This window comes from Panthera tigris, chromosome B4, assembly GCF_018350195.1.
Source record: "Panthera tigris isolate Pti1 chromosome B4, P.tigris_Pti1_mat1.1, whole genome shotgun sequence".
NCBI lineage: Eukaryota > Metazoa > Chordata > Mammalia > Carnivora > Felidae > Panthera > Panthera tigris.
In genome coordinates this window covers 27499080-27643258 of record NC_056666.1, presented here as the reverse complement: position 1 = coordinate 27643258, position 144179 = coordinate 27499080, and the positions used below count along the sequence as shown (strand labels likewise).

At 45.1% G+C, this 144179-nt stretch overlaps 1 protein-coding gene and 1 non-coding gene across 2 annotated transcripts; one reads left to right on the top strand and one right to left on the bottom strand.

Moving 5' to 3' along the window:
• Positions 1 to 32590: 32590 nt before the first annotated feature.
• SVIL (supervillin) lies at positions 32591 to 136833 on the bottom strand. Its single transcript, XM_042991325.1, is given in 35 exon segments — positions 32591 to 33606; positions 33704 to 33859; positions 35829 to 35953; positions 37003 to 37146; positions 38728 to 38883; positions 40572 to 40705; positions 42048 to 42255; positions 42966 to 43071; positions 45362 to 45513; positions 50701 to 50977; positions 51320 to 51464; positions 54138 to 54313; positions 55915 to 55946; positions 55949 to 56059; positions 56179 to 56326; positions 56901 to 57037; positions 58532 to 58687; positions 60243 to 60415; positions 62728 to 62905; positions 64171 to 64257; positions 64348 to 64437; positions 66529 to 66676; positions 79254 to 79383; positions 88164 to 88389; positions 89229 to 89802; positions 90263 to 90506; positions 94198 to 94337; positions 94635 to 94696; positions 95262 to 95296; positions 115548 to 116187; positions 118770 to 118921; positions 119037 to 119094; positions 127894 to 127985; positions 133416 to 133473; positions 135171 to 136833. Coding segments are annotated over 35 exon segments (5598 nt in total). The 5' UTR covers positions 135232 to 136833; the 3' UTR covers positions 32591 to 33519.
• On the top strand, positions 72945 to 73051 carry LOC122240619. The gene has a single exon (XR_006220398.1). It is a non-coding gene; the product is annotated as a U6 spliceosomal RNA (small nuclear RNA).
• Positions 136834 to 144179: the final 7346 nt, after the last annotated feature.

Here is a 144179-nt window from a genome sequence, read left to right as displayed (position 1 = left end):
CTTCTGTGCGCCAAATGGCTCCAGTTCCTAACGTCTGCGATGGGTCATCAATTAGCCCGGTGAAGTCAGCAGGGGTGGGGGGGGGACTGCCAGCCTGCCTGGCAACGGCTCTTGGGATTCTCCACCCTCCCTTCCTCTATATGCAATTTCAGTTTCAGGATCACCAGCGTCCACCCGACACGAAGAGAAGACCCAGGCCGGAGCTTCCCAAGGCCAACAAAAACCCCTGGGCCCTGGCACTGTCTCAGATGCTGGCTCTAAGAAAAAGCAGGGCTTTCTGGTCCCCGTCAGCCTCTTGTGCATGCAGTTTCCTTCCTCTGGTTTTGTAATCTCTGTTAATTGCCAGGCACTTTCCATTGTATGTGACTTCATCGTGGACTCGAGGCTCCGTCAGTTCAGCGAGTGGGGACTGAGCCAAACAGTGTTCTGATCAACTTCACCCTCCCGTGTGTTCTGGGCTCGCTCAGCACAAACAGGCACTGCTTTTCCATGCACGCGGCCAGCTCCCCGGACGAGCCTGAGGCCCCCTCTGCCGGCCGCCGGCCTCCATGGCACCCAGCGACAGGCCCCGCGAGGTGGTGCCCGTCAGGCCATCTGTACCTATGGAAGTAAACTCAGAAAGTTATCAGACAGTTTTTCTTAGCACCCTACGATAGCTGGGAATGGGAACCCACGCCAGAATTTGTCCGGCTGGTCACAGTTCACTTGGTAACCCCCACTCCGCTAAGCTGACTTAACCAACTTTCTGTGTTTGTGTGCCACTTCCACGTACGCGGTTGAGATGCGTTCTTGGGAGGCGCCACATACTCCGCATGAAGTGTGGCAGCTCCCCCCGCAGGCGCCCGCGAGCCCTGTTGTGTTAGGTCCGTGTTCCGTTTGCTCCTTCACTCAGACATCTCCCTGAGAGGCCATGTTGCACACAGAGCCCTGCACATAGCAACTGCAACTGCTTCTGAATAAATGTGTCAAGGACTCTTTGAATGACTCAGTGGGTGGTTTGTTGCTATGTGGGAGAAAGGTCTGGTCACTGAGCTACTGAAAAATAAAAAAGGCATGCTCTCTTACGGCTCACTGGGCCAGTCACCGGTGTCTCTCAGAAGTTGCCCCACCTGGTACCTCTCGTGCCGACTACCTGGTGCCACTGTCTGAACTCCGAGGGGACAGTCCCCCGGCATTGGTAAGCCGGAAATGCTAAGAGCGTCTTCGTGAACACACAACATGCTGACGGTCTCACAGGTAGACCGAGCTACAGGCACATAAGCACCAAGTCAGGCCACACACAGTAAAAATAGACCAATGACCCAAAGGGTGCGTTTTTTGTTTTGTTTTGTTTTGTTTTTTTTTTCTCGTTGCCTCTCAGGGCGGATATCCTGAGGAGTAGGAGTGTGAAGCATTTGCCCCTAGCCTCAGGAAATCCTGACTCCCCAGATGGCCGTTAGAGCAAACACCTCTGTAACCTCCCCCCTCAGAACCAGGAAGAGGCCTAATCAAAGACCTTTCGCTGTCTTTGGAAGGCTTGGGGGTGCGGGAGGGACATTGGCTTCTGTGGTCATCAGCTGGTCTTGAGCAGAGTGAGGCTCGTTGCTGTAGCGTGGCCCGGGGTCTGTGCTGGCCATGCAGGTGTCCCGCCGCCCCCCCGGTCCTCAACTGAGGTTTGTATACACCTTTCTCCCATGATGCAGCTCGTTTGTGGTCAGCTGTAACAGGTGGTTGTCAGAACCACTGGTGGAAGCCAGGGAAGGCCCCTCTTTCAGGCCACGGGTGGCTTTGTTGTCCCGTCCCAGACAGGTGTCTTCATGCTAACCTGTGGGCACACTCCTCTAACACCCCACCCCACAAGGACCGCCTTCTTTAGGTCCAAACTAAGCCTTCTTTAGGTCCAAACTCCTTGACGGTTCCCTGAGGCCTGGGTCCTCTCCCCCACGGGAGGGCCGTGCACAGGGCCTCCCCCACAGTGGCCCCTTGTCCTCCCGGCGCCCCAGGAACTCCCCACACCCCCAGCCTTTGCCTTTCGTTCCCTCAGTGGCCACACCTCCCGTGGTCATCCCTCTGTCTGGTCTTCTCTCCCGCCTGCGGCACCCAGGCCACGTTCCATCTTCTTCGTTCATCTGTCCTCGTCTAATTGGAACCTCACCTCAAACGCCCCCTTTTCTCAACTCCCGTGGTACTTAAGTATCGGGAAGAACTTGCTGGTATTTTTGTCTCTGTGACTCTCTACTAAATCCTTTCAGGAGATGTACTGAGGTGAGAGAGGACGTGTCCCCCATAGACTTTAGCTCTTGAGCTCTGGGCCTGACTGTGTGCTCTTCTTTAACCCTCTGACAAATTACCCCACCTCAGTGGTTCCCAACTGGAGGGCAATTTTGCAGTGTCCGGAGACTTTTTTCGTTGTCAACGGTGGGATGGCGCCCACAGCCTCTGTTGTGCACAGGCTTCCTGCACTTCCTACAGTGCACGGGGCAGGCCCTCCAGCAAAGGGTTATCTGACCCCAAATGTCAATAGTGCCAAAAAGTGAGACACCCTGCCCGACCTCCAGTCTCCCCACCTGTAAAGGAGGAAGGTTGTGAACAAACCAACTGAAACGATGTGTGTGAAAACATCATCTGTTTTCTAGCTCTTTCTATCTGGCTCTCCACCCCTTACCACGCAGTATCTCTTTCTGCAAAGTCGGGACAGTGTGAGGATAACAGCCAACATTGAAGGAACACTTATCATGGATTATCTCACCTGATCTTCCCGGAAACCAACTGTACAGCCACAAGTATGGGCCCTGCTTTCCAGAAGGGAAAACGGATGCTTACAGCCCCGAGGAGGCCGCCAAGGAAGGGCTCACACCCAGCGGTGCAGCTGGGACTTCTGAGCTCACACTCTAACCATTCGCTGGGTCACCTCGAGACGATCGTAAAAGCATTCGAAACGTAGGACTGTACAAGTGTGATTGTGGTTCTCTCTCTTTCTCTCTCTCGTGCCGCCTCCTCCCACAACACGGTGTCGGGCATGCAGCGGAGACACAATAAATCCTTGCAGATTAATTCAATATGGATTCCTCTGGTGAGTCAGGAGAGGCTGAAAAACTGAGGGGTCCTGTGGGGCCTGCAAGCTAAATTACTAGGAACTTAGAGAGTGCGGGGAGCTGGGAAGAGTTTCAGTGGCCCTAGAGGAGCCTGAGACCTTGTGAGTAGGACAGCTCACAGCCCATGCCCGGCCTGACCACCACAGGGACATGCAGGCCCTGTGCACTTTACCAGTGCACCTGTTCAGGCCGCTAGCGAATGGAATCAGCGACCCGGGGCCCAGGGCGGCCTTCTCCGTGGGGGCGGCAGTGCTCTCAACCAAGGTTGAAGACCACGAGCTTGCAGGACTGGGCACGACAGTGTGACGTCCACAGCACGACTGTCCCCTGCAGTGATGCCTTGCTCTCCATTGAGAAGGCTTTTAATCTCCGGGGGAGAGGCTACCAGCTGCCTTGTGGGGACACATATGACCATGAGGATGGAAGGCCTAGCCTCAGCTGTACACCGTCCACCAAATCAGAGTTAACTCTTGTCTTCCTGTATTTAATGGCACATGAAGTCATTGTGACTTGCCTATTGTGACCTGGCCGGCTTTGAGGAACAAAGTTCCTCATCACCATTCCATCACTTCCTCTTTGTTTTTCCATTTTGGGAAGTGCGAGATTAAATCTGTATCTGAAAATCTCTTTCCAAGGTTCTCCTCTGAAAATAATTCTGAGATTAAGAATGGTTCTTCTCGTGCCCTGGGCATTAAAGCCTGTAAGACTAATGACGTTCACAAAATTCTCCGAGCAACGTGCAGGAGGCAACCTAGTCCTTCTGGTAGGAAAAACATCAGTCCAACAAGAAGATGACATATTGCCTGTTTCCCTGTAAATAAAACGGGCCACATCAGTTTCTCTTCTGCCTGTGAATGATGACCAATTTATCAAGTATACACTGAATAATGATTTCCATGGGGACAACCGCTCTTATGATAAAGTGTTACTGCTCCAGCTGCATTATTATAAACAGCATTCAATTTATGGAGTTAGGAAGCAGATGCATTTCTCAGTAATGTGTCACCATTATCTAGAACCAGCCATAAAATCTAGGCTGTCATATATTTTCTGGCTGCAAACTTTAGGCAATTAATATTCCTATAAAAGTCTTGATCACAAGCCCAATTTAGAAATTAGTTGCTCAATATGATGATTAAATTTCGGAGCTGGAACTTGCCGTGGCCAAATGTGAATAGCCAAATGTGACAAATCTTATACAACTTTTCAGACGGAAGGAACTGTTTGAGACATTGGGGATTTTTGGTGAATTTCAAATGAGGCACCTTCACCTTAGGAAAGTGCCACAATCTCGCTCGGCCTTCCAGAGGAAGATGAGTCACTGGTATTTTCCTGCATCAAATACCATGGCTGTTCCCTAGGCCTGAGTCAGTGTTATGGAGGTGGCAAATGCATGCCCAGATGGATGCCACACCTTGATGGATGGCGGAATCTCAACACTGCTGCCCAGGAGGGCTTAGATGGCACCCCCTTCTTTTTCCCCAGCTCAGAGAAGGCATATAAAGCTGCCAGGACCCTAGATGTGAAGTAAGAGACACAAAATCTGGGAGAATAAAGGTTGGAATGATACCCGAAAACACGGCCCTCTAGAGTATAGAGCCCATATCATACACCAGACCATGAGTGGAAAGAGTGACAAGGGCTTGGGACATTTTCACTGACTAATCAGGGACTTTAAATACACGGGCAAGGCCATGCTTGAAATTGTAATCCATAATATGTCAGCAAAACAGTTTTGTTTTATCATTTAGTTTGCAAAACCTATTTCAGCATTCAGGTCACATTGAACTATGTCATTTGTTTCCTGAGTCATTTCAAAAGAGCTGTCTTTTGTGTATCTGCAGGCTACCCAGGACGGTGATGAATTCCAAAGATGAATTTCACTGTATTGAACATGGCCCATTGCATTTAAAATTAAAGAGCTGAGAAGAAACCACCACTCGCTGATGGTAAGTGTCTGGGGAAATGAACACTCATACATACTCTCATGAAGGTACACACTGTTATGTTATGAAACTTGGGGAAGACAATCTGGCAATAAGTTTCAAAACCTATATCTTTTGACCTGGCCATTTCACTTCCAGGAATTTACCCTAAGGGAAAGAGTTAGTTAATAGCTTTTTTTTTTTTTTTTTTTTTTTCTTTTTGCCATTGAGTTGTATGAGCTCTTTATGTATTTTGGATATTAGCCCCTTACCAAACATACGGTTGGCAAATATTTTCTTCCATTCTGGGTGTTGCCTTTTTGTTTTATTGATAGTTCTTTTGCTATGCAAAAGCTTTTTAGTTTGATGGTCCCATTTGTTTATTTTGGCCTTTGGTGCTCTTGCGTATGGAATCAGATCCAAATTAATATCACGGAGACTGGTATCAAGGAGCTTACTGCCTATGTTTTCTTCTAGGAGTTTTATGGTTTCAAGTCCTACATTCAAGTCTAATCCATGTTGAGTTTATTTTTGTGTATGGTGTAAGAGAGTGGTCCAGTTTCATTCTTTTGCATGTAGCTGTCCAGTTTTCCCAGCACCATTTATTGAAGACACGGTCTGTTCCCCATTGTATAGTCTGTCCTCCCTTATCGTAGATTAATTGATCATTTATGTTTGGATTTGCTTCTGGCCTCTCTATTCTGTTCTATTGATCCATGTATCTTATCTGTTTTTGTGCAAGTACCATACTGTTTTGATTACTATAGCTTTGTAGTATAGTTTAAAATCAGGGAGCCTGACACCTCCAGCTTTGTTCTTCTTTCTCAAGGTTGCTTTGGCTCTTCAAGTTTTTTGTGGTTCCATGAAAATTTTAATATTTGTTGTGTTTGTGTGAAAATTGCCATTGGTATTTTGATAGGGATTACCTTGAATCTGTACATTGTTTTGGGTAGTATGGACATTTTCACAATGTTAATGCTTCCAATCATGAGCATGGAACGTCTTTTCATTTGTTTGTGTCTTCTTTGATTTCTTTCAACAGTGTCTTACAGTTTTCAGAGTATAGGTCTCTCACCTCATTGGTTAAATATATTCCTAGAGATTTTATTCTTTCTGACACAGTGGTGAATGGGATTGTTTTCTTAATTTCTTTTCCTGATAGCTCATTATTAGTGTATAAAAAAGCAACTGGTTTCTGTGTATTATTTTTTTACCCTGCAACTTTGGTGAGTTAATTTATCAGTTCTAATGGGGTTTTGGTCTTTGTTTTAGTCTTTAGAGTTTTATGTATAGTATCATGGTCATCTGCAAATAGTGACAGTTTTACCTCCTCCTTTTACCAATTTGGATGCCTTTATTTTTCTTGCCTAGTTGCTCTGGCTAGGACTTCCAAGGCTGTGTTGAATAAAAGAGGCAAGGGTGGGCATCCTTGTCTTGTTCCTGATCTTGGGAAAAGCTTTCAGCTTTTCACTGCTGAGTACGATAGCTTTGCGCTTGTCATATATAGGCTATATCTATATCATCTATATCTTTATCTCAAGATATACATTTCCTCTATACCTGTTTTGTTGGGAGGTTTTTTTTTTTATTATCATAAATGGGTATTGGATTTTGTCAAATGCTTTTCTGCATCTATTTCAATGATTATGCGATCTTCATCCTTCATTTTGTTAATGTGATATATCATGTAGATTGATTTGCAGAAGTTGGAACATCCTTGCGTTCCCGGAATAAATCCCATTTGATCATTCTTTTAATGTATTATTGAATTGGTTTGCTACTATCTTGTTGACAATTTTTGCATCTATGTTTATCAAGGATATTGGCCTCTAAATTTTGTGTGTGTATGCATGGCATCTTTGGTTTTGATATGAGGGCATTGCTGACCCATTAAAGTGAATTTGGAAGCGTTCCTTTTTCTTCGATTACTTTAGAATCATTTGAGAAGGATAGTATTCACTCTTTTTTGAATGTTTGGTAGGATTCACCAGGGAAGCTGTCTGGTCTTCGACTTTTGTTTGTTGGGAGTTTTCTGATTACCGATTCAGTATCATTACTAGTAATTGGTCTGTTCGGATTTTCTATTCCTTCATAATTAAGTCTTGGAAGACGATGTGTTTCTAGGAATTTATCCATTTCTTCTAGGTTGTCCAAATTTTTAGCGTATAATTTGTTCACAGTAGCCTCTTACGATCCTTTGTATTTCTGTGGTATCCGTTGTAACTTCCCTTTCATTCTGTATTTCATTTGGGCCCTCTCTCCTTTTTTTCTTGATGACTCTGTCAAAAGGTTTGTCAACTGTGTTTATCTTTTCAGAGAATCAGGTCTTAATTTCATTAATCTTTTCTAAGTTTGTCGGTTTGTTGTCTCTATTTCATTTATTTCCACTCTGATTTTTATTTTAATTTCCTTCCTTCTACTAACCTTGGGCTCTTTTTTTTTTTTTTCCTAGTTCCTTTAAGTGTAAAGTTAGATTGTTTATTTGAAAAAGTTTTTGTATTTGTTTCTTGAGGTGGGTTCATATTGTTACGAACTTTCCTCTTGGAACTGTCTTTGCTGTGTCCCATAAATTTTGGAATTTTGTGTTTCCACTTTCATTTGACTCAAGATATTTTTTGATGTTCCATTTGCATTTCATTTCTTCATTGACCCATTGGTTATTTAGTCTTCATGTGCTCGTGTTTTTTCCATTTCTCTTCTTATAATTGATTTCTAGTTTCCTGCTATTGTGATTGGAAAAGATGCGTGATATGATTTCAGTCTTCTTGAATTTATTGAGACTTGTCTTGTGGACTAACATGTGATCTATCCTGAAGGATATTTGTGTGCACTTGAAGAATGTATGTTCCGCTGTTTTTGGACAGAATCTTATGTAAATATCTATTAAGTCCGTCTGGTCTAATGTGTCATTTAAGGCTATTTTCTTGCTGATTTTTTGTATGGATGAAATATCCATTGTTGTAAGTTGGGTATTTAAGTCCCCTAGTATGATTGCATTGCTGTCAATTTCTCCCTTTATGTCTGTCGATATTTGTTTTATATATTTAGCTGTTCCTCTTTGGGGTGTGTAAATGTTTACAAATGTTATATCTCCCTGTCAGATTCACCCCTTTATCATTATGTAATTCTTTCTTTGTCTTTGGTTACAGTCTTTGTCTTCAAGTCTCTTTTTCCTGATATTAAGTATCACTATCGCAGTTTTCCTTTCATTCCCATTGGTATGGAGTGTCTTTTTCCATCCCTTCACCTTCAGTCTGTGTGTCTTTAGCTCTGAAGTGAGTCTCTGCTAGGCAGCATATGGATGAGTCAAAGGTTTCTATCCATTCAGCCACCCTTTGTCTTTTAACTGGAGAACTTAGTCTATTTACATTTAAATCAACTATTGATAGGCATATACTTCTTGCCATTTTGTTAATTGTTTTCTGTTTGTTTTGTAGTTTTTCTCTTCCTTCTCTTGCTCTCTTCTCTTGTGGCTTGATTTTTTTTTTTTTTTTTTAGTGTTATGTTTAGATTCCTTTCTAATTATTTTTTGTGTATCTACTATAGGTTTTTGGTTTCTGGTTATGATGAAGCTCATGTATAACTACCTATTTAGATAGCAGCCTATTTTAAGTTGATAGTCACTTCAGTTTGACTGCATTGTAAAAGCACTACATTTTTTACTCCCCTGCCCCATGTTTTATGTTTTTGACATATTTGACATATTTTTATTTTGTGTATCTCTTAGCTAATTATTGTAGTCATACTTTTTACTACCCTTTTCTTTTAAGCTTCGTACTAGCTTTATAAGTGGTTGATCCACTGCCTTTACTGTATTTGCCTTCACCAGTGAGATTTTCTTTTTCATATATTTATTTCTAGTTATGACCCTTTCTTTTTAGCTTAAAGAAGTCCCTTTAACAATTCTTGTAAGGCCAGTTTTGTGGCGATAAACTCCCTTAGCTTTTTCTTGTCTGGGACACTGTTTATCTCTCTTTCAATTCTGAATGATTACCTTGCCAGGGGGAGTATTCTTGGCTGGAAGGCTTTTAGCATTTTGAATATATCATGTTTCTCTCTTCAAGCCTGCACTATTTCTGCTGAAAAATCTGATAGTCTTATGGGATTTCCTTGTATGTAACTAGTTGTTTTTCTCTTGCTGCTTTTAAGATTCTCTCTTTATATTTAACTTTAACGTTTTTAATTATAATGTGTCTTGGGGTGGAACTTTTGGGGTTCCTCTTGTTTGGGATCCTGTGCCTCCTGGACCTGCTTGTCTGCTTTCTTCGCCAGGTTAGAGACGTTTTCAGCCGTTATTTCTTCAAGTAAGTATTCTGCCCCTTTCTCCCTTCTCCTTCAGGAGAATGTTAACATGCTTGTTGTTTTCCCACAGATGACTTAAGCTGTCCTTATTTTAAAAATTCTTTTTTTTTTTTCTTGTTGTTATTTTGTTTGGATAATACCCACTACCTTATCTTCCAGGTCACTGATCTGTTTGGTATCATCTAGTTTGCGGTTGATTACTTCTAGTGTATTTTTTAGTACAGTTATTGTATTCTTCAGCTCTGTGAGTTTCCTGTTTGGTACTTTCTTATATTTTCTCTCTTTATTGAAGTTCTCGCTGTGATCATTTATTCCCTTGAGTTTGGTGAGCATCTTTATGGCCGTTAATTTGAACTCTTTTTTTTTTTTTTAATGTTTATTTATTTTTGAAGGAGAGAGACAGAGCATGAGTGGGGAGGGATAGAGAGAGAGGGAAACACAGAATCCGAAGCAGGCTCCAGGCTCTGAACTGTCAGCACAGAGCCCGACTCAGGGCTTAAACTCACGAGGCGTGAGATGGTGACCTGAGCTGAAGTTGGACGCTTAACCGACCGAGCCACCCAGGTGCCCCCATTAATTTGAATTCTTAATCAAGTATATTTACCAGGTAAATTACTTATTCCATTTTGTTAAGTTTTTTTCTTTTTTTCTGAGATTTTATCTTGTTCCTTCATCTGGAACAATCCCTTTGTTTCCTCATTTGCCTGATTGTGTTTGTTTCTGTGTGTTATGTGAAACAGTTCTCTCTCCCTCTGTATGGGAGATGAACTTTATTCTTTAACCTTGCCTTGGTTCTTAGGTGTCTCTTCAGTTATGTCTCCAAGTATTTCAGACTCTTGGGGTTCAGAAAGGCAACCCTACCCCGCGACTTGAGCCTCGTGCTCAAGGGGCATCCCCTGTGTGGGTCGTGGTGCCTGTTGCCTTCCGTGGGGTCATGGGAGCAGTGCAGGCTGGGGGTGGGCTGTTTGCCCAGGACTGTTAGGTAGGTAGAGTGAGGGTATAAAAATGGCACCCGCCAGGGCAGCATCAGCACCAGCACCAGTAAGATAGAGGGAGCCCATGAAAATGGCATCTGCCAGTGTTCCCTCCCGACAGACTTCTGCTCGGGGAGCTTCTTAGCAGTTCTTTTTATGGTCAGGTGATCTTGAGCAGAACCAGTAAGAGAGGAGTCTGGCCTGGGGAGCTGGGGCTGGTGATCTTCATCCATCTAGTTGGTGATTCCATGAGACCCAGACAGAAGCCGTGGCAGGGTGAGGATCACCCATATCCATCCACATGTGTGTATGTGCCTGCTGGCTAGCGTCTGTCCCAGTGTGAACGTGCACGTGCATGCAAGCCTGTGTGCCAGCCAGAGTCCAGACTGGGAGGATGCTGCTCTGTTTTGGCACCAGGGGTGGTAAACCCAGGATGAGGCAGCTGTGGGTACCACTGCTTTGTTCTCTGTATCTTCATAAACAACGATTTCCTCTTTTCTTGGTATTGAGCGCTCAGTTCCTGAGAGTTGTGGGGCTTGTTTAGGGGGCCATGTAATTGCATTATGCCCTCCCCCATGCAAATTCCCTCCAGTGCTTCTCAACAGAGGTGGTATTGGCGTGAGAGCAAGAAAAATATTTTTGGCACGGGACTGACCCAACACTGAAGCATTTGTTAGAGTTTTCCCAGCCCTCCAGATGAATATGAGTAGGATGCTTTCTGACCCTGTGATAATCAACAATGCCCCTGCCGTTCTTCCAAAGCTACTGCAGCCGCCTTTCTGAAATCAGAGGTTTACTCTCCAAATAGAATTAGATTGATTCTTAAAGACTTTGGACCTGACTTTTCTCTTAGTCTGTGACCTTTTCTCTAGGAGAGTGACTTCGAATAACCACACATTTGTACGATGGCTTTCCTGTTTGTTATTCCCAGCTTTATAATACCCCATACCTCAGATAAGAACCTATCTCTGTGTCTACGGGAACTTGTGGCCTTGACCTATTTTGTGATGTCGTGAATCTTGGATTATTAAAGGATGTGTCAAGACTCAAATATCTTAACTCATTCATTCATTCAGTCAGTCATACTTGTTAAGGACCTACTACCGCGTTAAGGTTCTGGGATAGAGAGAAATCAATGAAGCGATCACACTAATAATACACAATTGCAAACCCAGGTTCGTGCTCTGAGGAAGGGAAAGAATAAGGTTAAAGGGGAATTTGTTATAAAGGAACCACGTCGACTAAGCAGTCAAAGAAGGTTTTTGGTAAAATGATGCTGCAATAGAGACCTGAGGGTCATGCAGGGGCTAGCTAGACGAAGGGGTGGTTGTCATGGCATTTGATCATTCTAGATGGAAGAACCAGCATGTGCAAAAGGCCTATTTGAGAGGATCACTGGGGCACGGGAGAAATTAGAGAGGCCAGTGTGGCTGGAGCACAGAGAACAGGGGCATTTGAATAGAGGCCTTATGGGCTTGTTAGAGAATTGGTTTTCATTTTAAGAGCGATGGGAACCCCTTGGTGGGCTTTAGAACAGGGAGTACTAAGATCAGCCATGCTTTTTGGAAAGATCCTTACGGATGCAGTGTGGGAGGCAGGTTGGAAGAGGATCCGGCTGGATCCAAAGAGGTGGCCGCCAGAGTCATCCAGGGAGAGAAAAAGACAACGTGGACGAAGGCGGCAGCCGCGGAAGTGGTGAGCAGTGGCTGGATGGACAAAATGGTTCGTTGGCCGTGATGGGTTGGTCTGGGTGGTGATATTAAAGGAAATGGGATGACTTAGTTTCTTGCTTGTGGTACTTCAAAGATGGATGTTGATGTCATTTCCTGATGTGGAACCTCAGAAGGGGTCCGGTGGGGCTGGCAGCCAGGGTTTACTCAAGTAAACCATGAATTTGCTTTTGGACAATTTGGGTTTGAAGCATCTGAGGCAATCTGAGGAAAAGTCAAATAGGGAAATGCCTGGGGAGGGGAAGAGGTGGTAACAGGGTGGAGACCAGAGGAGATATCGTAGCATTCTGCTTACAGATCTTTGTGAACGTTTATTTCTGTCTTGTTTTCCTTTTCTTGATGGTTCTGTCAGATGCCGGGGTGGCCGTCCGGTGTGACAAGTAGTGAGAGGTGCTCGAGGGTCTCTGTGTCATCTCTTGAGAAAACAAAAAAGAACTGATACTTCTCTTTAAAGATTGGATTCAAAGTAGGATTAAAAGTATATTTTGTCCTTTGAAAACCTGAAACAAAGCAGAACACATGCAAAATCTAGGCTCTTTTAATAAGCCAGCGATATTAATGAATTGGGAATTCAAGCTTTAGAAAAAAAAGTGTTTAGAAGCATTCTGACTTGTTAGGATTCCCCAAAGTGCCCTAGTGACCCTGGCTCGAAGGAAAGATGGGGCTGGACTCTGCTAATACAAGACAGAGGCCTATGTACGTCTTCGGGAAGATTCTCATTGGTCCCTGCTTGAGGCCCTTTCTTAATGAGACTGTGTGCTGTGATGTCTCCCTAACTTCTCACAGGCTCCTGGTGTCGATGGTGGTGTTTTTGCCAATGCCAACGATCAGTTCCCTGATTCTCCCAACCCAACTGGCTGTTCAACAATTCAATTGGATTCTAACACTGACTACTACCCAGTTAGGGCAGATCCTATAAGGTAAAGACTTATTGCCTCAAGACTGCCCCCACTTTAGACACCAACCACAAAGCCTAGGCTTCCCATGCTTCTGGCAGACCAGCTATAAATCAAGGATTCCCGCGATAATTTGCTAAACTCACCACGTAACTCAGGAGCACACTTTATTTACACTTTTCACTTTATTATAGAGGATATTATAAAGGCTACAAATGAATAGCCAGATGAATAGATATATAAGGCAAGGTCCAGAAGGGCCCTGAGCACAGGGGCCTCGGTCCCTGTGGAGTCTGGGTGTGCCACCCTCCCGCCACACACGTGTTCCCCAATCTAGAAGCTCCCTGAACTCCATGCTACTGGGAATTGTATGGAGGCTTCATTACGAAGACATGATTGATTATTAACTCAGTCTCCAATCCTCTCTCCCACCCCAGAGGTCGGGGGAGAAGGGCCAACAGTTCCAGGCTTCGACTCAAGGCCTAACCTGGCAACCTGCCCCATCCTGAATCTATCTAGCATAACATCCAGAATTGTCTCATTAGAACAAAAGATGCTCCTATTATCCAGGAAATTCCAGGGGCTCTAAGAGCTCTCTGTTGTCATGAACCAGGGACAAAGACCGAATAGTAGAACAAAAGACAATCCTATCACCCTTATCATTCAGGAAATTCCAAGGGTTTTAGGAGCTCTGTGTCAGGAACCATATTTATTTCTTATCATACTGTAGGTGGCTAGCGCACTCTGGAGGTGCTCCTTGGCCAGGGGTACTCCTGTGGGGTTTTTAGAAGCCATTTGCAGGGAAGCTTCAACAGCAACCGCCTCCTATCTCCCTTACCTGCCCTGAAGACCGCCCTTACTGACTGGCAGAGGGAGCCCATCTCTGATGCACCAGCCATCATTGACCCGGGCTGGGTCAGGAAAGCCCAGATCCAGGCAGTTGAGGACTTGCCAGCAGGGGAGAAAAGTGGGGGATGGGGGAGAGGCAGTGTTCGTGTCGCAGGTCCGTGTCTCTGGTATGTGGTTGTCTCACAAAAATGGTAACTCTTCCATATAGGCATGTTACCAACAAGAGAACTAGGGTAATGCCCACCACCCACCGCGCCTCTAATCTGTGCAAACATTTACACATATTATTGCTAATTCTCAAACCTTGGAGACTATCCTCCATTTTATGCATGAGTAACTGGAGGTTTATAGAGGTTTGACCACTTGCCCTGGGTCACAGTTAAATGGCAGAGGCTGGATTCAAACCCGCATCTGTCAGGTGCCACTGTCTGTTCTATGACATTTCATGATGCTGCCAGGTTCACGTCAGGAGGACAAAAGCCAGACCCAAGAGCCAATCCCTGGAGGCTGGCCAGACCCAAACAACAGCTGGTGACTTACCCCGTACACTAAATCAGGGAGATGGGAGCCCCCAAATGCCTGAGAGATTTGGTTCGTGGTTGGCCGTAGGAGGTACAGGCAAGATGGAGGGGGATTTCTTCAGCTCTTTCCACGCTCTTATCCTGGTGCCTCGGAGACCCTATTTGAAAGTTCCTGTGTGTCTTCGTGGATGAAAACTTTCCAGCCCGGAGACAGCCCTGGCATGGGACCCTCTTTCCCCCAAGACACGGCCAGTCAGGATTTTGGCCCTCACCCAGTCCCCAACTCCCCACCATGCGTAGGTATCTGGGCAGGACTCAGGTGAGAACTGGGTGGTGGTAAGTCCATGACCTGGTGTGGACGAGCCAGCCCTGTTGGTCAATATACAAATAGCTTTCCCTCAGAGAACGGGGCCATCCAGTGTTCTCCAGCTCCCACTTCTCATACTGCCCTTCATAGCACTTAACTCGCTTTCTGGGGCCAAAGAGACTGGTGGGGGAGGAGAGCCCCAGTTGTCCCCCTGGGGCAACTCTGCTCCTTTAGTCAAATCCACAAATGCTTCCATGTGAGCTCAGACCCCATCCTCTCTGCGAGCCTTCCTCAGCCCTCTGCCCCTCACCTCCCTCCCCTGCTCTGAATCCAACACTTCCTGCTTGCACCCTTAATTTTTTTTTTTTTAAAACACCAGATATGTAAGCAACTTGGGGGCAGGCGATAATGGGGGAGCCTTACACCTGAAACTACAGCCTTCCCTCCAAATTCCTTTTGGACCTCTGTGGCCGACTTTACAGATATTCACCCATCGTGGCAAACGGTGTGCACGGGGCATCTTGCGATTTCCTTCTGGAAATGTTTATCTCGACGCACATTTCCATGTATGGGCACCAGCGGCATTCCTGCCATTTCGAATGGCTCTGGGGAGGGCGGTCTTGTCACAGTGTGTGGGGGTTTGCTGAGTCATTACAGGATCGCTGGGCATTTGGGTTACCTCCAGCATGTTGTTATTATAAATAGCCCTGCTGCCTCCCAGTCACTTTTGCATTTAATCACCCGCTGCTTAGATGTTTAACTGTTTCCTGGGGCCTGGTCCTCCCTCCTCAGAGGTGGGGATGTGGTTTCATCTTTTGTATCCCCCCTCACTGCCCGCAGGGGTGCTGGGCCCCAAGAAGAGCTTCATAAGAAAGCTAGCGAGCTTCCCATTTCTTGAGCCCTTGCTAGGTGTCAGATACCAGGGCAAGCGCTTGCCATGCATGATTTTATTCTCGCAGCGACCCTGTGTGGTAGGTGCCGCCGTGACTCTCACTCTGTAAACGGGGAACCTGGCACGGCAAGCGACTGGGCGATTTTCCCAGCACGTAGCCAGTAAGAGGTGGGGCACGGATCTGACCCGGGCGCTCAGACTCCACACACCCCTGCTTGGCCCATCTCACGGAATTTATCTGGGCACCGCCGTGCGCTCCTGGCTCAGCCCAGGCCGACGTGCGTCTTGGTGAGACCCTTCCTCAAGGGTGGACCCATCCAGGATCCCCTGATGGAAAGTCACTCCGGTGCCCGTGAGGCTCATTCCAGCCACCTGTGGGTGTCTGCCCTGTGACAGCCCATGTGTCCCACCAGGATCGTAGTGGACTCCGTATTGCAATTCTAGCTCCCAGGTCCCCAGCATGAGTTTTCAGAACAGAAGATTCTTCCTCCAATTCCTTTGAGCGCAGGGAGAAGGGAAACAGGAAGGGCACGGAGTCCTGCTCTGGAACCCTTTGCGGCTCAACTATTTTAGAGAAGCAGAGCTGCCTAAGAAGCTGGGGCCAGTGCCAAACGGCCCCGTGGTGAAGGGGCACTGGCAGGGCCGCAGCCTGAGAAGAAAGATAGAGCCCAGTCCTTGCTCTTTCTGAAACTCTTGTCCAGAGAGTTGGCTCTGGCAGGCCTGGTCGCCTGAGGGCAGCCGTGGCCCTCGACTTTGTCCTCTACTGTCCCCTGCTCGCGCCACGAAGCGGGGAAGCACATGGCCTCCGCCATGCTTGTTTCCCTAGTCACGTCCATCTGTACTCTGAGAAAGGTGGCCCCACCAAGGAGGCTCCTGCGAGGTCATCGGAGACCAGAAGGCAAGCCTTTCAAACAGCGCTCTGACCACCAGCCTTCGGGCAGGTGAAGATTAGTTTCCCCATTTTACAGGTGAGACCACTGAGGGCCAGAGAGGGGAACCAACGAGTTCAATGATGTGGTCAAGGTGACGCATCTCAGAAGCTACCAACGGGTAACACCGGATTCACTCTGGAACCGCAATGATCAAACCTACCAGTTATCAAGCATCTTTTAAAATAGCGTGATATTTCTTTCTGAGTAGAAAAACAGTACATTGTGGAGCTCTGTAGCACAGAGCCTGCTTTAGGATTCTCTCTCTCCCTGTCTCTGCCCCTCCCCCACTTGTACTGTCTCTGTCTCTCTCAAAATAAATTAATACACTTAAAAAAAAGAAAAATAGTACCTTGTCATTTTAGAAACTGTCACAAAAAAGAAAATCAAAACTGTCCATTATCTCGTCCCTTGGAGGCAACCCAATATTTACAATATGGTATATTATATACCTTTTTTATGGACATACTTTTTACATCACTCCGTTCATGCACATAAAATTTTTTGCAGTGTGCATTTCTCACTTAACATTATAAACATTTCCCTGGTCATCAAAAACTCTTTGTAAAGATGGCTTTTCTAACTACGTACACTTTGACATCATGTGAAACTTTTCTTAAATATTTCCTTGTATAATAGTTGCTTGATTCCAATTTTCTGCTACTACAGATAATTCTGGGCTTAACATTTTGGTCTAAGATTTTTCTGCTCATATTTGTGAAATTTCATAATATAGATTTCCTCTAATCTCCTCTATGGAATTGCTGGTCAAATGATGTGAGCACTTTGAAGGTTCTTGGTAAATTGCTCTTCAGAGGAGTTGTGTTCTTGTATACACAGCTGGTGCCTGTCCCACTCACCCTCTCCAGGTTAAATGCGATCATTAAAAATTTTAAAAATACTTGGGGCACCAGGTGGATCGGTCGGTTAAGTGGCCGAATCTTGACTTCGACTCCATTCATGATCTCATGGTTGTGAGTTTGAGCCCCACATCAGGTTCTGTGCTCACAGCGCAGAGCCTGCTTTGGATCCTCTGTCTCCCTCTCTCTCTGCCCCTCCCCCCCCCCAAATAAATAAACATTAACAAATCAAAACAAAAATTTACATTAACAAAATGATCAAAGGCCATCAACATCTTCAGTCCTGATTTTCTCTATGGCTTCCCGTCCATCAGTAGGTTGACTGATAATGACTACATTTTGGGGGACAGTCCTATATATCAGACCCTGTGCTAAACACCATATATGATTTATCTTATGTAATTGTCCTGGCACCCCTGGTCAGGTATTATTATTGCCTTTGCTTTGAAAATAAGAAACTTCAGACACAGAGAGCTTAAATGAGTTCCCCAAAGCGCACAGTGAGTGGTGAGATTGTCTCCTGTACCTGGCTCTGACCACCAGTCCTGAATGCCAGGTGAACTTGGGGCCAAGCCTGGGCTGCCTGCCCTGCATGGATCTCATTCCTGGTTCTGAGTGAGAAACCCATGACCAACTTCCTACTTGATTGCATCATGGTGAGGCCAAGGGGTAAACCTGACAGGATCAAACTGACAAAATGATAATATATTCAACTCCACAAAGAGTTGAGTTTCATGATGTGCCTGCAGGATTTGAGAGCAGCAAAACATTGTTTTCTCCCTTAAAAGCTTACTGGTTGAGGGGTGAAGGTCTTTCCCTTAAAAGCTTACTGGTCAAGGGGTGAAGGTCAACACAGAAATGACTGATCTATGAGGTAGAATATGTATGGGCCTAAAAAAAGGTGAGATATGGGGCGCCTGGGTGGCTCAGTCAGTTGAGCGTCCGACTTCGGCTCAGTTCATGATCTCGTGGTCTGTGAGTTCAAGCCCCACATAGGGCTCTGTGCTGACAGAGCCTGGAGCCTGCTTCAAATTCTGTGTCTCCCTCTCTCTCTGCCCCTCCCCCACTCATGCTCTGTCTCTCTCTCTCTCTGTCAAAAATAAACAAACATTAAAATTTTTTTTTTTTTAAAAGAGGTGAGATTTGGGGATCTTGGGCATTCAGAGAAAAGAATGACGGCTGACTGGGGGGTTCCACTGAGGAGGCACAATGGAAGGTCCCTACAGGGTGAGGAGAATTTCCTTTGGCAGAGACGGCAGGACCCCAGACAGAGTCTCTGAGTGGTCCACAGGACGGAAGGGTGTTGAGTGGTGGCCGTTCCATGTGGGATTGAGGAAAGGTGATCTGAAGGGTTGTGGCTGCGAAAGGCCAGGTGTGTGCTCTTGAGATGGGCTGCAGGACTACAGGTTGTATCCACACCAGGGGGACGATGTCAAATGCCGACGGGCTTGGAGGGCAGATCTTGAATTCAGGAGAGAGAGGAAGCCTCGAACCGGGGAGATGGGTGTGGGAATGGAAGCGAAACAACAGATCGAAGAGAGTTTATGGAGTGTAGTTTGCAAGACTGGATGATGGGCTGAGAGAGTCACTTGTGATTGACTGAATCCCTGACCCCCCTCTTTCCCTGCCCACCCCCATCGCTGGTTCCATCTCTGTAACACATCCGAGGGCATCAGTCTCCCACAGCTCCCAGACCACCACCGTGACCAGATCCCCACCATGGCTTGTCCCCTTCACTGCTGCATTCACTCCCAACCGACTTCTCAGCTGCCTCAGTGGCTGTTCCCATGCCTTTTCCTTCCCGTGGCCACAGTCGGGGGATCTTGGGACTTGTTGTCTGACCCCACACTTTGGAGAGTGAAAGGAGGCATTATGAATAATTACACCCAGCAAAAGGCATAAACCAAGACTGTTCTGGGCAAACCCGGACATATGGACTAGTGTAGCCAGAGGGATCATTAGCAAATGTAAGTTACACCACAGCCCTCTCTTGCTTAATGGCTTCCCTCCGCAATGAGAATAAAGCTTCCTTGTCTCCCCCCATGCCCAACCTCACCCTCCTCTCTCCTTCTGCCTGTGCTCTGGCCACACATTAACTTCTTTCAGCACCAAGAACTTACACCTGCCGGTCCTGGTGCCCGAACAGCCTCCCCTAGAACTTCATGAGGCACCTGCCTCCCTCCTTTCATGCCTCTTCCACATGCCCTTACAGACGCTTCTCGTGATCTTGCAGTAACTCTTTCCCATCTCCAGGTGGTTCTCCGGCACTAATCACTATCTGAAAGTAAGTTATTTACAGATTTCTGGTGTTGGCTCCAACTCGTAAAGAGCTTGGAAGTTGTCCCTCCCATCCTCACGGCGAGAAACTGAAAATGTGTGACTTTTCTTTTGTATGCATTAGAGAACTGAGGTTGCTGGGTGAGCCCCTGCCAAGGAATCTACAGAGAAGGGTGAATCCGGAGTCGCAGCCAAGAGCTGATTCCCTGGGGCAGGAGCCCCCGGACCCATGAGCTGGCAGGAACACTTGACTGGTCATTTTGAAGAACTGCCGGAGGCCAAGTGTGGTCTAGTATGAGAGCAACAAATTCCTGGGGACTGCAGTCTGTGTAAGACCCCACACTTTCTGAGTTTTACCTCTAGGAATTTACCAGGTTCTCCTGGGGAAAACCTGGGAAAGGTCCCTGGCTCTGGCTGGGGTAAAGGAAGAGCCATTCTTGGTGACCTTACTAGAACATTCTCCATACCAAAGTCTGCCCTCAGGGGAAAGGCAGCTCTCCCACCCCACCTCCTCTGGCCTCCCTGCCTCACCACTCAGGAAGACTACAGACCAGAAGCACATGCCCACTAACGGGCAGAGATTTGATCAGAAGATTCTAGCACTCTCCCCCTTTTCTAGACCAGCAGGGCCAACAGGGCTCTATATACGAATGGTAATATAATAACCATATCCTAACATCCTCCCCTCTGAGGAGGAGTACTTAGGGAAGCCCAAAGTCAAGAAGAAAGACAAAAAGCAAACCCAAGGATACTAGAGTGCCTGGAACTTATAGCTACAGAAGACATTAGACAAATCTGCCACCTCCTAGGCAGATTATCAGAAATCCTTGCATAACAGGCCTCTTTATTTCGGTTTCTATTACCCACGACAGCAACTCCTGCTTTCAAGAAAAAAAAAAAAAAAAATCACAAGCCCCACCAAAAACCAAGGAAACACATGGTCTGAAGGGACAAAGCAAATATCAAAACCAGACTCAGATAGAACACAGATGTTAAAAATTATCACTCAGGGAATTTAAAGTAACTGATTAATTTGTCAAGGATTCTACTGGAAAAAGTAGACCACATGCAACAACAGATGGGGAATGAAAGCAGAGAGAGAAGGAAGGCTCAAAGGAGATGCTGGGCATTGGAGAATGCCTTTCATGAGCTCCTCAGGAGACTCGACAAAGCCGAATAAAGAATCAATGAGCTCAAAGATCCATCAATACAAGTACAATGGAAAAAAAAAATCCAGAACATCCAAAAACCGTGAGGCAATTACAAACAAAGTGACAGAAAGACATACGATCGCAGCACCAGAAGAAGAAAAGGGAGAACAGTCAGCAGAACAAATATTTACAGTAATAACGGCAGACAGCTGCCCAAAATTAATGTCGCACAGCAAACCACAGATGCAGGAAGCTCAGTGAAATTACACTAAGTCCCTTCGTGTTTATGGTTTGTTATGAGCACCCCCCCCCCCCACTAGGATGCAAGCTTCTTGAGAGCATCTGCATTGTTCATCTTTGTAGCCTCTGGAGGCCAGATGGGGCCCAGCACACAGTAGGTGCACAGTAAATATTTACTGAATGGATGAGTGAGTCAGATTGGTTTTGAGGCCATGTACCTGCATAGAGGCATCACAGCTCACAGGACTGTGATGCCCACGTGTCTCTCTGTTGGCCCTGGCATCCTTCATTTAGTCCACCAAGAAGCCTTCTGATGAGCAACGGTAACCTGCACGGTGGAGGACCAGGTCAGCCCCGCTCACCAAGTGTCCCCGCGGCCTGAACATGTGACCCATGATCTGCTAGGTTCCCCTGCCATCACACCGGCTTGGGCCACCGTCACCTCCTGCCCAGGTTACAACAGCCTCATGACCCATCTGTTACTCTAGCTTTCGTGCCCTCCAACCCACTCGCCACACTGCGGCCAGAGTGCTCGTTATCGGTCACATTGATCCGTTTTCTCTTCTCACTTCAAATACTTCAGTGGCTTCTCACGGCATTCAGGATAGAAATCCCAATTCCAGAGCATGGCACATGAGATGGTCCATTACTGGAGCTGTGTCCTCGCCCGACTCCCAGCTGGCTCCAGTCCCAGGACCTCCCCCTTCTCACCCTCAGCCCTTTGAAACCACTTGCAGTTCTCCGCGGTGGCCCCTCAGAGCTTCGGTGCTGATTTCTTCTGCTTCCCCCTTCCCACCCCACCCCCTGCACCCGGGGAAGGCACTCACCCTTCTGGCTTAGGTTGACGGCCATTTCCCGTGGAAGCCCTTGTGTCCCCCTCACCCCAGTCTGAATCTGGTGCCTCTTTTGTAAGCTGGCCCTTCTCGTATCATTTGTCACGTAATATGTTAACTATGTTACTATTTCAGTCTTTGTCCCACTAGAATGTAACCTCCCCAAGGGAGTACTAATTATGCAGAACTTGGACATGAAGCACAAAGATAGATGCCTTCTTGCCTAATAGCGGTCAGGGCCTCACCCACTAAGCCTGTCGGCCATGTCTGCCTCTTGAGGGAACGCTGTCTTGTCTGATCACAGCTCCCTATTGATTAGGGCCCAGACTCTAATACATGTTAACCTGGAGGAAATGGAGAAATTGCAAATGATTTTTGTCCAGTAGAGGTGCAAATGGTGGCTGACTGGTACAGAGGAGGAATCGCAAATGGTAGCAGTTTGATTACCCTATGGGACGTAAACCGGTTTTGAAACCGGATTCCCTCAGTCCTCCCCCACTGTCTTCTCTTCTCTGTATGTACAGGAACATACATGTGTCTGTGTATACATATTTTGGTTTTTTTCCTCCTAGATCGCCCAAACTCACGTTACCATCCTGTTGCGGGCTTCTGTCATTGACCATTTAATGATTGAAGTCTTAGGCATGTGTCCCGACGGCTCGCAGCTCTGTCACCTTCAGAGAGAGGCTGCTGCGTGGAGTGGGGGTGGCCGACAGCCTCCAGGCGCGGTGCCTTCTGAGCCCTTCTCAGCTTTCAGGCCATGATCAGGTCCGGCCAGTGACCCAGCCCCGGGGGGGCCCGGGGCCCAGTTTCGGCCTCAGTCCCGAAAGAGCCACCTGCGCTCCAGGGCTCCCCACAGGCAGGTCCAAACTCTCTCAGTGCCCTCCTCAGGCTGAAGCTCCCTCTCCCTCATCCTCCCTCCCTCCCCGGGTGTCAGCCCCCATCACCATCGAAGGCTCCCTCTGCTTCCCCCCTGCTCCCTCTGTTTTCTTAGCCCCAATCAATGTTTCTCCCAGTAAATATTTGCATGTCTAACCCTGCTTCCTGGAGGCCCCAGAACGTCACCTGTGTTCACCATGTGCCTGTATGTAGATTTCGTGTGTTGAAAATTACGCTTTGCCAGTAAGTCCAAGGCAGTCATTTGTCCCATTTTAACGTGCCCATCTAGGATGGCGTTTATACCAGTGGCAGGTGCTCAATAAACAGGTGTAGAACGAATGAACGTGGGAGAAAAGGATTCTGCTTTTAGAGGCACGTGTGCCCAAGTGTAACACCACCACGGTTTTGGTTGCCCGGGGGGACCTGATCTGAAAGTAAAGTGGGCCATGTTGCTTGAAAGCCACTGGAGATGCCTCTGGGTCACCTTCCCTCTGAGCTGGTGTAGTGTCTTTCCTTTGAAGTGCCCGCGTCTCCCACATGACCTAATTCCTCCTCACAGTGTCCATGCCAGGGCAGAAAAGGGGAAGGCGGGTGACAGGACGTGAGGGAACTGACCTGAGGAGGAGAGATAAGGTGACGTGCCAGGACAGAGAGAAGCTCAGGACACAGAAGCGTGGTGGGCCCAATGGCGCCCGGGCCAAGCGCGTGGGTGGGGTGGTCACAGCCAGCAGGCCGAGTGGGAGCCTGGCTCCTCAGGGCCCCGAGAGGCGGGCCTGGGAATGGAGTGCTAATTTGAAAATTCTCTCTCATCGTCCTGACACGCATGGAATCGATGAAAACCTGTATTTAAAATCATTTTTCTGATCATGCCATTCTCTCTGGTTATTCAGCAAGCTCAATAGCCGATTACGAATCATCCCCCAACTGTGACTAATTAAATATTTGAGAAATAGAATTTAGCACTTTTCATCTGTAGAGGGCTTTCCTGACATTAACTAATTGAGTCTAAGAAAGAAAGGTACCACCTTCATTCTGTAGATGGCAAAACTGGCAAAGGGAAGAAGAAAAAAAAAAATGTGTGTACAGGGGGAGGGATCCTTCGAGCAAGACTGTTCTGGCCCGCAGAACCCCCAATCTTTGGGAAGTTTGGTTTGTGTCATTCTCACTGCTGGTCTCGCTGCAATGCTAGCCTCCCTGGATTTGCTTCTGGAAACATTCCTGGAGCCCCACACGGGGTCTCCTCTCTCAGGATCACTGGATTCAAGTTCTTTGTGCTGGAAACAAATTATGAGTGAAGGTGGGGTCCCTCAGGGTCAGCTAGGGTCTTGGGGGGAAGGTCTTATCCCACCCCAGCGCCTAAGAACTGGCGCTTGCTTCGGAGGTCAGGACCCAGGCAAAAGAAGGGCCGCTCCTGGGGCTCCTCCATGGTTGCTGGTGAGCGACAGCGCCACCTGCTGGTGTCACAGCTCTTCTCTTCGCCCTGCTGACTGCGGGCGACCATCAAGTTTTCCTCTGTAATTTCCATATTTCCTTCTCCTGCCAGTCCCAGCTCTGAGTTCTGGCTTCTTCAGCTGGAGGAATGCAGCGGACAGGCTAGTTCAGAATCCATAGAAATCGGTCAGAGGACCACGTGGACATAAACAGCAAACATCTCACCCTGGATTAAAATGAGTGTTAATGAAGAAATTGAAGTCTTGCTTGACTAGCCATTGGGAATGAGGTCTTAATCTACCTCCGGGGAAACTGAAGACTGTGCCCCGGGAGGGGCTGGGGGAAACTCTCTGCCTGGTGTGGGTTTCGGGGGACTTGTCTAGAGACTCTGTTTTCTTCCTTAGGCTGTGTGCTTGTTTGGGGGTGGCAGGAGAAAAGCAGCTGACGGGGACCAGAGTTTGGCAGTCATTGAGTATGGATTTGTGAGGACCCCACATGAGGCATTTGGTCATCCTGCCACGGCCCCCTCCCGGGTCTCAAAGGCTGTGGTGGGGGTTCCATCTGAATATTTTACTCCCTCCAAGTGAACAGAGATGGAAAATGTTCTCCCAATGATGGAAACCGGTTCTGAATTAATTGCTAAGCCTCCACATCCCTTCTCATAGAGTGAGATCTCCTTCTCAAGGTGATTCAGCTTCTTGTCCCCACCCTGCTGCCCAGCAGCACATCAGACAAGAATCACTGATTGTGAAAAACCCTGTCCACACGAAAAACCCTGTCCAAGCCAGGGGACCAGGATTCTGAAGCGCAGTGACACAAAACCCTCTGCGGTCGGGAGTCAGGAGAAAGAGAGGGCCGGTCTCTCTCCCACCACTCAGGGACCATCAGAGTTTGGCCCACGGGAACAAGGAAGTTGGAGTCTCCCCCTGCTCCATCCAGCTTCTAGAAGGGGGTTTCCTGACAGCTCATTGTACCTCCCCGCAACGGGAGGACTCGCCTGAACTGGCCCTTGAGGACAGCTGGCCCATTTCTCTCCCTTGACACAAGCTGGTGTCGTACTGAAGGTGAAACTAAATTTCTAAGACGTGTTTGGAGCCCCGCAAACGAGGGCGGTGCTGGATATTGGCTGAGAAGCGTAATGCCGTGTCACCTGCCGAGTTCCCATGCTGGCAGTGGTGCCACAGTCCCCGGCGGAGCCCTGGCCCCAGCCTGAGCCCCCGGGAGCCTGAACATCCAGGGTGCTGAAGCGCCGCTGGGTTCCCCCTCTGACTTCTCTAGCGAACGGACCCTCGAGTGGTCTGGCTGGCGCGGGCACAGGCTCTGCCCCATCGCAAGCATCCTTTGTTATTGAACTTCCCTGCGGAGGCACCGGGCTTTGCACATGTTCTGTTCTTCCGTGCGGCCTCATCCAGGGTAGGTACTGGCTAAGTCCATTTCACAGAGCTGAATGGAGCTGAGGCACAGACAGGTTAGGGAGCTTGCTCAAGCTTAACAGCTGTAAGAGGCAGGGCTCGGGGCGGAAGTCTGAGAGGCCCCAGAACCCGTGCTCCTCTTCTGTGCGATTAAGCCTCCCCCGCCTGTGTTGTTGGGTTTGTGGCGCCAGCAGCCCCTCCAGTTAATCTTAGCTTCCGACAGACATGGCAATGGGTACTTTGGGCAAATTGAGGTGCTTTCTAATACTTAAGTCACACTGTGGGTCAGAGATGGTGAGAACCGGGATCTGCTTGCTTTGGGCCGAGTAGAGGTGGCAGGATACAGTGGAATCAGAAGCAGAGCCAAATTCAACCTCTACCCTCCGTTAGCAACCGGAGGACGGGGCGGGACGGGACTTCCGAGGGCCCCACCTGTACCATGGGGATAACAAGTGCCTTGCAGGGCCGCTTTCCAGGATGTGATGAAATCACCTGGTGGGGAGGCTCAGTGTGTGACCGCTTTTGCACGTGCCTCCTGATGGAAGAGATGATCGTGGGCTTTCGCTGGTCTTGGTTATTCAGTAATAAACAAAAATGGAGCACAGACAACCGAATCTGGGTACAGTCTTGCACGGCCTCTACCATAACTAGGTCTTCCAGCAGCCAAATCCCCATCTGAAGTTTCACATGCCTCAGTCTTTCACCTGCAAGATGCCCAATCAACCTTACGGGGCTATTCAAATACATACATCTATATGTGATGTTCGACACATTTAACATTTAAAATAGCAATTTAATGGTGCGGGATTCAGAAACTGTAAATATTTTCAATGCAACAGAATAATTTCTTGCCTTTTTTTTTTAGTGTTTGAGAGAGAGAGAGAGAGAGAGGAGAGAGAAAGCAAGTGGGGGAGGGGCAGGGGGAGAAGGAGACAGAGGATCTGAAGCAGGCTCCTTGACGACAGCAGAGAGCCTGATGAGGGGCTCAAACTCATGAACCATGAGATCAGGCCCTGAGCTGAAGGTGGATGCTTAACTGACTGAGCCACCCAGGTGCCCCCAATTTCTTGTCTTCTAGAGTAGCTTCTAAGATTAAAGCAACAGGGCTACTTCAGGTCCAGGATATCTGTAAAAGATGGCATTACTGTGTAGAAAACCCCAGGCCAGTATTTCCCATGTACTATGTTGTCTGCCAGAGATTTCAGAAATATCTGCATAAGAAGACTGGGCTAGAAAGGGATCTAACAGAGCAACGCCTTTAATTATGTGACTATAAAGGCACAAGATAGAAATGCTAGCACATGGTATAAGATAAGAAGGTAAGTTGAGACCAGACTCAACTTAGGGAGACCAGTCCCCCTTTCTAAATCTTCCCCTTTGGAGCTGCTGCCTGATGGGTTGATGACTAGCTATCATGAGAAATCCTACCAGTCCTTCCAGGCCTACCCCATGGGACTCAGTCCACGAAGCTGCCCTGATTCCTTCCCCTCCCCTTTCCCTCCAAAGGAAGGCTTGGTTTGGACTGTGTAGTTCCCTAGAGTGGCTTTAACAAAGCCCAACAGGCTGGGTGGCTTAACCAACAAAAACTTACTGTCTCACAGTTCGGGGTGTTAGGAGTCTGAAATCAAGGTGTTGGCAGGCTTGGTTTCTTCTGAGGCTGCTTGCTCTCTTTGGCTTGCGGATGACCCTCTTCTCTCTACCTCTGGGTCCAAATTTCCCCTTCATATAGCGACACCAGTCCTACTGGCTTGGGGCCCACCCTAATGATCTCATTTAACTTAATTATCTATAGATTATCTCCCAATAAGGTCACATTTGGAGGTAGTGGGAGTTAGGACTCCACCTAACTTTCTTTTGAGGAGGGAGGGGCATACAATTCAGCCCCTAAGAGACTCCCATTGCATTGTTATTGATACTTTTTTGGCAAATCATCCTCACTCTCTCCTCCTCCCAGATCCTTGTGGGATCTGAGCCTTGCCATAACTCATATTTGTATTCTCTGGTGAGCCTTACACTGTGCACGCACTCAATAAACCCTTGAACGGGTGAGCAGTAAACACATGTGCTCGCTCATGAGTGACTACGGGCCATTGCCAATAATGACAGGTCTGGAATACACAACGTGTGATTCCAGAAACACACTTCAGCAGATGACGTGGCCACCACTGCAGTCAGCGCTGACCTGTGGAAAGGCTCTAGCCAACAACGAGAAAAAATTTCTTTCCCCCCGGGGACCTGAAATGTCATCGTTGGCAAATGATACTCCATGCTTGCCCTTTGGGATTCCTGATTCAAAACCCAGAATGGCCCTCCTGCAGGAGTCACAAGTGTCTAGAGGGGAAGGAACCACAGCAGGCGGGGATAGAGGAGGCAAAGGAAGACAGGAGGAGGTGAGGCAGGGTGCCTGTTTTATAATCGCCTCCTCGGATGGGCTCTGATACTGACCATGACTGACAATTTCCAGAAGCATTGTTCAGTAGCTTAATTTTTTTTTCTATGGAGAAACCGTGAATTGAAAGTACCAGTTGGGCTTGTCTGTCATTCCCATCCGATTTTCTTTGTCTTTGCTTCCATATAGGCATAAGGCTGCTTGTTCAGTTCCATATTTCTTTACCTTTCCGGAGATAACACATTGTGTTAGAACTATTTCGGGGTGGATGCTAAAATGGTGTTCAGATGGCAAAGTTGGGCTTAACAATTCAGTGAGATTTAATAACAGGCAATTTATGTCAATTTCCAGATAACACAAGTCAGTTCCAATATATCCCTTAAGAGGCTTGCAGAGCTCCACGGCATTTGGTGTCAAAAGCATTTCCCACAACCGTGGTGAGGCTGTGAAGGAATGTTGGGGCTGAGGCGTCAGGGACACTGCCTCCTAGTACTTCAGCTTGCATTCATTTCTGCTCCTATAGCCCTCTTTTCCGTCCGAGCATGATGGAAAAGCTCAGTAGAGGACTAATTCATTATTAGAAATGAGGGATGCTGGTCCGTTCATCTTTCTTCCCTGCTAATCCTCAGGGATCAAGGTCCTACACTGTCATGCACTGTGCATTTGAATGGTGAGACCCGGGGTGGGGGGTGGGGCGGTGGAGCTATTTCCACCCAAGCTCCACACTGGCAGCACAGTGCTCCTGTGGACAGAAAGCCTCCGATGTGCTCCCCTTGCAAATCCATCTTTCCGATCTAACTCCTGGGGTATGTCTATTGCAGGTAGTCTGAAACAACCTTGATGTTCCTTCTCTGGTGCGGAAAGAGCAAGTACTTTCAGTGCGATGCATTTGCTCGGTAGAAGTAAGGTAGGGATTTTTCTTCGGGTCAGATGCCATATTACTGTATTCGCTTTTCCATTGTTTGCGTTTGAATCATTACCTTGATCTGTGACTCGCTCTTCTCCCATTGACCTTCCTAGTCACTGCTGTTAAGCAAGGCCTGTTTTGATGCCTCTGGCCCTTACTCTGGATCAGAGGCCAAGGCAGGCCTGTGAAAACAAATCCCCAGACCCTCTCTCTGGGCCCTAGCTTTCTGCTACCCACTCTCGGCTAGGAGTGGGGAACGGTTGTGGGGTTGGGGGGTTGGGCCCCACAGCTGCTTAGGCCTTTGCTCTGTGCCCCGTGTGGCCTCAGAACCCGCCACACACTCAGATAAACATCCAAGAACCAGTGTCAGAGCCCCACTGTTAACAGAAAATTAAGATGGCCAAGAGCAAATGCAACTTTTCTCTTCAAAAAAGCATGAGCATGCATCTCTGCTAATAGATGCAAAGACCAATCTAGAAGAATATAAATCAAATTACTGATGTACTTCTATTTGAGAAGTGGTGACACACTCCCCTTGGCCAAACTTTAGTCAGGCTCCTCCGAGCCCACCTAGGCTCTGTCCTTGGGCATGTCTTCCTAGAGCGCGCTTCCTGCACAAATCCTGACGAGTAGGTTTAGTGAGATCCCTTACCCTTGATATCTGATCACCCTCGTTATCTAATCAGGTTCGTCATTCTCCACCGACCCCTCGTGGCGCCTGGTCACCCTGGCCTGGCTTCAGCATGAATCCTGTTAGGTCAGTGAAGCTAGAGTTCCTGCTTACTCTGGTGTTTCTTTTTAGTAATTGTCCACAGCCATGGCTGTAAACTCCCACTCTTCCCTGTATTCAGAGTTGGGCCCAAGCTCTCTCCCCTACACCTCATTGCCGTGGTCCCTATGCCGATCGCAATGGTCCTGTACCGTCTGCCTAGTAAGGCAGACCTAGTAAGGCATGACCTTAACAAGTGTCAGGAGTAGTTAGCAGTGGGGACATCTGTGATTTTCAATCCCTAAATTATGTTTGCATATTACTGGCGTATTATGTTTGCAGGTTTCACACAGATCAACCACTTTCTCGAGATACGTATGCCATAAAATTTAAGGTGCACCTCTGTAAGGTGCACAATAAATCTTAGTACTTTCATAGAGTTGTGCGACCCTCACCCCAGCCCCGGCGAAGACAATGCCCATCACCCCCCAAAGTTCCCTTGTTCTGCTCTGCGGGCACCCTTTACTCCCATCTCCGTCTCCGGCCACCATGCGTCTGCTTTCTGAGTGGCTTTTCTGAAATCTCATTGAAATGCAATTAAGCACCATGTGGCCTTCTGTACCTGGCTTCTTTTGCTTGTTAATGTTTCTGAGGTTGATCCACGTGGCAGTGGGCATCAGCAGTCCGTTCTCCGCGTCGTTGGATGGTACTCCATTGCATGGATGAGCCGCATTTTGTCCTCCACTTCTAGTCAGTGGACACGTGGGCCGTCGACAGGTTTGGGCTGTTGTCAAGCATGATGCTATGAGCACTCACGCACAAGTCTCCGTGTGCATAGAAGGGTCACTTTTATAATCAGAAACGAAGAAAAACGATGAAAGACCAACATGGATTCTCAAGCTGTTGTTGCTGGAATGCATCCTCTTTTACCCAAAATGGGGAGCTCTGCAGGTGGGGCCAAAGGTTTAAAACGAGGAGGAAAAGAAGTGGGTCCCTGAGAAAGGATCTGCCTGACCCTGGCCTGTGCGTGGCCCCAGGGGGACAAACAGGGCCAGTGGTCCCATTCCTCTGGAAACTGATGGTATTCACACCGTTCCTCCCAAGCCTCTAAACGCTCGTGACATGTCATGTGTCCCCACTGCAGCTCTGTGTCAATCCCAACACAAACACACTCCCCCGTCTCAAAGTCCTCTGGTTCAAAAGCAGGAAATCAAGGCAACACCAGACCACGTGAATTTGTCGTGTTTAATAAACGTTCCCCAGGGTGGTTTGCTTTTGGAGTGGCTGCAGAGAAAGGCCCGAAACGCGGGTGCAGCCTAACTAGCTGGGTTGCCCAGATTCAGCAATTCAAGTGTTCAGGCCGGGTCCTTTCCCTGGTATGCAAAGGTCAAAAGTTACGGCTCTGCGGGAAAGGCATCAGAAAAGCCAAGGAAGAGAGGATCCTGTTCTGTCAGGAAAGAGAGGCAGAAGGAACAGAGGCGAACAGGAAGTTGGTAGGTACACAAGATGGGCACCTCGTTTACAGAGACGAGGCGGAGAGCAGACTGACAGCACACCATTGGGGGATAATCTTTAGAACCAGTAGATACGACCTCAAAGCGCTATGGGTTGACTCGGTGGTGACGGGCACCACTGCTGACACCTACCTTATCTGTGGTCTCAGCAGGTTCTCTATGGAAGTTCTTCCAGCAACCCGAGTTCCTGTCTGTGTACGTAAGGGTCTGGGTGGCTTTGAACGGTCACCCACGCGGGCAGCTCTGCCTGCCTCTCTCCTTTGGAAACTCCCCTGGTCGCCCTACTGGCCCTGAATCCCAGTTTCTCTTTGCATTCTGCCTACGGCAATGCCGCTTTCTTCTTTTTTTGATGTTTATTTATCTTTGAAAGAGAGAGAGAGAGCCAGCCAGGGAGGGGCAGAGAGAGAGACAGACAGAATCCACAGCAGGCTCCAGCTGTCAGCACAGAGCCCGACGTGGGGCTCAAACCCACGAACCTTGAGATCATGACCTGAGCCGAAGTCGGATGCTCAACCTACTGAGCCACCCAGGTACCCCCTTTTTCTCCTTTCCCTTCTACCTTTATTTCTTTGGAAGGTTTTACTCATTCTGCTTTAATCCATCATTTCGAGGTGACTACACTCCTTTACTTCAACACTGACGCTTCTCCTAGTTCAGCTACTGTAACAGTAATATTAATACCAGCAGGTATCAGCACTTGACAATATTCAAAGAGTTTCTGCTTGATCCTCACCAAGAATCAATCCTATGACGTGGGCGGGATAGCATTGATTCCTTTTTCGAAACAGAGGAAATGGAGGTGGGGGAGTTCAGAGACTGCCCAATATCACAGTCTCAACACGGTGGGACCAGGAGCAGGTTATAGGCCCCCGACCCTGGTGCAGTCCCAGGGCTGGGCACACAAGTGATAAAGTTTAAAGCAAATGTGCTGTTGACTGATCTGTTTGACAGAGACCGAAACAGGGGTCGGTGGGCAGGAAGGATGCGGTAACAACTCATGGCAGGTCTACAGAATTCATCTTATGAGTCCATGAGCCTGTGAGGAGAGTTTTCTCATTTTTAGGTTTTCTAAATGTCTATATATTCAATACTCCTTTTTTTAAAGCTTTTAAATTTTTTAATGTATATTTATTTTTGAGAGAGAGAAAGAGAGAGGATGGGGGGAAGGGGCAGAGAGGGAGACAGAATCTGAAGCAGGCTCCAGGCTCCGAGCTGTTAGCACAGAGCCTGACATGGGGCTCGAACTCACAGACCGCGACATCATGACATGAGCCGAAGTCAGACACTTAACCGACTGAGCCCCCCAGGTGCCTTGTATTCAATATTCTTAAAAAGGCACTGAGATTCTCAGTATGAGATGCGGAGATCACTTTAGGGTAAAAAGCTTCTGTTGAATGATGATTTGCAAATATATGTCTATAATATAGTGTTCAGAATATTATGGGTCAAATGTCTATTTAGTTATACAACCCTACATAAAATCTTGCCCTAAAGTTTTAGCAGTTAATACTTAACGGCCAAGTATTGATACCAGGTTGACATGAACAAAAAGAACGTTTTGCAGAAAGGAACATGCTTGGGATTCGATGTGAATCAATTATTGTGTTTATTCCTGAAGCTTTTATTTTGGAGCCCTGTATCACAAAATGGCATGTTTAATGTTTACAGCAGGTTTTAGAAATTTGAGATGTTTTTTTTTTTCATTTCTACCGTTTTTTAGAGTAAAATTGGAGATAATGTTCCAAACCATCATCAAAAAATGCAGAGCAAACTTTTCTGTATATAAACTGTACATAAAAACAAGGCACTATACATTTCAGGGAAGATATTAAGGTTGAAAGGTGGATTCGCACAGATTCTTTAGAGCCCGTGCCAGGAAGTACAAATGTCTCTGTTCATTTTAGCACCGGAAGGAGCACTCAGAACAAGTCAGACCTAAGGCCGAAGGAGACATTTATGAACTGTGTGTGAAGATACAGAAGGGTGCCAGAGCTAATTCCACAGAAGCAATTCCATCTACCTTTTCATATTATTTTGACACCAAAAGGAAAACAAATCTTAAAAGTGAATCGAATAATATTGCTTTGTTAAATACGTATTTGATTTATACGGTGTTTATATAAATATATATATTTTAGAGTCCACAAACTATCAAAATAACACTTTATGAAGAGAATTGCTTCAAAAAAAAGAGTAGGCAACGCTCGGCCGGAACAGGAGGGCAGTGCGAGGGCAGCTGCTGAGAAACAGCTACTTAAGTGCACACGGGGACACCTTTATTAACATGACCTGCCGAGTCGTGGAAAGAGAGTTTCCAAAGGGTTCGCTGAAACATTTACAAAATACACAAATCCAGGACACGCAGTACAGCTAGTAACTTCAGGTTTTAAAAACTCTGATGAAAAAAATCTTGTTTTTTTTTTTTTAAATACCAGTCCAAAAAAAAAAAAAAATTTGCCATTTTCCTGGTCCAAGGGTATCGAAAGTGACGACAGATTCTTCTAGCCATCTCTCCCGCTCAGAACAGACCTTTTGCTTTCTTCAGGTTCACCTGCTTCCAGGCGGGCAGTGCGTTGTATTCTTCTCTGGTCATGTCTAGTGCAAACTGCAAAATTGGGGGAGACGCCCAGTGGGTGAGTGAGAGGACTCCCATCCAAGCCAATGTGTCGCTTAAACGCCATCCCACACGAAGAAATGCTTACCTCAAAGTCTTCGTCAGTGAGATAAATCTCAAGCTTCAGAGGATCAACTCCCTCGGGCAGTGGCCTGGCTAGCAGATCGGCCAGCGGATAAATGGTTTTACAAAGCTTGGCTAAGACATCTTCCACAAGGGTGATCTGATTCGAAACTTCCGTATCCTAGAGAAGAGGAGGGAGCAGAGAGAACTTCGTGTCCTGCACCTGCACCAGTGTTTTGTCATGTGCCTGCAAATACACGACCCTGTCCTGTCTGTGCCCTCGCCAGACCCTGTCTAGTCTGTGCCTAGCCGGGGCGGGGGGGTGGGGGGGGGAGCGGTCGCTCAAGGGGAAGCAGGCTCTGAAATGGAAAGGGATTGCCCAAAGCCCCACAATTCTCCTTTACATGTCTTCCCACCTCACCAAATAAATCCTGCCTTGGACAAAAGGGAGTATCACGTGAGTGAATTATGGCTTAAGATTATTAAATCTGAACTCTAAACACTAGAAGCATTCAGATAATGGAATTTGTTTAAAAGTATTTTAAAATAACCTTATGAGGATTCATGCTGCCCCCTTGAGCCCTGTTTCTTAATCCATAATAGAAAAAGGTAAGAAAATGCGTCCAGGATATGCTGCTGAATCCAGACTTCAAACAAACAAACAAAAACCACTCTGTGTGCATTTACACTGAACTGGTTACTACAGGTAAATTCTCTTCCTCTGTTAAACCTGAAAGCCAGATCACTGCCCTCCTTTTGAGTGGCGGGAATGAATGACTAACAGGGTTGCCAAATTCATCAATGATGGTCGAGACTAGTGGTCACGGAGTGGGTTTGGAGCAATCCTGCACCTAAGACCCGGGACAAGCTACTTCAGGTGTCTGTGTCTCAGCTCCTTCCCTGGGAAAACGGAGATACACGAAGATGAATCTTAATAGAGTGTTGTAAAAATAAGGGAGAAAATACACGTAAAGGGCTCGGAGCCGTGCCTGGCCCACGGTGAGCGCTCAGTGATTGTGTTGTTGCCACAACTTGGCGTGGAAAGCCCGACCTCACTGGCCGGAAGCCCGCCGGCCTGCGTGAGATGCTCCCAGGCCACCGCTGCCTGGGCATGCACGGCGGAAGCAGGACACAGCGGTAATTACAGCCTGGAACTCACACTGCAGGAGGAGGTACTGGTGCGGGGCGCTGCACCCGCAGGCACGACTGCGTGTTTATTGTAAACAGAGCCCTATCGGGCTCCTCCCCGCGTGGACCGAGCCCACTGGCTTACAGAGAGATGTGAGTCTCGGCAGCGATGCCGGCATTAAACAGGCATTTGCGCTGCGCATCCACTGTTAAGCAGCAGCGAACTCTTTTTGTTTAAACGTGTTCGGACCTCCCGTAAAATACCCATGTCGTCTCCTCCGGAAAAGCAGCTCTCTGACATAGTAAGGAAATTGAAATGGAACAAACCTATTTCCTTCACAATGTTAAAAACTCATGACTTAAAGAAATTCTACACAGCTGTAGTAAGCTTTTTTTTTTTTTCCCTACGTGGTTGGAAATTATAATGTTCTGGTAAATAATATGCTTTAGTAAATAAAGGTTATGATAAATGCTTCATGGGCTAATACCAACTGGTCTCATGAAATACTATTAATGAGCTATTCACACTCCTAATCAGGAGTGACTCACGATACATTCGTTCACTTCGTACTTTGATCTGTGAATAATCCATCACAGGTTTATTTTGTGTCTCCTCAAACACAAGGTTACTGTCTGAAGCCAGAGGATTTTGTTGTGCCTTACGCGGACCTCGAAAAGCAACAGTTTTAGCGAACAGAATGAAGAGATGGCAGCTTTTATTTCTGTATATTCTTCAGAGTAATTAAGTTCACCTTTGCTTTTAAGTTGTTTAGCTTGAACACCAGGTGTAGAAAAATACCAAAAATAGTTCAAATGACTGATTACCAAAATAGTTCAAATGATTTTTCCATTTCCTAAGCTAATTCTATGTAGACTTGTTAACATGTTGTAAAAGAAAACAACAACAACAACAACATTTTATCACTTAGAAAATGCCATTGGGATGCTTCTTCCCAAGGTACAGTCGACTCACGATCTGAAAGGTGTGGAGCCACCTTCACGGGGAAGCAAACCACACTCACCATTTCTGTGATTTCAGCAATGTCCTCTCTGTGCTCCCAGCTGGGGAACATATTGGTGAACGTCAGGGGCTCCAGACCAGCGTGGATAAGGTAAGACTTGGGGGGCGGCCTCTTGATATTTTTTCCTGTAGGTACACAGAGGGCAACATCAGGACACCCGGGGTACGGGTCCAAAGACCCGGTCTTTCTCTGATTTTCCTTGAAATCTTTTCTTCATTTGGATCTCTTGACTTACGGTTCGAGTGCAAGTTGTGAGTAGTTCATAATAACACATGGATGGTATTTATACAAAATGTTAAGTTTATGCATATAAGGATACGTAACACTGCATGTAAGTGACCTGACTCTAGCAAAATGCTTCCACGTCTCTGGATCTGAGAAAGCCTCTCTCCATGGCTCCTGGGCAAGAGATTTTTTCCTCTTGCATTCACCTGTAGAAGCATTCCTCTGACTTCCTAAGGCAGCGTTAAGTTCAATGTGAGTTAAACAGCTAACGAGAGCATTTTCTAAACCACTCTAATTTAAACATTTGGTGGGAATTTGTTACTTGTTACTGACGAGCTTTTCAAGAGAGAATCAACTGCATGAACTCAATGAAACTAATCCATGAAACCTTAAAAATTAAGGTAAGAAATTGATTACTGGCATCCTCGTTTTACATAAAATTCTATAAATTTTTGGCGGATGGTATAGTAAAAAGCCATGAGTTCACAGTAGATCTTTCTTTTTTAGATATCACACTAAAAATAATAACGAATGACCAAAAGGTTGCCATTGGCCTTCCAGCCCATTTAGGCGAGATTTCCACTCTGGACAGTGGGCGGCCATGCGCAGAAGAAGGCCCCCAGCATGATTACACCAGAGTGCAAAAGGGTTTCGACCCCTCCAGGGCATTCCACAATACAGCCTTAAATCTTGAGGGTAGCAACTCAGACGGCCCAGTAATATAAAAGAGAAAAATGAATTCCCATTCATGGTGACAGTCAAGAATGCATTAATCTCAAGATTAAGAAGCCTCAAAAAAAAACTTGGTTTCATCACTGCCCGCTGGGCTTTATCAAGGTTGGCCGGCACAGGCAGGAAGGAAAACACTGGTCTGCGATCCTGCCAGGGTGGATGAAGCCTGTCGCAGAGCTGAGGGCCCCAGGCCCGCCCACTGGCACCGACGCCTCACCTTTGCAGTACTGGAGCACGGTCTCCATGGCACTCTTCCGGTCGGAGGCCCAGCGAATGCGGGCGGAACCCGTGATCTTGTTCTCGATGGGCCACCAGCCCTGCCAGAGGTACACCTCATGGTGATTGTCAACAAGGAAGAGTGCTGTGAGGGCAAGGGCAGACCAGACAATCAGGGGCTTCTCCGTGGATGCTTCCGGGGCACTCTTCCCCAAACCTAATGGATGCTTCCCTCCAGGCTGCTTTTGTCAGAGGGAGGGGGTGCAGAATCCCCTTGGCGGGGCCAAAGGTGGGGTGTCCACGACGCCTCAGCCCTTTGAGCATACAGTCAAAGCCTCTGGGCAGAGAGAGGTGGCATATGTGATGCCGGCCTCTTTTCCCTCCCTGTCCCCACACTGTCTCTCCCTTTGCCTCTCCTCAGTAGCCGGCCCACCGGCGGCCCTTCTGAGAATTGGCAGCATGCTGAGGGGAGGGATAACGCACCCACAAGGGGCTGTAAGCAGCATTTCTCTCCAAAGAACATATTAAAAACCGGAGAGTACACCCCCCTTGCCCTACAGGTCACTGATGTGCGTGCCCCACATGCAATTGCTTCCTAGGTGACTAAGTTCCTGGTTCTCGGTGAGAGAATAGGGCTTGAAGGAGCAGACACGTTCTAACACATCGTCAGCCCGACTCTTATTCCATGTGGCAGAGGGGCTCTCACACCTGCTCGGTCCGCCTGCCCCGCGTCCTTTCCTAGCCCGTGTTTCAGAATTCCACACACACCACACATTTGAGAAGCCTAGAAGAGGTTGATAACCCACCCTGAGACATAGCGTGAAGAGGGTGGGTAGCGGCCTCCCTTTGAAGGAACTTGCTAATATTTCCCGCAGTATGACCCTTGGGCCAGCTGTTGAGCTTTTAAGGTGGGGAGCTGGGCCGGGTTAATGAGAGGTTGTGGCTGAGGGGAGAGGGCACAAGGGCTCAGACTCGACTGCAGGAGTCTGGCCGGGTCCGTACAGCCCAGTCTCTGGTGACGGTGACTGTCCCAACCAGCACAAGGGCACACAACCGGTTCTGTCGCGAGGTGGGGGCCGAGTGGATACAGCCTTGACCTCGGAGTCAGAAGACATGGGTGGGAACCACAGCCCTGCCGTGCAGCCTTGGCTAAGGCAGACACCATTCTTTGGCTGATTCAGCAGATACTCTCAACCCCTTGCTGCCCCGCCACTTGCTTTCCTAGGCTCCCTGGTAGTGGAGGGTGGTCATGTGACAGAGCTCTGGCTGACGGGATGTGAGCAGAAGTTAGCTGGGGGCTTCTGGGAAAGCTTTTGCTTTATCCAATACAAGGGAGAGACACTGCCATCACTGCCCTTTTCCCAACCCCTTCTTTGTGTCTCAAACGAAAACATGATGCCCGGAGCAGGAGAGGCCGACTGTGGGCCACGAAGCCACAAGACTGAGGGGAGTCTGGGAGAAGGGCTGAGATTCCAGGCCTGACACGGTTGTGCTCAGCCTACTTGGGCGAGTTAAGCACCTGGGCCTCGGTTTCTTAGACTATAACATACGGTTGATGTTCCCTTGCTTTTGGGGTAGGTGTGAGCATGAGATAATATAAGAAAGTTACCCGCCAGGGCACTTGGCAAATAAAAACCGTTTAGTCAATATGCAAGTAGAGTAAAAAGGCCGTCTGGAAGGTGTACGTTCTGTGGCTCGGCACGATGACCCCTTCCGCGGGCCATACCTGGCTGTGGCGCGCTGTACAGATCTTCCTGCAGGAAGGGCATAGAATTGACCACAGAGGGGTCTCGGGCGGGATACATGAATTCTGTGGCTGAGAAGTCACCAGAGGAACTGCTGAGGATGAACAGGCGGGGTGTGAAGTTAAAATTTCCAGGATCTTTGAAAGAAAAGAGAACAGAGCTGAGGACACGATATGCATCAAAGGAAATCCCAGATGGATGGGAGAGTGACTGTAAGACATGAAATAACCCCAAAACTTCGTGCGAAAATAGGTAAAATTTATCTGACCTTGGAGGTGGGGAAGGTCTCCTTAATCATAATTATAAAAGGAGGAATGAAGGGACAGGGGATTTCTGCACTGACAGTACAAAAATGAACACTTTCATTGCAAAAAAGCCCCAAACCAAACAAAAAGGCAAGTGACAAAATGAGAAATGTGGAAACTGGTTTGTGCCCTTGGTATATAAAAGAATAAAGATAAATATCTCAGTAAAAACGTACAAAAAGGCAGAAATGAAAACATTCACCAAAGTAGAAATACAAATAATTAAAAAAAATACATAAGCATTTAACAGTACTTCCAATTTAAACCATTAGTTAAAATAGTGCTTAGGTAGCAGTCTCCCCCCACCGCTCCCCCCCCCCCCATTTTGGCAAAGAGGAAAAGGCAAAGTCCACTGGGGAATGCACACTCTCTGATGTATATTGCCGGGTGAATATGGAGACTGGTGCCAGTGTTCGGGGGCACCCTTGTTGAGCTGTACCCTGAATCTTTTCTAGAAATTTAACTAGAAGTAAATACATGTACTTGGTTTAAATTTATTCACGTCTCTATTGTGTAATAGGGAAAAATCGGAAACCTCTCTCCAACCAAAAGAGACAGGTTAAATAGAAAATGGCATATGGCATATTCATGGAATGCCCTGCGGCCAGAGAAGTCTAGATATTAACAACTTGAGCAACTGTTCGTAATAAAGGGAAAAATCGGGTTACAAAACTGTGTACTGCTGTCCAAAATTTCCTTTAATATAGATGTGTATGGATCCCATAGAGAAATGTTGATTCTAGTTATCTTTGAGAGAGAAGATCATAAGGGACTTAGTTTCTTTTTCAACCTCTCTGTACTTTCAAACATTTTCCATCGCCAATATGCATTATTAAGAAAAACTCTGTAAAAGTTCATGAAAACTGAGATGAGTATACCCCACTGTGGTCCAACCTTGGGCAAGCTGATGAAGTTCGCTGTGCCTTAGTTTCCTCATCAGAACAAACACGGTGGCGTTAGGTGGTGAGCGTTAAGGCACATCAGGTGCTTAGGCGGTGTCTGTCTCATCCTAACCTGCCTAATACTTGTTAGCTTTCCCTCTGTGTTAATCTGTACGTTAAGTTGATCTGTGTTTTGTGTATTTAATACAAAACCGACCTGTTCTCTAATCTGAACTCTGTTAGGTCCCTGCACCCAGGATGCTGGCCAGACCGAAAGCGTCTCGTGCCATAGGATCACGTTGTGTCACTGTCCCTCTGGTTTCCTGGAATTCGCTTCTCTCCCTCCGTCTCTTCAGGTCATGCTTCCCTCCGAGACTCTGTGGAAATGTCGTGTGATTTTCCTGGTGGAACTACTCTTTCTTTTAACTCTCAGCCTCCTTCATTCGTACCTCTTTCATGACACACCAAAGTTTTATTTGGCATTATGCTTAGCTGTGCGTATTATTTAGCTTCCTTACTGCATTGTAGGCCTGGGAGGATCTAGCCTATGTGTGATTCACTGGGTGTTGTGCATAGTATGTGCTCAGTAAATAAGTACTGACTAAATTAGTGATGGAAAGCTACGGAATGTTGGATTACCTTGAAGCATGCAGTCGTAGGCTTTCCTGTCTCTCCTTCCTAAAGCGTCCCAGAATCCCAGGGGCTCCGATCCTTCATCACACTCATGTATTGTCACTTTACTGCTACTATGCAGTCCGGCTTCCAGGGGACATCTGCACGGAGAAAATCCAGTAGTTTGTTTGTTTGTTTTAAGCCTGGAAGTGTTGGCAGTATGGAATTATTCAAGACTAAATCTGCAGATCAGTTCACCATCTCTCTTCTTCCTAAAATAATTCTTACTAATGAATAAAAACATGCTCCGTGGTTTATGAATGTGTGTGTGTGTGGTGGGGGGGTGGGCAGCAATGAGAGGGACTGGCCTGGCCCTTAGAGAAGAATGTATAATTACATACAAGTTGCAATGAAAGTGATCATGTTTTTATATACAACATACATATTAACTATTCCTTGTCCTCTCTTGCTAGAACATAAGCGTCATGGGGACGGAGACTTAGGTTAGTTCACTTGCCAGACCCTCGTCCCTAAATCTGTGCTTGGCACCAAGTACGTGATCAGTGAATACCTGCAGAGCGAACGAGTTCATCGTTCTGTTTTTTCCCAGTGGTCCAAGGGGAAAATCCAATGGGCCAGGGATGCCTTTGGATACCTCGCCGAAGGTCAACTATCACCCCTCCCCACTCGCTGGCACACAGAACAGCGTTTCGAGATGAGACGTTTTGCTTCCTGGCCATCTGCCTGTTGACAGGGCACTGGCCTGCGGTCTCTCCGCCCTCTCCTCGGCGCGGTAGGTTCGAGAGCCGTCCCGGGGGAAGGATGCCCGCCCAGCACCGCTGTGGTGCCCAGAGAACGGATTTGACCAGATTACCCTTTGGTGGCATGCTGTGGCCCTGGAAATGCTCCGCTTCTACTGTTCACATGTTACCAGTGTCCTCCCAGGTGACAGCCTGAGGAAACGCCAGGCATCCCCTGCCTAGCTGGCGGTCCAGCGACTCAGGGGCAAGTGCAGGCATACGGTTGTCCTCTGGAAAGGGGACATCTTATAGTCTGACGCAGCTGGTGGTCTCCCAGACTTTTCTTTAGCTAAACGCTTCCTAACTTTCCACTGCTCTGGCAAAACTGAAATGTTGAACCCCTAAAAGATATTTGAAATTTGCTCTCTTTAAATACCAAAGGCCTCCAGGCTTTTAATTCAAAATCATACCCGTGAAAGAAATGACGGCACTCGTTGGGGGCACTTCCCTCACTCTGCCTTTCATCGAGGCAGGTACATCCTCAGAAGGTGGGGGAAGCCCTCACGCGGGCAGCTTGAAGCGAGATGTGTGTCATGGCCACTCGGAACGTCAGAGGCCCCCAACCACGTTCATACCCACCCCCTGCTGAAGTCACTTGAGGTACACCCAGGCTTCTACTGGCGACCCTGGGTATCCTTCCCGCTTCAGCCGGCGTCCCACGGGGAAGCCCCTTCTGGGAGATGCCCTCACACACAACACTCACTGTTCTTTGATTTTATTTGCTGCAGTCCTTCCGACCTCCTTCGTGTGGGCTTGGGCTTTGCATCCGTGCCACAAGTAAATGAGGGCTTTATTTACGTTGAGGACAACCATGGAAGTCCTGGACCTCAAGCTACTACAGTGACAGGCCACTTCCAGCAAATTCCCTTCCACAGGCACTTCTCCGCGCACACAGTACAGCCTCCACTCACCTGCAGGGGGCAGCAGCGGCACAGAGTTAGGACATGTGCCGCGCGGGGACCGCCAACACCACCCACCCTGGGCCCACCCAGGCCCATCCTGTGATTTGGGGGTGGGGGTGGGGGGGCTCAGGCGGAGTGGCGGCCAGCTCGCTGCCGGCCCAGAAAGCACATCCTTTTGGAGTTAGAAGCAGGTTCGTGAAGTAGAAAACCCATTTTTGTAAATACTCAGGCATTTACAAATACTTACAAATACTGAGTATTTTATAAATACTCAGGTAAATCACATAACAGGCATATTTTGAGAGGCTCTGAAGCTAAGAATTCTTTTTATTTTATTTTTTTTATAAATCTATTCTATAAATTAAGAGATTTTTGTTGGCCAGCATTCAATTTATAATAGATGACCCACTGAATTTTTCTCCCCTCTTGAAAAGAGAGACAGAGTCACTGTGGGGATTCAGTTTAAGGGGAAGTAATCTCCCAGCCTCCTGCATACAGAGTCCTATGTATCCTAAGGTAAATGCCACAGGAAGGTGGGGGGGGTGCTATGAGCTCCCCCATAAGGCTGATTTGTAAGGCAAACGTGACGAGGCTTTCAGGGGTGAAGACACAGCTATATAAAGGGAGACTTATTTTAATACCCCCCCCCCCACACCCAGTGTGAAAACACCTTCTAGGAGAGGGAAACAAATCTTATTCCAACGGTGACAGTGACTTACTTTGCGCGTTCTCTTCCTCCTCTTCCCGCCTCCCGGAGTGTACTACCATTCCCCCCTGGAAACACTGCAGAAAGCAGGGGGGCTCCTTTCCCTGCAGGACCTGGACCTTTCAATGGAAACGCATTCCAGTAAGTAACACGTACCGGTTTTCAAAGTCTTAAAAAGAATACCTGCCTAGTAGAAACTCTGAAAAACAGCGAGAAGTGCCCACAAACACCAGTGACACTACTGTTGTCTAAAGATAACCACTGTGAAAGGTCTAGGGTACAGCTTTCCTTTCAAAGTATCTTTCAGGTATGTGTCTTTCCCAGACAAAAGTAGGATTGTTGTCCTTTGTTACTTAATACCCGATTTATTCACTTGATGTTTTGCCATCAAAGACTTTGGAAACACAAGTTTTGATATTTTAGTGGTATTCTGTGGTATAGACGTAGCATGACTGATGTAAACAAGTTTGAAACAAAGTCTACCTCTCAGCAGTGAGAACGGCTGATCACTTAGTGACTCAGGGGCGGGGCCGGGAGGGGAGAACTGTCTCTTTTGCAACCATTCCCATAGTCCATTCATGGAACACTTCTCCTGCGGACCAGCCTCCCCTTCGCCTGGGGAGCACTGTGTTAGCTGCTCATGAAACTGTTAGGGTTGACTCCACTCACTCTCACTTTGGCTAGACATTTTCCCTTCACGAGGAAATTGTTTATTCAGCCTGGAAGTCGGGGCAAACCGAAAGGTAGGAAGCATTTCCCACCAGGAGTTAACAGATCAACCTCAGGGCCAACTTTGCGTAATTAAGCGCCATTTTGTGGCAGCGTTTTATATATCTGAAGTGTTTTTACATCCACTGGCTTGATAAAAAGTGGAATGCTCAGACTAGAGAGATTAAGACTCAAAATTCTAAGGGTGATTTTGCAGGCACGATTGAAACATGGCCTTTACAAAAATAAAGGCGGTTGAAATTGCCCACTATTAGGGATAAATTAAAATGCAATGGCCACTAACAGTTATTTTCAATTATTGTATAGTCTATAGTAGAAAATGTGTATTAAGTATTTTTTTAGGGAACAGGATTGGTTCTTAGGAATCCAGAAGGCTAGGTGAACATTAATCTGTTTCGGAGAAAATTCCTCTGTTCTCCTCCCTCATGCTATTGTTAACTACTCTTCCAAGGTAGTGAAGATACCTGCCCGTGGTATCATGCTTTCCCAAAACCTTACAGTCAACTCTTCATTACTAAAGGATGGGACCCCAGGCAAAGGTAATCCAAACAGCAAAAAGAAATGTTTACAAAATCTTGGCCCCGGGGCATTATACAGGCCCTGGGGTTATAACGGCGGATAAAGACCAGCACACAAGGTCTCTTTCATACTTTCTAGGGAAAGAGGGATAACAAGTAAGTAAACGCAATGTCTACAAAATGTAAATGAAATGACAAATGACTATGAAGCGGTTTTAAGTAGTGATAATAGTGGTAAGTGCTATAAAAAAAAAATAAAGCTCAGCAGAGGGACGGAGAATGGGGAGGGATTTGGATAAAACAGGGGACACTGGAACAGAAACCTGAATCATATGAAGTTGAAAGTTACTTATGGATACAGGGGAAATGTTCCAGACAGGAAATTGCACAAAGGCCCTGGGGTGGGCGGAAAGAGGTCTGTGTGTCTCAGGAGTGGCAAAAGGCTAGAAAGCCAGGGGGAGGTGGGAGAGGTGTTCAGGGCCCACCACGAAGGTGCTGGCAGATCACAGGGACACCAGTTTGGAGAGCAAGGGAATGACACGGTCCAACGTGTTCCCGAAAAATCACTCGGGCTGCTGGGAGGAATGCAGATGAGAAAACAGATAAGAATACTCATTTTTACATTAATCTCTGGTATTTCCTTCGGACAGATTTGTGTAGGTGGAATAACTGATCAAAGTTTATGAGAATTTTAAGGTTCTTGAGCCAAACTGCTTTTCAGGATGGCTGTTTCAAGCTACACTTCCCAGTGGAGGCATCCTACTGAATCCTTACCCACCCTGGAGCCGTTCTTTATAAAATCCCTACCAATTTTAGAAGTGGAAAACAGCATCTCTTGGTTTTATTTATAACTCCTTGAATATCAGTTAAGTGGAAACTTAAAAAAACCAAACCCTCCCTTGGCGCTTGGTACCTGTCTTATGGATTCGCTATTTACAGATGCAACATCTCGTTGAAGAGCATAGTACTCCTGACCTGCCAGTGGGGAGAGGAGAGGGGAGGCCCAGCCTGCAGTCTGGAGAAGCCAGACTAGAGCTAAAAGTCACTTGTGCGATGCCGTCTTTGTTCACGAGAAGTCAGGGGTCTTCAGGGGACCAGGCCGCACACCCTGTGGCTCCCCAGGAAGGACGGTTCTCTCACTCAGCTGCTTTCCAGCACTTACCTGGGCCCCCCTCTCCTCGTCCAGCTCCACCGTCATCAGAGCCGACGTGCCCTTCTCGCTCACGGTCGACTGCCGACCTTGCCAGAAGAAGTAGACACACTTCTCTTTGCCAGCCACCCGTGCTGAATGCTCTCCCTTTTGTCGACTTCCCACTGCAAACACAAAGAACCCGAGAGGGCAGGGTAAACAGCTGATAGGCCACAAGAGGAGCAAATGTATGGCTTTCTTCTCCGGGCTCTGTGAGGACAAAGAGGGAAGACAAAAAGCTTTGGGGCATGGGGCTGAGGAGAAGAACCACCTTTCTTCCAGTAACTGATCCTGAGGCTCCAAATTGGAGAAAAATGATCTAGCCTTCTTGATGCCCTAGGAAAAACACCTGTCATCCTCCAGGAAGGCGGCGGATCACTCCAAGTGTGTGACAGAGAAAGCGGGTGACTGCCAGCGCAGGACCAACGGCTCCCAAAGACAGAAATACATTTTCCGTCTTACGCCATTTTTTTTGGCAGAAGATTAGCTGGTAGAGAAAAGATATTGAAAGCAACAGCTGGGCTAGCTTTAAGTACAAAGGGAAAATTTAGTCTGCTAAAACTATTCTAGTGAAAACACACTCTGAAGTTTCCACATTCTGTCAGAAATGGAAGAGATCTATTGCTGACATACCGCTTTCATAAAATAATCTGGGATTTCAATACTATCTGTCGCTGGGTCCGTAGCCAGGATTCAGTGCTGGTTGTCCTTACCGCCTGGCACCTCACAGGCATTTGCATTAGCAGCACCCGGCTCACAGGTCTCACCCAAGAGCAGGCACGGGAAGCTAATTGGTCAAGTGGCCATTTTGAAAAGGCAGTATTTCAGACCTCAGCTCGCTACTTTTCGGTATATACCGCACTCCGGTCTCCTCTCGTTCATTCAACAACCGCTCTCCGAGCACCCACAGTGTGCCCGGGGCCTCCTCGGGATACCAGAGCTATAATGAGAGGACGGCCCCCCTGCTTTCATCCTAACAGACATGAGCAAGACAGTTCCAGACGGTTGATAAGTGCTCTGAGGATGACAGACGGGGCTGTGACATGGGGCAGGGTGAGTGCTAATAGGATTCCCTGTTGAACGAAGGCCTCTCTGAGGAGGTGACAATGACAAGGTGACAGGGACTGCAGGCAGACCCTTCTGGAACGAATGAGGTCAGGAGAGTGAGCTGTTACCCTCAGATGCCTGCCTGGGTGGTCCCAGAAAGTGATGGGCAACAGTGGGAGAACGCAGGTTATAACACCCACGCTTGTTGAAAATTAAAGATAATAACTAGGTTCTCTGGTTCTCTGTTAACCCAGTTTTTCCCAGCGCCAGTCCCATTTACAAAATCACAGTTATCTTGAGGTTTGAAGGTAAGAAGAAAGCTCATTTATTTTAAGTTCTCGAGAGGCCAGGGTCATATTTATTTGATTTTTTGGCCTTTTAGCAAAGTACTGTGTACATAGTTTCCATAAATGATCATAATAATTCTTGACAGCGCTTTGCTTAAGCACAACATTTAGCGCCATCTCTTGTGGACCTGAACTGGTCAAGTTGGTGTATCTTTTATTAAATGTTTATTTTGAGAGAGAGAGAGAGAGAGAGAGAGAGAGAGAGCGCGCGCGCGCGAGAGCGCGCGCGCGCGCACACGCATCGAGGAGGGGGAGGGGCAGAGAAAGAGGTTGAGAGTTGGATGCTTAAGGGACTGAGCCACCCAGGCACCTCAAGTTTGTGTATTTTTAATGGATAGGCTATGCATATTCACAATTAGTTTGGAAGCCACTCCATTGAAATTTCTGCTAATTTAGATAGAACAAAAGTTTGTCTTTGATTAGCAATCCCACTCTTCAAAGTAGTGAAAATTAGTCATGTCAGCTGGGGAAAGATGTGCTTAAAACAGGTCACAGAAGTTGATATATATCTTGAAATCTGTTAGCACGTAAGTACATTGTATAAATATATATTCAGGCTTAAATAACCAGTGTTTTACCATCTAACATTCTAATGTGGACTTCAGTATATATATCTAAAATAGAATTATTTCCTTAAAATATCTCATAATAGTTTTCAGCAATTTTCTTCAATATGCACAAATTTATTACTATATACAACTTAATTTTTAGTTCATTTATTTTTAATTTTAGCAAAGTAAAGATTAAACTTTCATCGGTAAGAATTTACGGACTGTGACCTTTATTTCACTTTTTATATTTTTTTAATGTTTGTTTATTTTTGAGAGACAGGGAGACTGAGCACAAGTGGGGGGGGGGGCAGAGAGAGAGAGAAGACACAGAATCCAAAGCAGGCTCCAGGCTCTGAGCTGTCAGCACAGAGCCCAAAGTGGGGCTCAACATGAACCAATGAGATCATGACCTGAGCCAAAGTCTGACGCTTTACCCACTGAGCCACCCAGGCGCCCCCCGACTGTAACCTTAAATAGCCTTGAGCAGATGGCTGATTTAAAGTGTTGATGGGGGTGCCTGGGTGGCTCAGTCGGTTGACTGTCTGACTCTTCAGTTTGGCTCAGGTCATCATCTCACAGTCGTGAGATTGAGCCCCACGTCAGGCTCTGTGCTGACAGGGCAGAACCTGCTTTGGATTCTCTCTCTCCCTCTCTCTTTCTCTGCCCCATGCACCCTCCCATCAAAATAAATAAGTAAACTTAAAAAAAATTAAGTGTTCATGCATTATGTCTAAAAATACTTTCAAGAGGACGTTTGTGACCAGTCGTCGTGTTTAAGAGTAACAGGGAACCACGGTTTGAAGAACTGCTCAGGGTCAAACGGTCTTGCTGCAGAACCCCATTTACTACCCACTGCGGCCTCCGGTCTCCCGTCCCTGGAGCCCCGGTTCGCTTCTCCAGGAGCTTCTCTGTGTACCTGTGCACCTGGCTAGTGTCCACCAAGAGGACGGCTGTCCTGTTTCTACAGCTGCTGGTGTCTGCTGACCTTGTCCCAGAAGAGCCTCCCGAGCTCCAAGTTCTATGTCCTGTTTGCACGTGCAGCTGTGGAGTAGGAGTGATGAGGAGCTAGACTGTGGTCACCGAGGGGCCACTGTTAATGCCATTGTGCTATGCTTCTCTGCTCCCAGAGGGACCGTCTGGAATCGGAATGCTCCCTGCTCTGACTTAATGCTCTGCAGCTGGACCCCTTCAAAGCTGTAACTTGGCTCATAACGATGCTGCTGGAGCTGGCTGCGAGATGTGCGCTGTGTTTACTGGAAGAAACACAGAAAGTACTTTCCTGGGCCAAATCATTACTTCTTAGGCGGCCTCCAACAGAGTAGTCTATGAAGGCCTCAGAAATCTGATTACTTTTTTTTTAATTAATTCATGTCGATATCGTTTTATTCATTTATTTCCTATTACTTCTTTTTATAACTAACAGCTCAGGTAAGGAGATGAGTGAATTTCAAATTCTATTGCTCCTTTGTCTTGTTTTGTAAAACATGCAGTTTCCTCTCTGTATTTAAGGAAGGGGAGCTATGTATGCTTTCAAAGCTGGTCCTTAACGTTCCCTGCTGCACAACACCGAAGGTTAGTGGATTCCCACCCGCCAAATCCCCTCTTACTGCCTTTATTGCCAACACGCGGCACGGATGGTTACTGCAGCTGGACAACTGCACCACCCCAAGGAGCAGAGACTCGCAATAGCGACTCTTTGGGAAGGACGCTTATTTTGGGGAGACTCATGTTATCTCATCTTCAAGGTAAATACAGCAATTTTGCTTTCGGGGCTGAGGACATCAGTGACGATTATTTCCCGTACCTTGTGAGCATGTGCCAGGCCCTGTGCTAAATTGGACACTTACCAGATTATAATAATCTCTGAGCGGGGCATCATCATCAGACCGAGGCTCAGACAGGTTACGTCCCTTCACCCACCTTGCATGGCTGGTACGTAGGGCCTGAGAGAAGATTCAGACCCAGGCTGCACGGTCCCCGGGCCTGTGCCCTTTCCTCCCAGCCACATGGCCTCCTTATGAAAGGGAAAGGGGCTTTCAGTGTCCTAATCTGGTCTCTCCTAGCTGGGTGACTTCAGACAGGTAACAACTGTGGTGTCCTGTTCCTCACTGAGAAATTGGCATCATGATGTAATACGTCTCAGAGCCACTGGGAGGCACTCAACTCGAGTGTGCAGCAAAACCCCCAGTGCTGTGCCTCCTGGGCTGTGTGGACCTCCGGGCCCGCAGCACCCCGGACAGCTCTGGGCAAGACTGCCTCCTGCCCTGCCTGGCGATGCCCCACACTGGCTGCCCACGGGCGGTGTGCTGGGCTTCCTCCAAGGCAGCAGGGTCAATCTCAGAGACCCCGGCTCTCCTCCGGAATGACGGGCTTACCTCTTCCCCCACTTGCCTTATTGTCATTTATTATGTGCTTTCGGAAGGTAGGGTCTCACATATTTACTTAGCCCCTAACGTAAGTGTCTATATGTAGAGTAGGTGCTCCAGTAAATGCTGCCGGGTGATTAACAGACTTATTTCTGATACATTAGGAAGGAAATCATATGGTTCTCAGTCTGCGGGTATCTGATGAGCAGACAGCAGCCTTCATCCCCGGGAGCTCCAGGGCAGCCACACCCTGGCAGCAAAGCGGCTTTCAAGGGGTGAAGAAACGCTCAGGAGTTGAATGTCAAAATCACAGCGTTGTGACAGATCCTCCCAAATGGTGGGGCGGAGGGACACTGCAGAGGACTGGCTCCTTGTTGGCAAGGAGAAGGGGTTCTCTCTCCAAAGCACACTGGCTTTCCTCCCTCACCCCCTCTAGCACAGAGCATACAACGGACCGTTTCGCTGAGCATTTCACCGACAGGAACCACGCGCAGTTTTGACTGTGTATTTATTCTACCAGATCCACAAAGCCGGTTCGTGCTCTCAGCCTCAGAGGAAACAGCTTCTTTTATTTTTAATAAATCTTTTGTGCATAACTACACCATTTGGTTCCAGTTCGAAATCATCCAGATATACTTTACTTCAGACTTTAATTTAAGCAGCAGACAGCCACATGGTAAGTATCATTTGGAGGCAAATCATCACTTTCCTAGAAAACCTCTGGGGACGGGGAGGGGGCGGGAACGAGGGTAGCAGAGAAACCGTAACGTGCATGTTTAATTTCTATAAGGAAACACAACCTTCCTTAGCAATGCTAGGGCGTCGGGACCCATCTATAAAGTTTAATAAGGGGTTCTCCAAGCGAACGGTCAGATCGGCACATTCTCTGCGGCCGAAGGCAGGGGCGCACACAGGGAATGGCTTCTAGTGGTGCCAGACTCGCAGCCGCAGAGCTGGGGCCGCCCCGTGTCAGTGTGAAGAAGACAGAAGTGCTCACTGACCTGCGGTGCTCACCATGTACTTCCACTTGACCACATAGGCATCTCCCTCGTGGAACTGCCCGATGCTCTGTTTGGGGAGCCGGCTGTAGTCAAACTCTAGGATGTGCCAGACATCCACAGAGACACTGGTGATCTCAAACTGCCTCCTGTCGTCCCCTTCTACCAGGCCATAGCCACGGCCAATGTTCACCCCGTCCAGCACCGTGCTGGTGGTGGTCTGGGGCACCGGCACCATGCGCGCGACATCGTACGCCTTGGCTTCGGCCCGAGGATCTTCCTATGGGGGAAGGTGACAAGGCTGGCTCAGTGGCCTGTTTCTACAGCCGTTTCCTGCCACGCTCACTGCTGTTTCGCTGGTAGACTTTCCAGCTCTGTCTCAGCGTTTAACTGCGTTTTGGGGAAAGACTGCGGAGGCCTGAATACCCATCCCACAGCAGTGAACGGGACACCTAAAAGCTGGGGACACAAACTGGACTACTTCACCTCCTGGAGGTAGAATATAATTGGACACCCGTTTGCTGATCTCCCAGTAAACCCTGGGAAGGCTTTACCTTCGAGGCCTCTTTTGTCAGGACCTAAACCAAAGGCCTGAGGTTTGAGTCTAGATTACCAGAAATACCTTTTGCTGGGCAAGTTCGCTGGCGTTCTTCTCATTAGGTCTCTTCAGTTCAGTCCAATCGAGAAATTTCTCTTTGAACAAAATGGTTTCATTGTGTTCTGTAAGTCTCCCGAATATTGCCCAGTCGGGCCGCCCCTGTCCTTTTCTGCGAAGGTGGGTGGGTGGGGGAGTAGACAGGAGAAGAACCAAAGTTAAGCCATGGGAAAACAAAGGAAAGGAATGGAAAACACACACACGTGGCTAGTGAACACAACTCATGATACATTAGTGGTATACAGAACGCATGGTCTGTTTTGTCAGATAAGTGACATTTTAGTCTTTCGGTCTGAATCCTCGCAGGGAATCGATGCTCCTGAATGTGGGGTGAATCGTGTCAGGTCTGGACTTCCCTTTCATACTAGCAGATTCTTGCGTTTGGGATCCCCTGGGGGCAGCACACCAGACTGGGAGCTGGGAAAAGGCAGGAGCCACACACATGCCTTCCTTGCCTGTGTCATGTGCTCAGGGTCGCCTGCAAGGGCTCCCCAATTTTCTGTCTCATTAGCGAATGGACGGGAGGAAGGCACAGCTCACCCTGAATTCTCTGTTAAGTCCTCTTACAACGAAGCTCTCTGGTCTCCGGGAGCAGAGGAAATTCTCCTCCGTTACTACAATGAGCATACTTTCATAGAGCATAAAGTGAATTTCCACATATTCATTTCGAGGCCACCAGACACGACAGCAGGAAGGGAGAGCACGAGGACACAGAACAGGAAGTGGCACAGCCCAACCTGGAGGCCTCCTGCTACGGCCTCAGGATTTCAGAATTTGAAACTGCTTGGAACGCTGATCAGGCAGAGGAAGGCAGGGTTGAGGAAATAAATACACGCTGAAGCGGGTTCGCGCAGGTATCGCCCATCCTTCCAAATCGCTCTTTGGCTGCGAACGGAGACCGGGCTGCATACACCCCGCGAGCCTGATGAGCAGTGCTTCTGGGGCCTGCTGCCGCCCCTGCCCATCACTTCCTGTCTCGTCACGACTATGGCTTCTGAAGTCACCCCCACGGCACATCAGGGAGAGGGCCCGTTCGGAGGGAGACCGCCCGGGGAGGCCACGGCATTCTAACACCCCCACCTCGTACTCTCGCGGGACTCTAGGAACCAAGTACCGGCAACTAAGGAGGATTCAGGACTCCCTTGCAAGGCTGTGGCCTTTAACAGCAAATGTCTGAATGACCATCTTTGGTATGGAGTCCACTCTGCAGACTTGCTAGGATGTCTATAGACAGCACTTGCTTTCAGCTTTAGACATGGATTCTTTCTGGTGGGAGTTGAGCAAGCAGGGGAGGCGGTGGGTTGCAGGGTAAAGGGGAAGCTGAGAGCTCCAGGGGGTGAGCTTCTTCCTGCCTCCTCCTCTGCTAAGGAAGGGCTGGGTGCTTAATCTTGGCTGTACCTTACAACCCTTGAGGAGCTCTTAAGACCTACTGACATACAAGCCCCACCCGACGTGAACTGAGAACACATCTTTGGGGCTGGGCCTGGCGTGTACATTTTTGTAAAGCTCCTTGGGCGATTCTGATCTGGGACATGTTGAAAACCAGTGGGTTAGGCGCTGACTCATCTACTCCCACATCTGTGATTATCTCACTGCTATATATGTTATCTATCATATGGATTTTGTGCTTTGGCGTTATTGTTTCTTTTAGTACATCAAATAAAATACTCTTTTCCACCTTGGCTTCATTCCTTTAAACACCAGTTGTTACAGGACTACTTTGACGTTAAATGTGCATTTCGTTAAAACGGATTTGAAAACTTCATCTACGTTGACATAATTTTTTATTGTTTTTATAATAATAAAATCAATATTTGATTTTAAAAGAAAACTAGGTGGGGAAGTTGCAACTGGTAGACTAGATCAATGCAAAATATTAAGACCCAGCTGCATGATACCCAATGTTTGCTCTCTGTTGTTAGGTTAGAAATAGATGTGCCACCAATTATATGGCACACATAATTTAAAAGCACTCCCCCCCCCCCCCCCCGGCAGTAAAGAAAAACAACAGCCCTTGGCATATAAGAATTATTTTTCTTATGATTGTGTTTCTTAGAGTTTGTGCGTATTCTGCTGATTTGCCAAAATTATTTTTTTTTAATGTTTATTTTTGAGAGAGTGTGAGCGGGGGAGGGGCAGAGAGAGGCGGGGACAGATGATCTGAATCAGGCTCTGCACCGACAAGGGGCTCGAACTCAGGAGCCATGAGATCATGACCTGAGCTGAAGTTGGACGCTTAACCGACTGAGCCACCCAGGCATCCCCAAAATTACTTTTTTAAAATAGTCCAGTACACTGTAGGAAATATTAAAACTACAGTCATTATTTCAGTACAACACCTTCCCCCTCACTCTCTGTCCCCCAAAAGGCATAAACATCATCTACTGCCAAACAAATGGTAAATCGTGGAAGCTACGCTGGAAAGGTGTGAAATGAGAAGGAAAAATGTTGCTTTTGCCCCTTCAGATCCATGGCTGAATTCCAGATCCTGGGAAGCTTTTCAGATCAGCATGTAATTTGCTTAAACAATTGCTACTCATCTGCCAGGGCAGCACCTGGAAGACTGCAGGTGGGAACAATTTGCGTGCCTCCAGACACAGACTAGAATGCAGCGTCCATATTTCTGTTGCAGTTAGGCGAGAGCTAAAAGAAATGCTCTTTTTGTGAATATACAGGGTACCGCCTGCAGTCAGTTATGAAAAGGAAAGCCTTTGGAGAGCCACAGTAGGTGAGCACAGTGGGAATCCCCTGGCCCTTCCCCACCTTCAGCAGATGCCCGGAATACCTGGGAATAAGCGGATTGCACTCTCCAGGGTCCAGGGGGTTGATGTCACAGTTCTCGTAATCAAAGGTGCCATTCCATAAATGCTTTGCCAGCTGGAAAGCTATTTTCCGTTGTGCTAACGTGACTTCTTTTCCATGCCACACGTACACTTCACTACCGAAATCAAACACCAGTACCTGGGGAAACGGCACAGAAGATGGAGTTAATGCCAAAGCCATGCTCCAGGTGAACCACGGTCTCTGCGGACACTGAGTTGAGCGGGTGAGGATACAAACCCTAATGGAGCCATCAGTGCAAACATAAAAAGATCCAGGGGTGGACCAGCTGGCTCTGCCCTGCTCCCCTAGTCTCTACCCTGCAGGTGGGATTTCCACCTTGTCCTGAACTCTCCAACTCTGTAACACCCCTCATTCATAAAAACAGTTATTTGGCTATGACTTCCTGTCTTCTTTTCTTCTTCCTTGTCTCCCTCCTTTGTTCATTCATTCACTTAGCATATATACAGGTCTTCTCACATGCCAGGCACTGAGGACCAGTGAGGTCTTCTCTCCTCTGTTCAGTTCCAACACCCTCAAAGGGAGAGACCATATCATATTTATGTTTACAGTAGGGATTTACGAAGTGTTTGCTGAATGAATACGTGAATGTAATGCTATTTCTTATTTCCATGCCGTTGGTTTATTCTATTCTTTCTTCCTAGAATAATTTCTTCCTTCATGTCCAGCCATCCAAATCCTACTCAACTCCCAACCAGGCTCAATTTCACCTTCTCTTTAAAACTACTCCCGATTATTTCTTCCCTGTGATTTTTGTTCTCATTTAAATGCCCATATCTATCACACACTCCATCTAGGTCTGGATTACATCCTTTCTAGTACTCCTCTATTCAATGAAACTTAAGGTTCTCTTGTGTCTTCCACTTTTTTCTCAACATGTGCAATACAGAAGGGTAATGACGATGTATGTACTTAGTAAATATTTCCCAGCGTGAGAGAAAAAATCTAGTACATCACTTGGCAAACCCAAATTATATATACATGCATCTGTTATTCCTGAAACTTCAAGACTGCAAAAATATAATGTTCATAGAAAAGCAAGAGATAGGGCTAAGGAGTATTTATATTTTATTCCCTGTTTATATTGAGATATAATTGACATACGGCACAGCATAAGTGTAAGGTATAAGGCATAATGACTTGACTTATATAAACTGTGAAATGATCACCACAATAAGTTAACATCCAGCACCTCATACAGACACAAAAGGAAAAAAATACAAAAAGAAAATATGAAAAAAAAGGAAAAAAAATTACATTTTGCCTAAAACAGAAAAGGCTTCAACGATCCATGACCCCTCTGAACAATATTCTGAATTCTATATTTGTATTTAACATGGCAGCAAGGGTTTGAATTCACAAGTAAATATCCCTTAAAAATATGCCACTGTTCAGGGCGCCTGGGTAGCTCAGTCAGTTAAGCGCCTCTTGTTTCGGCTCAGGTCACGATCCCAGGGTTCGTGAGTTCAAGCATCGCATCCGGGCTCTGCGCTGACAGCACGGATCCTGCTTGGGATTCTTCCTCCCTCTCTCTGCCCCTCCCTGACTTGTGTGCTGTCTCTCAAAATAAATAAATAAAAACTTAAAAATAAATAAATAAATGTCACTGTTCAACAACAGGCACTAACACTGGCCAGCGCAAATCGGGCGCTTACTATCTGTTTTATTGGGCAGCCCCGTGCAAAGGGTTTCTCAGTGAGGGTGGTGCCCGGGCACTGTACCTCTTTTGACTGTAGAAGGGAGCACTTTGGAATTTTCCCCAGTAGTCGTCATCAGGAACAAGTTTGTCATCCATCAGACGGTAAATGCAGTTTGTTTCAATGATGGCTGTCTCATAAAGTTCGTCTTCTTTTGGGTCTCCGGCGGCTTTGGGAGGAGAACGATAAGACAGTCTGACATTTTACACTGAAAAGTGGCTGGTTTAGAAGAACGAAGTAGGGGGGAAGAAAAGTCTCGTGATTCTCTGAAATACAGTAAACTCTTACACTGGTAACTGGTTTGGCCACCCAGAAGCTTCCAGAAGTCTTTGGCTGCATGAGTGTGTGTATTAATTCCTTCTTCGATAGTTTGGATATAAGTAGCTCTACAACCAAGTTCCCTCTTTGTCTGAATTAAGCCCGCAAGTTCTGAGGCCTGGAAAAAAGGAGGAACACAGTTACCTGGGTAGACAAGCCTGTGGCTAGGGGGGAAGGGAGAAATGGTGGGTCTGCGAGGAAAACCAGGTGACCACAGGGGCTGCAGGCTCTGGTTGTTGGCTATTTTTGGCAAGGTGGAGAAAACATACGGGGGGTACAATTCTCTAGAGCAACAGCTCTTTGTTTTCAAATCTAAGAGATGGCTTGTGGAGTTTTTGATAAATGCCCACTCTCTGGGCTTCTCCCCAGGAGATGCTCATTCAGTAAGTCTGAGGTAGCACTTCACAGATACCTGGAACAAACAGCTTTGAAGTGATACGCCAGTTCCTTTCACACGGAATAGGACTTAAAATCTGGAGAGAAGGGCCAGAATCCTTCCAAAACATCCCACTCAAGCAAGTACCTAATGATTACTTGTTTGAGAGACATTCAGCAAAAGAAATACTACCCATCCCTTCTCACTCGATTTCGCATCTGAGAAGCCCTTGTAATGATCTAGCAACTGTGGAACATTCTATCGGGCGTGCAAAGGAGATGCTTAACGGAACAGTTTTTATTTTTCAGATACCAACCTTTGCCTTTTCTATGACATTTGCAAACTCTCCTACCCACAGGAAGCAGTGATGGGGAGAGAGCAGGAGGAAGCAGTCCCCGCTGTTGAGCGACGAAGCTCGAGGTTCAACCAGTCGTGTCTGCACGTGTCTTCTTCCTGTGAGGCGGGAGGCAAAGAGTCACCATCTTCCCAGACAGGAGACCTCTCCAAGCCACAGGAAGGACCAGGAAGCACCTCTGCTACAGACTTCCGCAATTCTAAAGACTCTTGTCTACCAATACCAATTCCGTGATGCGGGCTGGTGGAAGGGGGTTTCGAATGTTGGCCTTAGAGGTCACTCTCCCTTGCCAGTGTTAGGACACCCACTGGCGTCCTTTTACAGCACGTGTGTGGATTAATCAAGTTCCCTCCTCCAGGAAAGTTAGCAAACATGTTCCTTTTCCCTCTGTAACTCCTCTCCCCGTCTCTTTCTCTCGGCGTGGCCCATCTCCTACATTTCATACCCTCTGCCAGCCGTGCTGCAGGTGAGGACATGCCTTCACACAGCATCTTCCTCCTGGGGGCTTTCATGCCACACCGAGGGCAGTCTTAGCGGGGATCAGCTAGGAGGGAAGCACTGCTTTGTGCTGCTTTCCACACCTTCTCCTGAGTGGCCGTTGATTTAGACCTCTCCACAGTCATACGGACCGTGCTGTCTCTGGGACAGTGCAAGTCTGAGACAGCGCAAGTCTCAGAACTTGGGAAAAGAGGGTTATTTGTGCTTGTGGCACATCCTCCAAATGCACTGAAAAGGCCGGTGCAGAAACACACGGGACACCCCCAGTGAAGGATATTTCGTCCATCCTCCCCTCACTGATTACTCTAGCAGTTGTCACTCGTCCCTCCTCCTAGCCTGCAGCTTCTCTGGTTGTCTCCCTTGCCAGTGACAGAGGGGGTGTTGGAGTGGAATCCTGGTCGCCTTCACTTGCCTCTGCTGTCCCTGGATTCCTTCTCCAAGAACCTGTGTCTCTCCTTCTGGCCCACGCTGACCTCACTTACCTCAGCCAGGAGAACTGAGTGGAGAGAGCCACCACGAAGGCTGAGGGGGCATCTGGAGCTTCATGACAGTGTGGAGGCGGGGCTCACGGGGCTAGGGGAGGCAGCAGCGGAAGCTGAGCTTCTAGAATGGGAGAGACCTGGGGGCAAATCCAGCCCTGCTACTCGACGGCGGCTGTGACCCCAATCAGGTCACTAACCTCTCGAAGCCTCAGTGGACAGAGTATCTCCCACCTCAAGGGATCTTGAGGACCTCAAAGAGCATACGTTCCCTTCTGCTCACAGTCAGGACTTCTGACGTCACCAGACTAAAACCCCTGGTCAACGTGCGATTCCTCTGTGCTGCTTTTATCTCATTTATTTTTTTTAAAGTGATTTTTTAATTTTTTTAAACCTTTATTTATTTTTGAGAGAGAGAGACAAAGTGTGAGCAGGGGAGGAGCAGAGAGAGAGGTAGACACGGAATCTGAAGCAGGCTCCAGGCTCCGAGCTGTCAGCACAGAGCCCGAAGCGGGGCTCTAACTCACGAACTGTGAGATCATGACCTGAGCTGAAGCCAGACGCTCAACCGACTGAGCCACCCAGGCACCCCTCCTCCGTGGTGCTTTTAAATACCTTTAATCTGTAACAGCATCAGCTTCTTGTAGGGCACCGCGCTGTTGTTGGAATTCTGTTCGGTCAGGTTGACGCTCCGCAGGCTGACGTTGCTGAAGTTTTCTTTACTGGCTAAACCTGCCAGGGTGACTTCTGAGAAGTTGGAGTTGGAGGACACTGGGAGGGTTGAATAAGGAAACAGTGTGGGGGTGGGGCGCGGGGGAGCAAGACGGGCAGGTGAAAGGACAATGTTTACAATCAGAGATTCAGAACCGACTACCTTTCTCTTTGAAACTTAATCCTGCGGGGGAGAACGTGCCCAGGTTTGGTTGCCTATGCAGTTCGGTGTTGAGTCACCGTACCAGGGTTTAACCCTGTATTGGAGCAGACACACGTCGCACCTCGCCTTGCAGAGAGACAAGAATTGAGAGACAACGTGGACCAACTGCTGTACTATAAAATCAGGAGCTGGACTCGTGTGTTGCACTTCCACTGAAAGCTGTTATAACTCCTAACAATCTTTAGATGTTAATGCAAATGCACCCCAAGGAAAACCACGAGACGTATTTTAACAAAAGTCTCTATACGTAGGCACTCCGTAGGGATGGCTTAGTCCTAATCTTTCTCCTGGAGGCAAAATGACCAATTAGCTGATCTCCTGAGGTCTTCCGCCCCAGGATTAAGACTGTAATAACAAGATGCTGGGTTTTCCATGGCACCAACAGATGTGTACGTGACATGTGTCTATCGTCACAAAGCTATCCCCAAGCCCCCAAGAGTGGAGGTAGAGGAAACGTACCTAAAGTTTGTGCCAGCAAGCCTTTATTTCTTTAACCGATTGTTTAAAAAAAAAAAAAAAAGTGTATGTGCTAGAGAGAAATTCAGCAAATTGTTTTGCTGGGATTAGGCTCTTTCTCGCGCTACTTGACAATTGGTATGGCATCGCGGTTTTGACATATGTTCTCTTAGTCAATCAGTTACAACGAAAAGACTCAACCCTTTTGTGTAAATACTGTGTCTCTAAGAAAAACTTCAGGAAGTAGGTTTATGAGTGCTGAAGGAAAATAACAATTATAGCGAGAATATTCAAACTGGCAAGACTGTGTATGCCATTAGCTCCACCAAGAAAACCACTGTTTCAGAACTATGGAAGCCCATGTTACCAGGCTGAGCAAAGCGCAGCATGGAGCTCTCTCCTCCCTCCCATTTGCTGCCTCCACCCCCAAGCCCCGGCGCTACCCAACTCATATCCCCAGCTCCGAGGCTCCTGACAGAAGCAATCTGGAAAGCATTGTTTTATGCGTTTAATAATATGAAAATCTAGGATTAGGAAAGGCAGCAGTTTGGGACGTTTTCTCGCGAGAGATCAAATGATTTGCTCTTGAGCAAGATTAAGTGGGGAATGACTACGTTTGGGCTCTGCAGAGCTGAAAATGGGTTCAATTACAAAGCCCAGAAACGTCCTTTTCCAATCTCTTGAAAGAAAAGTCAACCAAGCAGGATAATTTAAATTAACCAAGGGAACAGATGCTCCACGCTGTTAGAATTTCTGGTAAAAGCCTTTAAATTCCAGGCAGGTGTGCACAGCGCATGTGTGTGCAAACTTACTCATTTTTATGTGACGAGTGTCTTTTGAGCACATTATTGGCCTTAGCAAGGCAGAAAAAGAGGATTCAAATCACCTAATCACCAGTTCCAAAGCAGGGGTAGGGTGGTGGTTTCACATACTCACTCTTTTCTACTTTCATCCGCTTTGACTCCATGAAGGCAACGTTTAATCTCTGCTCCGTGTATTCCTGAAGGAGATCTTCTCTGGCTGCCAGCATTTTCAAGGGATTTTTGGAAGCCTGAACCCGGCGCTTGGGCCTTACTGCGCGCTTGTGCTCGGCCACAGAGGAGGTCAACCTGGGGAGCAAAGTGGAGCTGTGACCTCGGTCTGCGTATCATCCACACCTGGTTTATTTGGGGGTCTCTGACCCGAAGCGACAGTCTCTTCAATGTCACTTCCTGATTTTGTTGTAAGTCTTACAACTCCCCCTCCTGCCCGCCATTCCCTGACATGGAGACAGAATCTTGGAGATGGGGATTGATCCAAAATCCCAGAGGCTCTCCCCACACCACGCCCTGTGGTCTCTGCCTGGGGGCACGTCTGGTGCCTCATGGGGCAACTCATTCCATTACTCGATGGCTCTGAAGGGTGGGAAGTTCTTCCCCACCCTCATCAAACCCACGGACTCTTCCTAATTCTCCTGTTGGAATATTACATACATGTACTTCTGTCCCTGGCGAGCCTTTCAGGAATTTACAGCCAGCCCTTGCTTCTCGACTTAATTCTCTTTCCTCCATACTAAACTTTCTCTTGACACAACAGTTTTCCAGTTTCCTTATGAACCCCCACCCTTAACTAGCCTCCTCTCAGCCCTTTGTGCCTTTCTGAAAAATAACCACAACTTTGAAGAGTATGTTGGAATAAAGTAAGTCCACGAAACCAACTGTAACCGCCATACACACACTCAGCTCTCTGGGGCAGAGCAGACACGGGGAGGTGGGTGGGCCAGTCACACGGTTTCCTAACAGATTCTGCTGCTGCTCTCGACTTCCAACTGCACGGTCTCTGTGCTATCGTATAATATATAACATCGTCCTCTGTGTGTGTGTGCATAAACATAGATGTATATATGTTTACATATCATGACTTAAGCAATGACATTTGGGATGGGAGAAGATGAGAAATGGTTAAATAGCCATGTGTGCAAATACATAAAATATCATTTAAAGGTGGGAAATGGAAAATTCTTCATTTAAAAAAATGTTTAAGCTTATTTATTTTGAGAGAGAGAGAGAGAGAGAGAACGCAGATGTGTGCATCAGTGGGGGAGGGACAAAGAGAGAGGGAGAGAGAATCCCACGCAGGCTCCGCGCTGCCAGCGCAGAGCCCGACATGGGGCTCGAACCCATGAACCGTGAGATCGTGACCTGAGCTGAAATTAAGAGTCGACTCAACTACTGAACCACCCATGTGCCCCTGTTCATTTTTTTCTTAAGATAGGAAAAAAAACTGACAAAATGGAAATATGCAACAAATGCATCAGGAGCAGCTTAAGGAAAAATGTAGGATAACCACACAGACTTCTAGAAGAGACTGTCACTCTGACAATTTGTGGGGAATAGACAAATGTGGTCGGTAGCTGTGGGCTTAGCCTGGCCAGCATATATGCTCCCCGGTTTCCGATAAGAGTACCTGGACTCTGGCTCTGGCTCTGAAGGGCATCCAGAGACCAGCTCTGGGGCACTTGGCATCTTCCTGTCCCTTGGCCACAATGACCGCTGTAGGGCTGGGCTCAGACCCTAGAAAATCAAGCCTGGAACCTGTGCTGGAAGGAACAACTGGGAAGAGAAGCAGCCTATGCTGGGGTGGCCATGGAGCCAAAAATTCCACAGCTGGGGTGGGCAACTCCTGCAACGCGGTGATAGCTTGGCTGGAGCAAAGCAGCCCCACGGAAAATGGAAAAGAGAGAGACTTCATTCTGAGGAGCCTCTGGAACCCGAATTCACACCTGCCCTTTTCAGCGAGTGAACCCGTAAATCCCTCCACACCTTTCTTTTGCCACAGTCAGTTTGACTTGGGCTTCTTTCTGGCACCTGCAGTGAAGGAATCCTAACACCATACCTGCTTTCCTGAGGTGGGTTAGCCATGATCTTGTGTTTGAAAAGAGACCCTTGGACATCAGAGAGAAGACTGTCGGGCCTATTAATTTCATAAATTATTGTAAGTTAAATAACACGCTTTACTGATGTTCTAGTTAGTTGTATTAGTTTGAGCCCATGTGATCCAAAATTTTTTCAGAGCGAGAAGTGAAAGGTGTAGAAATCTTTGCTAAATTGAGGGGTGGGGGCAGTATCTAAAAATCTGCAAAACAAGAACCAATTACGTAACAAATCCAGTGACATTATTTTTAACGGGCCAGAGCAAACATGTGTGGCACACGCTGTGTATGCCAGATCTCCTGCGTGGGCACACATTCGCTCTGGAGCGCCCGTGTTTTCCCTACCCCACGGTGCCACGTGGCTGGCTCTGGAGAATAACAATTTGGCTGTAATGAGTTCTAGTCATAGAAGGAGATACAGTGAGAGAAGACCCTCGTGGAAGTGCTGTGTGAAGGCCGAGGTAGGAATCCGATCTCTGTGGGTGAAAGATAGAAACTAAAATAACTCACTTAGGGGCGTAAGGGTCGAAAATGACATCGAAGTCCTCGTCCAGCTCCACGGGGCTTCTCGGTAGAGTGTAGTCCATGCTGCGGTAAAACCTGGCAAAGGTTTCGTCATCGTCCAACTTCATCACCTCTTTAACAGATTTGCCGGTGACCGTGAGTACAGTTTCCTGCATCCCACCAACTATGAACAAGTGCAGCAAATAAATGACGTCAGATTCGTGTAAAAACACTACTCCAACTACGCCTCCCGATAGCTTAAAAATGATTCCCCCCCCCGCCACGTTCCAGGAGTGGAGAAACATGGTAGTGATGCCCAGGGCTCTGTGGATGCTTCCTGGGCCTTATTGGACTCGTTGTGAGAGGACTTCTCGTCTGAAAACAGCTGGCACCATGAGAGCGGTAGGAGGCAGGTACTTGTTCCTTTTGCTACTGGAGGCAGACCCAGCCTCGGCCTAATTCTAGATCAGGAATCGGTAAAAACTTTTTCTGTAAAGGGTCATGTAGTAAATATTTCTGGCTCTGCATGGGAGGCTATATGATGTGTTGCATGCATCGGCTCTGCCGTGCAAAAGTGACTGCTGACAATACCTGAACAAATGAGCATGCTTTCATTCCAATAAAACTTCAGGAACAAAAACAGGTGGAAAGCTGGATTAGTTTACTGACCCCTGGGCTAGATCACAGTCACAGATACATAGTAAGCTTTGAGTTGTTTGAATGTCTTGCCTTGCCAGTTTAGTTATTACATTACACTTTTATGTTTCTGGTATAAAGTACTTTTCTGTATTATTTCCAACCTATTAGGGGGTCACTGTCAATAGTAGTGACTCCTAGTGCTTAGTATTTGATCAGTTTCAAGTACTGGACATTTTTATTAAGAGATGAGGCTATTTCTGCATATTATTCTTTTACTTTGTATACTTCGTGAACTTCTGTATTGAAATATTTATTCAACATCTATGCAGAAATCACTTGCAATAAGATATGTCAGCTGCTACATTATTAGAAACTGATATATACTATTTAAATTCCATCAGGCCTAAGATCATGTCGATTTTGTGTAATGCCTGCTTTCAAGTATAAGAGCCACATACCAAGTTCACAGTCCTGACTGGATGACATCCCAAAGATTGAGACTCAGAAGCCAACCTTATCGGGGGTCCCCAATCTAGTACATTATGAAGTGAATCAGACCTTGGTAACCCAATCATTCTTGACTTCCTTTTTAACATGATAAGAAAGATCATGCTTTCGCTATTAATTGATGAAGTCAAGTCGAAAGAAGACAATTTAGCTGAGAAGAAGAAGCAATCAGATTTGTGATTTGGAGATTTTGAGAGAGGAGCAGGGGTGTTTTTTAGGTTTCCTTAGCTGCTCATTGAAATCTGCACCACAGAGTGCTCTAAGCATGAAAACCGAAGCTTCCCTCCAGCTTCTGGTATGTACCTTTGTTATTCAGCCTTCTTAGAAAGGTTTCCAGTCTGTCCAACTTCAGGTCCGATTCCAACTGCATGTCTGGTCTGGCTTCGATATCTAGGCAAGCGGAAACCATCCATGAGAGCTGCGACTCGCACTCTTCTGATCTGAGACCCACAGGTACAATTGGGTACCTCAGTGACTTACCTTCCAAGGGTTTAGACACTGGCGTGGTGCCCCTCGTTTTATTGCAAATAGGAGATGCCACTGGAGTTATGGCAGTGGGTGATGCCAAACCTGTAGAACATCAAAGGGGCGATTTAGTATCTCTGGATCATTTCTGGAGATTCCTAGGACCCTGCTGGCTATTAGTCCCAATGTAGATTTTACAACTTCTAGAACTTACACACATGCGCGGATGTGCACGCACGCGTGCATTCGGCAGGTGCCATGACTATGTAGGACCACTGCAAATGTGGATAGAATTTTATAGTTTCTAGGGACTATAATAGGTGAGAAGCTACTACAATGAGGACATGTGAGAACATATGCCCATAATCTGTAAATGGAATAAGAGTGTACAAGAGGCATCAGAATATACTTGAACAAACGGAGTGGTGGGTTCTGAAGCCCCTTTGAGGCAGTGGAGGTGGTTCAAGAGGAAGTATATCTGCACCGTGTCCCATAGAAGAAGTGGAGAATGGGCCGTGTCACAGTAGCGGGCTCATGGCCCCTCACACTGGAGTTTTCCCGCAGGCGGGGATGCGGTGGGGGCAGTGTGGCCTTTGCGGCATCCTTCGGAGTGTGATTTTATTGAGCAATAGCCCAAGGAGTGCTAACCTTTTAGAAGAAAGACACAGAAGAGGTTACACTTAAATTGATTTATGATTGTTGAAGGGTCACATCCATCTGGGGTGTGGCTGGGAACTAGCGATATGCTTTCACATCTATTTACCAAGGAGCAGAGTGGGGAATCTTTTAAGAGTATAAAGGTGGGGCGCCTGGGTGGCTCAGCCGGTTAAGCATCCAACTTCGGCTCAGGTCACGATCTCATGGTTTGTGAGTTCAAGCCCCACATTGGGCTCTGCACTGGCAGTATGGAGCCTGCTTAGGATTCTCTCTCTCTCTGCCCCTCCCCCACTCTAACTCTAGCTCAAAAAAAAAAAAATATATATATATAAAATATATAAAATATATAACTAGCTCCAAGATAAACTATACATATATACACACACATATGTACATATATATATACATACATACGTATATGTATACGTATGTATATATATATATATATGTACATATGTGTGTGTGTGTGTGTGTGTGTGTGTGTGTGTGTGTGTGTGTGTATGGTGTAAAGGATGAAAGAAAGAGATTCCAGCACAGAGAAGGTAACTGGTTGGGACAAGAAACCTTAAATAAAGGCAAAGATGAGCACTTTGTTCCTCGCCTAGGTAGAAGGGATTGATAAGGAAAGGAACCAGTGCATTTACGGAGAACAGACTGAAATGTTAACGTTCACAGTATTCACTTGTAATAAATATGAAATCGTCAGATGACATTGCCCTTTCAGCACCCCTCAGAGAACCGCATCTGGAGAATACGTAACTAGGTGCCTATCGCTTACAAGGAAAAATGAATGAATGAATTGCTCTGCTCCTTCCTCCTGTTAGCTGGAGAGGGATGTGGAACAGCATAAAACTTTCAATGAAAAATACTGCAATGTAGTTTAAAGTTTCAGTCTTAGGTGATATTCTAAAAGTGTTTCTCGGCAGGTACCTGTATTTACTTGATGATGTCAATAAAAATTTAAAAATTTACTTCAATAACCCGACCTGCCGCAGGTTTCTATCAGCGAGGAAGCAAACGTTCTTGAGAGATAATAAAGTAAAAGTTGGTATCACAGGCAGTACAGGTGCAGCTCGCCATCACCTACTAACAGGATGCACAGGAGAGGAAGAGTCCCTTAGCACAGAGACCACGAATGCTGAAGGGAGCAGAGGGGCCCCAACTCCTGGAAACCTGGCCCTCTGCACCATCGGGGCGCCCCCTGCCATCCGTTCAGGCAGCCGCACAAGAGCTCCTAGCAGTGGGACATCTCTATCCCAACTAAAGACCAGGGTTTTTCCTTAGGAGGGAGGACATGTAAATTTAAATGACACCAATAAGTCAGCCAGAGAAAAGACAGATATCGTGTTTTCACTAGGATGTGGAATGTGAGAAACTTAACAGGAGACCACAGGGGAAAGGGAAGGGGAAAAAATAGTTTAAAACAGAGAGGGAGGCAAACCATAAGAGACTCTTCAACACAGAGAACAAGCTGAGGGTTGATGCACACCCGAACCCACGCGCCCACGCGGAGCATGTCCACCCCTCCCCCGCTCTGACCTTTCTTCACCATCCTGCCGGCCACCGTGAACTGGGTGGAGTCGTTGGCTGCTCCTTTGCCTTTGGTCTTCCAGGCTTCTTCTCTCACAGTGATGAGGTGCTTCCTCTCTTCGATAGTCATCTGGCTCTCCCGACTTTCTGTGACCCGCTGTTTGTAAAGTGTACCGGGGAGGAAAGGGGAGAGGGAAATGACAGAGACGTGAATCTTAGCAGGTGGCATCGCGTGAGCCGAAAGTCAGGCAAACAAACAGGAGGGCTACACTCTCCACAAACGTCTGTCACCGTTCTATCGGAAACAGGTTTGGCTTCCCTACTTCCAGCTTGGGTCAGAGATCGCCATCAAGGACAATGAAAATTTAGGTTAAAACTGTGATTTTTTTCTTTTTCCCACTCGTTTGTTTGGAATACTGGAACACCAAAATGATACTTGGGAAAAATCAACAAAAATAGACTGTCTTCGTGCCATGAATTTCCCAGGGTTTTAAAGTTGCTCTGTTCTGGGCCGCCTAGGTGGCTCAGTTGGTTGGTTAAGCGTCCGACTTGGGCTCAGGTCATGATCTCATGGTTCACGAGTTCGAGCCCCGCACCAGGCTCTGTGCTGACCGTTCAGAGCCTGGAGCCTGCTTCGGATTCTGTGTCTCCCTCTCTCTCTCTCTGCCCCTCCCCCACTCACACTCTGTGTCCCTCTCTCTCTCTCAAAAATAAACATTAAAACAATTATAAAGTTGGTATGTTTTACCTAGCTAAACTTGGCTGATTAGGAAATTTTATCCATATATAGTCACAAAACACATGGTCAATCCAGAAAATCTCATCCACTTGAGTTCATGAGGAACACGGTCAATTATGAAGGAGAGAAAGCTGATTAGGAATAAAGTATGCTACAAGAGGGTTTTCTGGAACTCAGCATGCTTTTTCTGAGACAACTATGTTACATGGGCAGCTAGGCAGGTCAGCCCATGAAAGTGACTTTTAGGCCCTAGTATATCTGACATTGAGGATAAATTGTACTATAGACATAATCTACATATAGAAAAACATTTCCACCTAAAAAATATTTTCAAAAGCTTCTAACTGAAAGATACCTGCCTCTTCAGTTTCTAAGCCACTGAACTCATTTGGTCTGGGGGAAAGAGGCTTAGGGGGACTGAGGGAGGCCGGGCTCAGGACACTCGGGGCCAGTGCAGGGGAAGGGGTCGGCCAGGGACAGAGGGTGTGGATGATGGTGGTGGGGGACACTGGGGCGGGAGGCCTTCAGTGGTGGTAGGACAGAGTTTGCTTTCCCTTCTCCTCCTCCGTGGTGCTCTCCTCTCACCAGCAAACCCCTCTCCGAGAGCGACTTGGAATTAGGGTCCTTGCGCAAATCATGAGTGGGAAAGTTCAAGAGAAGTGTTTTTAAATTTTTTTGACAATTTGTTTTGATAAAATTGGAAATGTATCCAGTGGCAGGGGGTATGGGCCGGGGAGAGAAGCAGGGGCAGGTGCTGTGGGAGCAAGTGTTGGGGAGGGCAGAGAGGAAAAGCCTCCTCCCAAGCAGAAGGAGCTTCCCTCGCTGGCTGTCCGCCCCAGGATGGCTCCCACGGCAGGGGTTCTAACACTGGCGTGGCCTCCTGGCTTTGTGCATTTGCTTTCACCTCAGCCTTTTCTCAGACCCGAGGTGTGCCCTTCCTGCCGGGGCCTTTGCTTGTAAGCTACAGATAAGCTTGCCTTCGCCTCTGCTGGCAGTCTCCCCAGCAACTCTTCCCTTGTGGGAAAACCGGGAGACCCCCAGGGGCAGTATGTCAGATTCTGTCCCTCCACACAGCCCATCCCACTGTGGCCAATTAGCTTCCGTTAACTGACCAGCAGAAAATAACTTCCAGATTCATTCAGCAAGAAAGCAGAGATGGGCACAGTTCATCCTCCTCAAACACTGGAATAATGGAGGCTGATGCAGGAGAGGGTTCCTTCCCTCCTGTCCAGAAAAGATGTACATAAAACCACATCTGCCCTGACAACATATGGTTTCAGCCATGAACATGGACTTGTCCAACATCTAGTTTGTGAATCTTTTGTAGACGTCTTCTACAGAGCAATCACTGCCAGAAGGGATTTTGAGATCCTTGGTAATTTAGGTTAAAAAAAAAAAAACACACCCTTTTCCTGAAGAGATAGGACAACTAAAAGCAATGCCTGATCCTGGCTTGGATCCTAGACGGGGTGGGGTGGGGACTAAAAGGGACATGGTTGGGGTGGAAGGTGGGGGGGAACGGACACAGTTGGAAATGGGCTGTGGATTAAACATTGCATCAGTGTTGAATGTCCTCATCTGGATCACATTACTGTGGTTATGGAAGTAAGCCAGACTGAGTATATGCCCCCAAATCTCATACATTGAAACCTAAGCCCCCGTGTGACGTATTAGGAGGTGAGGCCTTTGGGAGGAGTTGGGTCATGAAGGTGGAGCCCTCCTGAAGAGGAGTAATGCCCTTATAAAGGACACCCCACAGAGCCCCCCTGCCTCTTCCACCATGTGAGGACAGCCACCATGTGAGGAGCAGATGGTCGTCCAAGAACCAGCGAGAGGGCTCTCAGTAGACACTGAATCTACTGACACCTTGATCTTGAACTTTCAGCTTCCAGAACTGTGAGAAATCAATTTCTGTTTATAAGCCACTCAGTATATAGTGTTAGGGTAGCCCAAACTATCTATCTATCTATCTATCTATCTATCTATCTATCTATCTATATCATGTATATGTATAGGAGACAGAAGGGGACAGGAGGAAGTCAGCAGTGGGGGCTGGGGTTGAGGGAGGAAAGGAGACATGAGTGGGGGCAGCCAGAAAGTGCCAACAGTTGGTGGCTTTGGTAAGGAGATGACAGTGCCCTATCACAGTAACTTTTTTTTTTTATCAGTTTTAAATTTTATCCAAATAAAATATTATCCAAAAGTTAAAAAGCCTTTTCCTTCACTTTCCCACTCATGACTGGGGGGATGACCCTCATTCCAAGAAGTCTCTCAATCACATACCCTTATTAAATAAACTACGCCAGGAAGACCTCGTCAAAATTCAAAAAAGATAATATGTTTTCTTTGACAATGAAGTTTCAGGAATGAATTTTAATCAAATCAATATAGCACTTGGCTTAAAGCATTTCGAAAAAGCATATGAAGCACCAAGAAAGTTTGCTTCTCCAAAGACCCAGATATCACCAGTTCTGGTGAACTTGGTGACACATCTCCAAAGTTCTGGGTGTGGTTCATGACTCAAAAAAATGGCATCCCCGAATCAACAACTCCATCTCCCAAAGCGCTCAGATTCCCCTGGAGCTTCTGGAAGAACGTGGTGGATATGAGCCCTGGAATGATACAGCTGTTGTAGGACTTAAAGCTTCCAGTAGTTTGCCGTATCTTTATTATGGAGTATTTTTTTTCACTCCCTTCTCAATATTAAGATTAAATGTAAAAGCTTTTGCCTCTCTAAAAGTTTTATTTTAACTTTGCCAGTTAGTGAAATTGGTTTAGGGTCCCTACTTGCTTTATCTGACTTCAGATGGCTCTAATGGGGTATACAGTTTATTGATTCACTGAAAAAATACAGTTTCTCAAAAGTTGCTATTAAACTTTGAACTCAAAATGTGAAAACAAGATACACATCTTTGTCCATTTACTTTTTTAGCTTTAAATTTCATTATTGTCTTGTCTTGGTTTTCCCTTCTAAGGTTTTTTTCCTTGTTTAGAGAAGGGCGTAGTATTGTATCCTAATAAGTATTGTACCATTTTCCAGGCTTGTGTAGATTGGCTGGAATAGTGAGAGAATTGGGGAAGAAAAGGAATAGAAGCCCACTTGCCTTGTCCTTCACTCTTTCAAATGCAGATCCCATGAAGGTGGTGCCCTGACATGGAGACAGGGAGGGGAAGGAACAGTGTGTGTGTGTGTGTGTGTGTGTGTGTGTGTGTGTGTATAGAAGGCAGTGTAACAAGCGAAACAGTTGGGAAGCAAGGCAGGTCTTAGGGATGGACAGAGATTTGGTAGTACACTGCTTGAAATTATGTAAAGAGTCAATCTGCAAGAATGTTTTCAGGTTATGGCACTATTCTGTATACCTACTGAAAATGCCTAGTACAAATCTTCCCACATGTTGCTGACAGGTGATAACGGTAAGAAACAGATCTACCACGCTTTAATAGGATTACTACTCTCCCATTAACACAATTAGAGAGCTTCATGGTTAGGAAATACTGTGATCTGGCTTTTAAATTTTTATCTTATTCACATCTAGTTAAACTACAGTGTTGGAAGAAATTATAAGAGCACAGATGAAGTAGTAAAAATAAGGCAAAGTAAAAAATCAGTACTTCTTGCTTTTAAAAAATGCTATCACCATTTCGAATTCTGTGTACTGTTAAAAGAAATATGACTTTGCCCCCTCCTTTGGTGATTTCAGTACCTCATTAGTGCATGCAGCCTCAAGTGGCCTGAACAAAATATGAAAAAGACCACAACTAGGCTTAGACCTCAAAGTAACCATAACGTGGTCTTGCCACATCTACCAGGGACTAAGATGAAGGGAGGGGAATACAGGGAAATCTTATTCTGGTACAGTTGGGAGGCATGTGAGGAAGAAGAAAATGTGTGTTAAAGCCCAACAAAGAGACAAACAGTCCATTTAGACAGAACGTGTGTGCTGTTGTAATGCTCTGTTTTCTTTTCTGAGCCTCTGCATTAGTGAACACAGATACCAGGACTGCAGGAGGAAAGGAGTCTCAGAGAACACTGATAAGCTAATGCTAAAAGGTTGGTACATAAAATATTTATCTGGGAAAGTTGTCAAGATACAAAAATATAGATTTTTAAGCCTATTTTAATGTTGAAGTGATTAAACATAAACTACCTGTGGTAAATGGCATTTTTCTTAAAACTTAAAAATATATGGAGAGATATCCCATGTTCATGGATTGGAAGCTGCAATATTGTCAAGATGCGAGTTCTTTCCAACTTCTTACAGATGCCAGTTCTTCCTACAATTTGGTACAATTTCAGTAAAAATCCCAGCAAGTCACCTTGTGGATTCTGACGAACTGATTCTAAAGTTTATATGGAGAGGGAAAAGATCCAAAATAGCCAATACAATATTGAAGGAGAAGAATGAAGTTGGAGGACTGACCCTACCTGATTTTAAGATTTACTGTAAAGTTACAGTAATCAAGAAAAAACCAAACAGATAAATAGATCAATCCCACCTGGGTGGCTCAGTTGATAAGCATCTGATTCTTGACTTTGGCTCAGGTTATGATCTCACAGTTTGTGGGTTCAAGCCCCACATTGGGCTCTTTGCTGACAGCATGGAGCCTGCTTGGGATTCTGTCTCCCTCTTTCTCTGCCCTTTCCTCACTTGCTCCCTATCTCTCTCTCTCTCAAAAAAAAAGGGGGGGGGGAGGGAAAGAGCCCAGAAATACATTCATACAAATATACTCAACTAATCTGTGAAAAGTCCAAGGCAATACAGTGAACATAAGACAGTCTTTTCAACAAGTGGTTCTAGAACAACTGGACATCCACATGAAACTAAAAAAAAAAAAAAAAGAAAAAAAAAGAAAGAGAGAAAAAGAATCTAGACACAGACTTTACATCCTTCACAAAAATTAACTCAAATGAATCATAAATCTAAATGTAAAATGCCAAACTATAAAATTTGTAGAAGATAACATAGAAGAAAACTCTAGATGACCTTGAATTCAACGATGACTTTCTAGATGTAACACTAATGAAAGAATTGATAAACTGAAATTCACTGAAATGAAAAAGCCTTTGCTCTGTGAAAGCCACTGTCAAGAGAATGAGAAGACAAGCCACAGACGGAGAAAAAATATCTTCAAAAGACACATCTGATAAAGAAATGTCATCCAAAAATATACAAAGAACTCTTAACACTCAACAATAAGAAAACAACCGATTAAAAGACGGGCAAAGATCGGAACAGACATCTCACCAAAGAAGATCTATGGGTGGCACACAAGCATATGAAAAGGTGTTCCAAATCATATGTCATTGGGACATGTCATTGCAAATTCAGACACCTGTGAGATACCACCACACGCCCATCAGAATGGCCAAAATCCAGAACACTGACAAGAGCAAGTGCTGGGAAGGATGTGCAGCAACAGGAACTCTGGGGTTTTTTTCGCTGGTGGGAATGCAAACTTGGGTACAGCCACTTTGTAAGACAATCTGGCAGTTTCTCACAAAACTAAACATACTCTTACCATATGATCCAGCAACTGTGCTCCTTGAGACCCAGATGAGTTGAAGATCTATAGCTACACAAAAACCTGCGTATGGATATTTATAGCAGCTTTACTCATAATTGCCAAAACTTGGAAGCCACCAAGATGCCCTTCAGCAAGCAAATGGATAAATAAACCGTGGTACGTGCTCGCTTCGGCAGCACATGTACTAAAATTGGAACGATACACAGAAGTTAGCATGGCTCCTTGTGCAAGGATGACACACAGATTCATGAAGTGTTCCATATTTTTAACCAAACAAACTGTGGTACATCCAGCGAGAATATTATTCCGGATTAAAAAGAAACAGGCTATCAAGTCATAAAAAGACATGGAGAAACTCAAATGCATATTACAAAGTGAAAGAAGCCGGTCTGAAAAGGCTACCAACTCAATGATTCCAACGATATGACATTCTAAGAAAGACAAAAGCACAGAGACAGTAAAGAAATTGCCAAGGATTAGAGGGAGGGAGGTATAAACAGATGGAGTGCAGAGGTTTTTTAGGGCAGTGAAACTAGTCTATAGGACACTGTAATCAATGATGGATATACGTCACTATGCATTTGTCAAAATCTAGAGAATGCACACCAAGGCTGAACCCAGATGTAAACTATGGACACTGGGCAATAATGATGTGTCAATGTAGGTTCAACAATTTTAACAAATGTACCACTCTAGTGTGGGATGTTGGTAGTGGGGAAGGCTATGTGTGTGTGTGTGGGGGGGCACAGAAGGTATATGGGAAATCTCTGTACTTTTGGCTCAATTTTGCTGTGAACCTAACACTCCTTAAAAAATAAAGTTTATTTAAAAAGTGTATAGATGTGTGTGTGTGTGTGTGTGTGTGCAATATACAAAATTTATATTTAAAGAGTTCAATGATACATCTTTTCTTTTAAAGTTTAATATGACTTATTTAGAAGAAACCATCCATCCCTGCTCCCCCTTAGTGACAGAACGGCAGGTTTGCTCCAGATTTCGGCCTGTCTTTTGGGGTGGACACTGCTGTCTGTGTGGGGCTGGCCTCTCACAGATCAGAATTCTCAACTCCAGAGGAGCCTAGGAGAGTTAAGGAAGAGGCTGCCTTGGGGAGAAAAATGGACAGATTCCATTGTGAAGATGTCAAGAAGTAGCAGGAGGGCTCACCAGGCACCTCTCTCTGACAGCACTCTGTCCCTCTCGTATTTGCAACGAGGTCTTTGTGCCTCTCACTCAAAGACCTGTTTTGTCGTCACTAGTCCTGACGGAACAGTATAGTATAGTCATGAGATTTTTAGATGGAGGACGCCTTAGAGGTCTGAAAGTCCCCATTCCGATGAGGAGACGGAGGCCCGCAGAGGGAAATGGCTAGGTAAGTTCCCTCAGACTGTTGGAGGCGAGAATCTTGGATTCGTGACAAAGCGGATGCAGGCACTTTTCACAGCTATTTTGACACCAGGGACATTCCAAGGGGGAATAAAAACCAACCACTGGTATTTCTGGCTTTAAACATCATCATGTATTATGTACCAGCAGGATTATTCAGCCCAAGCCAGGTCTCCCTTCTGGGGTGGGGCTCAGATGAGGTACTGTGAAGACAGAAGGTAAGGGGGCAGGAGGTCTGTGCTTCCTCCTTTCAGGAGATGACTGCAAGCAGTTCCTGTCAGAATAGCCTCTTCCTTGCTCTGTCTTCCTCTCAGGCCCGTCCACACTCAACTGCCTCCACCACACCTTCCCTTACCAAGCTAAGCAAGATGGCAGGGCTCCTGAGTGGGAGCTGGAACACTCTGGTAAGTTCCTTGGGCTCCTGACTTGACTTAGAATATAATGCTTGGAGATTAAAAGGGGAAATTTTCCTCTTACACCAGTTCCGTGATTATGAGGTGAATTAATGCCATCAAGTCTAAGAGTCTGACCCAAGGATGTGAAATGTGTGACAGACTGTAAATATATGAAGATCTGATCCCGCGCTCTCTCGCTCGCTCTCTCTCACACGCACACGCAGAAACACAAACACGCACACCGAAATGCTGCAAGGGAGTTACTTCTCCAAACAAAACAAGTTCTTCCCTACTGCTCGGAAATTGCAATGAGGCTTAAAATGCGTAGGCTTTTCCTCACCTGATTAATAGATACAAAAGACAGGTATTTATGGGCAGCAGGTATAGCAGGAGAATAAGTAGAAGCATATACAGGTTCCTATAGAGCAAAGCAAGAGGATTAGAGGTGAAAAGAGAAGGTTTATCAGAGCAGGGTGGGGAAGAGGAGAGACAAAAACAAGGATTTCTTGGACAGAATGTTAATTTACTCATTGCAATTTCAGCTCTCTTTTCAAGAGAGTCCTTCCCGTTTGTTTTCTTAGAATGCTAACATAAATCCATACGAGCACAGTAAATACACCCGAGTCAGGTCTGTGCTGTAATTAAATGAGTTAACGACAAGATTCCTGCAATTTATATGGTAACTCGGTTACGGAGAGGGGAACCAGGACTTTAATGGACAGCTTTAGCATTTAACGTAAAATATCTCATTTGAAGTCGTTTCCAATTTTTCATTCTATGATTTAAAAAAAAAAAAATTAAAGTAACAACAGGATAGCTCTCTTCTCTGGATAGAGGCAGCATCTTGCCTCGGGGTAAAAAACCAAACACGAGGGCCTCAGAGGGAACCATCACTGATGAGATTACATGTGGTGAGGTAGACGTAGAATTCTGGCTGTCATCTAGAGGACACCTATGTTAGAGTCAGGCTTACCCAAAGCAGATTAGAAATGGCACTATCATCTGCAAATCCTCCTTCTTCCTACAGGTTAAAACAAATAGGAAACATTGCGGACTGCTGGAAGAGTAGGGTTGGGTTAAGGGTGTCACAATCATTTTCAAGGATTTTGTGCCTGGGTTCCATTAGATGCATGCGCATGCTCACACACACAGTCAGGTGGCCCAAACACCAAGTAAACTCACATTCCATCAGTGGGATGAGAATCTTTAATTTGGAGGTCATACCATCAGCCTTTTCTCTCCCTCCTCCCTTAGGCCTTTCAATGGACTGTTTCCTGAATTGTGATTTGGAATTTCAAAGGCAGCAGACAATTAGACCCTGAATTGGCAGATCTACCTTCCTTGAATCTTCAAGAACGTGCCCTGGGGACATTATAGGTCTCAGCTTGATTTCCCCTGACCTGAAACTATAGAGCGCAGCTGGATATCCAGTCCGTATCTGTGACTCAGACATAGAGCTGGATGGTGATGGCAAAGTCTATAAAGGCATTTTATTTCCTGGAAAAAGTCTGATATACTGGATGATTATCTTAACAAACCGCATGGGACTCACTATCTGCCTTAAGGTCAAGTATGCCAAAATGAGGTTGAGATTTAGAGTAATTACTCGATAAAAATAAATACATGCAACTGAGCTGTAACAGACAGACACTTTGCATTATTTTTCTCGCTCTTTGGATGGAATGAGTTACCCTGGAAGAAACGGTCTCCAGATCAGGTTCAAGTGCACACATTCCATACAGTGTGGACCAGGCCAAATCTAGAAACCAAATGGCCTTCTCATCTTCAGAACTCATTATAGATGTTGCAAAAGCAAAAATGTCTAAGTCAGGTTAGCACTGCCCTAGACTAAACCAAAAACGGGAGAAAGAAGAGAGAAGAGTGGCCTAGAGAGAGGAAGGGAAAGAAAGAGGAGAAAGAACCCAGATTGGTTGTTACAGGAAATGAGAGAGTCAGCCATGTAAACGATTGGTGCTCGGAAGCTCCAAACCATCAATCCTGATTCTGGGGGAATAAATTTGGAAAGCTGAGAACTCCTATTAAGTTACAGATTCTCTGAGACATGACTAGTCTTTTACTAGGGGAAGGAAAACTCTACCTTAGTTCTCCAAATCTATTCATGGACTAAAAGAATATTTTCTTACCAGATAGGATCCCAAAGGAGATGCTGGTTAGAGCAACCACAGATTGGTTTCGTTTGAGGACAAACTCTTTGACAGAGACAAAACACTTACAGATTTTTAAGGCATCCTTTCACATTTTTTTTAACGTGGTTCCTAGACAATCTAAGATCACTTATGTTGCTCACATTCTATTTTTATTGGACAGCAAGGATTTTCAGAGGGGCAATGGCTGTGATTTCTAGACAGTCCTGTCTCTAGTTCCTGTCTCCTCTGCATTTCCACAGGCTGCAGCTCGTGGGACTGCGCTTACGACACCCAAAAGCTGGAGGAGGGCAAACTGTAAAAGGATCGGCACCCAGAAATTATGTGCCCTTCATGAATGCACAAACTGTGCCGCAAGTGATGCCTTGACTCTATAACCAGCCCCCTTCGTGTCTTGGTGTTAAAGATGGAAGGTTCCGGAGCTTGCTCCCCTTTGCAGAGCTCTCCGGCAGCAAGCCTAGATCCAGCCCATGCAGCAAGATCCCATCGGCATGCACCAGGCAGCATGAACGTCCTTCTCTCTCTGGGGCAGGATTCAGACACCCGGCAAGTGGTGGTGTCTCTCAAGGACTCCTCAGCTGTGGGGGGACTGCCTGAAGACAGAGTAGGCTCGAGGCACCTCACATCTAAGCCCAGCGAAGGTGTGACTGAAATATACTGCCAGCCCTTGGGAAGAAAAGAAGCCAAGGGCTTATCAGGGGCCATGTGCAAACCACTTGACCTCAACAGAACTTGAGATTTCCCAATGTCTGCCACAAAAGCCTAAAATAGATCGGCTTATTTTAACTTCAAAGAGCTTACCGTCTCAGGCCAGAGTGAACTAGGTCACTGAGGAGGAGGAGGAGGAGGAGGAGGAGGAGGAGGACGAGGAATAGTGAGTTCACTACTGCTGCAGAATCTGCAGCGTCCAGGAGCCCAGAGACATCCCTGCACACATGGGCCCCAGGCACACTTAGGGCCCCAGTGCTTCTGTTGACTGTATTTCCACCCCCAGGGCTACCCTACCCTGCTTACGACTCTTGCCTTCTGAAAACCTTAGCCAGGTGTGAGGCAGTTCAGATCTTACCCCCTACGCTCACAGCCTTCTGGTGGTCACAGCTCAAATGATCCCCCAATCTCCCGCAATCCCCCAATGCGATAGGGCTCTTATCGCATTCACTCCTCACAAGGACTCCAGCTGGCCATGTGCACAATAGCTCTGTTTGAACTTCTGCCTGGCCATAGGGGACTGTCAGCTCCTATGGCTCCTTTGCATCTTCCAAAAGGACCAACAGGAGGTGAGTGTTAAAGTCTTTTGAAGCGGTGATTTCAAAACCCTTTTAGATAAAGTTTGTGGGCAACAGGGATACGATCGAAGGACCCTGGCTGTTTTTTCCATTTCAGGATCTCATTCTTGAAATCCAAATTTCACACCTACGCTTTTAAATATCCAGCTGAATTGGAGAACTTTACAAATGGCTGAAATCACATGTCTTTAGCCATTATCTTTAATATCATATATGTCTCAAAAAAGGAAATATAAATTGTTGTTCCAATTTAACGTATGAAGACACACAGGTACCATATAAAGGAGTATCAGAGTTCCTGCCTCACCGTCCTGCATGGATGCTTCCCTTTCATGTAAGTTTCTGCATGCATAAAGGCCACATTCACTACTCCCCTCTGCCACAGATGCTAAGTTGTTTTAGAACTAAAGGAGGTACAGGTGATCGTCCTGTTGGAAGTGGTTTTTTTGTTTGTTTTTCATTTCTGTTTGAAGACTTTTAACACTAGAAGTTGGCCAGAGGACGTGTCACACGTGGCCACCTTGCCTCCAGCCAGCACATGCATTTACAATCGTAGGGCCAAGCAACAGGAAAGTTACCGTCCGCTTTGAAAGTGTGCACTAACTCGTCAAAAGCTGGTCATCATTACACTCATAATTTAACAGTTCATCACTGCTTTTCCATAGGACATGCTTGCCAGTATCGATAACAATGTATTACTTGATTTTATTTAAACTTGTAACATAGGTTGCTGTACATCCTCAACAAAAGGCACACCGGCTCACTGTAAAACATGCTCAGGATCACGAAAATAAGTACGCACTGACCACCGTCATGTCCTTGTTCTGGGTGCGTGGGTTTTAAATCTCAGTGTGGCGCATTCGAGTCCACATTTGATATGCCAACTTATAAACTGCTAGTGGTCGATTAAAGACTTTCATTACAAAGGTTTTAATAACATTGTAAAGTCAGACTGCGTTTCAGGAAGGTTTTAAACCGAAGTAAGAGTACACACTTCAAAATGTAGGGACTTGCTTGCGGACGCCTTATGTATGCAGTGCTCTCACCAGTTTGATAACATCTCAAGCCTTTACCTTTTGATCAATTTCAGCTGCTGTGTGACAGGTGCACAGTGCGAACCCAAAAGGCAAGACAGTGTTTCACAGGGTGGTAATTAGTCAAGGTATGCATGCTCGCCTATCTGATGCACGTCCAGGCATGATGTTAGTTGAGTGCTTTTCCCGAACACGTAAAGCATTACCTTCTTCTTGAGGGACTGTTCCGTTTCTTGTACGTGCAGGCCACCGGCGATAGACGCTTTGCCATACTCCTGCTTTCTGCTAAGTCTGTTTTTCCAATCCTCTTCACCGCTTTTCCTCAACAGTGCTAATCTGAGGGGAAAACACGCCAACCAAAAGGGGTTCAGCACCACACTCTTACTTGTAACAGAACCATAATTTGGGTCAGTTAGAAGTCTTTGGTCAATACGTGACCACAGCTACTGAATTTTAATCTTTTTGAATTTCATTTATCCTGAAGTAAGTTATGCCTGGAAAATTAACATAACCATTCCCTTTTCTAAGATGCACCCCCCCCCCCCAAATTTTAAGTTGATTACAATGCAAACCTGAAATCTCACTTGCCAGATAAAGATGCTTCATCATTCTACCAAAGGAATCTCTGTGTTTTTCCCTTGCCCTTACCCTGAGAGCAAAGAGATTAAGGTAACCATCCCCAGAGAAAAATGTCTTCTAATGACCCCTTCTGGTCACTTGGTAAAATAGCATTTAATGACTACAGCTGGATTGGATAGTACTCCTTTGCAGAAAACACAGCAGAAATGGGTTTCAAAACTAAAAGCTATAAAAAATTAACCATCGTCTTGTACCTTTCAATAAAAGGCAAATGAATGTTTAAGATTTTCTTCTCTTCCTGTACTCTAAGCCTGTCCTTTTCCTCCAAATGCACTTGGTCTTTCGAATCTATCTTCTAAATACAGAAACTGTTCTCTACAAACCCATTTTTGAAAAATGATTACTCCAACTTTCCTCCTGGGGAAAGCCACATACAAAAAAAGAATCTAATTAATTGAGATTTTTACCTAACCTACTTTAGCTCAACTCTGGTGTAACTTGATATGGAGCTGCCTGGATGCTACAATCTGTGAAAGGCTATTTTCGTGAGCATGAGGCTGTTTTGGCTCACTCCCCTACGATGAACGAAGCAGTCTTGGGCATTTAAGTTGGACAAACATGGGAAAGATAAAAGGGAAAAATGTGGTTATCGTTAAACTCATTTGAGCTGATGCTCAAACAATTTAAAGACTGGGGAAAAAAAAGGATTTAGACCCCTTTTGCTCTCTGCAGAGCCTGCCCAGCCAAGTCTTTTAAACATCCTAGTGCACGTGCATAACTTGCATATTTTAAAGCAGCACATCAACCCTAGCTTGGCCGTGAACTCTGGTCAAGTAGCCTTGCCTCCTTTCCGTATTGGTCATACTGGGAACTGGACTCAATGGTCTCTTAGGTCCCTTCTACTAATTTTCCTGACTCCACTAAATATTTGAATTGGAGATGGGATGAAATATATTCTGCTCCTCGATAAAAGTTTTTCTAAGCAAATAAAAAAGCAAACTTTCCAGTACTTGAATAAGAATCCACTTCCATCTACAAACTTATACACAATCATACCTTAACCTCAACTTGTCCATTCATTCAAATAACACAGGGTAAGCAACAAAGAAAAGAACTCCCCCAAAGGGGCAGAAGCTTCGAACTCTGGACCTATCCCTTACTCTTCCTTTTCCTTCCCTTCCCTTCCGCGATGCAACAGATAAGACCTCAAATGACCATTCTATAAAACTGATATAATGCCACTTATCAGTCTGTGATACTGTGATTTATAATGGGAAATATATACTTGGTTTTCATCAACTTTCTGGGCCTAGAGCTGCCGAAACCCTTGGAATTTCCTAAGTGATGAGAATGACAGAGGTGTCTATTAATCAGGTGCATTTGGGGAAGCACCTAAGGATGGGAACTGGTTGCCTCTAATCACAAATATTGATTAGAGGGGTGGGACTTTCAGTTTCACGCCCCCTGACTTCTGGAGAGGGGAGAGTGGCTGGAGGTGGAATCTCTCACCAATGGCCAATGATCTAATCGACTACGCCTATGTAATGATGCCTCTATAAACACCCAGAAGAATGGGGCTCAGACAGCTTCTAGGTTGGTGGACATGCGGAAACTGGGGGAGAGGAGTGCGCTTGGCGAGAGCGTGGGGGCTCCACGCCCTTTCCCTATACCTGGCGCTATGATCTTCCATCTAACTCTTCTTGTGTTATATCCATCCATAATAAACTTGAGATCTAGTGAGCAAAACATTTATTTAAGTTCTGTGAGATTCTCTAGTAAATCAAACCCAAGGAGGGGGTCACTGGAATCTCCCATCTATAGCCTGTAGGGTGAAAAGCCCAGGTGACAACGTGGCCCTGTCACTGGCATCTGAAGTGTGTGTGTGTGTGTGTGTGTTGGGGGGCAGTCTTATAGGACGGAGCACTTAACCTGTAGAATCTGATGCCAACTCGAGGTACACAGCATCAGAATTGAGTTGAATTGTAGGACTCCTAGCTGGTGTCAGAGACACTTGGTGGTGGAGGAAAAAACCCACATTGGCGATGAGAGTCGGAATCGTACTCTCTAAGACAGTCCCCATTTGGCTAATGGTTTCAGTTAGCCCTACCTGCTGTGATCTGTGAGGTCTGACAGTACTCTGCATGCTACAAGGACTAGTTCATGCACTTAAATACAAATTCTCAATGCCTTCAGGTGTTTCCATCAGACTAGATAATGACTCATCTTTTCTCTAATTATTCTGAATGAGTCGGTTTTATTCTAATAAGAAAAAATAATAAAATCATGAAAAAATAATTAGGATTTGCATAGAGCTTTCGAAGGTTTCAAAGGGTCTATAAATGAGATTTTCAAAAAGGGGACATGCCAGTCCTCTTACACTCAAGTGAAGAAGTACTTCCAATTCACCATCTTGTGACGAGAGACATTCACCTCCCTGACATTCTTGCAAATTGGTCTCAGAGCCAGCTTCCGTGTCTTACTTCACCTTTGACACAGACCAGTAGTTATTCATCTTGTCCATCTACCTTTTTTTTTTTTAAGTTTGTTTATTTATTTTGAGAGAGAGAGAGAGAGAGAGAGAGAGAGAGAGAGAGAGAGAGAGAGAAAGAATATCCCAAGCAGGCTCTGCACTGTCAGTACAGAGCCTGACGACGCGGGGCTCAATCTCACAAACCCGTGAGATCATGACCTGAGCTGAAATCAGGAGTCAATGCTTAACCGACTGAGCCACCCAGCCTCCCATCTACCTTTTTAATCAGAGTTGATTCCAAATGAGTTGAGAGATTCTAAAACGTCAAATTCATCCTCGTGAGTTGGGTTTATGGGAAATAATGCACTACAGTCCTTGAGAACATTCTCACAACAAAGCTCCTGGGAATCCAGAGCAATGACAACATAATCCAAGTAACCATACGGTTTCCTCAGCGGCTGCTCTGAGCGATATAAACCTGACTTAGAAAAAAATCAAACTGTGGAATCTACAACCAGCTTATAGTCCACCTGACACTCTACTGCTCTACACAGCAACCTCAAAGAAACTGGTTATTGTCCCCGATGCGACGGACAAGGCACGAGTACACATACAGGCCAAGGATTTCGTTGACAGAGGTCAGGCTGTACGTCACTGGGGCAGGGTGATATGGTTCCTGTGCAGGGGTGCCCTGCCTCCCAATAGGTGGCTTGTCTCACTACATTAGTGTGTTAGCTGTCCAGACATGTTTTTGTCCTCATGTTTTAGAAACTGCAGAGTATTCTGGCTTGCTTATAATGTTCTTTTCTCCCCCTGGGATGGCCTTCAAAGAATTCCTCCATTCCAAAATCCTAAAATCTTACTTCTGGAAGTGCTGGCAGGGTCATCATCAGGAGTTTCCAAAGACTACAGAGTAACCAGAATACCATGGAAGAGACGGTGGTTCGATTCAGCGCACATGGTACTCGGACCCTGCCCTAGCTTGCAGAGTGCAAATGGCACTATGGGTAACTTACAAATAACACGCACTGAAACTTAAATGTATCATTCCTGTCCCTTCCGATTTCCTACTGGGTGTTCAACAAGCTGAGGAGGGCGGGAGACCTTTCCAAACACGTTCTCTCCTCCTGCGATCCCACGACCCTCCAGAGTCGGCGAGACCGCTATGCGCTGGCAGGGGCTGAGGCGTGAAACGTCAGGTCCTACACATGCCATAAATTACTGCCTATGCAATTCAAACGACTGTCAGCGCTTGTAACATCCGCCAAGTCCAAGCACTGTTTGCAGGGCTGTGATGTTGAGAGCCTGGGCATCTGCTTAGTCTGAGGTGGAGAGCCCAGTGAGTGGCACCGTGTTAGCCTATTAACCCCAAGGCCTGGCCAGGGGCCACCGCGCTGTGTGCTCGCCAGGCCACCCGGGGGGAAATGTCTGCCTGTCTTGCCACAGCCCACACTTTCTCAGCGGGGGACACTGGCCTGACGTGGCTGTGCGCAGCGGCCCTGGTCTGAGAGTCCTGCCTGATTAGAACGGGTTCTGCAGGCTCACAGCAGTCAGGGCTGGGTCAAATACGGGACAGGCAAACCACATGGCCCCTAATCTCATGTGGTTTTTCTCCTCCCCCTTTGAAAATGCCCCCTCATTTCAGACAATCACAGGCACCAGGCAGATTTCAGATAGGACTGACCGGCACTGATTAGTACTCGTATCCGATTTTGGTCTTGGCTAGTCTGCAGGCCGCAGGAGTGAGCTAGTGTGTCTTTCAAAAGGGGACAAATCAAAGATCAGAAAAGGAGGCTGCAAAGGAGAAACACACCTCCTGTCATAATTCTTACGTAAAGCTGGGGGCCCTCTGGTGGCTGAAATCTCCAGCAAGAGCCTCCAGTCCCTGCCGGGGAAGCATGGACACAGTCTCTGGCTGGTGGGGAGCAGGCCAAGGGTGGGTGGAGAGACGTGCAGGGGACTCTGCCGGCTGGCGAGAGGCGTGGGGCGCATTCTTCACCATTCCCGGGAGTTCAGCTAAGCCCTCACAAGACAGGATGGCTTTTTTGCCTTTTTTAGTAATCTCCTGAATACGAACACACAGATACCATTGCTTCAGTAACTGTGGAAAAGATTTCTAATAGCCTAGCGCACTTCTGAAGAGGTTTCAAAGGTTTTAGGCCTAAGGAACACACAATTTACTCGATTTATAATGTTTTTCAAAGAAGTACCCAACCAGGGATGATTTACACCCAAATCATTTAGGCAGTTACAAAACAGTGACTTTATTAATCCAGGGGCAAAAGCCAATTGTGTCCTAAGTTTTGTGTTAGTGACGGTTCAAACTCCATATTCTGGATATCAGCAAAGACGAAGAAAGAGAAGGAACTTTTAGGCATGTCTGCTTGAACCTCCAGCCTGCCCTAGAAAAGGGGAGCATATTGAGGATTTCCGGTAATTTCTTAGTTGCTACACTTTCCTAGGTCCTAGTTACTATGTACAAAGTGGGGATAACGCTGGCTCCCTGCTACGGCTGCCTTCAGCACTAATGAGGTAGTTAGTACATGAAAGATGCAGAGGACAGCACACGGCCCCGGGTGCTCCTCAGACCGGAGGCTCAGCACGCCCCCGTCCCGAGCAGAAAGGAGACGATTCACAAGGCAGAGGAGGCCAGAACTGCGTCCTCAGGGCTGCAGCTTTTTCGCAGAAGCGGTAAAGGAACTCTGCAAAGTCCAGTCTCTACTTCTTAAGAGTCGGAAATGGGAGTGTGAAACTGGAAATGAGCCACGAGAACACGTGCATTGAGAAAATTAACACAGGAGGAGGGCAAATCTTGCTGACCCTGCTGTCCGGCTAGCACTGGTGTCCTCCAGTCAATTTCCTAGCGAGACCACACACGTTAGCTGCCTGCAGGCCAGCGTGAGCGCACGGCAGTGTCACCCCGTCTACCATGGGGAAGGTGGGGACCAGTGCCTGCGCCTGTCGGTTCCCCGCGTGGGCCCTGGTGGCCCTGGGAGCCAAACCCCTCCTTTGGCAAAACGAGGCAGTCAGAAGAAATTACAGTAAGGGTTAAAAGTTCCATTTAGGGGCGCCTGCGTGGCTCAGTCGGTTAAGCATCTGACTTTTTTTTTTTTAATTTTTTTTTTAATGTTTTATTTATTTTTGAGACAGAGAGAGACAGAGCATGAATGCGGGAGGGTCAGAGAGAGAGGGAGACACAGAATCCGAAGCAGGCTCCAGGCTCCGAGCTGTCAGCACAGAGCCTGACGCGGGGCTCGAGCTCACAGACCGCGAGATCATGACTTGAGCCGAAGTAGGACGCTTAACTGACGAGCCACTCAGGCGCCCCAAGCATCTGACTCTTGATCTCAGCTCAGGTCATGACCTCACGGTTTGTGGGTCTGAGGCCCGCGTTGGGCTCTGCACTGATGGTGTGGATCCTGCTTGGGATTCTGTCTCTCCCTCTCTTTCCCTCTCCCTCCCCCTCTCTCAAAATACATAAATAAACTTAAAAAAAATTCTATTTTATGTGTCACCTCACAAAAGAAAAAGGGACACTCACATAATATATAAAGAGCATTCTTATTTTGAATGGGTCAAGCTTCATTCTCTCTTCTTTCTTAACAGAAGGGAGCGATCAGAGCCCCACTTAGGGAAAAACAATCACAGATGAATTATAAAGATACGCAGGTTTGCTTTTTCAGCAAAGTACAAATGAAAGTACTATCAAGATAAGGGGGAAAGGATCACTGGCAATATATTTTCTGTTAGCATAATTTGTGACAAGAATTGCTGCTAATAAAGTGTCCCCTCATCCTTTTTTTAAACAGTTATTTAAAAAAAACCGAAGAGCAAAAGTATTCTTTACTATCATGGTTCTCAACAGATCGGGGTCAGGAGTCCCTGGAGACTGAGAAGTTCTGTGTCCCACTAGCCAGATGGTGCCTGTGATCAACAGCTGGTTTTGAACCCACTTCCAGGGAGGTCACAGAAACCTCACAGCCATTCTTGAACTTGGACATCCGTGAGGTCCGGGTGGTTAAGCAACTGTGCCTTTACAGTCTCTCATATTTTCTACAAACGAGAACTCTACATTAAGATTAAAACTGCTTTCAGGGGCGCCTGGATGGCTCAGTCGGTTAAGCGTCCGACTTCAGCTCAGGTCGTGATCTCACGGTCCGTGGGTTCGAGCCCCGCGTCGGGCTCTGGGCTGTCAGTTCGGAGCCTGGGGCCTGCTTTGGATTCTGGGTCTCCCTCTCTGCCCCTCCCCCACTCACATTCTGTCTCTATCAAAAAATGAATAAACGTTAAACAAAATTAAAAAAAAAAAAGATTAAAACTGCTTTCAGAAAGACCCAGATAAACTCAGATTGACTAAAAATGGGCAGGTGAATCAAGAATTACTGCATAGTGGATAGACACAAAACGACATCGAAAGTCCTAAGTCCCCACCAGAGATGCGGAATCTACTTTATGAGCCTCTGTGAAAAATGGGAGCATAATGGTATGTTTCACTGGGATTTTATTCCAGAGATATTTTCTGATGTATAAAACGCCAGAACTTGTGGGTGAGTGATATTTCTCATTAATTCCCGTAAATGATGTCCCCTCCTTCTCACCCAGCTGATTATCAAGAGTAGGATCTCTGGGATCAAAGTCTCTCTAGGCCAGGTTTCAGAGGAGGAGGACTTCACACAAGCACAGGCCAGACAGCTTCCCTGATTCAAGACGTCACTCTTGCTTAGCTGACCCCATCAGTTCTTCATCTAAGTCTTGGTCTAGCAGTCTCATGTAACTGTGAATCTTTTTTTAAGTTTTATTTATTATTATGACAGAGAGAGAGAGAGAGAGAGCGAGCATGCGTGCACGAAGGGGGTAGAGGCAGGGAGAGAGGGAGAGAGAGGATCCCAAGCACAGCCTGACGTGGGGCTCGAACTCACAAACTGAGATGATGACCCTAGCCGAAACCGAAGGTTGGACGCTTACCTGGCTGAGCCACCCAGGCGCCCGCATCTACTGTGAATTTTAAATAGGTAAAGGCCAAAGTAAGATTTAACAACCTTACTGATTTGTCCGTTGAGAAAGGCTCCATCTACCTAGCTTTTTGTGAGTGATGCTCAAAAAGCTCGGCTTGAAAAACAGAATGAACAATTCTCAGCCTGGTTTGATACAAAAGGCAAAAGATTTATATGATCTGAAGAGAAACCAGAGTATTCATCCTGGTTTGATATATAGTTTTAGGCAGTACAAAACGTATCCAGAAAAATAAGAGCGGCCACCGTCGGACAGCGCAAGAGAACTTCTGAGTGGTGGGAGGTGCTGAGGAAGGGTCTGGGTGGGCATGGCGGGTTGTGCCGGTCACATTGGAGAAGTGCAGAGAAGGTTCTGCTGGTTGGTCTTCCTGTCACAATTACGTCTTTTGCTGCTTAATTCCACGGTGGCTAATGGTTAACAAGGAAAATACGACCTGAAACATTCAGCTCGGGTTCCCTGTATCTGTCCTATTTAAACCCAGCCTTTCTATCCTTCACTCTTCTTTTGAATAAAATGAGGCTACGGTGTTACCCGACACTCACATGTAATCTTTCACCGCTATTACCTGATACAAAATTTCTAAACGCACTTCAGCAAAGTCATCCGTTTCACTTTCTGTAGCATAAACAAAACTCAGATTCGAATCCTAAAGATCGAATATGGATTTACCTTCATTCTGTCTACGTATACTTTACACAGACAAATAGTCACAAAGCATGGGTGCATTCAATTTGAAGCCACGTGTCTGACGGGAAAAGAGCCAAGATCTCTGCTGCCATCGCTGGCTAGTCCAAGAATTTCATATGGAGAAAAAAAAAAGCAAACCAAAAAAAAAAAAAAAAAAAAAAAAAAACAAACGGAACTGCAAACAAATGATGCAAGCAGATGTCTGTGTTTCCTCATCTGAGTCTGGAACTGGCGCTCCTTGGGCACTACCACCCCTGAGCATCCAGGCTTGCGACGTCACCCCTGCCCATCACTCAGATCTTTTTCTATGAGCAAACGGCCAGCTCCTCCCCCACAGAATTACTTCCCAATCATCAAATCGTATTACCTTTCTTTAATTGACATGGTTTTGCTGGCTGAGTCGAGGATGCCCTCCACGGCTGGCGCTTTGATCTCTCCGGCAGCAAACATCGCACCCGGACTCTTGGAGTACCTCTCCAGTGCTTGCTCGGAAGGCTCTTGCTGCTTCCGGGACACGGGGGTTGCAGCCTGAGCACCAGTTTTCCCGGCAGCTGTGCCCGTCTGCTCGGAAGCGGGCTCCCCGAAGTCAGCCGCTGGGGAGGAGAGGAGCAAAGTCAGCACTCACTCCTCCAGGCAGACATTCTTCCAGCTGTTCACCCTCTGCGGTCCCGCACCGGGAGTTCAATCCAATCCGTGGGCGCAGGGGGGTGACCCAATCCACTCGGATTTATGCAAATCCGTATAGCAGGCTACACTCTGGGAGGAAACCAAACTGCCCAGTGGGTTACTGCACACAGCAAATGGTTTTGTGCCTGTGTGTCTTTTCCTATGTGCAACACACAGGATGTTAGCTTTAAGTACACGCTACAAAACGTTTCTCCTCCTCCAAAGCAATACTTTCTCTGTTTCAAATGGCTATAATCACAAACCAAAACCAGCACTGTAACTTACACGCTATCATTTTATGGAAATGCAAAAGAAGGACTAAAGCCACCAGCAACAGAGCTTCCTAGTCGGCATAACGGGACTGTAGAAAGAGTCTGGAAATCCACAGTCCTGGGTTCAAGCCCTTATTCCCTGCGCTTACCTAGCCCTTTTGGGGTCATCAACTCATAAAAGGGACTGTCAGGGCCAGCAGGTCACAAGGCTGTTCTGTGAGTTAATGTGCCCAAAGTCATCAAGAATCCTTGTCAGGATGTATGAAAGAGCTCCAGGTATTTTTATTGCTGAAAAATTGATTAATCCAGGTCAGATTCATGCGAAAGGGAGATGTGGGGAGAGGAGGATTCACCCATGATTTGTAACCAATACCAGTTGCAAACTGTCTTCCTACTTGAGTTAAAAATAATCACAGACACAGGCAACCAAGCAGACGCCAAAACAGGCACCAAAAACCCAGTTGTTTTTCAAAACTGTAGGAGCAGTAACGTACCTCTTAGTGAAAACTTCCTTCTTGGGACATTCTCCACGTCGACCTTCTCTTCAAAGAGCTGCCTGTCCCTCAAGTCTGGCCTCCCCTGTGCGATGCTTTTAGCCATGGAAAATTCCTTCAGTTCGTCACCAAGGTGGGCCACGGGGGGATGAGCTAGTTCCAGGCTTCCCCTTCTCGGAACAGCATCCTTGGGCTCCTTATGGCTGTCTCCTTCCCAGACTCTGTTAAGGGTGGGGCACGATGGCTCTGCTTCCTCACAGGACCCGTACGCTTTGCCACCATCTCCACCTGTCAAGACTCTCTTGCTTTCTGTCTCTCCAAACTCTCTCAACATTCCTCTGCTCCCACTACCCTCTGCTGAAGGCTGCCAGGCTTGGGACTTCAGAATGCTTCTAACCGGAGATTCTGAATTTTCTATTGAGGACGGAAGTCTATAGTCAGTGGCACCTGGGATGTCGTCCACAGATGGCTTTGGCCGAAGATCCCCAGCGTACATTGGAGGGACTGTAGATGCCACGGTGGACACAGAGGTGTTAACAGTCGGTGAGAAAGGAATGAGCTTTCCACTTTGCACCTGCGAGGACACAGTTAAAATGCAAAAAGCTGATTCAAAAAGACTGTGTATATAAATCCCAGTTTATGGATTGGCATAGACTGAAATACCACATGTGGTGCAGTTTCACTGCTCATCTTAGCGGGAAGCCAACCCTAGACATATTTCATATAATGCATCTCATTAATCAAAATCATCTGGGTGAAAAGCAGATTGTGAATCCTATTTTTTCTCTCCAGAAAGGACTCATTCCAGCTGCTTTCGGCAAGCAAATTAGGAAAACAGAAAAAGAGAAATGTACTTGGCATGGCTATCTTTCTCAGGAAAGAAGTTCTTACCTAGTTGCTTACAGGTAACACAGTTTACAGGTAGATCGCCTTCATTATACCCCTAACCCAGGAGCAACACTGTGTTCCTATGTTTTAAGAACCGCAGCCCCCCTCCCCCCTCCCGCAGAGGAACCAGATCACAGCGTACCCACCTGCTCTACCTCTCCAAGCGTGACTGGCTGAGTTTGATAGCGAGCATTCATTCTCCTCTGTCTCATGTCTATTCTGTTTCGGGTAGAAATAGCTTTTGAGACCGGCTGGGACAACTTGTTAAACAAGGCCAACTTCTCTGCTAAGCTTAGAGTGGAGGAGTCAGGTTCACCTTGCTCGGTAGAATCTCTGGCCTCGTTTGCCTGGTCTCTGGCTAAAGCCTTGTGGTGAGCAGATGCCTGTAGTCTGAAAGGGATAAAAAAGTCGGTGACACAGAGAAAAACCAACAAAAGCCCACTGCTAAATTGTGAATATTAACTTTCTTCCCAGCGTCACTCAATTTTGAACAGGGCTGACTTCTCCCTACAGAAATTTAAGACAGGAGTGGGCACCGTTTAGCTGTTAAGAAGACCACGGCTAGCATTACCAATCTCATAGAGAGCAGGTCGTTAGCTCCGAATTATTTCTACAAAGTGAATTTTCTCTTTAAGGAACTGAAGTCAGTTTGGATATGCCTTATCTTAGAGGGACATGTATCATTATAGTATCAATAAGTAAGGCTAAAGGGAGTCCCAAGGCATTACCGATGGCATATTTACACATTATCTAAGTATGTGGTTCAGAGGTATTCTTTTCACTTTATAGAATTAGGAAATAATACAGTCATTCGGCCAACAACATATCTGTAACAAAGGGTTTTGGTTTTGGGGGCGCCTGGGTGGCTCAGTTGGTTGGGCGTCCGATTCTTGATTTCGGCTCAGGTCACGACCTCACAGTTGGTGAGAGAGAGCACCTCGTTGGGCTCTGTGCTGACAGAGCCTGCTTGAGATGCTCCCTCCCGCTCTCTCTGCCCCTCCCCTGCTCCCGCTCTCTCTCTCTCTCAAAAATGAAAAATAAACTTAAAACAAGAGTTTTGATTTTCACTAGCTGAACACAAATGGTTCAATTTTAAAGATTCCTTTCACTCCTTCCGTATAGCATTTTCTCTCATAACTTTCTACCAGTAACTCGGAAAAGTGAAGGAAATTAGGTGCTGATAAGTTCCTCCAACTTTCAGGTGGAGGAGAAGGCTTCCCGTTACCTGGTCACTGTGGATCCTAGAAGGTTTATGACAATGTATGTTTATGTCACTGGCAAATCCAATTCCCAAGCCCAGTGAACAGTATATCCTGTCTGAACTCCAATTAAATCACCAATTCACAAGCTGTCCCAGACCCGAGAGCAGGGTCAGTGTTCCAGGGTATAACGGACGGTAACGCAGATCGAGGAGAGCAATGGTCACCTACTTCGCCAGAGAGACCCCTGCTTCTGGGTGGTGCCACACGTATATCTGTACTGCCACGTGACTTCTTCTAACCTTACTTTTTTAGCCGTTGTGATTTGGTCCCTCACAGTAAAACAGAGCGGATATTTACATGCCGTAAGGACATACTTTCAAAACACCACAACTGAAAAATTAGTAGTAAAACATCTAAGCGCAGACACTATGAATTATTATTGTCCCAATCCCAAAATGTCGTGGCCTTGTCTCTCTATACGTTAGAAACTTATAGGATTGTTTTTAGCATGTCTTTACGATGACAGGCGTTTTTAAAAAACTGGGGTATTACTGGAATTTCAACATTCATGTTAACTCCCCATTTGCCTATTAATCTTCATTAAGTGCTAGTATTTTAGAAGAATGAAATCTCACAGGGATTGCCACGATCATGAAAAACAGAAACAAAACAAGCGGGTAAGTGAGTTAGTGCGATCCTAGTTCCGACACACAACATAAGCAGGTAGGCGAAATGTTTTCTCATGCAGGCCTACATGGAGTTAGCGGAGTCTTGCACTATGACAAAACAAACTGCCATCCATTCCCAGAGCAACTCGTCGCTCTGACGCGTTTCTCAAACAAATGACAGGCATTCAGAGCATGAGATGCATCTGCTGTCTAGGACCTTTGCCCTCAGGCTGCATGCAGCTACTTCTGTCCAGTACCTGGCAGGCGACACAGGGCTCTTAGCTACAGTGGGACTAGGAAGTCTTGCCATTACGGGGTGGGTGGTCACAGAGCACGAAGCAGGGATAGGTTCACTTTAAAAGCAATTGCCAAAGAAGGAACGTTCGTAAGGAGAGAGAAGAAGAAAAGAAGCATTAAAGGAAAACACAGTTTTAAATTCAGAAACAGCAAATCAATATTTTCACGCAATTATTTGCTAAGTGTTTGGGGGCAAATTACAAAAGAACGGGAGGAGCAATTACAAACTTAGGAAATAAGAAACAGGCTACGCGAAGTAAACGGCGTACGATTAGGTTTTGAAAGTTTGGAAAGGATTCACCCTGTCTTCAGAATAAATGCCCTGATTTTTAAAATAACTTAAGGGAAAGCTGATATCGACACCAGCAAATCAGTAGGTAATGCCCACGTTTCGGAATGTTGTTCTCAATCCATTTTGTAAAAAATCAGTGTACTCATATGATCTATAAAGCACATCAAAGTAGATTCAGGGCCCTTACAAGGTGGTAATTTTGGTTTATATTTACTGTTTCACTCCCACAGGTAGTTGCTTCTTAGTTTACAACAGCCACTCAAACATGAAAAAAAAAAAAAAAAATGGGGCACCAGGGTGGCTCAGTCGGTTAAGCGTCTGACTTCCACTCAGGTCATGAGTTCACTTTTGTGAGTTTGAGCCCCGTATCGGGCTCTGTGCTGACAGCTCAGAGCCTGGAGCCTGCTTCAGATTCTGTGTCTCGCTCTCTCTGCCCCTCCCCTACTTATGCGCTGTCTCTCTCTCTCTGTCTCAAAAATAAACATTAAAAAAAAAAAAAAAAGGAAAAGCTGAGTTGCCATGAGTTCCTAATGAATGCATGAAGTACTCATCCACAGATACACCAGGAGGCTGAGGAACAGCTGGGTAAGAAGTGATCAAACAGCAGGTACATAGATGTGGGCTGCTACAGATGCCTCATGGGATGGCCATGCCCTGAAGGAGATGAACTTCCTTTCTTCAGGAACAGTGTGTGTGTGTGTGTGTGTGTGTGTGTGTGTGTGTGTGTCCACGGGAAGCACAAAAGCAATTTTTAAAACACTGATAAAAGTTCTCACTTGATTGAAGCAATGATCTCTGAATTACTTTGGGAAATCCATTCTGAACATATAGGAACATGTTGCTCATGTACAGAAAGTCATCAAACTTCCGAGTCATATTTTGGGGTTTTTGGTGATTATTTAAAAACAAACAAAAAGAACCCTTATCTTTTTGGGATATCGGCTGAAATGCTGATGGATGAAACGGTATCTGGGGTTTGCCTAAAAACGATGCAGGAGGAGAGGATAAGGGAGTAGGATGTCAGTAGAGCATGACTGGCTGGCTGCTGACTGTTGAAACAGGGTGATGAGTATGTGGGGGGTTCACTGTATAAATCTCATGTTTTAGGGGCACTCTGGGGGCTCAGTCGGTTATGCGTCTCACTCTTGATCTGGGCTCAGGTCATGATCTCATGGTTCGTGGGCTCAAGCCCCACGTCGGGCTCTGTGCTTGGGATTCTCTGTGCTTGGGATTCTCTCTCTCTCTCTCTCTCTCTCTCTCTCTCTCTCTCTCTCTCTCTTTCTCTCTCTCTGCCTCTTCCCAGCTTGCACTCTCTAAATCAATAAATAACTTAAAAAAATCTGTTTTAAATTTTCCATTGTAAAAATGATTCGAAAATGCACAGATGAACAACAATTTTAAGTTCCTCTCTAGGTTTTTCTAGGAGATACAGCAGGCAACACATCCCATTACAAAGTTCATAGAGACCACAGTAAGGGAGATACCGAAGTACCAACTTCCCTGTTGGCTTCTCACTAAACCATCTCCTGATCACTTCACTTTATTTACAAGCCTCTAAATCTTTTTCTTTTCCTTCAAGAAGACATTTCTCCCAAGGCCAAGAGGTCACAAGGGGGACTTACGTGGCTGCGATGGCCACTTCCTCGGTGGTGACGGGCTGGGTGTGGGATCTGTCCTGCAGCCGCCGCAGCCTTTGCTCCACGGCCGGGTTTCTGGAGCGTCTCTTTGGAACGTTTTTCTCATCAAATGATTTCTCCATTTCCTAAGATCAGAAACAATGTGGAATCCTTATAAATGTGGGCGAAGGGCGCGGGGGCCACAGAGCGTCTCTGTTCTGTCCCCCTACAGGACCCCTGGGAGGGCCCTCTGGGAGGGTCCACCTGGGAGGCAGGCAGCATTCTCAGAAGTCCACACCCCTGCGGTGTGGGCTGGTGGCCACATCAGCCGGGGGGCTCAGGCGGGGGGGTGCACGGGCCAGGGCAAGATGGGAGCCAGGGGCCACGCAGGGAACAGGGGGAGAGGGGTGACAGCTTCTCTTCAAGCACTTGGCGCACCTTACCCTGAAAAGCAGCCTCTTGGCAGCAACACTCAGCTTGGCTCGTTCGTCTACCTTTTCTTCATCTGCAAAAGGCCACAAAATAGACACCGAACATCGTGAGAAAAATGGAGGTGAAATCTCTGAAGAGTTTCCCAAGGCTGACTTGGAAACCCTTGGAAGAGAAGAATGGACGTACCCCAAATTACACTTGGTAGTATTTTCCCCTCGGAGGGATCCCATCCCTCTGGCTCAGTGAAAAGGTGCTAATTTCCACTGCGCTTAACCAGACAAAACTCCGTCCGGACAGGAATTTTCTATTCTAATATTTGAACAATTGAGGTTTGAGAATAGATTTTTACGAAAGGAAGTTCTCATCTTCATTGTTAAATAGTAACAAGAAATAAACAAAAATCTGCTTCTTTAGCCAAACAGTCGTTTCAGTATTATACACTCCATAGTTCTCTCTCAAAAATGAGGGAAAGCTCATCTGAGAATCTCAGCTAGGTTTTAATATTTTCACAGAAAGAAAACCTGCAGAAAAGAAATCGGTATGCTGCATAAACTCATCCTCTCAAAAAAGTGAAATGTTATGTAAACCTGGTCGGGGTGAGACGACAGAGAAGCGGTAAAAGGAAAACAGATACTTGCCCTCAGCAGTTGGCAATTCTGAATGCGACGCAGACCTGGGAAAGACATTAGCAAATAAAAATGACAAAAAGTTAGCTGGTGGGAATAGAAGATCCAAATAAAAAAGCATCAGATTAAAAGTAAAAACAAAAGTAAAAATTCAATCACACTCTCTTAAAGAGTATCATCCTGCCAGCAAGTCTCGTTGTGAACACGCAGGGACAGTTGTTAATGGACACGGTGGAGTACGTGTGCACACAACCCAGCCAGGTGCACACAACCCAGCCAGGTGCACACCGTGTGGAGGCAAACCAAAACGGAATGTAACTTAAACACGACTGATCACTGTTTAAACAAACCTTACCATTTCTACGCACAAGCATACGGTCGTATACAACTCAACACGACAAGTAGACAGACATTTATAAGATGAATATAAAACCCCTATTTACTTGCCCTGGAAAAGTCAGCGGATACTCACTGCGGATTCTACTTTAACAAGGGCATTAAGAAACGAAAAACATTAAATGAAGAAAAATAACGTGTCTCACTTCTTACCATCTAAATGCGGTGTAAAACGGTTAATTGTGATACTGTTCTCCCAGGAAGCATTCTTTAAAAATACATGTATAAATATCTCTTATGGATTAGGTGGAAGAATTACGGAATCATCAGATCCCATTGACACAGCACCAGGACCATCACTGTGGTAAAAATCCCGTAAGATGGCTTTTACGTTCCTAGACTGTAGAACTACACGTACGCATGCCTACCTATCTGATTCCTTTCGTTCTGCTGAGGTTATAGGTTGAGTTCTAAATCTCTCGGAAGTTTTTCTATTTTCACCAGGAGAAAAATAGCGTCTTGGTTTCCGGGACCCTCTCTCCCGTTCCACACTGGTAGGCAAGCCAACTCCTTCGGCTGACCTCTCAACCCGGGATTGGCTTTTAGAATCATTGGGAGGGAGGATACAGAAGGGAAACGAGAGACAGAGAGAGAGAGAATAAAGCAAAGGTTTATGCATCTCAGTGAGGCAAGGCCCAGACACCACCAAATCCCACTGCATGCCCCGACCATGCATGGAAAGGAGGTGGAACATTCCAGCAACCCAATACTGCAGCTCCCCATTAGTAGGCAGAAGCAGAATGGTAGTTTTTGAGCCATTTCCTGTATAGTCTGCCCTGCACACTGGTGAGCTAAGCTAACGTGACCCAATGCAGGACACCACACAAGTTGAGAAGTGAATAAATCTGCCAAGGACGTGCAAGTGACACATCAGGAGGACGTTTGAAACATCACCTACAGTTCGCGTTTCTTGCTGGCATTGACAGACTCCAGAAAGGCATTTCGGAGCTGGGCGACAGAGACCTTTGTGTCCAGCACGCCAACTTCCGTGGGGGGTCCTTCGGCTTTGGAAGTCTGCGACTCGTGTTCTTGCTTTGAAGCGGGGTCCTTACATTTCAGGGCCTGCAGCTGAGGGGGGCCCGTGTAGTCAGACAGGGAGCGGGTGAGGACCTTGCGCTTCTTGGTAAATGCTTCCTTTTTGTGGCCCGTCGCCCTGGCATCTTGGGACACAGGCTCGCTCTGAACATACAGGACCACTTCCTGTCTGCCCATCCTCTCAGTGGGTTGTTGCTGAGTGTGAGGTGGGTGTGACGGACTTTCCGGTTCCTTCCGAAGTTCGAAGGTGGCAGTGCTAACCACGGGCTTGCCGAAGTCGTTGCTTCCAGAGGGTTCTTCCCGGCTTCTGGCAAGCCCATGATCCTCCAGAGCCAAAAGCGTGTCCCTGCTTTCCTCGAGGGCTTCGGTGAAGAGCACATCCTCCTCTGCTTTTGATTCACAAATATGAAGAACTGGAGTCTCCCTCCTCTCACTTTCTAGAACCTTCAAGCTGGGAGGCTTCTTGACACTCTGGGTGGCTGATGCTCCCCAGCTGCATTCAGATACATTTTCTGGGATCTCTGAGGTCACCAGCGTGGCCGTGTGAACCGGGTCTGCCGGCTGGACGTAGCCGCGGATGGGCTGTCGTGCGGAGCCGGCTGCCCTGCTCGAGACCCTATCAAAGGCCGAATTTTCTGACTGAAAAGACAAGCACTGGACAGGCACTGGCTGCTGTCTCCTCTGAGTCAGGGGCTCTGAGGCGAGTTCAGGGCTGTTGCGAGCACTCTCCTCTTTCACCAATTTTTCTCTAACCTTAACTCTTTAAGAAAGAAAAAGGATTTAAGTTGCAAAGTACAGTAACGGCTCAACGGGAAGAAAGCATGCGCGGATCATAGCTTGCCCATGAATGGAAAGCCGCCCAGAGACAGAGCCACCGTGACAATGCATTTCTGGTGGTTAATGTCAGAAACCTACCACCTGCCAGACGAACGAGTTTGAGTCGGGTTTCCAAATGCCAGCATGGTGCAAAAACTAACTCTGCCCTCTAGAAAGCTGACAGGGGGTCAGATGCCATCCTGGGTGAGAATGGATGCCTTCTGACTACATGAATGACCAGAAGCCACAGGAAAATCCGTTAGTATGCACCACCAGTATGCATGAGGGCATACTGAGGCTGGTGCTGGGAATCAGTAAACTCTCCACATGTATGGGCCTTGTGTATGGACTGCGGGGGGAGGGCGGGGGGGGGGGGGTGGTTCCAGGTAGACATATACCTATTGACCAAATGCAATTTCACTGTCTCCTGGAAACGTAAGAGCATTCGTGAGGATTATTTTTTTTTAATTGAGCTCAAGCTACAACAGTCACCCTTTCAAGAGCTCAAGTAAACATTCGCAAGCTTTTTCATGCAAGGCAGACTATATGCATTCACGTTATTACTACCAGCATTACTAACAACAATTACTACCGAGAAGAATGTTAGAGAAAAGGTGTTTGTTGAAAGAACTAAGGAACCGAATGTTCTCTCCCCTTTGGAATTGCTATTAGGCCCTTAGTTTAAAAGGGATCGCTCGGCTTTCTTCTCCAGCTATTTAAGTATCTGAGAGCAAAACCGAAATCCAGTTTAAAAGCCTCAAAGTTTCTTCAAAAGAGTAAACACTTACTAGTGTTAGCTCCTACTCATTTGTACTTTTTGTAAAGCCACGTAGTGAGAAAGGAGAAACCACTGAAGCGGGTGAAGAAGGGGATTACTAATTGATAATCATCTTTAAAAAGTAAAACACGTTTTTGGAGTGGGAAAAGGGATTTCTTAGGGAACCTCAACCTTCATTTGCTAAAGATCAGTCAGCAAAAATAATTATTTATGACGGACAGTTTTGGAAGAGAGTATTTCCTTAAATGACAAACGCACCCTGCTAAATTTGATATAAACTCCTACATGTTTTCAGCACAGGATGCAGGGTATCTGTGTATATATTTCATTCAAAAAAGTCAAGGACACGTATAAAAGGCAGTTATCATGAACTATTCAGGAGGGGGAAAAAAAAGCACTCGGAGTTATTTTTCCCAGAGACTAGGCAGTGTTGGAGGTTTTCATATTTATAAGCTTTGTTAATCAAAACAAGACTGAAATGTGGTTCAAGTTCTCCTGTGGAATGTGTCCCTCTAATCAGAGACAATCTGAATGTTGTCCTCAGCTGAGGACAAAGTGACTGTTAGAAACTCAGTATATGGGTGCTTTGTCCTGCCAGTGACTTATTCATTCTTATTCCTTCTGCTTCTCCCTGCCCCCAACCTTAAAAATGAAATGAAACTTTTTTGTTTTGTTTTGTTTTTTGTTTTTTTGTCTGCCTTTAAAACCACAATGCCCCGAGTGCAACTGTGGAGAATTAACTAATGGTTTGGAGACGAGGAGACATGAAAAGCAGGAGGCTGGAAGTGCTGAGCGGAGGGGGGGGTTGCCAGGATGGGACGCGAGCTGGTTAGTTAGTGTGACTCACGAGGAGAGCAGCCCAGTCCTCACTACTGCCCCCACTTGACGGTATGCGGGCGGGTGAGAGAGGAGAGAGGCCAGAAGTGTAATCAAAACGATTTTCAGAAACAGGACAGAAGAGGGAGAAATACGATTAGCAGGGATCGAGGGTGACCGGAGGCGAAAAGCAAACGATCCAAACGTAACTTCCCGCAGCCCCTTGTGAACGCATGACTTTCAAACGCACCGCGATTAACCGAGGGCAAGAAGAGAGTTAGGGTTTGGTCGTGGGTGGAAAAGCCGGGCAAGTCAGCAGGGGCAGTAGCAGCACTCACTACACATAAGCCGAGAGTTTCAACCTGGGATATACCTGGAAGGCCAGTTGATAAGAGAAGGTGTGTCCCCTTCGGAATCTTTCTGGAGAAACCACTCATATTTGGGTTTCCCGGTACTATCATGTACAAAAGACAAAACTTCAGGTAATGTCTATTCAAATGTCAACATATGTGCAGACATATTTATAATGTAAAACCTAAAGGCTGTTTTTTAAGTAAAGAATAATCCTGGCTTTTGAAAATGTATAGGCACGTTTTGTCGGAGGTTTGTATTTATTTCACAAGGGACGTGCGGCTCCCCACTAATCTCAAGAGATAGAAATAAATCTATCCAAAGCCACCACATAAAGCATTTTTCAAGTAATCTGCAAGTATTAGGAGTCTGTTCCAGTTACCCTGTCCCCACAAATACCAGACAATTTTCTTGTGAGAGTAGGATTAAATGTCAATTTATAACCTATAAGTTCTGTTAAGGTATATTGGTAAATAGCCAAATATAAAAATAGTACCCATACAAAACAACACATATCAAATAAAGGAAATAAGTAAAAGGAAATTCAAGAAGATCATAGCTTTAATTGCTCTTAGACATTTTCCTTTTATATGTGTCACGGAATAATGCAACCAACATTAACAATTACCAATACTAATGCAGGTCAATTCAATAGATGTTAATTGAGTTCCTTCTATGTAGGAAGCACTGGACTAGGCTCTGAGAAGTAACAAAGTTGACTCAGGCATCATCCCAGCCGTTAAAAAACTTACACTGTGGTAGGCAAGGTAACATATGATTTACACATTCATTCCTCAACACACGATTGCATATAACACCAAGTTGAATGGGATGAAGAAATTATGCCACACTGAAGATATTTTAGGACAGGCCAGGAAAACCCTGTGGTAACCATGTAAAGCAAATCACAAGACGAACAGTCACACTACTGATCTGTATCACCTAACAATGTAGAAAGAGAAAAAGGAGGGGCGCCTGGGTGGCTCAGTGGGTTAAGCGTCCAACTCTTGATTTTGGCTCAGGTCATGATCCCAGGGTCGTGGGATCGAGTCCCATGCCGGGCTCCACGGTGCGTGTGGAGTCTGCTTAAAATTCCCATGATCTCTCTCTCTGCCCCTCTCCCCTGCTCTCTCTAAAAAAAATTGTTTAGAAAAAGAAAAAAAATTCTACACGCTAGTTAAAATGTTTACCAGCCCCAAACTGCAACTTATTTGTAAGAGTTCTTGAATACTAGGCTGGAAACACATTTGAGCTCAAAGCAATTTCCAAAAAAAAAATAGAGTGACAATGATAATAAAGTGATCTGAATTTTCTAAAACCATTTTAGTTCAAGTTTTAGTTTAAGCTGACAGGCCAGAACCAGTCTGTAACCACTAGTATACATTTTTCTGTGACCACTGAAATCTGTCCTGTACTAGGCTTGGACATTCCCTTGTCTTTCCACACCCAAACCGATCAGCCCAGTCTCCCTTTCCCCAGCATTACAGCAATTTAGTCCGTAGCAAACAAAAAATTTAGGTGCATGGCAAAGCCATTTTGTTTCCAACTGTAAAATTTGGTCTAATTTTCAACACAGGAATAGTTAGCCTATTATCTGCAGCTAAGAAAGGAGGCAATCACTCTAGCACAGGATATAGTGAGAAAAGAGGAAGCAGCAGCAATTTGCTTTTGAAAACCACCAACTTAATACAATATGCCTCCCACACAAAATTATTTTAACGCTCAAATGTGTTTTGTATAAGAGAGTGCTTTTTACACTAAGAAGTGCTATACAACTTTCTGAACATGACTGTCATTGATAAGCCTAGAACTTGGTCAGCCCCACCAAAAAAAAAAAAAAAAAAAAATTGATCAGGGGCTTAAGAATATGTTGGGTCAGTATCTGAAAAATGAAAATCACACACAGACACAGGAGACTTGCTGGGCTCCATTTATTCATTACGCCATTGGTATGGAACGAGCCAAAAAACCAAGTAAATACTAGTGTGGTAGCAAATACTCAAATTTTGACATTTCATGTATGATACGTACGAATGTAATGAGAAATAATCAAAACTATGCGAAGGCATCATGCTAAGAACATGGCTCCTCCTCTCCTTCCTTCTTCCTAAACAATGTTGTACTGACATCTCTGAGTTACTGCTTTTATATTTTATTTTTTTATAAATTTTTTTAAAACATTTATTCATTTTTGATAGAGAGAGACGGAGTGAGAGTGGGGGAGGAGCAGAGACAGAGGGAGACACAGAATCAGAAGCAGGCTCCAGGCTCCGAGCTGTCAGCACACAGCCTGATGCGGGGCTCGAACTCATGAACTATGAGATCATGACCTGAGCTGAAGTTGGATGCTCAACCAACTGAGCCACCCAGGTGCCCCTTTTTTAAGTTTATTTATTTTGAGAGAGAGTGCATGTGCCAGTGGGGGAGGGGCAGAGAGAAGAGAAAGAGAGGGAGAGAATCCCAAGCAGGCTCCACACGCGCCGTGGAGCCCAATAAGGGGCTCCTGGGATCATGACCTGAGCCGAATTCAAGAGTTGGATACTTAATCAACAGAGCCACCCAGGTGCCCCATGCTTTTATATTTTAGAGATAAGACATACAGAGCCCACTTCACAAGTCATGTGATTTTAAGGAACACGGGTCCAGCTTCAACCAGGAGGACCAGTGTGTCTTAAGTAAATTTACAGCGGGAGTGATTTAGAACAGTATTTCTCACAGTAAAGCACTAGGATGTTTGCGGTTGGCTGAGGCACTTGCTTGGGTGATCTTTTCTGCTATCCAAACCAGAAAATAAGGAGAGGAGTTGGGGAGACAGTCTGACGTGGGCACTTTCTGCCTGCAGGCTGTTCTGGACATGCGTTGCCACTGTCGCACAGAACGTGCTCACTCTTTGGTTCTTCTCTTCCTCACCCACTAGCGGCATCAGATACAGGCGATCGCTCCCTTCACCTGGCGCAGTCTTCTCAGTCTCCTCCTCTCCCCACCATCTGTACCTTTGGAGTTCAGGGTGCCCACGATGGGCTCCTCTCCCCCTCCACTGACATTCAGTGCCTTAATATACCCAGTGGGCTTTCACTTCCACGCTGACCACCTTCTCATTGTTTACCTCCACCCCGACCTCCCTTTCAACTCAGACTCTTGGACCCAACTGGCCATTTGACACTTCCATTTGTCTATCCAATAGACGTCATAAGTCTAACATGCCCCAAAACGGAACTCTTGATCGCCCTCCAAAGTCAACTTGCACTGGAGCCTTCTGTATTTCAGCAAATGGCAACTCTCCGCTCCAAGCTGCCCTGCCAAAAAATCAACCCTCCCGTTTGATTCCTCGGTGTCTCTTACACCCCACATCCAAGTTATCGGCAATTCCACTGACTAGCTCCAAAACCTAACTCCTTTCACCCGCTCTGCTGCTGCCCTTCTAGTTCAAGCCGCCACCGTCTCTCACCCAGATTACGAAGATGACTTCCTAGTTATTTTACTTGTTTTCATCTTTGCCCACCTATGGTCTGTTTTCAAATTAGCATCCAGATTGGTTATTCCTCTTTTCCATCCCTTTTATGACTCTGCACATCATTTTGAGTGAAACCCAAAGCCCCAGGGATGGGCTGCGGACTGGCCCTGATCTGCCCACCCTTCCTCTCCCACCTCTTCTTCCCCTCCCCACCCCAGGTCCTGCCACCTCAGAGGCTCCGTACAGAGTCCACTCAGGCCTTTGCAGGTGCTACTTCTGCGTAGGCTGACCCATCCCAATGGCTGCATGGCTGCCTCCCTCGATGTCACTCTCTGCTCAACAACTATCCTATCAGAGGGCCATTCCTAACCATCCCGTACCGAATAGCAAGTGCCAATCGTTTCTCTCTCTGCTTTCATTGAATTGCTTGAAGTTTCTTCACAGCTGTGGTAAGTACTACATCTGTCACATTGCATATTTATTTGCTTGCTGTCTTTCTCCTAGGGGAGGAAGATTCACTAGGGGCAGATGAGCTTCTTGAGAGAAGACTGTTATATCATCAGCACCCAGAATAGTGTGTGGGAAAGAGCAGGTCTCGATAAATATTTGTGGGATGGATGAACTGTTGAATGATCATCCCCATAACAACCCCTGGAGGGGTTCTTTTATTTTTATTTTTTAAAGTTTACTTCTTTATTTGAGGAGAGAGAGAGAGAGAGAGAGAGAGAGAGAGAGCAAAAGGAAGGGAGGGGCAGAGAGAGGGAGAGAGAGAAAATCCCAAGGAGGCGCCCCACCATCAGCATCTCAGACCCCGATGTGGGGCTTGAACTCACAGATCACGAGATCATGACCGGAGTCAAAATCAAGAGTGGGATGCTTAACTGACTAAGCCACCCAGGTGCCCCAACCCTTGAAAGTATTCTTATACTTATTTTATAGATGAAGAAAGGAAAGTACAAAAAAAAAAAAAAAGTATTATTAACTGCCCCAGATCACAAGCTGGTATATAAAAGGCTGGGGCTTGAACTCAAGGGCTGTGAGATCCCTGAGCCTACATCGCTCCTCCAGAGCTATAGGCTTCAGTATTCTGGAAAATGAAAGAAAAATGAAAGAGGAACCCCTCCCTGGCTTGAATGAGAAACGATTCAGTTGGGGTGCAGGTGTTCACGCGTTCTGGGGCTGAGCAAGGAAGGCACCAGGGCGTCCTGGCCACACCCACCACCCTGACTGGTCTCTCAGCCGTGCCTGTCCCACCTTCAGCAGAAAGCCTGGCAACTACCTGTAAATCCTGCAAAACCCAATTATCCTCTTCCTCTGTTTTGTTTTGTTTTTTGTTTTCTCCCCATGCACAGCACGGAATCAAAGGAGCCTGGCAGTGAAGAGTAATTTGGCTCAGAGGGCACTCACTGCTGAGGACGGGGTTGGGGGGGGGGGGTGCGGAAATGCAGGGGCCCAGAATTGGCCAAGGTGCGTGAAGCCTGGTCGCTGTCCCCCACCAGAACCTCCTAGAGCAGAAAATGTGTGGAAGCATCAACCATTTGGAAACAGGAAAACTCATGGGAGGGATAACCTGAGAGCAGGTGATACTGGACGTGAAGTGGGAAGAATCAGACATACCCTGAGGCCCAAGGGAATGCTTCAGCTGGACTGGGTCCTCGGCTGCCCCTCCTCCTCTAGCATGCACAAAATATGAAAATGTGACATGACACCTAATTCACACAACCTAATTCCCACTTGCACAGGCACTTTTGAAGCTCAACATCACAACAGCTAAATAAATATCAACTCGATAGTCAACGTTCATGTGTCAGCCCTGACACGGGTACAATGCTGGCACCAGGGAAAAGAATTTCAGCGTGCGCACCTGACTTCATTGCATGCTGAGTAGTCACTAGGGAATCTGAAATGTAAAATCAACTCTGTATAAACTACCTTGCAAGTTGACACCACAATCATCCAAGATGGATCCCTTTCTGATGATATTATAAACGATCGACATTAACATTTCTTCTCTGGTTTAAAAAAAAACAATTTCATCCAATTCTTATATGACTTTTTTGAGTTAACAAAAATGAAATAGTCAAGGAATATGATTTTACATGTTAAAAAATCTAAAACTATAGTGAAGAACACAGACTATTTGTTGGTTGGCAGGACCTGGTGATGGTGGGAAGGGTTGACCAAGAGGGAATTTTTGGGCTGATGGAATGATTCTGTATCTTGATTGTAGTGAGAGTTACACAACTTTATATATCTGTCGAAATTCATAGAAGTTGACTAACAACAGTGAATTTTACTGTACATAGATTATACCTCAAAAAATATACTTTAAAGACTTAAGACTTCTAAAAACCATAATTCAGTTTAGCATTACAATCGATCTAGACAGCAGTCACAATTAAGGGATTTATTTACTTTGACACAGATGTTTGGTGCAGTTCATGGAATTTTTAAATGCAAGTATCTTTTTTTTCATTCTTTAAAAGCAAAAATATGTGTAAATGAATAAATACCAAATGAAAATGTGGGCCAGTCATTTCCACAAAACCTATCTTAGATCTTTTTTCTTTCTTTCCTTCAAATTTTCTCCCCAAAGCCCAGCGAGGCTGAAAAACCTAGTAAAGAGCAGAAAACAACTCAGAGTGGTCACTCTTAAGTGTTGACATTGGTAGAGAAGGCAAATTCTTCCTTTCGAATTAAATGCATGGCTCCCCGAAATGGTGGGTCAAAGTTATAAAACTGATTTGGTTGATTCACAGGCACTCCAAAACGATGGAACATAATGGGACTTTTTGGATTCAGTTTTCCACCACCACAGGGTACAGCCTGATTGTAATACTGACAGGTGGCTAAGGGATGCCCAAAATCAGAAGAAAAAGTCTATCATTTTGTAAAAGTATAACATTTATTTCTACAGCCGAAGGGCCACTGTTTTGGAGAAGTAGTAGAATACCAGGTCAGTTTAAAAACAAAAAAAGAGATCACATCTGAATAGTGGCAATGATGCCTTAAGTTCATTTTCTTTCTTTAAACATTAAATCGATGCTGTTATTTAATGAGTGTTCCTTAATGCTATGCTTAACTATTTTTGATAAGTAAAACTTGGTTAAAAAAAAAAAAATCAACCAAGTGAGGGTTTTTTTTTTAATTTTTTAAGTTTATTTTGAGAGAGAGAGAGAGAGAGTGAGTGTGCGCGCACGAGTGCGGGAGCACAAGTCAGGGAGGAACAGAGAGAAGGAGATGGAGAATCCCTAGCAGGCTCTAAATGTTAGCACAGAGCCTGATTCAGGGCTTGAACTCACAACCGTGGGATCGTGATCTGAGCCAAAATCAAGAGTCAGATGCTTAACCCACTGAGTCACTTAGGCACCCTGAGAAGGGTTGGTTTTGTACAACATGAGTTGAGTGTATGATGCCATCAGGCTATGGCAGCTAAATTAGGTCCTTGCAAACAGAGTCAACAATCAATGTAAATCTTTTCTATCTCAACTGGGGTAATCATTACACGTTTCCACAAACTCACCAACCTGAGTTGGTGCATTTTAAATGGAAAATGTATGCATTTTGATGTGAATTATTCCTCAATTAACAAACATGTCACTATTGGATTATAAAGTGAGGACTTCTTGGGTAACAAAAAGGTAGAAATACAGTCTTCTTGGGGCAGAAACAGGATAAATATGTGAGAGTTCTTTCAGGTTCTCTCTGAACTAACCTCAGTACCGAATGCCTAAATGCTGAGGCCTCAGGCAAGCGAGTGCAATGACAGAAGGTGTGTGCAGACGGAAAGAACTATCCATAAAGGCACAGGAGTCTGAGGAAGGTGCTGGAAGCGGCCTTCCAAAGTGGCTCAAGCTTCCAGTTCCCAGCTGGATCTGTATTTCCTTGGCTCCCGCTTAGATTCCTACCCACCACTGCTAGTACAAAGTGATCCAGTGACTTCGCTGCCTTAGCTGTGAGGCTAACCTAGAAACAGCCATTTAGGACTGGAGATGGAGTTCAGAAGGCCCCAGAAGTGTCTCTCCACGTTGTTCCCCCACATCACGATTCCCACTTGTAGTTTAATAGTATTTACGAGCACACTGACTCAAGATCATCTACAAGAACTCTGACCTCAGATCAAGTGGAAAGAGCCTTATAGTATAAACAGGTGCTCCTCAAAGCACGTTCTTCTGGTTGGTGTCGCTGGCCTGTGATTAGATAAAAGGCCTGCACCGGAGTGGACAAGGACAACATCACGAAGCCTGCTGTTTACGTCAGCTGACGTTTTGTTCATAGCATGTACTTTCTTGACGAAGGAAAGGGCCCACGGTTTACATGTAGGCACAAGTCCCTCACGGGCTGTGGGTTGATAAACAGTTTGCGATTTGGGGCTATTTCAAGTATCGCTACTACTGTTGGGTGACGCTTCAAGAAAGTACAGAAAACAACAGAACGTTCATGCAAAAATGATTTATGGATCCACTCACTATGTGCCAGATGCCAGGCAGTAGCGGAGATGGAGAGACATGAAAATGACTCAGAGAAGGGAAGTAACCTTTGCATAAGGCCTGTGCTAAAGTAATGTTATTAGTGGATCATCCTTACCAATCTTATGGAGTGGCATAATACCAAATTCATGCTGCCATGTTCGGGGGATTCTGGTGGAATTGGTAAATCTGGGCATGTCAGCCTTGTGTGCATGGGGCTCTAAGACAAGAGGTGCAGGTGAAACTATATTTGTGAGACTCCTCATTTGGTTCGTGACCTTTCCCTCCTCTTCTCCCTTTTGGCAGAATCATCATCATTGAGAAGCCAGGCTGATAACATGAGGGCTCCGTATGCCAAGCCAAGCTTCAGTCTTATAAGTGCACTGGGAAAATGACAATCTGATAATGAGAACAGACTGGTTTGAGAGTCTAAGCACCAGAGAATGTGTAAGAGACTCCAAAAATGATTCTAGTTTCTATTACGACAGGGAGACGTTTATAAAAACCTGGAAAGGTCAAGAAAGCAGGGCAAACAGGAAAGTAGACTTTCTAGATATGTTCTCACTTGTCAACAGCTCAATTAGAATGAGATACCCAGATGTAACCTGACCACTGCACAACACAGAGGGACCAGGATTATTTGGGCTACTTTCATCACTGCACCCCAAGATTGGACCAGCCATTTTGGCAGTCACATAAAGAATTTTCTGTCAACTAAAACTCCTAGGTCTGTTTCCCATGAACTACTATTAAATCAGGTTTCCCAATCCTGAATTTGTACACTGATTTTTTCCCCCTCTAAGTAGAGGGCTTGATTAAATTTCATCTTGTTAGTTTCCAGCCCTACTGCAGGTACACGTGCTCTCTTCTGTCCCGTCTCCCTTTCTGCTCCATCTTTCCTTCCACTCTTTTCCTTACCCTTACCGTCACCGAACTTATTTACAACACCTCCTCCAGAAATAGGATCAGCCTATCATTGATATCTTCCAGATTATCTCATGAAATGCCAAGTTAATGCCAAGGACCACGTTAATGACAAAGCTCAACTTAGAAGCACAGACTTCATTATCTCATGCCTAGGTAACTGCAATCACCACGTCAGTGGTCTCCCTAACTGGAATCAATTCTCCTTCAGACCAACCCTCCACATTCCTCCAGAACGATCTTTCTAAAACACACAATCAATCATCCTTGCTTTCAAACGCTTCACTTTCCGTTGTCCACAAGGTGAAGGCCAAATGCCTTGTCGTGTCATCTGAGGTGCCCCATGACTGCTCCCCATGTGGCACTTGGCCTCATCCCACCCCCTCCTTCTAAGTCTTCGTTCGTGCCTTTGTGCTGGGAGTAGCCTCCCCTCCATGGCTAGCAAACTCACCACATCTTTAAGGACTTAGTTCAACGTGACCACATCTCCACAGGAGGAAAATTGGTATACAATCAACATTTTCCCATGGCACCCAACCTTGATCTCTAGAACCTTATTTACCCCATCATGTTGTAATTATTTCCTATACTTTTTTTTTTTTAAATAATATAGCCAATTAGGAGCACAGTGCCTGGCACACAGGAGACCCAATATAATTTTCTTCGATGATTAGCTAAACTACCTCAGAGCTGAAATTAATCCAATGCCGATGAGGTATGCACAGATACGTGGATGCCTACTGAGTTTGAACTCTACTAAACTACAAGTTTTCATTTTGTTTATAAGGGCAAAGTTCTTAAGTACCTTATGTAAATGCACATAAACTGTTTCTCTAATACCCCCGGTCTTCTTTCCTAAAAACCTCTAACCTTCGAAGGGCGAAACCAGCACACTCGCTTTTCCACGGTGTTACCTGATAGAACTGACATAAACGGCGAGAGCAGACGCAACGGAAAGAGCTTGACAGATGCAGGGAACTTGAGTGGACGAATAAACGGGTGATGGATACTAGCCTCAGCTTTGTCAAAGTAGCCACGTGGTCCTAACCCCATCACTTAAATTCTTTAATCTTTCATTTTTTTCATGTAGAAAAGAGATTTTTAAATAATCTCCAGGATTACTTTTGCTTCTAAGAATTTACAAGTCGTTAACGTCGGGTATCTATTCTTGTGGGGTCTTGGGGTGAGCCAACATCCCCATAGTGCAGAGGTCACTCCCCTGGGAGAGGACCGTAGGGTCACTGGGGACAAGAGAACAGTGAGATGGTGACCCTGGATGTAACAGAACTTTCTTATGATGTGGCAACTCACCCTAAACGGTCATAGAGGTCGTGAGTTGCTCTTGGTTTGTATCCCTAAGTATATAATGAGAGAGAGGCTTTAACTCCCTGTAACTGCTCAGAGTCAACAGGCTAAAAAGTGCTTCCTGCTGCCAAAGTGAAGTCAAAATCCAGCACAGTAGAATTAGTTTCACCCTGTGGGTGTCCAGCTCTAATTACATAACAGCTTCTAATTATACAACAGTATTCAGCTTAAGAAGAATGGTTATTAACTTAGGCATCTCATTAAAATGAACAGTTTACTTGCTTCGAGTTGCTTGCTTGGGAAAAATGCTAATGATTGCTTTGTGTCTGTGTGCTGCCATATAAGTGCGTGAGGGCGCGTGTGTACAGGCGCAGTTTTGCATTTAAAATCTGGCAGACATTTGAATTTAGGACACACCGGCTAGCATCTTGTGTGACATATTCATATTTAATTCAGTGAACATAAGGGGATACTTGCTAGTGAGAACAGAAGAAAAAGAAAAAAAAATAGGAGTTGACCATATTTTACGAGCCAAATGCTAATAGAGCAGGGTGAAGAGATGTTTGGGGGTACAAGGGCTGAAAGGTGAAAATAGTTCTATCCCGCTATGTGACCTGTTAGAGTACCCAGAGGTCTCTTCTTTAGAGACCTAGGTCTTAGAGATCTATGTTTTCCCGGGACATCTGCCTTGACCTGGAGCCTGTGTTAGGGACACTCGTGCCCTGGGGGGACAGGGGCTGAGGAACCAATGTTGATGGCCAGCGGCAGCTTTTCCCCTCTATACCACTCTCTTGTAGACATTTCTTTTCTTTTTTCTTTAATGTTTATTTATTTTGAAAGAGTGAGAAAGAGCTCACGCAGGGGAGGGGCAGAGAGAGAGGGAGAGAATCCCAAGCAAGCTCCATGTTGCCAGCGCAGAGCCCGATGTGGGACTTGATCTCACGAACGGTGAGATCATGACCTGAGCTGAATCCAAGAGTCAGAAGTTTAACTGACTGGGCCACCCAGGCTCCCCCTCTTGTAGATTTTTCTGTCAGGTCAGGTTAACAGACAAATAAGAAGGAAAACAATGAGCTTGAGGCTCTGAAGACCATTTTTAGACTGAACCTCTCCCTGGGAGATGAGCACATACAATCAGAAATAAATTACAAGAGCATAGCCTAAATCTCTTTCCTTCTCAGTTGGCTGAGTCTGCCTGTCACCATGTCTCTGAAAAGGCACACTGCGGAGGGTGCCCTGGTCTAGCTTCCTGAGCCAAGCCACAGGTCTGGTGTCATCAGAGCCCTGTCCAAACGACCATCAGCCAATGGCAGCCCTCCCCAGGTCAAATTTCAGTGATGCCTCTGCATACCATGTTCATTTGCTAATGATACAATTTGCTTAGTGGGAGAAGGACTGGCCAGCATAGAAGTGGAGTCATGAAAACAAATAAAAAAGGGTTTTCTAGAGTGGATCACCACTGGGAAATTCAGTATAATTTTCTTCTTTGCCCAACACCCAAGTCACTGACAACAGGGAGTCACAGTGGACGCTCAGGCAAAGAGCAGGTGTGGGCCCTGGGAATTAACTTTCTCCCCTCACAGACATAACAAATATGGTACGTTTTCTTTCTTTTTTAATTACGTAAGAGGTACAAAAAGTAGCAAATTCAGCAAGAATTCTGGATTCAGGATCTCTATTAGTAGCAGGAGCTCAGAGTTTTAAAACTGAATAATCCACACGCCCCAGGTCCCTTTGCATTTTATTAGCATTCATAATAGCTGAATTAACAAAGAATGGTTCATATCAGCAAAACTACCTCTCTAGAAAACACAATGCTGAAATTCTAAATATAAGGGGCTTGTCGGGATTGGGGGATGAGGATTAAGAGCTGTCTTATGCTCCGGGCGCGTGGGTAGCTCAGTCGGGTAAGCGTCTGACTTTGGCTCAGGTTACGATCCCACTGTTGGTGAGTTTGAGCCCCGTGTCGGGTTCTGTGCTGACAGCTCAGAGCCTGGAGCCTGCTTCGGATTCTGTGTGTGTGTGTGTCTGCCCCTCTCCCACTCATGCTCTTTCTCTCAAAAATAAATAAGTGTTAAAAAAATTTAAAAAGAGGTGTCTTATGCTCTATTCTGTTAATATACATATTGTCCATCTGTTTCAGAATGAAGTATGTACCTGAACTCCCGGGCAGTTAACGGGATTTCTGAGCTAAAGACTTTGTGACAAATGTACATATTTTCTTCATCATATAAATGTTCAAATGAACATTAAATAATTCTAATCAGTGAAAATTCACTGCTCAGCTAAATATTGCCCTTAAGACTGTTATTGAGCTTAGAACGCTCTTAATGGTACAAGAACTAATGATTGTTCTAGGTGTATATGTGTTAGCGTATATGGGTACATATGAAAGCCATGCATGTGATGTCTGGCTCACAGTTGAATTTTTAGCAAGTCTCTGATGGTATATTCATGAGTGATGTATTCCATATTTAAGTAATGAAGAAAAACCAGCCTCTTCTAGTGACCACAAAATAAAACGATGCAATGGGAAGGAGTTAATTCAGAAATTAACAGCCCAAATACTTGGCAGAGCTGGGTGATGACAGCGTATAGTACAGCAGTGAGAAAAATATTCCATCTCAGTGCTAGAACACATCCACAAATACATGTGGTATAAAATAACTTCATTATCTACAGATAGTTTTTTTGATCACTCCTTAATCTCCTTAAACTTTTCTGTTGCATATTTCCATATCAGATGACATTTCATTTATGGTTAAGTCACCAAGATTTCTTTGGTTATTGTCATAATTCACAAAGTGTTTTTTATCTTTCTTCCTCCCAAATGAAAATCAGACGACAATGGCTCTCTGACACCCGAATTTCCTGGCTCTAGAAAAAGAGCATCTAAGCAGAATATTAATCCATTTAAATCCATCTATACAAGATGAATTACTGTACTCATTACAAAATAAATCCTTTTTTAACATACAGTGTTATATCAGTTTCAAGTATACAATATAGTGACTCATCAATTACAAACATTACTCAGCGCTCATCATGATATGTGCACTCTTTAATCCTCATCACCTGTTTCACCCAACCCCTCACTCCCCTCCCCAACCATCTGTTTGTTCTCTACAGTGAAGAGTCTGTTTCTTGGTTTCTCTCTCTCTCTTTTTTTCCTTTGCTCATTTGTTTTGTTTCTTAAATTCCACATGAGTCAAATCATATGGTGTTTGTTTTTCTCTGACTTATTTCACTTGGCATTATACTCTCCAGCTCTATTCATGCTGTTGCAAATGGTAAGATTTCATTCTTTCTTACGGTTGAATGGTATTCCACTATACATGTATCACATCTTCTTTACCCATTCATCTGTCTGTGGACACTTGGGCTGCTTTCATAATCTGGCTATTGTAATAATGCTGCTATAAACATAGGGGTGCATGTATCCCTTTGAGTTAGTGTTTTCACCTTTTTGGGTTAAATACCCAATAGTGCAATTACTGGATCATAACTTTTTGAGGAACCTCCAAACTGTTTATTTTATCATATATCTTAATTTACTTTTTAATTTCATACTTGTCACACATTATGTTCCATCCTTTTTAATGCAAATATATCTCAGTATTTTCCTAATATATATGAAATGATTTGTTTCTCTGCCTATAAATCATAGAATTGTACACCTTGAATGCTGCAAAAAATAAAGCATGTGCCTTTTTTTAATTAAAAAAAATACATAAATAAAGCAGTACCTTTTTTTTTAATTAAAAAACACATAAATAAAGCACGTGCCTCCTCAAGAATTCCTTTACAATTTAATTCTTTTAATCCTCTCTTTGTGGAAGTCCAGTGTTGAGAGACTGAGACTAGGCTTATGGAAACTTACAAGTAATGGCTCTCCAAATAATTGAGAAAGAAACACCTCTTAAGATTTCACATTATAGGGGTGCCTGGGTGGCTCAGTCCATTAAGCATCCGACTTTAGCTCAGGTCATGATCTCATGGTTCATGAGAACCTGCATCTGGCTGTGCTGATAGCTCTGAGCCTGGCGACTGCTTCCGATTCTGTGTCTCACTCTCTCTCTGCCCCCCTTCCTCGCTCGCACTCTGTCTCTCTCTCTCTCTCTCTCAAAAATAAACACTTAAAAAAATTTAAAAAAATATTTCACGTTATGGACATTTTTTAATATTAAGATTTTAACTCACGCAAAACTATTAAGTATCCTATCTTTTTACCTGGAGCACTTAACCAAGTTTTTGTTATTATTATAGCTGATTCAAGAACTCACAGAGGATCTATTATATGCGATGTAGATGACTAACCTGGATGCCGATGCCGTGTTAACAACTTCAAGTTTTCATAATATGGCAATCAACAATTAGGCTCCTACCTTTTTAAAACTCATGTAATTGTAAATCTCTAATTTCCTTTCTAAGTTAGACTGTTAGGTTTCTTTGTCCTGCTCATGAAGCACATGAAGAGTTTGCTTTGATAGAGACTAAGGCAAGAACACTTTTTCTACTATGAAATGCAGGCTTCCCAAACAACAGACTTTCATTTCAAAGTAAGAGACGACAGGTCACAGTCCCAAAACTTCAAAAAGTCCAAAGGCTGAACAAAGGCCCTCAGAACCTCGTATCTGGATTTAGGTATTTAATTCTCTAAGAAGCTAACATCTCTAAATATTTTGGTGTGGATGATCAAGTGAGGAGGAACAAGTCTGGCTCAATAAACTCCCATAAGTAAAACAAACTGTTTTAGATGTACGATTGCCACTAAAGAGGACCACATTCACTCCTCTGTCCCAGTGTGAAATAAATGAGTATTTCCCCATACATTTTCTTTCTTCTTTTCCAGAATAAAGTTGCTTGATCCTCACAAATCCTCAATTCACCTGGGAAGCTAATGCTTATTTGGACTGAAAAACACATTGAGGAGTCGACCCAGACAATTACCCCAAACTTTAAAGTAGGATGTTTAAGTAAATTGCATTTTAAATATGGTCATCACATTTATTGAATTTAAATATCTAAATTGCATTTAAATTTAAACATCTAAATTTATTTTAAAATTTGAAAATTTAAATATTTAAATTTAGAGATTTAAATTTTATTTAAACATTTAAACCTCTCATTTTAAATTTTATTTAAATATTTAAATCTCAAATTTTAAATTTAATTTAGACTCCAAAATTTAAATTTAATCTAAATTTAGAAATTTTATCTAAATTTAGAAATTTAAATTACATCTAAATTTAGAAATTTAAATTACATTTATAAATAGAAATTTAAATTACATTTACATTTATAAATAGAAATTTAAATTACATTTACATTTAGAAACACATATTTTCTTCTGGCGCTTGAGTTTCTGGTCTTATACCTTTTCTGATTTTCCCAAATGGGAGCTACTCTTTATACACGTTACAAATTACACCTAACGCCTGGTCTTTGAAATGAGGTGCTTTTCCACAGAGCTTCCTTCTTAGCTCGCAGATGTAATTGCATTGCTATACGTCCCAGTTATATTCAGTATATATTGCAGTCACACTTCATACCCTAAACTGAGGCCCGTCCACCGCGTTAGTGGGGGTCCTTCTGCTTTGTGATCTTAAATGACAGCAACACAATCACCAAGGAATCTTGGGTATAATTATAGAAAAATGAAGAAACAGACGATTATTAAAGGCATGTAAGAAACAGTAAAAAGAAGGGTCCTGAAGCAAGGCTCCCATGAAAGGGTCCCCAAGACACCTGTTGAGCTGGTCATTTTTAAAAAGAAGTTGAAGCTTCCTGCTTTGACAGAACCTGTTTTGATACTGTGGAAACAAAAACTCTTATGTCACCTTATTTCTTCCACCAGCTGAACCCTCCACAGAATGCCAGGAATACCCAGACCCTGACAAAGGGGGGTGCAAAGCAAAGATGTTAAGGCGGCTGAGCGCGCGCTGAACGCTTACCTGGCTCGCGCCTCCGCGGGGAGTGGAGGGTCACCGGCAGAGTGGCTCGGGGAGGCGGGTGGCACGGCGTGCATTTGCTTTGGGGACCTTGGCACGTCACTGAAGGCGGTGCAGTCTCGCCCGGAGAACTGGAAGGATGAGGAACCGTCAACCGTGGGGGCCAGGTCGCGGGCCTGCGCGGGGGCGCTGGGCTCCTGCCCCCGTCTTTGGTTTTCCACGTTGAGCAGCACCTCGGTGTCGGAAAGACCGTCACTCCCGTGGAGGGCATAGTCCTTGGACTCGGCCACGCAGGGCCTGGAGTACAGGGAGCTCGAATCTTTGCCCGGCTCGGCCTGCCTGTCGCCTTTCCCTCCCCTTCTGTCGGCAGCATCAGCGTCCTTGCGGGACTTGGTGTATCGAGACAGCGATTCGGAGTCGGCTTCGGAATCCAGAGCTAGCCCGTACTTCTCGGCCAGCTGCCGCCTCCTCTCCGCTTTGTACCGGGCGATTCTCTCCGCTTTGGACTCAAGAGCCGGGGCGTCCATGAGAGCCGAACCACAGGAGGCGTCAGCATGGACGCCCGGCGTTTCTGGGTAGAGTTTGGAGCGGGTCTGCTTTTCCACCGAGGAGTCCGAAGTGTCTTCCTCTTCATTGGACCGGCCTGCAAGGGAACCACACGGGGAACACGGACAGAGTTCAAGTACAGGCGCGCACCGACTGCACGCTGTTCGGTACACAGCACACGCCTGAGCGCCCGCGCGGTGCAGGGCCCGCGTCTCACACAGGTGTATCTAGCCACGGCGACATCCCGGGCTGCCGAACAGGTGCGGGGTCTGCAGTGAAACACCTGAAGGCCGAGAGCCGTCCTGGCGGGGTGAGCCGCCTTCCGCCCGGCCCGCACTAAGGCTCAGCCCCTCGCTCCCGCCTGCTGCCTCTTACTTATTTACCTTTCTGTTTTTGAGTTTAGCATTTTATGGGTGAGGCCAGAGCCCTCTAGAAAAGATACTTGATCTGCTGTAACTTAACATATGACAGATTGTGGTTTCACAGGATCTGATAGTAACCAGAACAATAGTGGGCACTATCAATATGTACCAGGTTCTTGGGGGTGTGTGTGTGTGTGTGTGTGTGTAACACTAGTGGATTTTTCCAACTGTTGCACACATACAGAAAATGTCTAGCATGTTAACATGAAAACATAGGAAGGTAAAACCCTAAATCACCAATAATCACTAATGTGTAATTATGATAAATTGATAATTTGCCAAATATTTCTATGTATTCCTTCTTTTATAAAATTGACTTCTTCTTTCCTTCTATATAAAATAATTTATGTTTTATACACCATTAATGTTTGGTCTGAAACATTTGCCTGTATTTGGAAATCTTATTTTGGAGACATCATTCTTTAAGGCTTCGTAATATTCCGCCTAATAGGCATTCCATAACTGAGATAACCCTTCTCATATTCCTGGGCATTTACGTTGTTTCTCAGTTTTAATCAGTCTGATTTTCTGACTACTATCACAACGGACAAGATTCATAAACGTATAACTGCATTATCAAAAAAGTATATCATTTTAAGATACTTGCTAGACTGTCAAATTAATTTTATAAAGTTTGCATCAATTTGCACTTGAATCTGCCATCTATGTTCTCTTAAAAACATTGAGTGTTAATTACAAAATATCATTTGATTACTAGAAAAAGAGAATATGTTTATTTTCCAATTATTTATTAGCCATTTGTTTTTTCTCCTCTGGAATATCTGATCAAGCTTACTGCTCTGTATTTTACTGATTCCTACTGTCCTTTTTTATTGGTTTGTGTGCACTTTTATAGGACCATGAACCTTAATCTTATTCATGAATATTTCAAACTTGTTTAATTTTTTAGATTTTCTTTGGAGTACGGATGTGAATTGTTATGTAGTCAAGTCAATTGGCCTGGTCGTGTGTGATTTCCACAGCTGTTTCTGTGTTTTGAAAGTCCTTCTTCATTCAATTTGAATTAAATATTCACCTATGTTTTCATGTTTTTAAATTACTTTCTTAAAATTAATCATATGACTAATTGGCACTTATTTTTGTGTTTTATATAAGTGAGAAGAGGGCTATGTCCCCTCTCCCACTGCACAAAACCTATTTTCCCAGTACCATTTTATTAAGTAAGTCTTCCATTTCTCACAAATATGTGAAGCTTAAATTATCATGGTAATACATAGATTCACATTTTATATACACTAGCGTTCATTTCTGGCCATAAATTTTGGTACTCTGTCTAGTCTTGATTCTTCATGGAATTTTAAAAAATCGTAATTGTCTAGTTTTCTGGCCATAGAAGCTCAGGAACTCTAGACAAGTGAAATGATCACATCACGAAGTGAGAGCAACAGCCCCTCTGAGGAAGAAACTAAGAAACAATGGCTATAAGCAGCAGCAGGGGCATAGAGCTACAGAGCCAGGGATGGGGTGGGACGAACAGCCCCATGTGGGTCATCCTCTTCCAAGGCCACGTTGAATATCCAATGTTCAAACATTGACAGTGATCCAAAAAAAAAAAAAAAAAAGGTAGGTTATGTTTGAAATACTGCTTAACAGGAAATAAATATGCAATTTCATGTATTATAATAATTTAAATAGAATTACATGTATTACATTTAAATAGAATTTAAAATTTACATGTATTACAATACATGTATTAAAATTACATGTATTACAATAATTTAAATAGAATTTTTGTTGCATGAACACATAGACTAAGAGCCCTACCCACTCAAGGTCCAGGTTTACTTTTAATGCTACCTGCCACGAGCAGCCGGGCCCTGTGCTGGGGACCTGGGGATTCTGTAAAAATGTGCCTCATTCAGTCCTCCAACAAACTCTTACTGAGGATCTCTGGCAACAGGTCTGGTGCCAGGGCTCTGAGGACACCAAGAGGGAAACACAGTTCCTGCCCTTTACGGGTCCCAGGCAAGGGGGGAAATGACATCATCAATTACCCAACAGTGTGCCAAGGGGCATCATTTCTTACTGCTGTGACACCAGAGGACCACATCTGTGAGGCAGGACAGAGCTGACATATGTGGCTGAAGCTTTTTACAAGCGCGTGTATTTAATCAGTACATCTACGCAATTCGTCTTTGCAGAGTATCTCACTTTCCAATAGCACTGGATAAAAAAGCCTCTGTGGAACATCTCGGGCAGCCTGCTTGATCACAGGCCACCAGGCGGGCATGCTCACCGGTGTGGGGGCTGGCCGGGTCTGTGGCTCGCATGTATCTGGGCGTGTCTTCCTCCAGCAGGCGATGGGTCACTAACCCCGTGCAGCTCTGCAAGAGGATGGGCTGGGTGTCCGTTTCAATTCCTTCTAGGCGCCTGGCGATTCTTTCTTTTCTGTGCAAGACAACAAAAAGGGCCTAGTGAGCCACGGAAATCAATTCTAAGGGAAAAGGGAATACTGTTTCACCAAGCTTTTCGACTTTCTAATTAGGTACAAGAAATATCTTACCTTTTCATTTCTAAAAGTTCTTTCCTCTTTGGTTCAAAGATTTTTCTTAATTCTGCAACTAAAATAAAACAAAGAAGAATGAAGATAGTCCAGTACTCAGTTGTCATGCATTCATTTCACTCCTTCGGGAAACCTACATGTATTGAACTAATGTTTCTGTTCTTGGCTTCTATGTAGCGGTGATATGCAAAATTGACACAGTTCCTGTCCTCCTGGTGATTGTCTTCTAGTGCCAAAGAGCAGACACCAAATGGGATGCACCTACACGCACTTCACAGGCTGCGCTAAGGCGTAAAACCGTGAGTAAGGAATGGATTAATAGGAACAAGTTCTGTTCCATCCAGGAGAGTCTGAGGAAGCCTGAACATTAAGATCTCTTCAGCAAGCAGAATCTATCTGTTTTTAACTGTTAGTAGGTTCAATACTAATGGCATTTCATTACGGAAAACTTCGAAAGTCTGCAAAAGTAGAGACAAGGACAAGAACCTCGACATGCCCATCAGCAAGCTCCAACCACGTGTCTCACACTATTTGGTCCTATCACACAACCTGGAGAGCTCTGTGACTACCGGATTGTGTTCCCAGTGGTACCTAATGCAGCCGACAGCCATTTACTGTAGTTTAGGTTAAGCCGGTTCCTAAGCTTCCCCTCACCGGCTTTCGCTGGAAGGAAACGCTAACAATGGTTTTCCTGCTATAATTTGGGTAGATGATGGATAAGGTAATTACCCCAATTCTCTTGGAGACACTGGATGAGCAGACAAATGTTTTGCTGAGGTGAGGAGGGTCCCGTGTGATACTGACTACAAGGATATCACCGAGATGCCAAATCATTGTTTCTTTGGAGAAATGGACACATTTGGTGGAGAATAAAGGTCTCTCTTCTCGCTTCCTCCTCAATCCCATGAATTCACGAAGGCTCATCTGAGTGGTTCCTACTGAGGACCCAGGAACACCACAGAGTAGCGACTTCAGCTTCACCACAGAGTATGGCCCTGGCGGCCCATAGAATTTTGAAAGACTGGGTCAAAGAAGAAACTCAAAGGAGGCACACTGGACTGCTTAAGTATTTTCTAATTTTTTCTTTTCCTTTTTTTTTTTTTAAAGTAAACGCTACGCCCAGCGTGGGGCTCGAACTCACCACCCTGAGATCAAGAGTCGCCTGAGCCAGCCAGGTGCCCCTGAATACTGGAATTTAACTTTCAGCTACTTCAATTTCCATTTTATTTTTTTAAAGTGGTCATTTTTAGTAATGAGTCAAAAACCACACACACACACACACACACACACACACACACACCCCTTTTATATTGCCGTTTGTCTCCAGAGATACAAGCCTAGTTTTTATTTATTTATTTTTACATGATAACCACCTTAAAATTTTAGTCAGATTGACTTTTGTTGAGATAGATGGCTTCATAAAAGTCTTTCCCTCAGGTGGTTTTCCCAGGAAACAGAGTGGCTGGAGTCAGGGGTATACTTTCTCTGCATAATTATGTTCTTATTTGGAAGACAAGGGTATAATGATAATGGTGCATCCCGCCATGCAGCCTTTTGAGAAAGCTTGACTACTAACAGCTTCCCACTTAACCAATTAGCTCCAGTGAGATTATGGTGAGGAAACTTTAACGACCGGTAGTGCAGATTTTGAAACTGTTTTCAAGGATGATATAAACCAAAGAGTATCAATTAATTATTTAAGCCCCAAGAAGAGAAAGGGGTCATGTTTTTTCATATGATTGCTCAAGAAGCTATTGAAACCAAATTCCAAGTGCTCTGAAAAGTAGGTTTCAAACTCAATGCATCACACTCTTAATTGAGAAACAGGGTATAATAGGGTCTTGCACAGCCTAACGCCATTTAACTTTCCTCCACCCGAAGCATTTCAGCTAGGTATGCTATAGTCTAAATGTTTATGTTGTGTCCCCCGCCCCGCCCCACCACCAAATTCGTATGTTGAAATCTTAATCCTCACAGTGATAGTATTAGGAGGTGGGACCTTTGGGAGATGATTGTTTGCCTTCACGAGTACGATTAGTGCCCTTCTAAAAGAGGTCCCACAGAACTTACCGCTTCCCATGTGAGACCCAATGAGCAGCTGGCGGTCTGCAAGTCACGAGGGGGGGTCTCATCAGAACCCAGCCACACCGGATCCCTGATCTAGGGATTCCAGCCTTCAGAACTATGAGCAATACATTTCTGCTCTCTTAGAAGCCACCCCAGTCTATGGTATTTTGTTATACCAGCCCAAATGGACCAAGACAAGGATACAAATATCAATTTAACATAAAGAGTGTCCTATAACTTCTATTGGAAAAAGTTATGATCTACTTTGTAATCTCAACTTGAGACTGTGAAAATCACTTTTATTGCATTAAATTTTTAGTTTTTAAATTTTTCTATAGAAATTAATGTAACTAAAGATATTTTTTCAAGAAAGATCCTCTTCCCCCCAAAAAAGATCCCAGCAGTACAGAGAGAAAGATAAGTAACAAATTGCTTCCTGTCATTTTTTTATTTCACATATTCTAGAAGGAACTGGACTATGCCAATGCCCCACCCCCAACAGAACTATACTCTTCCTACTGCCATTCCCTACCCGTCTCAATATTCTATAAAGACTATGAGAAGGGAACAGGCTGATGGTCACAATAGTCATTCATCACGGAAACTGAACCCTAAGAAGTCTGGGGCAGTGGGAGAAAGGAGGATGGTAAACCAAGTTCATGGTGATCTCTGTCCTTTTCTGGACAAAACAGGCCAGGCAACTCACTAATGAACCTGTCATTTGTATGTCTTAGGATAGCATATAGCAGACATTCAGGTGCACCTCATCAGGTTGACAGATTCACTGACTGGCTCTAAAACAGCACAGATCACCATGGGGGTGTCGGCCTTTTGGGTGAAAATTTTCCTCATTGTGAGCCTTGTACTGCAGGGTGTTAAGTGTCCGTGGCTTCCCTAACAAATGCCTAATCATCACCAGTTGCTGTGACACAAAAATGCTCCCATTTGTTTCTAAAGTCCCCCCTTGAGCCCCGGGGAAGTTACTGTCCTTGGACGGTAGCCCGTCCCCTGGATGCCCAGGTTCTAGGTTATCCCACTAACAGACACCACTAGCTAGCTCCTCTCTCCAATCACATCTAGATTCAAACGCAAACCACATCTAGATTCGAACTCAAACCACATCTAGATTCGAAGTCAAAACTGTTTCTGGGGTGCCTGGGTGGCTCAGTCGGTTAAGCATCCGACTACGGCTCAGGTCATGATCTCACGGTCCGTGAGTTCGAGCCCCACGTCGGGCTCTGTGCTGACAGCTCAGAACCTGGAGCCCGTTTCGGATTCTGTGTCTCCCTCTCTCTCTGCCCCTCCCCTGTTCATGCTCTCTGTCTGTCTCTGTCTCAAAAATAAATAAACATTAAAAAAAAAAACAACTGTTTCAAGCTTATAACCTACAGTCCTCTTTGATTATTTACCGAGGACTGAAATGAAGTCATAAATCAAACCATACTCTATATGTGCCAGCAAGTTAGGGGCATTGGCTGGTTCAGTCAGTAAAGCATCTGACTCCTGATGTCAGGGTGGTGAGTTCAGGCCCCATGTCGGGTGTAGAGATTACTTTAAAAATAATTAAGCAAATGTATCAGCAAGCTTATTCATTCTTAGTGGAAATCCATAGTGAATCTTTTAGAAAAAAAATCCCTTACGCAAACAAATTACTGCTCAGTCTATTCTTTCTAACAAATGTATTTTTCAGTTACCAAGATTTGCTTCCTTCCAATAGATGTGAAATTACAGGGGAAAGAAATGATGTGGAAGAGAAAAGAACAGAGAAGCTTCCTTTCCCAAGACTATAATTTACAAGTAAAATTAGTAAAACAAACATGAAGTATAATTACCCTAGTATATCTAGCCCATGGGAAAACACTTCAGTTGTATAAAAGAGAATGAGGTTTTATTTGAATTGCTGATGTGTGCGTACTTTTTCTGACCCTTTCCAGGAAAACCAAAACCAAAACCAAAAAACAAACCTCTTTTGGGCTCTTGCAGTGTTCTTTAGGCCCTCCACTTGAATTTTTGGTCAGGTTTATTATAAAACATTGAACAAAAGCTAATACTAAGAAATCATGGGAAGACACCCCAGCTATGGAAATCTATGTTGCCTCTGTGTTGTTTCATGCATAAAGACCGCCACATAAATCACTATCACAGGCATCTTCTGATTGATAATCTTGAATACAGTTTATCATTGCTTATGATCTACCAAAAGCTTTCTTTCCTTTACAATTTTTATATAATTTTAGACTTATAGAAAAATCAAGACATGCTTCACAACATGTTAACACCTCAATACATTTGGTTTACATTTATCCTTTTCCATACACGTATTTACGTGTGTGATGTGTATATATGCATGCATGCAAGTACACATATTTACATGTCAACTTTTCTGAACCATTTAAGAATAAGTTGCAGCATGATGTCCCTTTATCTGATTTGAAAGGACACATGCGGCCCAATGTTTACAGCAGCACTATCAATAATTGCTAAATTATGGAAAGGGCCCAAATGTCCATCAACTGACAAATGGATAAAGAAAACGTGGTGTGAGGGGCGCCTGGGTGGCGCAGTCGGTTAAGCGTCCGACTTCAGCCAGGTCACGATCTCACGGTCCGTGAGTTCGAGCCCCGCGTCAGGCTCTGGGCTGATGGCTTGGAGCCTGGAGCCTGTTTCGGATTCTGTGTCTCCCTCTCTCTCTGCCCCTCCCCCGTTCATGCTCTGTCTCTCTCTGTCCCAAAAATAAATAAAAAACGTTGGAAAAAAAATTAAAAAAAAAAAAAAAAAGAAAACGTGGTGTGTGTATGTGTGTGTGTGTGTGTGTGTGTGTGTGTGTGAGAGAGAGAGAGAGAGAGAGAGAGAGAGAGAGAGAGAGAGACATACATGATGGAATATAATTCGGCAATCAAAAAGAATGAAATCTTTCCATTTGCAACAGCATGGATGGAACTAGAGTGTATTATGCTAAGAGAAATCAGTCAGAGAAAGACAAATATCATAATGATTTCACTCATGTGGAATTTAAGAAACACAACACATAGACATAGGGGAAGGGAAGGAAAAATAAGATAAAAAGAGACAGGGAGGCAAACCATAAGAGACTCTTACGACAGAGAACAAACTGAGGGCTGCTGGAGGGGAGGTGGGGGGGGGGAGGTGGGCTAAATGGGTGATGAGCATTAAGGAGGGCAGTTGTTGGGAGAAGCACTGGATGTTATATGTAAGTGATGAATCACTAAATTCTCTCCTGAAACCATTATTATACTATATGTTAACCAATTTGGATATAAATAAACAAACAAATAAATAGCAAAAAAATTAAAAAGGAAAAAAAAAGAGAATAAGTTGGCAGCATGATATCCCTTTCCCTCTAAACTCTTCAACGTATATTTCCTAAAAAATAGGAAATAAGAATGTTTTTAAAAATTGGATTAAGCAGCCATAATTCAGTTGATTATATGCTGTGGCAGAATATGCACAACTCAGAAATGGTTCAGGTAACAGTAATACTAGTCATCATCTAATACACAATACATAATAGGCACTGTCGATCTAACTTCTGTTGTAATAAATGTTCTACTTTGCCTTCAAATACATTAATTAAAACTTTAACATACACTAAATTATCCCTCATTATACCTGCTATTTTAGTCTTCTGCCCTTGTCTGAGTAATTCTGAATGGTACTTCTGTGGCAATATGGATTCTGTGAGTCTATTTCTTTAGTTCTTTTTGATGGGAATGGGATGGTCATTTTCCAAGTAAGGTAATTTAAGGGGAATTGACATCAGGGCTATGATACTTTTTTTTTAAAGGTTTGTTTGTTTGTTTGTTTTTGAGACAGAGAGAGAGAGTGAACGAGCGCAAGTTGGGGAGGGGCAGAGAGAGAGGGAGAGAGAGACTCCCAAGCAGCATGGATCCTGATGCAGGGCTTGATCCCGCAAACTGTGAGATCATGACCTGAGCCAAAATCAAGAGTTAATGCTTAACCGACTGAGCCACCCTGGCGCCCCAAGAGCTATAATAATTTATATTTTATTTAACTGCCTAATATGCTTTATAATAATATGTAATGCCAATACTCAGGATGATTTGGTCTGCTGGGTACTTTTCTTGAGGAATACAGTTTCCTTAGCCCTGAGAAGCAGGCTTTCTGGTAAAGTTATTGTCGAGTCCAGTCGTCTAAACCCAAGTACAGTAGAATCTTCCGAAGAAATATAAGTGGCAGGGGACTGCCAAGAGCTCTCCCAGCCTGCATTTGACAGGCTAAGAGCACAGGCCAGACCCAGAATGTCCTGAATACTGATCTGACTTCCCAGAGGAGTAACGCGCTTCAACTTTTACACTTGGAAGGCAGCCACTAATATAAAGACAAGCAGCTTAGAAAATAAGTCATTACAAAACTAGAGGAATAAGGGAGAGGGGTGGTGGCTCCAAAGTGTGGGACTTCTTTTTGGATAATGACAACTTTCCGAAACCGACGGCGGCCCTGGATGCACAACTCTGTGGATATGCTGAAAGCCACTGAGCTGAGTGCTGTAAATGGATGAACTGTACGAATTATAGCTCACTAAAGCTATTAAAGAAAAGCTATATATACGAATTATAGCTCACTAAAGCTATTAAAGAAGTAATGTAGTTGGTTCATTTCACAATTCCTAAGTGGAAAATCTATTTCCATATTATAAACTTTGCACAGGTAAAGGTTTTTAGTCATCGGATAACTTGCGTGTGATACACAGTTAAAGGAAGCCCCTTAGAGAAAAGCCAATGATCATTTTAATGCTCATTTGCACAAAAGCAAGAATTCCTCACTAAATGAATGGAAAGCAACTGCTGGAAATGTGTAAACAGACATGAAGCTCTATGCCATTAAAACAGTTGGAACCAATTCCTATTTTTACCATTATATTGCCAGGAGCTGCCATCAAGAGACGTGTTAACATGGAGGAGTGAGATCACCGGTAATACGCGGGTCTTTCCAAACATGCCTGCCCGAATTCATGAAGTGCACAACGCGAGACAAGACGGTGGGGAATTTACATGGAATTCAGGGGAGGAGGGGCTCTGACACTTTTAAAGCACATTTTGAAGATCTTGTGAATTTGGAAACATAACTCTGATTAATGCATGGCATTATCTTCGTTTTGTGAAGAGTTACATTTTTATAACCAATTATGATACATTTTCTGGTGAAACTGGTTAATCAACTTACGTGTTTTTAAATTTTGGCACATATGGAGTTATAAGCTGTTGAGCCTGAAGGGACCTCGCATCTCATCTATTGCTTCTAATTTTTCTGATCCCAATATTGCATGTACTACCGTTCATCAAGGAAAGGACCTGGGCTAGGCCAGGAGGACGAGTAAAGCAGCTGTTACTACAGAATTTTGTCTAATCAGTCCAATCTTCGAAGCTACTGCTAAAATCAAATTTAGCAGTACTTTGTTTGGCTCATCTTCATAGATCTTAAGTCTGACTCAGATTAGCTTGAGTTTCTTTCTCTTTTACAGAGTCTAAAAAATCAGAAGGACCTTTCCATTTCATGCCATCCAGGCAGGAACCCACAGCATGTGTCCTTCCCATGGAAGCACATGACCTTCCTTGAACAGCTACTGGGAGCCGAAGAGATGATAATACAGGCCATTTCATTTCTAGGTCCCACGAACTATCAGAATTGTCTCTATCGTATGAAATCTCACCTACTTCCCTGTAATTCAATACGTTATTCTTGTTTTTGGCCTCTGGGGCAACGTGGGGTAAGCCTGTCTTCCTCTCGACAGTTTTGTAAGTACTTGGAAATTACAAAACGTCCCTGTTTGAAGTTTCTCCACAAGGCCAAATCCCTGGGGACCTGCAAATATCCGACCTCATCAGACTTTGTCTAGCCGTATCATCCATTCAATTCCTCAGGATATACGCCCATTTAGCAGTGGGCCTTTTAAACTAGATTTAGTTTCTATTAAAAGAATACGGTTTCTGGTCTAATTTCTTTTAGGTTTGATCTTATGTTTGTTTTTGTTTTTGTTTGCTTTCAGAGGGCCAAAAAAAAAAAAAATCGGATATCGGATCTTCCACTAAATCTGTTTCTTCCATAGTAAGGTTTACCCAGCTCATTTGGGATGGAGACAGTTTGTAAGCCGGTACCACGCTGTGCCAGTGTTACAGTCAGGGGCAACAAAGATCTGGTAACATTTATGTCATTTCTCGGGCGAAACAAGGGGTGGTTGGCTGGTGACAGCTGCACATATTTTAGTGCACATGCATCTCTACCAATGAAAATACGAATTCATCGAACTGGTGAGTACCTACTTGGAGAAGGAAGCGTGTGTGGAACAGTCTGCATTGATAGGCCAGTGTGCTGCCCAGCAGGGAGCTCTAACATACTCAGTGGAAATGCAGCAACACTGGCAGACGCCCAGAGGTGGAGGAAATGGAGCGAGCGGATGGAAAAGAAAAGGCCTTATGAGCAAAACCCACCGTCCCCGGAGAAGGTGACAGGTAGGAGAGATGAAGAAGGTTGAGTCTGTGCCGGCTCCCTCTCTCACCCTCCCCACCCCCCAGCCTCCAGGGAAAACCCAAGAATGCCTAAAAGTAAGAGAAGGGACATGTAGAAAGGTGTAGATTCAACATGCAGGAAGAGAGCTACCTTAGTTGAGGCTAATTGTTGAAATAGACAGAAAGGGACACGTACAAGAGTATACACTGGAGATCAGTGAGGCAGTCCCCCTCCAAGGAAATCAGGCAACACAAGACCTACAGGCTCAGGACACCGGTCAACCATTTAGAGAAAGTCTCACCTTTGGGAAGTGCAGTTAAAAGCTTAGCATTGATTCCTCCTTTGTAGTTAGTGCGCTGTTCTTTATCTTCAAGCAAGAACTCTTTCTGAAAGCTAGAAATTAAATTATTCCATTAGTCATGTCTAAAGTCAATTTGAATCAAGATACACGATATTAAGTGAAAAAAAAATGCTAAACGAAAATGAGCTGTTATACATAGTTAAATAGGTGGATGTAGACGACACATAAAAAGTTTTATTTTGGGGAGTTAAATGGGAGCTGTTTTCATTTATTTATAGTCATTTATAGTTATAGCTATTTATAGGACTTTTTTTGTGCAACTGAAGAATTACGTCAGCAGGGGCAGGTGACGTAGTGTCAGGGGGGCAAAAACATGGCTGAGCTGCCAGCCAGACGCCTTGGATGGGACTGATAACCTCTTCTAGAGCCACTCATCATAGCTGTGTAAGTTTGGATTAATCACTCACCCTTTCTGTGTTCTAATCTCTTCCTCAGAAAATCAGCAACTTGTCTAGGTTATGTGCATGCTTTCCTCCAGTGTTGAAATTATATAACAAATGCCTTCAAAGTACCAAGAAATCAAAGCATGGTGGACAGGTCTGCGAGGCTCATGAAAAGAGCCTTGGAATAAAGGAGGAAATGAAAGCGAAGAAGAACTGAGCACTTACTATGTACTCTTCTTCTATAACTAGGCACACTCCAAGCATAATCTTAATTATTTTCGCAAGACCCTGTGAGGCCTGAACTACTCAGTGCTGTGCTAATAAATGTTTAAAAACTTGCTCCTTAGTCTTGCTCTCCCACCCCCTTCCCCTAAGCATATGCTTTGCAGTCTTTGCTGATAGCATAAATACCCCCACTAAGGCTGATTTTCAAGCTTCCCACAGGACTCACTGGACTCACAGCTAAAAGAGAGGCATAAACTCGCTCTCAGGAGGAGGTGCAAGTCGGCTCCAGCACACCAACTGGAACAATTATCATCCTCGGTTTGCAGACTAGGAAACTGTTAAATGATCTGCCCGAGGACGAGATACAAAGCCAGCTCCCACTCTAACACTAGGCCCCCAGGCTGCTGCATGCCAACCCCATGGGCTTCCATGGGAGTGGGCCTGGGGTTGGGCAAGACAGACCGAGCTGCCACTGTGCAGCAAGAAAACCCAACGTAGAAGCAGGAAAACCAATATTCTCCTGTGATACGATCACCTCCAGAGAGGTGAACAACAGCCTTGGAAAGGCTGAAGGTCAGTGCAAAGCTGACCTTCCCTATGGGCTGTCCTCCATTTGTGTTTCCGCATGTAGGGGTGCACGTCCATAGAGGTCCAAGAGGTGACTGAGGAAAGTGCTGTGCATCTCTGTAAGTGGGGCACATGAATGCTCTATATCCTGCACATAAATTACATTTCAAAGAGCTGCTGCACATTCCAAAATACGTAACACCATCCATCTTCTAGAACCAAGCTCATCTAAAATCTTAGTTATTGCTGACAAATGTGGTAGGGCTTATATTCATAAATATGACTGCCATGTATCCATATTATTTAACACAAAAGTCTTGAGAATAAGTAGTCTTTATAAACCACACTCCAGATGGCTTGAAGATTCTAGAATACCCACGTAGGTCAGAAAAGTGGAATTGGCACTGACTTCTCAACAGTAAATCCTAAGGCAGTGATAATTCTTTCTGGCATTTCATTCAGATGTATGACTTAGTATAAACCTACAAAATTAAGTAACTGTAGAAATGTACCCCACTTAAGGAATGGCATGCTATTGTAATTGATTATTTAACTATTTATTTAAATACCTTGATAAAGTTCTGTACTTTCTTTGCAAAACTAACATCTTAGGGAAAAAATTCCATATAAAAAAACGGTGCAATCCTGAAATATTCAGCTTCTTAGGCCACTGACCTTGGGGCACAAATATTATCTCATATTTTCAAAAGTAGACATGTGCATAGTCCCCCTCCCCCATTTTGTGCTTATCAAAAAACCACTAATAAAGACTAATAAACTGCTCTCTAGTTAAACATTTTTCTGAACTTTCACGGTGGGGTTTCCAAGTCTTCCCCTGCCCCTCCCCCGGCACTTACTTTCTTGAAACAAAGCTGAGTGTCTGTACCAATGAAAAGTACAGCCTTTCCATGGCTGGTCACACACCAGTGGAAAACGCAAGTGCTGCTGGGAACTGCTCTCGTGGCTCCTCACCTGGTCTGTCTACCTGAGTTCTCTCCTCTCCCTCCTGCTCTGGGACTCAGGTTAAGGTCATTTCCTCAAGGAAGAACCCCCTGATCCAGTGCCCGTCCCACCGGGTACCGAATCTATATTACGCACTTCATTTGTTTTCTCTCAAGGTAGCCTGGTTTCTTATTTGGAGAACATATTATAAGTGTCTTATTTCAAATTATTGATTTATAAAAGTGGTTTTTTTTTTTAATCAATAAATATCTGTTGAATGAATGGCGACAATAAAATACTTCGAATGTATTCTACACTCACTCTGAAATATTTTACATACACACCCTATACACTATTAATGTGATATGGGCAAAGAGCATTGCAAAACTGAGAATAATTAGAAGGGCACATATTTAATAATATCAGTTATAAGCTTCCTCCCTCCCCCACTTTCCTTCTTTCACACTTATTTATTTTTTTACTTACTTACTTACTTACTTACTTATCTATTTATCTATCTATTTATTTATTTTAAGGAGGCTCCACGCCCAGCGTGGGGCTTGAACTCACGACTCTGAGATGAAGGGCCGCATGCTCTCTACAGATGGAGCCAGCCAGTCACCTCTCCTTTCTTCACCTTTAGAATAACATATGATAGAAAGAATAAGGCAAATGGGGTTGAAAAGTGGAGCTCTGACTCAAGAAAGCTAGAAAAGCTATGACTGAGTCAGGACCCCTTAAACCAATATGAAACCAGGCTTTGAAAAAGTCACATCTTTTCCCTGGACTTTCGAGACCCAAGGCACTAGCCAGCGGTGAGAATGCAGGCAAGACACATTAGTAAAGAACTCTGGAACATTCGTGAATGAGCAACGTCTTCTGATCATCTAATGGCTTATAAAACACAAATACCCCAGGGAGCCCTAACATAAATCTCCTCCTCACCTTTTTGAGTCAGAGGCACCAGAGCGGTGGGACTGGCGGAGCCCAAGCCCAACTCACATGATGGGTACCTCGAACGCACTGAGCTCTGGATGCTGCACGGTGCTCTCACCATCCCCAGGACGAGGGGACTCTACCCGACAGCCTCTGTAGGCATGGGTGGTTGCCACAGCTCAATCACAAGTATGATTCTGTATTTCAGTATGATACCAGCTCTCTCTATATAACTAAAGCAAATGCTACGGTCTTAATGTTTGAATTCCATTTTTAAAGTTTCTACTATCAAGAAAGAAGCACCTTTTAGATTTGTTATTGGTCTGCATCTCCTCTGAAACAGTGCTCTTTTCAGCACTAAATTTTCCATACTCTGCCTCCTTCCCTCTGCTTCGATAACCTAAGAAGAGATTGCTACCCATGTCCACATTTTTTTATAATGTCCCATTAACCTACTTAAATGCCAGCAGTAGAAACCAGAGGAAATTGTATTAAAGTGAGAACAGGATAGTCTGCAGTTATTACTGCACAAAATGGGGCTATACCACGACAGTGATTATTCAGCACCGGCGCTGGGAAAGGCTCTCTACAATCTGCTCACCTTTCTCCTAACGTTTACAAGATTATCAAAGTTCACTACCTCATATTTGTACCTGTGGTGTCTGGTCAGCTAGACTGCTTTGGAGGAGGCGAATTCTTGTATCTCTAATCCTATTTTACACTTAGGATCCACAGCAAGGAGGCCATAATTTCAATAGGGACATATGAGATCATACCCACCATATTTGAAATGTCTGACTATTTCATTCTGCTATCCTTACAAAGCAATGCTTTCCTCCTCTTCCTTTTTCTTAGTCACTTGTTAGCTCTGTTACAGCTAAACCAACCTGCCCGGGGACACACTGGGGACTAAGCTACTATGGTCTGAACGTCTGTATTCCCCCAAATTCGTATGTTGAAATGCAAACCCCCAAAAGCGATAATACCAGAAGGTGGGGACTTTGGAAGGGGATTAGGCCGTCAGATGGAGCCTTCATGAATGAGAATAGTGTCCTTATAAAAAGAGACACAGAGACAACTACACTTCAATGAAAATAGAACTAAACAACCCCCCCCCCCCCACCGAGAGACCCTAGCCATCTCCCTAGCTCATTCCACCCCGTGAGGATACAAGAAGTTGGCTGTCTGCAGATGGAAAGAGGGCCCTCCCCCAATCATGCTGGCGCCCTGATCTCAGACTTCCAGCCTCCAGAATTGTGAGCAATAAATTTCTGTTGTTTCTAAGCCAGCCGGCCTATGGTATTTTGTTGTAGTAGCTGGAACTAAGATATAAGGCTTAGATGCTATCGGACAAAGATAAGAAATAGGGGAGATTCTGTCAAGCGCTAGAAAAGTTAAGATTTCCTGAGTCAAATAAGACAGACAGCCTTACTGATGACAGCCAACTCTAGCTGACTTGATACTAAGATGTGGATCAAATCCATCAAGGCTTTCTTTATCTCATCTAGTGTGTCCTGAAAGATGCCTGCTCCCATTTTCAAATGCAGAGCCCGGCTCAGCCTGATGAGGACAGTGATTAGACAGCTGTTTATTCAAAACCATTGAAATGCAAACCCTTTAGAGTAAGGAGGCAATGCCATGCAGGATACATTAGGAAGAAGTGCGTCTGAGTGGAAGGCGGGGGAGATCAGGGTTGGGTCCTTCTACCATAATGAAATGTACATTGGGGTCTATGCCTGTATGTCTTAGGGATAATAACTTTGTGTCTCCACTTGAAAAATCCAACATCTATTAGGGACAGTGATCTGCTAAGAAGCATCTGAGATACAGCTATCTTGTTTGGCACAAACTTTCATTTTTACAAAGCTTATATGAATGATTCTATATCATAGAGTTTTAGCACATTAGGTAAATCAAATTAGTACCCATAATATCTTGTAGGGAACCGAAGAGCAGAAAGGTTAAGAGACAGCAGGACCTCACTGGACAGATGGAGGGATGGGCGGGGGAGGGGGGTGGGAAGGAGGGAGGGAAGAGAGGCACAAGGCTAAATCTTTTCTTTAAAAATCAAAAGCTCTCTTACTTAATGGGCAGATTGCAAAAGGACATCCCACGCTTAGAGGCAGGTATGAACAAAAAAAAAAGAAAAGATAGTAGCCCTCTACAGGTTCAAAATTATATCTGCTCTGCAAATAGTTCCCATAAACAGCATTAATAAATACAAAAAGAATCTTTTCTGGCTGAATCTACAATTAGGTCAGCTTGTTTCATATACTTTAATAAATCAAACTCTGGGGAGAAAACATATTGCCAGACATTCAAACTCATGAATTAGGAATTTAGGAGAATAATTCTAAAAGCTACCACAAATCTCTAAATCCTAAGAGTCTTGAGCAAAGACCACTTTACCTTGGAACTTTTCTTTGACTTGGTAATCCAAGGAAGCTTAAGTTTTTCTGGTTGAAATCTAAGGAGAAAGAAATAAGGTAACAATGAAATAACTACATAATAAGTTAAAAAAACAATCTCCAGTGGGGAAAAAAATTCTCCAAAGTCCCATTGAACATATAACAAGAAAAAAGGAAACCATTAACCAGACAAGAAATATGAATACAAAAATGACACCTTCTAAGAATCAAATTCCACAACCTAGGCAAGGTTTTTTTCCTTCTCCTGAAATGTGGTCAACATAACTCTGCGGGTGAAAAAAATAAAAACAAAAATAAAAAAAAATCTGACATAGTTCAATCCTATCATGTAAATTTGTTATAGCTACGAGAATAATTCAAAGCAAATAAATACTGAATGGCATAGTTACATACTCCAGGAAAAAAAAGGAGGAAAAAAATTAAACAATTTTGGTCAAGGTAACATTGAAACTCATCACTGCCTGATGTATTTGAGACACCTTTAAAGACTGTGTGCATTTAAGGGGTTGTTGAAGAGCAGAGGAAATGCTTCTGCTGGTTTTATTGCCTTCCTTAAAATCTAAACAATAACAACACATCAAATTAACTACTTTCTTTATTTTTGAAGTCAAGATATGTATGGTGTAAAGACAGGTGGTAACAAAGCCATGCAGAAAAAAACACACATCCGGGTGAACCAGTTAATCAAAACCAGGCACAGACAAATTTATACCAGTCTAATGGCAAGTAATCTGTTTTACAGCTTTTGGCATAGTAACCCTTTGTCCACCAAGGAAACCACAAGCAGACCACTTACAGAGACTTCTAAGGAAGTGCCTTTTACTGTTTAATATTTGGGGGCAAGTACCTTTTACTGTTTAATATTTGGGGGTCAAGAAAAGGAGGTACGAAAATATACCAGATGCTGACATGCCCTTATCCATCAAAACACATCCAGGATCCCGGAATTTGGAAACTGTGACCCACTAGAAATATACAATAAAATGCAAGGTATAATGCCAATTAAACATCTAGGCCTTTTTCCTGATTATACACATATCTGGCTATGTGTGAGAACTCGGTTCAAAAAACTATCAAGTGATATAGAAGAAAATTTCTGACTCTGAGGCCTGTTCGACTCACTTCCTAATGGTATGTCTGTGCTGGGAAAGACTTAGCTACAGAATGCCTGAAGTTCACATGTGCCACTCAAAATAACTTGAGCATTTCACTTTTCTTCAATCAGTGATCAGAATCTGTGATGCCACTCCAGTAGTTAAACGGAAAGCACGTATTTTCCTCTGCACTCTAAAGGAAGCCACTACAAAATCAGCATTTTGTTCCCAACAGTGTTCACATGAAGATTCCATAAAAAGACAAACACCACTGTCTACTGGAAATGATTTAGTATATGTAGCATTCAGTTTAGAAAAAGATTTTAGCTAAAGCACAGCACGTCCAGAACGTGATCCCAAGTTTGGACATTTTAACTGAATTTGCAATTTTTCCTGCAGAGAGGCTACAGTGGTTTAGCAGTCTCTGTAACTTACACTAGGGGAAACAAACAAACAAACCCACGTTTTTCAGCCACAAGATAAGCCAATGCATACACTCCGTTAGATATTTAAAGTGTCCTTTGAGGAAACTGTATAACTAACTGGACACGGGAGAATATATGGTAAACTGGAAGCTGCAAAGGCTTTCATCAGAGTATACAACAAACCCATACGTGCAATTCCTATTTCTCTTGCCTTACCTTGTCTCTCAGAGAACTGGAAAACTCCCAGATAGCTGGCAATCTCTGGGCTTCTGAACATGGTTGCACATAGAAAGTTTAGTAACAGAGCCTGCTCTCCAGCTTAATTCTCAACCAGCCACGGCCTTCAGCCCGTCTAAGCAAAACTGGGTTGAGATTCTTCACAGCACAGGGCTACAGCAATCAGGCACTCGTGTCCTTGAAAAGTATAGTCAACGCAAAGTAGGAGGCTGCAGGCTGGAACAGCTCAAACCCCGTAATCAGATTACAAGCAGAAATCAGGCCTGTGGATGCTCAAACAGGCTGGACTCCGCTGATGGGCCATTCTTGATGTTTCCACTTCAAAGCGGGGGCCGAATCACAACTTATGCTTCGGCTAAATAGACAATACTGCCACCTAACCATCACCGGGGGAGTCAAAAACAACTCCTCCTCTCCCTAAAAATAAACAAAAAGGAACTGTACAGAGGCTCTTGAGGTACTGGGAAAAGGGGAAGCCGCCTAACAATTCCCAGGCTGCTTGGAGTCCGGCTTTGGCTAAGTTAAATGAAATATTTCACCTAACAGGGAGCCAAAAGCCCATCGTTAAGAGTCCAGATTTATGAACAACACATGAGCGAAATTGCAGGAAAAGAAGAGGCAGATATTACTGGAGGTTCAGAAATTTTAATTTGAGACAGAAGCTCTTAAGCATTACCTCGTGGACTGCCCCCTTGTTATTTCATCGTTACTTTTGAAAGGGAATTAATTTTTAAAAAGCAGCTTTACTACAAAACTGAGGGGAAGGGACAGAGATTTCCCACATTGTCCCCCGCCTCTACATCATGCGTGGCGTCCGCCATGAGCGACAGCACTCACCAGAGGGGGACATTTTTACCAAGGATGAGCCTGCTTTGATTCATCGTCACTACCCACAGTCCGTGGTTTACCTTAAGGTTCGCAACATTCTATGGGTTTGGACAAATGTGTAATGACATCTCGCATCGGAATATCACACAGAGGATTTTCACTACCCTGAAAATCTTCAATGCTCTGCCTTATTCACTTCCCTCCTCCTCTCCCGGCAACTACGGATCTTTTTCCATCTCCCTAGTGTTGCCTTTCCTAGAATGTCAGATAGTTGGGAGTCAAACAGTATGGAGCCTTTTCAGGTTGGCTTCTTTCACTTGGTAATATGCATCGAAGGATCCTTCGTGTCTTTTCAAGGCTCGAGAGCTGATGCCTCTTCGGTGAGGAATAATATTCCATTGTCTGGATGCACCACAGTTTGGTTACCCATTCACCCACGGAATGGATGCTTCCCAGTTTGGGCAACTATGAGCAAAGCTGCTATAAACATCCAGGTGCAGGTTTTTGTGTAGACAGACATTTTCAATTCCACTGGGTAAATAAATACCAAGGAGCGTGATGGCTGCATTGTATAGTAAGAGTAAGTTTAGTTTTGTAAGAAAGTGCCAAACGGTCTTGGAAAGTAACTGTACCATTTTGCATTCCCACCACCAACGGATGAAAGTTGATGTTGCTTCAAACTCTTGCCAGCACTTGGTGGTGTCCGTGTTTGGGATTTTTGCCATTCTAATAGGCACATAGTGGTATCGTATTGTTTAACTTGCATTTCCCTGAGGCCACATGACGTGGAGCATCTTTTCATTTACTTATTTGCCATCTGTGTATCTTCTTTGGTGAGGTGTCTGCTGAGATATTTTACTCGGTTGTTTGTTTTCTCATTGTTGAGTTTTAAGAATCCTTTGTATATTTTGGATAACAGCCCTCTATCAGATGTGTCTTTTGCAAATATTTTTCCTAGTCTGCGGCCTTTCTAATTCTCTTGAAATTGTCTTTTGTAGGGGTTTTATAATTTTAGCAAAATCCAGCTTATCCATTCTTTCCTTCATGGGTCATGCCTTTGGTGTTGGATCTAAAAAGGCGTCGCCATTCCCAAGGTCATCTGGGTGTTCTCCTATGTTATCATCTAGCTGTTTTATAGTTTTGTGTTTTACATTTAGGTCTATGATCCATTTTGAACTAGTTTTTGTGAACGGCGTAAGGTCTGTATCTAGATTATTATTATTATTATTATATTTTTCCCATGGGGCCGTCCAGTTGTTCTGGCAGCCTTGGTGGCAGAGACTATCTTTGCTCCCTTGAGTTGCCTGTGAGTCTCTACTCCCATGAGTCCCAATTCTCTGTACTGGCCTGTCCATGTCTCCAACCCTAGGAGCAGTGGCTTGCCCTGGGTCCTCCCCTCTCTTACGGATCCAAGAAGAGTTGCCGATTTTTCAGTCTGTTCGGCTTCTTTCTTGCTGTTGGGAAAAAGGAGTGACTTCCAAACTTCTTATACGCAGGACCAGAAACCCTGAAGTCCCCGGTTTATTTTTGCAACATGTAGATGGTGAGCCACGCAGTAATAATTAGAGACTGACAATTTTACAGCTAAAAGGAGCGTTAAAGAGAACCTACGAAAGCGACGTCATTTACAAGATGAGGAAGCAGAGGGCCAGAGAAGTAACTTGCTCATGGGTACTTGGTTAGGGATAGAGCCACAGAATCTTGGGAAGGTGGGCCGAAGACCATGATTTGTCCCCCACACCCAGTGGGAGGCAGGGACCCTGAGTATGTCCATCTTTGTATACTTAGTACTAAACACCATACCTGGTGCAGAGCAGGCCCCCAGAGAATGTGTGCTGAATGACCGTATGAAATGATGGGATAATCTCTGCTAAAGGCTAGAGCTCACACTCTAAAATGATTTTCATTGATTTTATACCCTGATTTCAAATCAGATTGACTTAACCTGATCTCTAAACCACAGACAAACCTAACTTGAAAAGGAAGAATTATACGCCAAATTAATCAAGGTACGTCAACAGAAGGTACCCTGGCACTGGTGACTCCGTGGGTCAGTGGTGGCATATGGCATTCTCTCTATGCTTCTGGTTACTACATCTCTTATAAAGTTGGGGAGAAATATGGCAAACAGGGCAGTTGAAAAAAACCCGGCAAGGAACAACATACGTAGCTGTGGAGGTCATGGCTAACTGGGAAAAAAAAAATAGGAAAACAGAAGTGTGGGAAGGGGTAGGGGAAGGGAGGAAATTGGGCAAGCCAACTGATTCTGGAAGTGAATACTTAGATAAGATGAAATAATATTTATGTTTTACAAATAATCTTTATAAAGAACTTAGCTTATAAGACACGGTATCACCTGCTCATGACCGTTTATATTCCTGAAAACTACTCTTGTTAGAAAATACTCAATTAGAACTACCCTAACTGTATCTAAATGTTTCTTTTGAATTATTACTAAGGAATAACTCTAGTTTAAATTTTTAAAATGAAATTCCAATTGAGAATAAAAAGGATTTGGATGTTCTCTTTACGTTGGTAACGGAATCTTACCAGAAATACATGCCTCACCCATCACTTATGGAAAAAAACAAACAGACTTATATATGCCTTCATTGTTGAAAAGAAAAAGCAGAGCATTCTTTATGAAATTATGAATATGCAATTTAATTTCCTATTTAATTATCTCATCCTCATGAGACCAAAAAGACTGAAGAAATCTCCATTTTTACATCAGCAAAAAGCACGCAGTTTTTTTTTTTTATTTACTCTCCACTAATTAGAAATAATAACCACTAATACTAATGTTATTATTTTTGCCTGGCTCATTCACACAGAAGAGCTACAAGATAGACAAACATCTCCCCACATCATTCCATAGGGTCGCTATTTTACTTCTCTGCAGAGAAAACGTTAAGTTGTGGTTGTAATTTTCTTAAATTTCAGGGGGAAGACGTCTTGACTTAAAACAGAGATGGTGCTGTCTTCCCTTTCCAACAACAGCACTTAACCACCAGCTCAGCACAAAGGAAGGAGACTCACAAGATGCACAAAATTCTCTGCCGCTGTGTCCACTCAGAAAAACTGATCTTTTCCATTTTTGAAGCACCACTGTCTTCAATACTCAGAAGTAATGTTTAAAGGAAGGATTTTCTTGGACGTTTTTGAAGTTTTAATCTTGAAATTAAAAAGAAACACAGCAAATGCTTAAATTTGTTCTAGATGGGGATGAAAGAAAATGCTTCAGTGGAAGGGGCATAAATGTGTGAAATGGGAGGGCAGGAGGGAGGTCACTGTCATGGTCATGGGCATACCACGTCATGATCTGTGAGTCGTGGATGACCAAGAAAGGATCTATGAATGGGCCACTGAGATGCTGACATCCCAAAGCAAAATCACTCGGTCAAGTGAATCAGGCCTTGGTAAATCCAAAGCCTTGGACTCTGGGAAAACTGGAGGTGAAGGGGCCTTCCTGATCACAAATCTTCATTTTGTAAAATGTTTGACTACTCTCTCAAGGTCACATGGCTTATGGTGTGACAGTGCCAGACTAGAAATACACATTCACTCCCTCTCCCCTGGACAACTCCCACATTTCTGATAGGCCTGGATACAAAATAACAGGGGCCATTGTTGTAAATATGTCCTGAATTGTCCTAGGGTCTCCCAGGCCTCTATCTTGATTTTATTGGTAAAGGGGCCAGTCTGACCCCTGGGGGAGGAGTCAAGCCAGTTTCTGGTTGCTTCTTACAAATTTCGTATGATTCCTTGGTCTGGTTTTGGTTCCACAGATGTCCCTCAAATCCAGCACTGACCCCAGACATGAGTAAACAGGGCATATCTGAGACCCTTGGGCAAATATATATAAGTCAGTGTGGCTGGTGGCGCCGGGGTATTATGGAAAAAAGCAAGCAATGTATTACTCTATGATTCTTCCTTCCCTTCCCAAAGTTCCCACCTTATTGGAGATGGACAGGATAAGGGTGTTACTAAAGGAGATTACTTTGAACGAGTTCAACTATGTTTACCACAGTTTGTTTATAAACGCATAAAACTGGAAGCAGCCTAGAACATACAGAAACAGTGAGTAAGTAAATTACCCAAGAAAACCAGGTTTGAAACGCAGTTGGTAATTCGGAAAAATTTTCATGATGTATTAGAGGTACACGCCCCACTTCATTGGAAAGACAGTAAATACTCCAAAACATTAATTATCTTGCTACTCAGACATAACTGATCAAGTTTTTCCTCCTCTATCGTCCAATAGATACACAGTAAACATGAATTCCTTCTACAGTCACCCAAACAATTAATGACAAATAAAGATGAAAGTAATAGGCCCTTTTGAAATCTCAAGGCTTAGATTTGGCCTAAACATCCAGGAGAAAATCATGAATGGAATTGTGTCTGTGGGCTCATGGCACAATATCAATCTGCCCTTTTCCCCTGAACATATGCATTTCTTGGCTATAGAGGAGTTGGCCAGAGAATCGCCAAAGCCCTTGATAACATGCAACCCCATGTTTCTCACACTCAACCCCACATGGACCATAATCACATGGAAGTGCCGAGACCAACTTTCTCTGCCAACCAGCACTGAATTCACCTAAGCCCCTTCAACGATTGTCATCTCTCAGTATTTCTCTATTGCCAATTACCCTTTTCCTGCTTAAGAGCCTTGTCTTCTAAAGGATTATCGACTTGAGGGGCAACACCTGAGATACGTTCCTAGCACAGGGCCTGGCTCGGAACAACAAACTATAAATACTGGGTGAACGAGGGAATGAAGCGGGCAGGCAAGCAGACAAGCAACGAGATCACTTCTGTCCTCCCTCATTCTTAAGATTCTGGTCCATTCTCAGCAACTCTCTTTTCTTTCTAGGGGGCATATAGGGGAATGGTTACCACTCCTTCCTTACCATGAGATTTCTACTAATGTCTTCTTGTCTTTCCTACAATGTGAAGCAGGGATATAGAACGTAAACATTTGCTTGCAGGAAGAAACAGGAAGAAAATGTTAAAGATTTGTCAGAGATACGATGGAATGGGAAAAACAGGAGCTGATTTCTGTAGTCTAACTGTGGCCAATGTCAGTGGGAGTCCAGGTAAGAAGGGTCACCTCCTAAATGGCCAAGGTCAAAAGATAAGGCATTAGATGACAAAGGATCAGGGTATTAAACCTGCAGGGAACGTGCTGCCCAATTCACAGCTGTGGCTCAGAATTACATGGAGGCTTTATGAGGAACCAATCCCCCTGTCTGTTGTCTGGCTGACACATTCATGCACCCCTGCTACGTGAGTGAAGCTGTCCTTCAGGGGTCATCATCATGGAGGACAAAATGGGAACAAAGCCAATGAACGGGAAAACAGCCCGACACCTCCACTGGCAACTACCCATTTTCTACCAGACCTACTGGGATGATATACAGAATAGCCTAAGACTCGGGACCCTTACTGACCTGGCACGCCAGGGTGGGCATGATGCTAAGTGCTCTGCGGCATTAAACTCATTCAGCGCTCTCAAAGCCTGCAGGGAGATACTGTTACTATCCCCATCAGCATGAGAAAATGGAGACACCGTGGGCTCCAGACTCTTGAAATGTAGCTCTGAAGGCAAAACAACCATTTCCTGGTCAAAATGAAATCAAAGAGAATACGAAGGGGAGGTCATGATTACGTGAGAGAATGTACCGTCGACCCGTGAACAGGTAGGGCTTGGGGCACTGACCCCCTACACAATCGAACATCTGAGTAGAACTTTTGACTCCCGGGGCACCGAAGTGGCTCAGTCTGTTAAGCAGTTAAGCATCCGACTTCGGCTCAGGTCATGATCTCACGGTCTGTGAGTTCGAGCCCCATGTCAGGCTCTGTGCTGACAGCTCGGAGCCTGGATCTTGCTTGGGATTCTGTGTCTCCCTCTCTCTCTGCCCCTCCCCTTGTCTCTCTCTCTCTCTCTCTTTCAAAAATAAAAATTTAAAAAAAAGAACTTTTGACCCCCCCCAAACTTAACTGAAAGTTAGCCCACTGCTGACCGAGAGCCTTGCCAATAACATATGCAGTCGATTAACACATATTCTGTATGCTGTATGTTATATACTGTATTATTTTTAATTTTTTCATGTTTATTTATTTAGAGAGAGAGAAAGAGAGAGAGAGTGAGTACAGGAGTAGGGGAGGGAAGGGAGAGAGGGAGAGAAAGAATTCCTAGCAGACTCCATGCTGTCAGTGCAGAGCTGGGCGTGGAGCTCAAACTCCCAAACCGTGAGATCATGACCTGAGCAGAAACCAAAAGGCCAACGCTTAACAACTGAGCCACCCAGGCACGCCTGTTATATCCTGTCTTCTTACAATAAAGTAAGCTACAGAAAAGAAAACGTTATGAAGAAACTCAGAAGGAAAATACATTTATGGTACTGGGCTGTATTTATTGGGGGAAAAAATCCACATAGAATTTAGTCTGCACAGTTTAAGCCCGTGTTCTTCAAGGGTCAACCGTATGGGGATGCGCTCGGAAAACTGGCGCGCGTTATTTAACCCGCATGTGGATCTCCATATTGAAAAGAGACGTGAGCGTCTGTGACGGTCCATATGAGGCCTGTATGATGTCACCTTATGCTTCCTCATTGTGCTCCTTGAAAGCAACTGAAGAACTCACAGGCCACAGGAAAATGAGCTGACTTTTAAATGGACAATACCTGACCACATGCCGTTGTGAGTTACTGATACATTTCTAAAACTTCAAGAAGTGTGGCAGAACGACTTTAATGAAATCTACTCTAAGCTACGAAAGGCGATGGCTGGACTAAAATTCCAAAGTGAAGGATATATTTTTATAGCCTAGTAAAGCAGTATTTTGTGTGCTAGCAGCAGCTGTAAATGGTATTCACATTTTCTGTGGGGATTTTATTTATGTGTGCAGACTCTTAATCTGGGGCAGAATTGGCTGACATGAGGTAATCCCACCAGTGGGAAGCCCATTTAAGTCCTTTTCATTTCCCTTTTATCACATACTGGTTTATTCATACATTCCAGATTCCTCATTTTAGTGAAAGTCTCCTCCTGTGCGCACTGCAAAATGCTTTCCGAATTTTGGTTAGAGGGAATATTCAGGCTAAGTCTCAAATAAAATTTTGTGTTATACGACTGCATAAAGTAATTTTAAACAGGCCAAGTATGCAGACATGAAAAGGCAAAATTACTTTCAACGGTAAGAAATATTACAACTCACAGAGATTTCTGTGTCAGATGTGTTGAAAGGACCACGTCAGTCTTGCTATATTCCAGAACTCGTTTTTAAAGAAAAGGCTTACTGCGAACCCGTAAGGACTTATTCGTGCCTTTAAATGTCCAAAAGAGGAATGTTAACCTTTGAAGTGAAAATGATCTTTAATCATTTTAACTTCTGGCCGATTTTGAATCTGTAGCTAGTATTTCTTGGGGAAAATAACCCAGGTAGCTTACGGGAAGAGAGAATGGTCAACTGTTTCTCAGAGCAAGGTGGGGGGGTGAGGGGGTGAGGGGGTGGGGGGGTGGGGGGTCAGACACCAAGGACAAATATCTATGATTTCCCACCCACGAGGTATGCAGAGTAGTCAAATTCGCAGCAGCAGAAAGGAGTATGGTGGTTACCAGGAGCTGGCGTGCAGGGGGAATGGGGACAGAACACTAAAAGTTAAGCACAAAGTGACACGGGTTAGAGGTATGCGCTGGGCATCCAGGGCACTGCCCTCGCGAGGCCCCTTGCACGTGGCCCACTACTCCCTTCCAGGTCAGGGAGACGCCAAGGACATTTTGACCTCCTCAAAGCACCAATACACAAAGGGCCCTTCAACAATGATCTGGCAAATAAGTATACATTGAGGTATTTAGTGTAAAATCTGAAACTGTATCCCAGAACATGAGGTGCAGAACACTGTTTCTTGACAGCTGCGGGGGCCCGGGCCCCACCTCGCTCACTGAGGGCTGAGCCCCAGCAGAGGGGAAGGGGGCTGGCATGGTGACAGTTATCCAGGGAGCTCGGAGCAGGCTTCTGCCAACTCCAGTCATCCAATACTCGCTGTTTGATGGTTTTAACATGAACAGAAAGTAAGGAAATACTGAATCATCAGATATGAGAGCTTTTCATGAGTCTAAAAATCCAGATGGCAGACAAGTAAATGTGTA